The sequence below is a fragment of the Anser cygnoides genome, chromosome 1 (assembly GCF_040182565.1).
Source record: "Anser cygnoides isolate HZ-2024a breed goose chromosome 1, Taihu_goose_T2T_genome, whole genome shotgun sequence".
Lineage (NCBI taxonomy): Eukaryota > Metazoa > Chordata > Aves > Anseriformes > Anatidae > Anser > Anser cygnoides.
The window spans coordinates 47,716,983-47,838,878 of record NC_089873.1 but is presented as its reverse complement, the minus strand read 5'-3'; the positions used below and the strand labels follow the sequence as shown (position 1 = coordinate 47,838,878).

The 121,896-nt window shown below is 36.0% G+C and overlaps 2 protein-coding genes and 1 non-coding gene across 7 annotated transcripts in view; 2 read left to right on the top strand and 1 right to left on the bottom strand.

Moving 5' to 3' along the window:
* Positions 1–1,728: 1,728 nt before the first annotated feature.
* Positions 1,729–117,996, top strand: CFAP54 (cilia and flagella associated protein 54). 4 transcript variants are annotated; one of them, XM_048061210.2, is made up of 69 exons: positions 1,729–2,661; positions 7,625–7,730; positions 12,632–12,778; positions 14,887–15,058; positions 16,925–16,983; positions 18,293–18,436; positions 18,882–18,995; positions 19,087–19,188; positions 23,321–23,519; positions 24,329–24,424; positions 25,303–25,415; positions 25,532–25,700; positions 26,341–26,435; positions 29,211–29,345; positions 30,429–30,579; positions 32,364–32,431; positions 33,254–33,382; positions 34,031–34,178; positions 34,997–35,074; positions 35,158–35,279; positions 40,121–40,294; positions 43,415–43,507; positions 44,396–44,581; positions 45,112–45,254; positions 47,832–47,979; positions 48,817–48,972; positions 49,916–50,038; positions 52,558–52,695; positions 54,132–54,228; positions 57,114–57,203; positions 58,593–58,719; positions 59,198–59,309; positions 60,221–60,369; positions 62,474–62,704; positions 63,270–63,412; positions 65,107–65,288; positions 65,966–66,193; positions 66,393–66,616; positions 66,727–66,862; positions 69,821–69,935; positions 70,957–71,109; positions 71,741–71,935; positions 72,644–72,731; positions 73,160–73,366; positions 74,945–75,011; positions 77,450–77,632; positions 79,625–79,711; positions 80,761–80,883; positions 82,307–82,360; positions 83,709–83,913; positions 84,252–84,346; positions 85,872–86,041; positions 90,472–90,559; positions 91,307–91,445; positions 92,385–92,539; positions 92,736–92,921; positions 94,181–94,307; positions 94,786–94,941; positions 97,209–97,317; positions 99,293–99,398; positions 100,182–100,241; positions 100,781–100,913; positions 103,799–103,999; positions 105,252–105,445; positions 109,021–109,206; positions 110,559–110,665; positions 111,350–111,539; positions 112,878–112,952; positions 115,458–117,996. In XM_048061210.2, the coding sequence occupies exons 1-69, from the start codon at positions 2,168–2,170 to the stop codon at positions 115,584–115,586; spliced, it is 9,804 nt and encodes a 3,267-aa protein (XP_047917167.2). In that variant the 5' UTR covers positions 1,729–2,167; the 3' UTR covers positions 115,587–117,996. The 4 variants fall into 4 exon arrangements, with proteins under 4 accessions (XP_047917167.2, XP_066850799.1, XP_066850809.1 ...); XM_066994698.1 differs by lacking the exons at positions 1,729–2,661; positions 7,625–7,730; positions 12,632–12,778; positions 14,887–15,058; positions 18,882–18,995 and having other exon boundaries at positions 16,829–16,983; XM_066994708.1 differs by lacking the exons at positions 1,729–2,661; positions 7,625–7,730; positions 12,632–12,778; positions 14,887–15,058; positions 40,121–40,294 and having other exon boundaries at positions 16,829–16,983.
* TRNAN-GUU (transfer RNA asparagine (anticodon GUU)) lies at positions 108,499–108,572 on the bottom strand. Its single transcript has one exon. It is a non-coding gene; the product is annotated as a tRNA-Asn (tRNA).
* A 3,762-nt stretch (positions 117,997–121,758) lies between the features above and the next one.
* The window catches only part of NEDD1 (NEDD1 gamma-tubulin ring complex targeting factor), a 23,456-nt gene continuing 23,318 nt past the window's right edge, over positions 121,759–121,896 (top strand). The window contains exon 1 of one of the 2 annotated variants that reach the window (XM_048061184.2): positions 121,759–121,896. This exon is cut by the window's right edge and continues 74 nt beyond it. The gene's annotated coding sequence lies outside the window, so the exon portion shown is untranslated. The other variant, XM_066994729.1, reaches the window with a different exon arrangement.

Genomic DNA, 121,896 nt, shown 5'->3' with positions numbered 1-121,896 from the left:
TCAGAATTACTGATAGGGAACAAACTTTGATTATTGTAGTAAATAGGGCTCCACAGACGTTACCTCAGCCCCTGCACCCTGAAACCGCTGGACACTCTTCCTGTCTGACTTTATTGTGGTCACACAGTGCTTTCCCCCTTTTGTTTGCTCTTGATAACTTCACTGTAGTTCACACAGTGGAAGTGACACAAGAGAAGTAAGCCGGGAGCCTGATGAGCTAGCAACAAAGTCTTTCCCCTTTCAGACTCAGGCATACTCTCAGTCCTACAGCCATGCCAGCAGACATTTCTGACACAGACTTTTACTAAGTTTACTCTTTCTGGGTCCTTCTATGGCAGATTCCTCATATCTGGCCTTGTAATATTAAATCATAGGTTGCTATGACATCTCTGCTTGAGGCAATGGATTTACCTAAATTCCACTTCTTGGGATGCTGTCTGTGCCAATACTCCATACAAGACCATAGTCTTGTCCAGTTTCTCTCTGATTTTACCTTAATTCAGATTACAATCTAAATGTTCACCTATCAATGACAACAAAATCATTAATCTTTCAATTAATAAGTAACTTTTTTTTTTTTTTTTTTTAGGGCGTAGGGACATATATAATTCAAAAACCTGCTACAAACTCTCGAAGTCATCCAGGTACTGATACGTATATTCCATTTATTTGAGGAAATTCTCCTATCATGGTTTCAATTTCAATAGCCATTACTTTCTTATTGTTTTGCATACACCAAGCTTTTCTCTGTAAACATCAGATTATGTACATTGAAGGCTTCTGAAGAACTGATAAGCTTTCTGAAGTTAAAAAGCTCTATTCATTTAACTATAAGCCCTTTTGACTTTTGGACCCACTGAACATTATAGAGATTAAATGTTAGATGCAGACTATTTTAAGTGTAAATTTGAGTCTTCTCCAACACAATAAAATAGGAATCAATATTGCAAGCATCTGAAGTTGAAATAACATACATGTTATGATGTTTGCTGCAGTGTGGTACCTTGCTATGGCTCTGCAGGGGATTTTGCCCCTGGTACTGAGAGGGACTGAAGTGTCCTCCCTGCACTAAACCTCCATCTAGAAGGGAGTGTAGACTCGGACCCTGCTGAGCTCTGACGCAGGAATTTTAGACTGAACATTCTTTGCGAGCTGGCTGGTCAGCTACGCCCTGGTTAACTTCCCAGCGGTTAAAACTTTATCTTTACTTAGCTCTCTAATCTTCCCCTTTGGGAAATGACTATACTCCATTTGTCTTATTGTTTTCTTTGACTCAAATAGTTTCTATGGCTGCAAACACTAACTCAAACTGCTAATATTACATTCAGTCCACCATCTGCTAGCCAAATGCTAGAGATACACAAAGTTTTACTCAAGAGTCTCATTTAGTGCCTCTCCAGTAGTACCCTTTAAAGCTTCTAGGCACTGCTGCTTTATAAGGGCACATCTCGCATCAGCTGTGAATTTGCGGATCAGCCCTTTGGGATGTAGCACCACCTAGTGAGGCAAACTAGCTCAGCTCCTAGGGTCCTGAAACGGACAAAACCAGCAGCGCTTCCAGTGGCCCAGGCAGCCTTTCACAAGAAGCCAGGGTACATTAGTCATCTGGAATCCATCACAGGAAGCTCTTTGGTTAGTGTGGCAAAGCTCAGACAAAATCTTAACATGTAGCAGTAATTGCTCTCCAAGCCAACTTCTCCTATTTCAGTTGTCTTGTAAAATTTGTCCCTGTACCCACTGATTTCTAAATCTCAGCATCAGCACCTTTGTGTCCGGTCTTTTCACGGCAGGCTTTGTTTTCTACTTCTTCCACCGAAATATGAAGAACCCTCTCCCTCTTGCATAGCCATTGCCTTATGAATTACTTCACACACACGAACAGCCTCTAATCCCTGCTGGAAACACCTTCCCCTACTCACATGGTACCTGTTAGATGACGGATGCGCACAACTCCCAGCCGGTAACAATACAAAAACAGCCTGTAGAATGCGTCAGGTGCATTAGTCATAGAGTAATTTAAAATTGTGCGCATCCCCCATCGTACCTAAATGGTTCCCGCATCATTTCGCTGGCCTGGCAAATGCAGCATTTTCTAGTTCCTACCTCTCGGCATCTCTCTGGTCGTTCCCTTACCATCAGCCCTGAATTACCAGGATGCCAGTAACTCATGGCTGACGTGCAGGTGGCAAGGCACCGCACAGGTGGCAACCGAGCCGTTTTGCTTAGCATCCCTCCCAAGCCCCTTTCCTGTGATGCCCACAGAGAGCTTCGAAACACCCCGGTGCCACGGCCTCCTCCTACAGCCCTGAAGGAGGGGGTCTGCTCATTTCTGCTGGAAGCAGGGGGACACCCAGGGGGGCTCCTTGGGCTGCCAGAGCCCGGCCTCAGGCTACGGGGGCTCCCTCCAGCCGGGCCCCGCCGCGGCCGCCATGTCCCCGGGCAGAGCCGCTGCCCGTGCCCGTTGCTTGGCGACGCCGCCGCGCCGCGGCCGGGCCGGAGCATGGCGGAGCCCCCGCCGGCTGCTTTCTACGGGGCCGTGGCGCCGGGCAACCCGGTGGTGGACAGCTTGGAGGCCGAGCTGCGGGACGTCCTGGGCTTCCTGCGGCGGCTGAGGGGCGCGGGGGAGGCCGAGCCGCAGCGCCACGACCTGCACCGCCGCGGGTAGGGGCCGCCCCTGCCGCAAGCTCCCCTTCCTCGCCCGCTCCCCGCTGCTGCCCTGCAGCCTCTTCCCCTCGGCTGCCCCTTCTTCTCCCAGGCCTTTCCTCGCCCCTTCCCTGCCCGCACCCCAGGGCCGAGACCCCCTTCCCGCTGCCCCGGGGGGGAGCCAGCTGGCTTTGCTCCCGCCTAGGTTTCTCCATGGCACCCAACCCCTTTTATTTCTCCTTTGCTCTCCCCCTCATGTTTCAGGCAAGGTTGGATGTGGTGCTTAGGGACATGGGTTAGTGGGTGACATTGGTGATGGTTGGACCAGATGGTCTTGGAGGTCTTTCCCAACCTTTATGACTCCATGATTCTAAATGAGAGAGCCTCCCAAGCATGAACGCCTCCTTTTTCTGCACCTCCTCCAAGTGAATACCGTAGGAGGAAAGCGCAGGGTATTGTGGCTGCTGGCACTGCCGCTGTACCAGAGCTGCCTGAGCTTATCAGTCGGAAAACCCTACTGAAGGAGCAGCTGGCAGCCCACCAGGCTGTGCTGCTGGGTGCGAGGGTGGGCGCGGGTGGGCTGCGCCTGCCCCGAAAGATGTGCTCACAGTAGGGCCACGCGAGGATAGCGACACACGGCTCTTCTCGTGCATATGGCCGTGTCTACGTAGGTATATTTTTATACACATTGATGCAGGCAGAACATATGGCGAGTATAATTGTGCATATTTGTTTGCTCACATACATGCCTATCTGTGGGTATGCAGAGCTCTACATTTTCTGATGCAGTTAATATAGAGCAACTAAAATCGGTGGATGATTCACAGTTCATGCATATGTCTTATACAGACTGTGCATTTCTCATGTAGCTCTCCCTGCTGTATTTAGGTACATTATAACGTAAATGTTCAACTGCTTCTTTGAAGCTAAATTGTTGGTTTTCTCCTGTTGTTATCTGAGCAGTGTTCTAGTCTAAATCCACAGATCTTTAAAATGAAAATGAAAGTTTCCCAAGTTATCGTAATTTCATTCAAAAAGAGCACAGCAGTTAGGCTACAGGGTGCTTAGCTTATCACTTCTGTGCAGCTTCAATCCTTATGTATTTCACTTGGTACTTTCCTAGATGCAGTCTACAAAAAGCCCTTCTCTAAAGGAGCTGGACATAATTTAGGTTGTACTCAGATTCTGCAGTCTATCATTTGTTTGCAGTGGAGATCTCTCCTTTTCTAACTATTCTGGATTTCTAATTTGTTTATGTGCCATGTTCATCGTTAGGTCTGGGCCTAGATCTATCACTCAGGAATGGGTCTCCAGGCCTTTGCCTCTAGTATTTTAAATCTTTGTGTGTTGGCTTTTGGTATTGCTTCGGCAGCTGATTTCAGTGCTTTGGTATTTTTAAGCTTTTCATTTATAGCTTCAGACTGTTTTTTGCTTTAGCTGATCTGTATTCTTACTTCAAAAGTATCCCCTGTAGGCCCCTCAGAGGAAGGAATGCCACTCAGCTGCTTCACACAACACCAATTCAGCAGAAAACTGCTGATAATGAACACATTCATTGTATCTTCTGGTTGAGAGCTGGGCATGCTGAAACCGATCCATTCGCAAATGTCACACCAAGTAATCAGTTTCTGTGAACAGTGTCTTCAAGCATTTCTTTACCTTCCCCCCTGGAATATTTTGACCTGATGAGGCTCTGTCTTTTTAGAACTGGTATTTTGTAGATGTTACTCCTGTCCATGCTGGCTCAGTTGGCATGAGAACGTTTTCCCATCTAAAGAATTCTGCAGCACTCATGAAGATGAGAGCTAACACTACCTGGGTCTTGATCCCAGCAGTTGGTGACAGTAGTGAGTGACCCATGCCAGAGCTCCAAGGCATGGAGAATGTTGCATAACGCTAAGCTCCCCATGGCTCTATCCTCTGACATTTTTTGTATGTGTAGGGACAATACGGAGGTAGAAGACTAGAATTCTGCTTATTAGCACACACACTGAGGTAGCTAGCAAAGTCACGGGTATTTGTTTGTGACTGAAATTTCCATGCTGTTTTTCCCTTGCTTCTCATTGTTTGATAACTCAAAATTTCTGGTTGCAGAACTAGCCTTAGTCTAGTTGTTCTTAAGAATTTCTGAAGGTAATGGCTATTACAGATGTTTTCCTAAATGCTCTAAAGAATTCTTGCCTTGTCATTCGTCAAGCTACTTTTTCTGGCATGATTTTGGTTGATGATTAAAGTGCTCTTGTTATTACAGAAGCAAGAAAATGAGCTTCCACATGGTACATATGTACACTTTAGAAGACAGTCGGCTTCATTCTTCTAATGCTGTCAGCCTTTGATGTCGATAAGTCAATAGTAAGGCCATAATTTAGGCACTTGTAATGTTCTAATGTAAGTAACAAAAAATACCGATTACATGCCCTGTGCTGGAGTTATGAATCTTTTCCAGCAGTAGAAGTAGCAATCAAAAATGTTTTTCCCTCAACTAAATGATAAGTTGTTTTAACCTATTTCTCTGGGCATTGGGAACATCAAGGAATTACCACAAACTGTTGATTTTATTTCATGTTGTGCGGTTTAGCCACCCTCATTCAATAAGACATCTTCTGATCGGTATCAGAAAATCCTGTACGACTTGTAGTAAAGACTTGTGACCCAGAAATATAACCCTGTAGGCCTTACCCTATGCAAAATATTAAGGATTGACCTTTCAGGAAAAGATTTTTTTTTTTTATCCATAGAGTGGTTGGAAATGAAGAAGGTTCACCTCTGAGGTCCAGAAGCCCAGTATTTTTCTGAGAATTCACTTGCTTAGCTTGTTATTCTGGTGGCCTACAGCCTATATAAAGGAAAGACATATTAGCTGTTTGGGAAGTGTCTCACTCTCCTTTGTCTGTGTCAAAGAAACATTCCTGTGTCATGCACTCATTTGTACTTAGTCACGGCATTGTAGCAGATATATTTCACCTGAATGTCCCCATTGAAGTTGGCAGTCTAGTCAGATTTGTCACTAGTTTATTGCTATAGCTAAGAATCTCACTTCTTAATAGAGTATTCAAAACAAAAAGCGAGGATGATCTTCGCTGGGGATTTTCCAGCTGATCAGTCCTAAAGAAATTCGCTACTCTTACCTCCCAGACCTCTTTCCACAGTCATTCTTACTATCAGTTACTTTACAGCCTAATAATTAGCTTTTTTCTTCTCCCTCAAGTAGTATCTATCAAACCTTTAGGGCTTGGGAAGTCTTTTCGTAAGTTTCTTCCCACGATAGTCCAAAGGGACTCCACTCGGATGCCCAACTGATTCCTTCCTTTGGAGCCTCTTTGCAGATTTACCCCTGCTGGCCGGACTGGTAGTCTTCTGTCAGTGTAATAGGTCAGTAGCCACCCAGCAATTAATTGCTTACAGATGGACCAGGAGGAACACATTCTCCGCCTAGAAGTTGCTCTTTATTAGACCGGGCCATGATTTCCTTCAAAGATGTAATGTGGGAGAAGATTGTATTCAGGTTGTTGCTTTTGGCCTGGTTTGTGCTGTTACTGCATTTTTCTTTTAAGATACACCTTTAGAATGTCCCATTTCTTTATTTGCTCTCTGCTTTCAAGAACCGAAAATTGTGCCAAGGTGATACTTTTAAGGGAAAAAAAAAAAAAGATTATGAGTGTTGTAATTCTTTGGTGTAGAGATCATTTTGACAAGTTGCTCATACAGCCATCTGTTTCACCTTGAAATGTGAAGGTGGCTTGTAGCTTTCTGTGTGGGAAAATTGATGATTCTTATTGTGCTTTTTTACTGGAAGTCTTCTTATAAGCTACAATGAAGAACTGTCTGGGAGACTGTAAAAAAGGATTCAAAATTCCTCAATGTCAGAAAACAGCTGAAGAAAGTGTCTTGCATTCTAGTCTACCATCTTAGGAGATCTACCATCTTTTCACTGTCTTAGGGGAGTGAAAAGGTCCTGATAGCTCACACCAGAAACCACACAGTTAGTTTAGATGTGAGAAGCCAGCTAGAAGGTTATTTTCCAACATGAATTCCTTTCTCTTCAGTTATTTCCCTTCCTTATAAATTGCTACCTATGAATAATGTAGATGCTGTGGTTTCACAAGGCACTCTTTGCTGAGGTTTCTGTAGAAGTGATTTGTTAAGAGAATAAATGTAAGAGATGCCTGGCACTGTTAACACTGTAAATACTGTTAGTTCTGTAATAGGATTCTTTTCAGAATAATTCCTGTGCATATTAGCAGTCTGCCTGATCAATTATTTTCCAGCTTGAATATAGATTTTTTAAAGAAGTCTAAGGTGGCAGCTATTGCCATAAAATCCTTTCTTTTAAATTTTTTTTTCTTTTTACAAACATGCCATTTGCTTTCTCCGAGTCCCACCCTTTACAATTTAAAGTTCCCAAACATTTCATGCTAGAGGCTTTCTAATGACTTTCTTCTTTTTGTAATTCATGGTACAATTCTATAGTTTATTTCATGGCTACTAGGTCCTAAGTTTGCTGCTACCAGACAAGCATTATTATTTGGGGATCTTTTTTTCCCTACTCTTAGTGCTTGTAGTTTCTGGTCCAACAGTTGGTCTGAGTTGTAATCCATTGAATTTCCTTAAAATACCAAATAGTTTCCACAGAGCCTCTCATACAATCTGAAAAGTGGGACAGATTTGACACTTATGACTGTGTTTGAACAATGCAAAGGCACTTGTATTAAGACATTTTATTAAGTATTTACATACAAAACAATTCATCCTTTTTAACAAATCTGTGTGATAAAAACTGTTGACAGAAAGGAAACCCAGAAATGTCCTTGGCTGCTTGTTAAATCCAGTTTTAATGATCACTTGTTTTGAAGTATGTAGAGGTTCAAATACATTTGGAAGAAGGGGGTTTTCACAATTTGAAGTTTTCTTGATTTGTTTACTTGTTATGACGGGTCTTCTGCCAGTCTAATCTGGAACCTTTTTCTCCTGTATTTTTTAGTGCAAATACTTTGTTTAATATTTGGAACAAATATAAGCCTCGACTGCCAGACTGGTATTACAATGACAAACTTCTGAAAGTTGGCGATTCCCTTGTTCAGATCAAAGTAAGTCATACCAAAACAGAAAAGTCTCAATCACAGTCTTTTTTTTTTTCATTATGTTTCTATGCTACTTTAATTTTTAATGATATTTTATAGGAAGCTGTTTAGAAAGTAGCAAAAACTTTTACAAAATAGTTCCATTGAGAGTTGGTGGTTTTTATATCATTTGTTTATTATTGTAAAATTGCCATTTGTTGGATATATTTGCTATATCTACATTTTCTATGCATCTGTTGCCTCTTTAAAGTTGAACACCCCAAAATCTTTATCCAGCATTTGTTTGTAATGGTGGTTTGCACCACAGAGATGTCAACTCAGTGCTCAGTAAACTAAAAGTGAAAGTAAAGAATTGTTAGGAGGGGAACAGAGAACAAAAAACACGTCAGTTATAACAGCTGCATGTATTGATGGTGCTCTTGCATCTTGAATTCTGTGTGCGCTTCTGGTCTCCTCAGAAAGGATAAATTGCAACAAGACATGATGCTGGAGTGAGTAATGAGGGCAACAAAAAGCATGAAACAGCTTCCACACAAAGAACAAAAGTAGGCTAAGACTATACGATTAGGAACAGAGATCGCTGAGCAGAGTGTAATGCAGGTCTGTGAAATCACGAGCAAAAGAAGAGGCTGAATAGGGACTGATCGTGTACACTTCCACTTCTGATACAACAGCATCAAATGAAGTTGGTAGGTGGCAAGCTTGGACAAGAGCAGACTTCACAGAATGTGTACTAAAGCTGTGGAATTTCTTGCCACAGGATGGTATGAATGCTAAAAGTTTGGGTAAAGTCAAAACGAAACATGACAAGCTTACACTGGGAGGTGTAGATTGTTGAAGACATTGAGAGTATTCGGGGAATGTTTTACGACATGATAACTCTTATCTAGTCATCTGTTACTGGCTGCAGTTGGAGCTGGGGTAACTATTGCTCTGACTCAGTAGGGCTATTATTATGTTATGTTCTTAGATCATGTTTGTCCTTTGTGTCTGCTGAGAAAAAAACCTTCAAAGGCGTGCAGCTCATTACCTCAGTGATACTTGTGTCGAAGATCATGCCATAAAGTATGGGGCTTCCAAGGGTAGTTACAAAGCAAGGCTGAGAAGCAGCTCAAATTACAGTTGAAAGTTAATTGCAAGTCATTCTTTTGGGTCTGAGGAATGGTGTGTGGTTCAGAGTGATACAGTTGTGGAGCAGAAATGCTAAGGGACTACACAATCATGGGTTGATTTGTTATAACGGTTCAGTTCTTGAAAAGCTGCTTGAGAGAATATGCTTAAAGTTTGATGAGAATTAGCATAATTTAGAGAAAGGTGCAGCTCCTAAATACATGGCATCTATTTAGTGTGATTTTGTGTTTGTAATGATCCATCACTGGATTTTCCTACTTTTTCCCAGGAACATACTGGAAGACTCTTATTTGATCAATAATACATTTCTAGGTTATAACTACAGATATTTAGTGTGTCTGTGTTAAGAGACAATCAAGTAAATATTTTAATTATGTGCTTTCCACCTACTTCAGATACAGAATTTGGTAGTATTATTCTTTTTAAAATTTGATTGTAATAGAAAAATTGTATTTATAGCTCAAAAGTTAGTGAAAGTCGATAATTTATTTGTAAAACTCTTCCAACAAGAGCTTTGGAAAGTGTCTGTAACTTCTTCATTTTTGAATATAATGGGAATAAAAAACTAGATTAAACCAAATTGTTGTTGTTGCTATTATTATTATTTAGAATGGGATATCCAATTTTACTGAAGTGAAAGCATGATTTCATTTGCTTTGTTTTTGGTGTTAAGCTTACTATTATCGTATATCATCTTGATATATTCAAGTCTTTATATTGTTTCATTCTATAGAGATAAGCATCTGAGATTGTGTCTTGCTACAAACCTGACCTCATTGTTTAAATAAGTATCCTTTTGGGGTTCCTAAATAGTTCTTTTAAACTCTTTCATATGTTATTTGGAACTATTATGACAATATTGAGGAAAAAATGTATTTGGATTTATATTTTGTTGAAGAAATTTCATATTCTTGTTCTGTCCCCACCAGCAAAAGAAAAACATATAACTGGCATTGTGTTTAAACTGAAAACAGTTTTTAAGAACACTCTATTGACTTTTCCATTAGGAAAGCAGTTAAATGCCTATTGTCACTTTTTTTTTTAAATTATTATTATTACTCTCTGCAGCATATGACACTGTTAGATTCCTCCTTTTCACCTAGAAAAGTAGCAAGAATAATTGGAAATGTAGCAAGGTAGTTTGAGGACCTGTCTTTTGGAGGAATACATCCAGTGAAACTGTTCTTACACTATTATACCCTTTGCTTATGGAGCCTAGCAATAATAAATGATGTTTATGCTATTTGTGGAAAGCGTTTATATGTGGCTAGTAGTTGAGCTTTTCCACAGACCTGGAGAAAGGTATGAGGATCAAGCAAATGTTGCAAAGTCTTATATATCCTTCACTGCATCTGCCCTAAAGAATTCCACAAAAGTGGCCTGCCTCCTGCATAAAGAGCAGCAAGCGGAAGCTGAACTTCAGCAACACTCAACACTCACTGGTAGGCCGAAGGCATATAGAAGAGTTTGTAACTGTGATGCTATTATAACTGAAGGTACAGGTTCATGGTATAGGTTTAGGAATATTCACAGAAATTCTTAAGAAAGCTCTTGAAGAACTAACTGCATTTGTTAATAGCTCCTTCATTGCCTGGGCAATTCCGTTCAGGTTTTTGTTTGTATTCATATTTTCGTTAAGTTTTCACAGCTGCTGGGCCTAGGAATTGCTCTGAATATTACACGAAGCTTTTAGTGCTCGGAAATGCTGCTCTCATAGTTTACTCAGTAGGAAGTTATTTTAAATAAATCAAACCCTGCCCTCTCTACATTGGCTTCCCATGGCATGACTCAAGTGTAGTAATTTGGTCCTTATATTCAAGGAGCTTCCTGACCTGGCCATATGTTGCCTAAAAATAATCTAGAAGTCTGAGAATTTACAGCTTCCACCCTCTGGTGTAATATGGTTTTCTACAGTAAAGGTAAAGTTACCGATGTTGTAGAAAATGTTTTCTTGCTGGCTAGCCTAAAATTTTGAAGTGAGATGTCCCTGGAACTCCCATTTTTAAGTGCATTTCTTTGACTTTACAGATTTAGTTTTCATTGTATCCATATTTTTCTCTGGAGAAAAGAGGAAAAAAATGTGATGGATGTTAGTTACAAATTTAAATGCATTACAGGAAGATGAATGTGGTGTAACAGCAAGTTCTGTGATAGGCAGGGTGGAGCCCCTTGCATAAATGCAACATTCTTTTGGTCCCTTTTGAATCTTATTTGGAAACTGCTGGTGATTATTTTAAATTGCAATCCCCCTTTACCTTACGTAATACTTAACGATGTGTAGTCTTTTAAAATGCATTACCAGTGATTAAGCACCAACTTAACTTTCTGTCCCCCTGCTATTTATTTTCATGCAATCTCACTTTAAATTTCTTTCTATTATACATCTGCTATGTATCTTTTAGGACACGCCTGAATACATTATGTCATGTATCTTGAAATTGGTTAACCCGTTAGTCATCATACTAATCAGTACTGACTCATTTCTTTTTCCTCCCTCTTTGCCTCTATCTGTCTCTTATCTCTGATCTTGTAAACTGTTTGGGAGAGGAATCACCTTTTGTTTATATATTAGTAACTAGCTTAGTGGCGTTCTGAACCGTGGTTTAGGATTCTAAGAGTTATCACAGGCTGACTCTATGCATTAGCTTACACAGGTGACCAACTACCCATACCTGTCCACGGAAAGTAAAAGTTTCTGGTTATGGCAGCTCCTTTCACACAGCAAAGAAGACAATAGGGTCATGTCAGTAAGATTCCTCAGATGATTAAAAGTTCGATTAAAAGTGTTACTGTGGTGGTAGGAATTTAAACTGAAAATAGTGGGTCCAAGGAAATGCTTTCGGATTTTCTGTGATTAAACATTAAAGGATCATTTTTTACAAGTAGAAATTCTTTCTTTCTTTCTTTATTTCCCCCCCCAGAATTTATCATGGCTGGAGTGTGTATGGTCTAGTGTTAGTGAAGTTGGTAGAGAAAGCTGTAAATAATCTTTGCTGCAGGAAGTGGTGGAGGTGATTCAGTAAGTAAGTGGCACTTGGGCAGCTGAGTCAGAGCTGAGCCATAGTCTCAGTCTGATGTTAGAATGGACCAACGTGCTGCTGGGGAGGTGCGTGCTGAATGACACATAAAGCTCAGCATCCTGTTTGCTAACAGTTTTAAAGACCCAGTGGCGATTTCTAGTCTAGTAACACCGACTTCTTGGCCTTATTTAATTCCAGTTGTCGCTGGTTCCATTCTTTTTTTTTTTTCTTCATCTTACTTTTTTTTTTTTCTTCATCTTACTCAAAGTGTTTGAGTTCTGATGTTGAGACACTCTTCCTTTCTGCATAAAAGAAGGGAGGGCTTTGACATCAGGGAAATGGGGAAGTGATGATGTCTGTATATTGTTTATAAAGTTCTGCTTTATAAAATACCTTTCTCAGAAGTGTAGTACCATTATCATTACTGTTGAAACCCTGCAGGATATTCCAGGAGCCCTTTAATTTTATTCCATTACCCCAGGATCAGACTTTACACTTGTTCTCTGAAATGTCATACTTGTGATTTAGGAGTTTGTTTACTTTAATCGTAAGTTTTTCTTTTAAGCACTTTAACCTTCATTTGCTGAGAGATTTGACATTTGAAATAATATTACTCAATGTTTATATGAAACTTCAGTGTTTTACTTCCAGCTGCTCTCTCACATTGATACTTTTTACATGAATACAATAACACATAACACGTGTTATAGAAATAGAAATGTAATATACAAACTGTAAAAATAACTTATTCTTCAGGAATATAAGCTGGCACTTCGACAGTGCTATGGAAGATACCTTCAGCAGTTCAGTTCTGTAAACCCTGATGACGTCACAGATGATGTGCATAAATTCAAATCCACCTTTTTTCCAAATGGTTTCAGAGACAAAAATGCGGCATTTACGGTAGGCTTATTTTTTTTCTGTTGAATACATTTGCAGTTTCAAAATAAATAGTCTTCTTTATCATTTACAAATGTGATTAAAATTGCTATATTAATTAAATATTAATATTAACTAAACTTTGATAGCTTGTCTATACAGATTACATGGAGATTTAACAGTCATATATATGGTATGAACATCCAGAGGGGTGTAGATTTCTAAGAGGGTTTAAGTGCTTATGCTTTTGTGGCCTAAGCCAACCCCTGTCAATGTTAAAAGGTAGTTTTCTCAAATTGGTTATTCCATAACTGTCTGCAGCAGTTTTTACTCTGAAATAGCTGCTATTAACCTTTGTCAGCATCACGGTATGGACCAACCTGCACCAACTTCCCTGCACTTGTGGAAATTTCTATGTGGTGTGATTTAAGAACTGGATGGTGTACAAGGGAATTAAAACATTGTACTGTAGCATTTATCATAAATGTGCAAAAATACTACATGCCAAAAAAGCTCATGACATAGTAATGAAACACATTGCATTGCTAACATTAGGTTATTTATTCAGTATGAAAAAAAAAAAAGAGGGGTGAATAGTTTTAAGTGCTCTAAGCTCTGTGGGAGCTAAGTAACCTTAAAAGTATGTTGGCATCCTTTTGTGTTAATTTGTTATAGAGATAGGTGTTCACAGTTTATCATTTGTTATCAAAGGAGGAAAGTGTATCAGTAGGTATAAGGGGAACGCTAAAAATACACTAGATTTTATCTTAAGCAGTGCTTTGCTGAGAAGCTCTGTTTTCAATATGTGATGGATATTTTGAAATAAAGTAATGCAAGTAATGGAACAGGTTGCCCAGAGAAGCTGTGGCTGCCCCATCCCTGGAGGTGCTCAAGGCCAGGCTGGATGGGGCTTTGGGCAGCCTGCTCTGGTGGGAGGTGTCCCTGCCCATGGCGGGAGGGGTGGAACCAGGTGATCCCTATGGTCCCTTCCAACCCAAAGCATTTTGTGATTCTAAGTTATTCTGTTATCAAGAACAACAAAAGGAAACCAAAGGCATTCCTATGTATTGAGCTAATTAAATTCATATTCTTTTAGTCAGAGTTAGATTGTACATAGGTGTAAGGAAAAAGAAGCAGTGAGCTTGCTTGAAAGCTGGAAGCAGATGTTATTAAAATTGCTACTAGAAGAGCTACTCTTTATATTATTTCTTTTGTTTTTCAAACATATTTCAGCTTCTTAGAGAGAATATGACCGAAGCTATGATAATCCATTTTATTTAGTTTTTAAAAAAACACTTTGTAATTAAATTCAAAATTCCAGAGTTGGTTTCTCCCGTTTTCTGTATGTCTGCCTAGACCCTGAACTGATGATAGTGCCATATCTTATTATCAGTCTATACTGAAAAGCCTGTTCTATAATTTGGCTGTTGGACACTGAGATAATTTGTAAATTTTCAAATATGGAATCTAGTTTGACAGTGATCTTTAAAACTGGAACTGGTAGCGATAATGCATCTTCTAGAAATCTGAGAGATTGATAAATTCTGAATGGCCTTTTTGTACTTACCTCATTTCATCCCTTTTGCTTAGGTTTGCTTTTCCAGTGATGTACTCCAGACAAGACTGAGATCACATTAGGTTAGGTATTGCCAGGAAGAGAAGGGACTATATGTCTGCAATCCAATATCAGAGAAAGGTGATCGGTGGGAGCAGGAAATATAGTATGGGTGATACAGATGAAGTAAAGTTAAAAGTTGCCTTAGTTTACAGAGGGGCCAAGAATTACATGCATATCCTTTAAATATCGGTTTAATGTCATAACCTTTCTCTCTACAACTGTTTCAACACAACTAGTGCGCTAGGTGAATTTTCATGCTGTGATACAGTGGAAAATAACCCAGGTTAATGGTAAAACAACTGGTAAATCAAGAAGGTTAATGGTAGAGCTGTTCACTTTCTCCATATTTTAATCTCATTTAAATGTCATGCTGATTTTTTCTTTTCTGGTATGGTTGCTCTTTTCATGTTCAATGTTTTGTTGTACTTTACTGATGGAAAAAATGGTAGGTCCATCTATTTTAAATGTGTGTATATATATATAATTATTTTACATATGTTTCCATGAATTTCAGCTCCATGCTTTGCAAGAGAGGACTGTTTGTATATATCAGATGGTTTGTAGCAATGACAGAAATCTCCAGAACCAAGAATCCCTGAAGACTTGTTTTAATGTCCTGTCCTCCTTACGACTCACCATGCAAGTGGCTCTACCTCAGGAGAATTTGTGTTGGCTTATCTACAATGGTACCTCAGGCTCTCCATTTGCATTTCTTTGCTAAGCAGACCAGTGGAGGGAAATTTTATATGTATTCTTTAAGGTCAACGTAGGGGTCATGAATCAATCTCTAGTTAGCTTTTAATTGCAGTAGTATTTTAAAAAAATGTTTCTTATTCTAAAATAACAAATTTTTAATTATAAGTTTCTACAGCGTGCTTTTTTCTCAAATGGACATTTATAAAAGTAATAGCTTTTTTCATCATAGCTGTGGTTTGAGTGTGCTAATAAAATGAAATCTGACAGAGTAAGGGCATTTTTTATGTGAACCCAAATTAAAAAAAAAAAAAGCTGATATGGCTTTTTATCAATAAAATGTTTGTGTTAATGAGTATTTTTTTTTTTTTTGAAAAGGGGATTACAGGTTTTGAAGTAGAAAATGATCATCTGTCCATGACATTAAATCTTTTTTTTTTTTTAAATGTTCTCCAAGGCTGGAGTTAATAACCAAACTCTTCTAAAAACTACCACATTACTTTTAAATAATTTGAATCTCTGTGTATGATTTTAGTGTGAATAAGTACTTGGACTGGGAAAAATTTGAGGCAAAAATGGAGCTTCCGTGAACTAAATACAGTGAATAGTGTATCAAGATTTTTACTTCAAGAAGAAAACCTATATATATATATATAAAGAGAGAGAGAGAGAGACAATGCTGTTTAATCAAATGTTTGGACTATTATTTCATTCCACTGTGCTCAATTGTTGCAATAGAATAGGAAATAGTTTGTTTTTAATTTAATTTTAAAAAATACTGGTATTTACTTTCTCTGAGCTAGAAACAGTTGAAATTCTTATCCTTGCTTTCCTGGGACTGCCATTACTGTCATTCCTTTTGAGGTGTGTTATTTGTTTGTTTGCTTTTGTAGGAAAAGAGTTGTAATTAAAATATAATCACCTACCATTCTTATGTCCAACTACCTGTGTGACAGGTCTCATTACCAAGCCTAGTCAATAATGAAATTTTTTATCGAATTAGAAGAAGACATTAAGTAATAAGTCATATTTTTTTCCAGTTCCCAAGCATTTTTCTGCAATTTCAGGCAACAGATTTTGTGTCTCATTACATTTAACTGATTAAAAAAAAACTTACTAATGCTTGCTAATATCTTGCTTATTGGGATAATAATACCCTTCAAACTATGACAGTTGACATTGTGATGCCTCCTGCTGCCGCAGGTGTCCCTTTCTGAACAGTCATACAGAAAGAAGAATAGATTTTATTATTATTATTATTATTTTTCCATGAGAACTGCAGTGTCTTTTATACTTCTAGGGCTGATTTTTTGAAAAGCAGTTTTGTGACATAGCCTACATTAAATAATTTTTTTGACAGGATTTTATTTGTAAGTCACTTTGATGCTTTTGAAAATTCTATTCACAATCAATTTTCTTTATTCAGTTATCATACTGAATATCAAATGATAGTGTTTTCTGCCAGGACAGTGCCATGACAGACTAAAAAAATCCTGCAAGGTAAGGTCTGTGAAGACAGATAATATTTTTTCTTGAAAGAAGCTGGCATCTGGGGATTAAAAAAAGTTCTCTATCAGTTCATTTAATAAAAATTCAATATAGTGTATTTTGATATTTAATTATTTTATGATGCTACTTTGTTTTGTAGTTACTTTTGAAGTTAATATCGCTCAAGAATTTGGTGGGTTCATCTTCTCTGATTTAAAAACAGTTACAGAAAGATTATTAGTTTATTTTTCACCCTCTGGAAATAACAGCACAGATATTGATAAGAATTTTCAGTTGGTTAACATGACAAATTTACATAGGAATATAAAAGTTACATGATTTTTTACTTATATTAATTTTATTTTTTACAGGTACAATTCATATTTACACCATATGCAGACATTTGATGATGATAGGTCAGTCTGCTAAGGTATGGAAAATAAAGAGAAATATTTGAAAAATGCACAGAAGATCAGAAAATGCACCTGTATTTTTCATAACACTGTAGCCTGACATCTATTTCATTGTCATTGCCAGTAATAGCACCTGTCACAAATCAATAAAATTGTCTGGAGGGCAGTGGCCAATTTATAGGCTTCATGTCCTGGTGCCTCTGCTCCTTCCTCAGCCGTGGGATGGAGCCCAGCACAATGCCTCACTAGTCTTTGAGATGGAATGTCAGAGGGCCCTGGATGCTTTTTTTTCTGGGCAATAGATCGGTTGCAAGTGGGCTTTTGTTTCTTGAAATCTGGAGATATACTGACACCTGGTGGCTACGTTTTTAAATGCAAATACTTAAAAATGACATGGCATTCCTCCCCGCACCCCTTTTTCTTTTTAATTATCTTTGTAATTTTTGTCTTAGTTTATTTTTTTTCCCTATTAAAACTTGAACATAATCTGAATCAGCCTAGATGTAGTTTCTTTTCTTATTAGTCGCTTATATCAGTTGTTCATTGATCAAGAGGGATCTTTCTACTTGAATATCTTTTACTGAAAACAGAAGTGATTTAGCTCCTTGTTTAACATTCAGGCTTTTCTTATGTAGGGTACAGAGGAACTAATCATAGGTATTTCAGATTCTTTTAATTTACGTTAAAAATCTGTAAATTGATTTAGGACTGAAGTTGTGCAATTTTAGTGCACCTTAAGAAACAAAGCAAATAGAAGGGGAAGATACTGTTCCATCAATATAGTAGAGCTAATTCTATAAAGTGAGCAACTGCTGAAATGGCTATCTTGGGAGAGATATAAATGCCCTAAAATTAAGAGCCAATTGTGTAGTTCCTTGGTTATAAATTGATCTAAGTGCAGGCTGTCACCAAACGAGGCAGACTCTATTGCATCCCAAATCAGCTTGTGGATCTAGTTGAAAACTAAGAAAAAAATCACTATAGCTGACACAAAGGAGAGGGAGAACTCTCATAATAACAGTAGATGAGAGGGAAGGGCAGGACTGCTTTCTGGTGACAAGTCTACAATGGGCTGGAATGGTTAAGGTATCTCAGAGGCTAAAATATAATGCTTGCCCACAGTTTCAGATGGAAAAACAATAATAAGCAGGGAGAGTGCTTTGTAGTCAACAAAATATTTTAAAAATTACTATATATTCTTCTTCTTATTTTTTTTTATCTTGTCTTACCAGGAAAATAAGTCTTTGTATGTGTCCTTAAGTGATAGGAAGTGTATTTATGTAGTATAAAAAACATTCAGTTTGAAACTGGACTTCTTTATTACAGGTGCTGGAATACTTACTTTGGGCCAGTATATGCATGGAATTATCCATTCCACTTTTATCTGTACATTATTTGACATGGAGAGCCACTCTATATGCTGCAGTTTCTCAGTGTTATTTTGATTGTCAAGCTGGCATTCATGGAGAGGTATCCTGATTTACCATATATAACCATAATTTCAGATGCAAATAAGTGGGAAATAAATATTTATTTAAATATTCCTGATTGTTTTCACATCATATGCATTTAGATTTCTGCCTGTATTCCAAAATTTAACTGCAATGTTGGGTTGTTTCAATGCGTATCTGAATAATCAATTCAAAGTTAAATACATTATTACTTTCTGTTGTAATAATAGTCACAGATTTCTAGCATTAAGTAGTGGTCAATCCCCATGCAGATATACAAAAGACATTTTGCAAAGATTTTCTTTTTCTTTTCAACTATTGTTCATAACCTGGCTTTCATTGCCGTCCTTTGCAGTTGCCTGAATTCAAGAATGATGTGACTCTGCAATTACACCCCAACAATCAGAATAGAAAAACATAGTATCAGTTTCAGTTTTGTTTTTGTTTTTTAATACTTTGGACAGGTATTTGCTCGCCGTGGTCTGATTAAAATTGATGAACTGAAGCAATTAGAAAATATCAGTTCTTCTCAGGAAAATTCAGAAACAAAAAAGATTTTTAGAGAGGCCACTCTAAAGGTATCATTTTGAAATTAATTATTAACAGTTACAGTAGCTACAATCTTTATGAGCAGAGCACATAACACTGTTATTTTTTCCTTTGTGCCAGATGTCAGTAATGATTTTCAAAAGAGCAGTATATGAATCCAGAAGAAAACCAAAAAGCTACTTTCGACCTAAGTTAAGATTTAGCCTGAAAGAAGCACAAAATGTAAGTTTAACATTTCGTATAATCCTTCTCTTTGTTTACTATTTGCAGGTGATGATTATATGATATAATTCTCCTTAATACACATAGTGCTGCTCACAAAGAGATGGCTCTCATCTTTCAGTTCCATAATTAACCTAATCTGTCATTAAAATTCAGAATAAACTTCAAAGGAGAAAAAAATGTATCAATTAATTCTATGGGGAAAACTTCATTTTTATTGCATTTTTTTTCCTTTAACAGTTACGTTAGCAGTAACAATAAGAGAAATTTTGTTCAAATTCATACCAAGTGTATGTGGGTTTGCTTTGCTGTGGTCAATTATGGTGAAGATAAAGGGGGTGCTTTGAAAAAAAGCTACAGTGTTTGTTTGTTTGCTTATGAAGACCACTTCTTTTTCTGCAAGATACCATGAGTTAGAGAAAGGTATCCAGAATAAAAAGTAGACCTTTAAAGAGGTAATGAATTCTCCTAAATATCACTATTCCATTGTATTCATTTCAGTCATTGTTAAAGATGAGTGATCCACTGATGTAAGAATTATTAAAAAAAAAAGAAAAAAAAAAAGACTCTTTCATGTGACTGTATTGGCCCTCTTTCTTTTCTTTCTTTCTTTTTTTTTAATTTAAAGAAAATTGGCTGTATTATCAGAAGTAACTGAGATCGCTCATTTGATAATTTAATAATAAAATTATAATGAAGTTATACAAATATGTTACAGATGCAATCTGATTGCATTGAATGCTGCTTTTACATAACTTACACATCAAAGCTTTATAGAAGATTATCTGATACCTTGGTTTCAAATCATTGACTTGAGTCATAATTGATAGTGAATGGCACAATGATTTTGTTCCAAACCTCACTTAATGGAAATTACCTGTTATCTAAATTAGGGCCCAAACCTAAACATGTTCAAGCGTGTCTGGTTTGCACATAAAAAGCTGCTGGTCAGCTTTCTCAAGGTTGGTTGATTGTGGAAGACTTAAGTACTACTGAATAGTTATCATTTAAAAGGTTTGCTGAACAGTTGGGATATTAGGATCTCAGCATACTTTCTAACAAATTGTTTGCTCATCAGACATCCACCGTGTTACTAGGAACCTAGGTCCATCACATAGCAGGAATCTCATGTATACAATCTCCAGAAGCTGGAAAATTATCTTCAGTAATTGATTTTGTTCCTAACTTCCCCCACCAAAATTCCCACCAATGTAAAATGTCAATCCCCTACAATGTAAAATGTGTTATGACTGTTTTCACTACCTTATTTAAAAAGCAATAGTATTGAATTTTTGTATTTGTTTCTGCACGCCCTTTGCAGTTTTACAGGATTTTTTGAATGTTTTAAAATTTGAAAGCACTGTTTTATACTCGAGAATATTTTGTAGATTTATTGTGTCAAGTTAATGTGAAAATATAGGGCATTTGTTTTTGCTTAATGTTCTGACTTTAAAAACAATTTTCTTTTTTTATTATAGAATATTTATTGGGTAGTATAACAGGTAGAACGGTTACATTTAGAGTTCAGTCCAGCATGTTATAAAACATATTATGCTTGAACTAGCAAATCATTAAAACTCTTCCTCTTCTTCTATTATGCATGTAATTAATTTATTTTTGTTCTTAAACCACCTTGAAAATGGAAACAGGATAGTCTAACCTAGCTTTCACTTTTGAGGTTCTCGTGCACCAACGCAATGTTTGTTTTCTAAATATGAAAGGACAATGCTTATGAAAAAATACTACCAGGAGTAAATTACTTACGATTCTGCTCTCTATTTTAAAAAAGGTATTTAAATGAGACCTGCAGTTTGAGATTAGTCTATCCTGGAATATATATGAAGTATGTTGCTTTCTGTTTGCATAGATGGTGTTGATAAATCCACAGTGTGGGGGGAAAAATATGTTGAATACAATGACACGATGTATTAAAATAGCTTTGTGTTAGCTTGCCCAGGTGGCTTTTGAAGATCTCCAAGGAAGGAGACTCCACAACCTGTGCCAGTGCTCAGTCACCCGCACAGTAAAGCATTTCCTGATGCTCAGATGAAACCTTCTGTGTTTCAGTTTGTGCCCATGGCCTCTTTTCCTGTCACTGGGCACCACTGAAAAGAGCCTGGCTCTGTCTCCTTTGCACCCTCCCTTCAGGTATTTACATTGGTAAGATCCCCTCTGAAGCTGAACAGTCCCAGATCTCTCAGTCTTTCCTCATACCATAGATACTCCAGTCCTCTAATCTTGGTGGCTGTTTGTTGGGCTCTCCAGTGTGCCAATGTCTCTTGTGTACAGGGTAGCCCAGAACTGGACGCAGTGCTCCAGGTGTAGCTTCACCAGTGCTGAACAGAAGCAAAGGATCACCTCTGTTGAGCTGCTGTCAGTACTTTGCCTAATGCAGCCCAGGATACCATTAGCCTTCTTTGTGTCAAGGGCACATTGCTAACTTAGGTTCAACTTGGTGTCTGTCAGGCCACCTAGGTGATTTACTGCCAAGCAGCTTTCCAACTGGGTGGCCTCCAACATATATTTCTGCTTCCGTATGGGGGTGTTCCTCACGAAGTTCCTGTCAGCCCATTTCTCCAACTTGTCAAGGTCTGCCAGGATGGCAGCACAACCCTGTTACGTATCAGTCACTCCTCTCCGTTTTGTGTCATCAGCAAACTTGCTGAAGGTTGCACTCTGTCCAGTCATCAAGATCATTAATTAAGATGTTAAGCAGGACTGGACCCCTGGAGTACACTGGTAGTTACTGGTCTCCAACCAGACTTTGTGCCGTTGATCAACACCCTCTGGCCTGGCTGTTCAGCCACTTTTCAGTCCACCTCACTGTCTGCTCACCCAACCCACACATCAACAGCTTGCCAATGAGGATCTTCTGAGGAACAGTGTAAAAGGCTTTATTGAAGTCCAGCTAGACAATATCCACTGCTCTCCCTTTGTCTACCAGGCATCATTTTATCATGGAAGTTTATCAAGTTGGTCAAGCATGACTTCCCCATGGTGAATCCATGCTAACTACTACTACTGATTTTCTTGTCCTTAATATGCCTGGAAATGGTTTCCAGGTTTAGCTCCATCAATAGCCAATATTAACTGTCTTTTTGTGTTTGTTTTGCTTTTTTTAAACCATCAGAAATCTTTTTGTTTGGAAAAGAGTGATAGTACTGATGAGGCTCACTTGTTTTACAATTTTATTTGGAAACAAAAACAGCCTGCCAGCTTTCATGCTATGAATAGTGTCAGATCTTGAAGAGGTTAGTCTTTTTTTCCATCATGTACGCATCTGAGCTTGTCTTTAGGTATTAATTTGGAAGCTAAAATAGAAGATGTGGATGCAGCAAAGTGAGAAGGAAATTCCCAAAATTTTGTCTTGTTAAATGTACCTAGAAACCATTCTGAAGTGTTTTTATTTGGGAAAGTGCTAAATAAATAGAACTGAAATGTTGATGGAGTAATAAGCAATGCTTGCAAGTGCTGTGTCTCTGATTTACTTTGTGTGGTAGCAGTTTGGTTAGTGAAGTAACAATCAGGTAAACAGGACACAGAAATATAATGCTGAAATATTTGCTTATGTAGATCTCTGATTTCCTAGCTGTCAATAGTGGAAATATATAGACTTTTTTTTTTTTTGTGTGTGTGTGTGCGTGTGTGTTGTGCATTGCATTTTATGTTATGCTATTTGAAAACGTGCAAGTCAGTAAAGGTAATGACATTTTGCTCTCACTGCAGTGCTGAGCATCCCAATCTTTCTCTGATTTTCTGATAAGTGTGTAGTACTTATCTCCTAATGATGAAGTTTGTATTGTTATAAGGAAAGATCTGTGTGACTTTGAACTGTGTGGCCTTACTACTCTTTTACTCATAATTTCTACTGTAATATTTCCTAAGTGAAAAGCCATACAGCAGCTGTGTGGTTGCTAAGAAATTATGAAACTTCTTAAGTACTGTACCCACTTAGCATGAGGCTTTGCTATGCCTTTGAAGCATGAAATTCATAACAATTTATGTTACGGTATATTATTTTCTGTTTTAAACATGTACTTTCTTTGTGAAGGAGAACTATTTTGAAAGAAATCTTGCTTTGTTGTAACTGGGTTTAGATATTACAAGGCTTACATTACTTTTTCCTACTCAGCTGTCATGGCCTCGCACTACTACTGAACGTCTGCTGACAGAAATGTTTGACTGTACTGCAGCTCAGTTCCTTGCCATCCTGGAAGCTCTGTCTGATTGCAGTAGGCATGTGCTGCGCCCAGCTCCTCCTGTTCCTGATGAAATTGAAATTCGTGATGTCATTTCAGAGCTTTTTTTTGCAGGCCTGGAAATCCTCTCAGGTAACAGCATAAAGAACCAAAAAGAATGTTGGAGAGGAGCCCAGACCTCCGTTTTTGGTATTTTTTTCTTTGCTGTGAGAGAAAGAACTTGCCTGAAGGCATATATTTCATTTATAACAATAGCACCTGTCAAGGCAGACATTCTTTTTTTACCTTTATAAACTTTAAGATAAAGGGCCAAATTCTGTTGTCTGTTATATCAGCAATAATCTACAGTATTTCATACCATAAGACCAGCAATAAGAAGTCAAGGGAAAGGGAGTGGATAGGGAGACATTAGTGCTTATAGTGTTTGCTTTCCCAAGGAACTGCTACGTATACTGAGGCCCCTTTCCAAGAAGTAGCTGGACATCTGCCTACCAATGGGAAGTAGCAAAAAAAATCCCCTTTTTCACATTGCTTGCACAGACAGATTGTGCTTTTTGTATTAAACTGTCTTGATCTCAATCCACAAGCTTTCCCATCTTACTTTCTCCTGTCTTGTTGAAGAGAGGAAGTGAGAGAGTGGCTGGGTGGCCATCTGGCAGGCAGCCAACGTCAATCCACTAAAATGTTTTTTTTTTTTTTTTTTTTAATTCACTATAAGATAGATTTAAAACTCGAGAAAAACACTGGACTTGAGGTTTCCTTCCAAAACATTTTTGCTAGACTATGGGCTAAATATAGCTATAGGTAGAAAGATATTCTGTTAATAAAAGAATCTATAGAGACTAAATACACTTCAGAATCATATTTACATGATATGATTACTGGCTAATTGTACTATAACAGGTCAAATAGACTGATGTAATGAATTGTCTGTTTTAAAGGTGGAATGAGCACTACTGGTATTCAAGGAAGCCATTGCACTGATAATTTTGGTACAATTAATGCATCATCAACCCTTCTGCAGTTGATACTAACAGGTAAACTAGCTCTCAGTTTTCAGAGGACCCAGCAGTGCAAATGCTTGGTGAGCAGAATTCATTTACATGTTAGTAGCAGTTGTATTCATAAAGAGATTGCAAAATGCTGTTCTCTTCAAGTGAGATACATGTTCAAAAATAGAAGTGAGATGTGGTAACAGAATGATTGCCATAAGCTTCTTGGAGATCCTTGGACCAGTCATTGTGCTGCTTCAGAAAATAAGTTATTACTAAGTCAATATGTCTTTTAGCTGAGTGACCATGCGCCCAGCTGATACGACAACTGTGGAACATTCTTAGGACTGTAGAACACTGCTGAATATATTAGCTAAGCCACTTGCTTAGAGATCCAAGGATCAAGAAATCCCTTTTCTTCCTTACTGTGGTTTGAATAAACTTGAAGCGTGAGAAAATAGACTCCCTAGGTGTACATTACATGTTTTCTAATACAGTAATGAGAAATGTTCAGCCATCTTGCAAGAAGATGTTTATGTTTCTATTAATTATTTTTTAGGAAATTGCTGGGAAGAAGTATTGCTGTGGGAGGATACCCAGATTTAAGCTCTTTCTGCAGCAGGAAGGACTATGTCCTTGATATCCTCTACACAGGAACATTACTAAGTAGTACAGCCTCTTTAGAATGTAACAGAACACTGCAGATACATCATTACAGCAGTGCATAAGTGTAGGCATTACAACAAAATAATGAAGCTATTGTATTGTAGAGTTGTTAAGAAATCCTTCAAGATTATACTGACTACAAAACCATGGAGTTTTATCTTTGCATTATAATACCCAAATTATTGCTTAAATTAAACTTCGGAATACACATATATGTAAAATATTAAAGACTAAATATTTTTTTGTCATCATTGCAGGAGAAAAGGGGGTGCCTGGAGATGCTGCTGTGAAATTTATAAAATTAGCTTTCAGCTATGAGGAGTGGGATGTGTTTGATTCTGCTGTTGAATTTGTTACTAATTTTCTTCAGGTAATCCTGATGCTATTTAGAAATTCTTTATGTAGCCTTTTCCTATGTGGGTAAGGAGGAGTATTCAATTTATAGATTTTTAAGACAGATTTCCATTGGTTGTTTCTATCAATTAGGCTCAAGATGACCCAAGATGGAAGAAGGCAGAAATAGAACTCAAACTTCTGACACTGATGCAACCTTTACTATTTCCAAGAAAATTTAGATGTGGCTTTTCTGATAGTGAAGCTAATACCAGAGAAGCTAGGATGCCTCGTGGTTCTGATAGGAAGCAAACATTAAGAAGTGAGTGTTGTTCAGTTATAGCTGTGTTTGCATTTCAAATATTTTTGCAGCAATAAAATTTTTGCAGTTTATTGTTTGAAAACTGTATTGTATGGTGCGTACAGTATTCTGTGAAAAAAAGAATAGCAATTGACAAATTGCAACCTACTGATTTTTGTCCAATTTTCATTTGCCAAATCTGACTTCATACTGTTTTTCTCAAATGTGAAATAGCCTGATTAGACATGTATCTTGTCACATACAAAGATGTAAAATGAATGAATGTATTCAAACAGGTTTTGAGGAGAAAAAAGTGAAACAGGTATGTTCGACTTTCTTTTGTCCATTCTTATACTTCATTTATTTAAATTTTCTTGCCATCAAGGCAAGAAAAACCTGTTGAAGTAACTAATTTAATTCTATGACATTACAAACAAAATTCAAATATCTGGAAAAATTTCTATTTAAAAAATAGCAATGTTCACTTTTCACAAAAAGTGAGAAAACATGGGAATATCTGTCCCCTTTGTATTTACTATTTCTTAGACCATATTATCTGCTGGCATAAATTTGTAAGTGAATTCACTGAAATGTGTTCAAACTTAGGTTTGTAACTAGAAATAATGTCTTGCTATTTCTTTTTTCCCTTTTTGATAAACAGTGAATGTAGAGGGTTCCTTAAAGTATGGAGAGCCTTCTCATGAACTGACCATTTTGGCAACAACAGTATTTTCCTGTGTCTCCACATCTAAACAGGTATAACAGAAGTAGAGACATTTCTGAATTAATTACTTAATCTGTAATGAATGTGCATAATTTAAGACCAAAGGAATCAGTTGCATTAACAAACTACAACAACTGAAAAATAAAATAGCAAAAAAGAAAAAAATGTACCTCTAATATGTGATCAATTTTTGATTATATTTTTTTATTTATCTTTATAATTTATATTATTTTATTTATAATTTTATTGGAGATATGTAATCAGGCTACAAGCATTTAACAGATATTAAATCAATTTGGAAAACCATAGACTTATTTGCATGTTTCTACCAATCAGAGATTGTACTTCTTTCAGTATATTTGATTTAGGTGGGCAAAAATGCTCAGCTATATAAAACATTTCTGCAATATTTATACAAACGAGAGCCTAAGGAATGAAAATGCCTTTATAGCAGCTGTATGCCTGCAGTTAACGGTAAATTCTCATAGAAAGCAAACAAAGAAGCAGCATCAACAACAAAACCAAGACGAGTGGGACTTTCCTGTACTGAAGTCTCTACTACAAAATAATGCTTTTCTATATCTAATGGTTTATTCCCAGAATAACCACCTGTAGTTTACTTGCTCAGTCAGATTTTCCTTAATTTGCTACCATGAGAAAAAAAAATACAGTTAGTTATAATTTGTTTTCCAAAAGACTAAAGAAAAAACATCCTTAGGAAAAAAAAAAAAAAACAGAAACAAAAACAAAACTGTTCTGCTAACATGTTGCTGGTATTCACTGCAAAATTAATTCTAGATATGGTTTGAAAATTGCCTCAGTTTGAGTATAATTAGGGCATACACGTTTTTTATTTTTAGTGTCATATTTTCAGTAAAGATATCCTGCCTGTGAGGTGGTTATACCTTCAGATAGTGTAATTTGTCAGCATTTTTTACATGACCACTGTATTATGGAGTCAGGTTTCCTGTATTTCATGGAATCATAGAATGGCTTGGGTTGGAAGGAACCTCAAAGACCATCTAGTTCCAATCCCCCTGCCATAGGCAGGGGTGCCACCCACTAGATAGGTTGCTCAGGGCCTCATCTAACCCGGCCTTGAACACTTCCAGAGATGGGGCATCCACAGCTTCTCTGGGCAACCTGTGCCAGTGCCTCACCACCCTCTGAAGAATTTCCTCCTAACCTCTAATCTAAATTTCCCCTTTTAGTTTAAAACCATTCCCTTTCATCCTATCATTATCTGATTGAGCAAAAAGTTGCTCCCCATCCTTTTTATAAGTCCCCTTTAAGTACTGAAATCTTGCAATGAGATCTCCGTGGAGACTTCTCTTCTGTAGGCTGAACAGCCCCAGCTCTCTCAGCCTTTCTTTGTAGGAGAGGTGCTCCAGCCCTCTGATCTTCGTGGCCCTCCTCTGGACCCACTCTAACAGCTCCACATCCGTCTTGTGCTGGGGGCCCCAGCCCTGGATGCAGCACTCCAAGCGGGGCCTCACAAGGGCAGAGCTGAGGGGGACAATCACCTCCCTCCCCTGCTGGCCACCCCTCTGTTGATGCAGCCCAGGATGCAGTTGGCCTCCTGGGCTGCAAGCACACACCGCTGGCTCATCCACCAGAACCCCCAAATCCTTCTCTGCAGGGCTGCTCTCAATGAGTTCATCTTCCAGTCTCTACTCATGTCCGGGATTGCCCCGACCCAGGTGTAGCATCTTTAATCTCTTAGCAGATTTAATGTCTTCTGGTTCATCTACACTTTTCCGCAAATCTCCTCTGTACCTCATCTGCCCACAGAAGGAAGGCAAATTATCCACTTAATAATGGAGAATTCACTGGTGGCGAAGTTATGTGATGTAGCTGAGTCAATCTAAGAGCTTGCTGCCACCAAGCAAGTGGCAAAAGTGTCTTGATTTACTTCTTTTACAGTCTTTTTCTTCAGCACTTCCCAATATACATGAAATCCTATACTCATGTACATACAGATGCACGATAGTATGGATATAGTGGTCTTGTGTGTCATTGTACTTGGGATACTAGTCCAACTCTGGTATAAATGACAGCGAACATGTGTACTGATCCTTAATCACTGCTTAAAAGGTGTTAACGCAGTGTAGACAGGCTCTCTTGCCTTTTAAGGTGTGTTAATTAGGAGGTTAACTGAATGGAGTTTTCAATTTGTTAATTATTCTCGTCATAAGGTGTAGATATGTTTTAAAACTTCTTTCAGTTGTTAGATATTCCACTGCAACCTTTTTTTTTTTTTAGTTAAGTTGTTCTTTACTGCTTCCTCATCTGAGATACACCAACAACCCGTGGAAGTCCTCGCTGTCAATGCAAAATAAAGCCTTCTAATTTAGATCTACTGCAAATATTTAAATACTCAAATAAAACAATTCCCAAGGTTAATATACCTGTTAAAATACATTCCAGTTTTCCCAGAATGTGTTGACTGTTATAGCATTTCACAGATAGTTAATTTCCTCATCTCTCCCATGTAATTTTCATTTCACTGCTTTTTTTGTCTGTATGACTTTTAAAAGCTTGACAATAAAAAAGGAAACATTAATAATAATAAAAAACTTATAAACCCATATTGTCAGGAAAAGAAAAGCTTGGGTGGTCTACCAGCAACTACTTTAAAAAAACATGTATTTCGTAAGCTTTCAAAATGTTGTCACCCTTATAATGAAGATAAATATGATACTGATTTATTTACTTACTTTGAAAACTTTTCAGTGTTTATGTACTGTATATATATATGCCTGTTTCTACAATTATGGTTTTTTTTTTTTTTTTTTTTTTTTTTACAGAATATGCAACCTGACAAAGAAATACTTTTTGATGTAATAACGTTTTTGTGGCAGAAATGTAAAACGGGACTTCAGCAAATCCAAACAAGTGGAAGTGGATACTTTCAATATATCCACAAATACAAAGCTTGCAAAGTACTCCTTTATTATAATGTGTTTCTCTTAATATGAGTTTTGTCTGTTATAGTAAAGCCAAGATAAAATACTGGTGGTCTCCAGTTTAAGTACATTTTCATATGGTAAAATGCAGATAAATTGAATTCACTGAAAATGTGGATTGTACATGCACTCTGATCAGAATGTGCTCCCATATGCCATATCAAAATATCTCTTACCTTTTTCCAGTAAAATAACCCACTGTCTGGCAGTGGGGCATCATAGAAAGAAGCTAAAATAGTGAAAACATTTGGGCACGCTGTGAGAAGCAGCATTTTGTGTGTTGTGGTGGAAAGCATGCATATAGTTCAGGAAAATTCCGTAGATCAATTGAAAACAGTAGCAGAAACCTTACAGCTTAATAGAAGGGAGGTGGATGTCAGCAGGATTTGGCCCACTCGATAGAGCCACAGCCTTATCTTGAACTTTTCCTGAGACTGCAAAGCTATTGGTGAAATGCTGTCATGTGAAGGATAAGTTAGTAGTTTCACAGGGCTACCAGTAAATAGTTGATGCAGACCAAACAGTTTCTGGAGGAGTGCATTTTGTGACCCTGATTCCTATAAAAAAAATGAGATTCACCAGAATATAGCTTACAGTTAATTTCCTCTGTGGGTACAATAGGAGCATTCAGGTCTCTCTTACACTGTTTAAGTGGGAGGAGATGGGCAAAGGAGAGGCACATGATCATATCTACTGTAATGCTTACCACACTATGACAAGATATAAAGGTTGTGCCAGTAGGATGTTCTTAAACCTTTATAGAATAATAAAAAAATACTTGATTTCTGAAAGTAAAGAAACAAAACAAAACAAAAATTGTATTCTGTCTAAAGAAATAGAGTATCTTGTCCTGGTGGCATTCAAAAATAAAAAATAAAAAATGCAAAAGCAAAAAAAAAAAAGCCAAGTACAAGGAAGGAGTTGTGGTAAGGTTTATAAATGTTTTTTAACAATTTTGAGTGCAAAACCATTTCTGCTTCTGTAATATACGTATATCTTCAAAAAATGTTTTAACTCTGTTTTGTTTCTTTTTATTTCTTCCCCTGCTTTTTTTTTTAGTGGGTTTATGTACTCTGGATAATAAATGAAGTAATTCAGAAGAGTAACATAGCAGACATTGATGTTGTAATGGTAATAGAGGTAACCTTAAATCTAACTGCAATATTGGAAAATATAGCTGATTCTACAAGTGAATCTAAGAAAAAAGCAGGTAAAGCTTTCAACAAAAAAGTAGCATTCTTTCAAGAATAGCTTAACTTTTAAAGATTGGAATTTTTCAGAATTAAAAGCTTTGACAAATAAACATATTCAAAAATGATTGTAAAGAGATTGTATAGAGTAGTATGATAAATTTTTGTCAACACAATTTCATTCATAATCAGATGTAGCGAAACCTGATTTTCAAAGTATTTATGCGTTATTCCCTTCCATTTCCAGTTCTACTGAACTAGTCCAATTTTGAATCACATCTTTTATGACTCATCTTCCGCACAGTTTTTTTTTATATGTCTCTTAGCCCCTTCTTAGTAGCCTCAGATCATCCATAAGTTCTCTGAATATTGGCTAGGTGGAAGGCAGTATGTGCTGTGGCTCATTTGGAGTGCTCAGATGCTGGTTGACTAGGGACAGTGCAAGCAAAAGAGGGAAATACTGAGTGCATACTGAAGCTTTTGCTTTTATTGGGTCATTAATTTGTATCTCTTGTCTACACAAGTATTGATTTTTGTGTAGGGATTTAATTGTCTTTGAAAATGAACTTGGCTGATGTCATTGGGATATAAAGCAGTAACATTAAACAGATTTCCTTAAAAAAACCTCACTAACGCTGTAAAATATGAATATTTAGACATAATTTTGAAAATTCTCTTTTGCAGATGTAGGATCTTGTAATATTAATGTTATTTTTCATAATTGGTTTACAATAGCTAGATAGTAGATGTTAAAGACCCTTTTAAATCATATCTAAGAGCAGAAGACAATAACAATATGTTTTGCTTTTTTGAAAGTAAAAAAATCTTGGTACACTACTATTCCATTATAAGGTAGAGTAGGAGTTGTTTCCTGCTAGTTATGAAAATCATACCATTCTGATGGAGGTTGGATGAATCCTCTTTGCAGCATAACAATTATTCTTTTTCTCTAAGTGTAAATGCTTTTTTTTGGAGGTAAAAAGCTACATAGCTAGGAGACATTGCTCAAAACAGGCCGTTGAAAAGCCAGTCAAACACATGTTTAGTGTGAGTTTTTTAACTGAATGAATGCTGAGTGAATACAGATTTTCTTATATATGAGAAAAATCTAGTGAACAAGCAGAAATAAATAGGCAGACAAGGTGCAGAGCTCAGGAGTGACTAAAAGGTTGTCCCTCTGAAAGGGCAAACATTAATTTTGGCAAAAAGTTGAGAGCTATAATTGAGAGCAAAGAAGGTGTTTCCTCTTGTTTTGGAAAGAAAGACATAAGTTTGGGTAAATTCTTTATAAAAGAAAATAATTTAAACAATCAAAATGAATGTTAAAGGGTGATAATACCCCTTCAAGGAATATTAAACTGAAATGTTATGAAACAAAAAATGTGACCTTACATATTTACAAACCACCCTATAGGTTAAATTATCATTAAAACACTTGTGATATACAGAAAAATTGATTTTACATTTTTAAATCGATCAAAATATATGTGAATGCTATAACAGTGTAAGGAACTATGAAATGAGTCCAATTTTTATTGGCTTCAATCTAATGTTACTATGAAATATAGGGTACATTTAAAAATACAACTTCATTGGATAATCTTATACTAAATTATTATAATTGTACATGGGTAACTATAGTGTTTAAACTCTGAAAATCTTTTCAAGAAACAATATAATTACCTCCTGTAGTCTAGTACCAAAGAAATAAATTATTGCCAGACTCTAAAGTTAGTGGTAGCTCTAATCAAACAGTAATAAAATTGAACACATTTCATTTTCATTTTCTGATTTTTTTTTTCAGATAAAAAAGGAAAAAGAAGTGTCTCTCTCTCAGAAGATGAAACCTGTGATACTCCTGAAATATTGATGGTAACCTCTAATTTATTTTCATTAATATGGCTTTTTTGGATAGCATAAGAACACTTATTCCTGCTTGAAGCATTTTCATACTATCTTGTATTTAGTTTTATAAAGTTGAAATGATTAATGTAGTCATTCTAGTGCAGAGGAAAAAAGAAGATATTTTTTCAAATTAAATAAAATCTGAAAATGTGTAGTCTTTTATAGTCATCTGTGATATGGAAGAAATTTTGTTTGAAATTGTTTTTACAGCATGATCATACTGATTTCTAGTCTTTCATGCCAATGCATAGTACAAGCTTTAAAAGGTTTAGTAAAACATCTTTTTAAGATCACACAAACTTTATCCTTGCTTCATTTAGGGAGATATTTTGGATTGTGCTTTTGATCGTTTGTTTTTGTGAGGGTGATGTGGAATCGATGGAACATCCTGGGAGTCCTTGCTTTGTTTAATGTGTTCAGTACTCAGCACTGTGCAGTAATGTCAAATCAAATAGTTCAAAATTACTTAATAAAACACAACAAGAAGAAAAGACATGCATCTGTTTGAGGATTCAGGAATTTTGTCAGTAATGTCTTAATGCCTTAACACATGGAGAAGCTTCAATTCAGTGACAGTCTGCTTTCAGGTGTTGGTTACTGAGATGCCAGTGTTTTCGTAACACCTAATGGAACGTTACAAAATTACTTGTGAATAATACTGTTTGTAAACTTAATTCTCTAAGTTCATTTTAATTCTGCTGTGAACTAGACTCTTTGACTTAGTAAATTGTTTATTAAGAACTTAGGGAAAATTCATCCTAAATTATTAAAATTTCATTTTCATCTTAGAAAAGTCCTACGGAACAATTACAATTTGCTTATGAAAGTCTTGAAAAAGCAATTAATGAAATCAACAAATCTCGCTTAATGACCCTTCTACCAGATGGAACGTCGATATTTGACAACTGCTGTACAAAGGTAAATTCTACAAAAAGCTACATGGCAACAAACTCTATAAATAATATATTGGATTTTGACAACATGAAACTCATATTTTCTTCTTTCTTATAAATCTTTGGATTATCAAATGAACTTCATTTTTTGGTCACATGTAAGAAGAGAATAGAAAAAATAAATCTGTGTAGCAGACAACATTTTCTCATTCAGTAAGAAACTATAAACTCTTTTAGGTTTTCTTTTTGTTTGGAATTAAATGTAATTTGTAGTTTTCTTCTATATTGCAGAAACAGAAATCCTGTTCATTTGTTTGCAACTATTCATTATTATAAGTAATTTTGGCTGTTGGAGGGAACCCAGTTTTTCTAATGTTACCATTTTACACCAACATGATCTTTGTTTTGTGGACTGATAACAAAATAAACCAAAATTTTCTACAGTTCCATATTTATTATTAATCCTGTTTCCTATTGATTGCCAGTTTTTGTCTATTCTTTGTTCATTTTCCATGCTTCTCTATGTCTAGATGTTGTTCTTCTGTGCTTTCTTTAATGACTGCATACTGCAGCCATTAAGTTTAAATACTGCAGTTATGATAAAATTTCAGAGTGTTTGTCAATTTACTGAAATAAGTTTGTGCTTGCTTAACTACCACTTTCTATTTATTAGGTGGACTCAAATGGCCAGAATTTGAATTCTGTTTTGGGTTTGGGTAATGATAAGACAGGAACACGTAATAATTTTTTAATGGATTTACATCTGGAGCTCATTCAGGCCCAACATCGAATAGCTGTGAAACTTCTTAAAATGACACAAGGTAAGTTGCAGTAATGCTAAATGATCTTCATAGGTTGCTTACAGTCCTCTGTTAATGTATTTTGTGATACTAAGAAATAAAGGAGCATTTATTTTCTGATGAGGAGCAATTGGAGGGCACTTGGTGCTTGGTGCATACAGACAGAAATAATAACTGAATTTGTAGAATTTTGATTTACCACATGATACTTATCTCTAATCTATACTAGATCAATAGGAGTTAAACTTTGCTAACAGCCACTGGTTTTGATTCCTAGACAATTTTTTTTATGATGTTTCATTTAAAACATATTTTCAGTTAAGAAGTTTCAGTCAATAAGAGAGAATTAGGGAATGTGCTGTAGATTTTTTTTTTGTCTGTAATGCAGGAAATTTTCTCTGAAGAACGAGGCTTGAATATTATAATCAGTGTTTTTTGTAATCTCACTTTCTACCCCTATAAAGTTGTTCTTACCTCTTCCAAGTCAGCAGAATTCCCACTCTTGCCAAATATATCCTGAAAAAGTGCTACTGTTCTTCCATTCCTTTTTTTTTTTTTTTAATTAAAAGCTAGTGTTAGCTTGACACTATAGGGTTCCCATGTGAACTGCTCCCTGTGATCAAACATGTTCCTTCTTTTCCTGTGATGTTAGTGTAGAGTTAGAGCATGAGGGTGGAACATTTTTACTGGCTTTACCTGTCCAAGAAATTTTCCTTTAACTAAGGAAAAGAGCACAAGGTGGAGCAGAGCTTTACTACAGAACTCTGTATCTGCCTCTCACTGAAATCTTTCCAATGACACTATCAGAATGAATGACTCAGGATTTCCTTCCCGTATAGGTGTTCAAAAGGATGGCAGAAGTCTTAATTCTAGCAATTACCATGTGAAGATTATTGAAGATTCCCATTATTTAACAGGTGAGGTTTATTAATTAAGATTTTAGAAGTATAATAAGTGATTCTTGCTGTTTTATAAATGTCTTGAAATATCTATTTTACAGAGGCAGATATAATAGGAAAAATAAAAAAGAATAAGCTATCCAGAGCAATCTTTTTGATGCAAAAGGCTGCACAGATATTCCCTGAAGAGTTAACTACTTCTTCCCAAAAGCGGCTACTGGAGGTAATAATAAAATCATATGATAGAAAAAATTTAACGTTATCATAGTTTTTCATGTTCTATAAAATTAATACTTGGATTACCCCTTCTTACAAATAGAATTAAAATGGAAGGAGCTTAAAGGAGAATGAGTGTTTTTAACTTCTGTTGCCAGTTTTTCCTTGAGAAGTTCCTTTATAGTGGAAAAAATTAAAGGGACTTAAAACTAGGAAAGAGGATGTCCCCTAATTTTGTGTACATGTGCATATTACAGGAAACCTGAAAGGAATTAACTTTGTTTCTACACTTACTCACCTAGACTTTGCCGTTTTCTAACACATAATCACCTGTACCTTGCCAAAGTATCTTGCAGGTTTTCTTCTTTCCCATTACAACCGTCATCATCCTATTTTTCCCCAGTTCTCTAAGTTGTCTTAGATTACTTTGACTGGTGATGATGACAGAGGCTTTATTTGGTTCTTATTAAATAAACATTTCGGAAGTTGGAGGTTTTGGAATTTATTCAGGTTAAAAGTATATTCTTCGTGGGCTCATTTCAGAGTCATAGGAAATCAGTGGGAGTCTTTCCATTAAGTGAGATTAGAAACTTTTGTAACCAACATCTGTCCATTCAAATTGACTTATCATCAGCGGAGCACAAAATTTCTTTATAGTCTATACAAATAGAGATATCTGAAATTCACACTATATAATATATGAAATACGTATTTTAAACAAGAAATTACTAGCAAGTGTTTTTCTCTTAAGTGCTCCAAGTTTGGAAGCATGATAATTAAGACTTTTATTATTATTATTATTATTTCAGAAGAATGCAAAAACTGAACCAGAAAGGACATACTAAAAAATCTACTATGTTTGTAAAATATACAGCACATATGAGTATGAGATATAATGATATCATATGAAAGTTGTAACTGTAGTCACCAATGAAGACTTACAAGCAATTCCCAAGAAACGTGTGGTTATCCCAAACAAATGTTTGTGAAGGCCTTATGTTGACCTTCATTATATTTTTATTCTGTGCACTTTTCACAGGGAAAAGAAGTAGGTAAAAGAATATATTTGCAGCCAGTTGGCAGAAAATGTCAGAATTAACTTTGCTTGGACAAACTTAGCAGGGCGATTTTATATATTTGTATTATGATGAAACGTTTAATTATATGCTCAATTAATTTTCCTCCTCGAGGTGGACAGTATTCACTTCATGAACAGAAAATTCGTATTTTTATTTTCATTCTTCTACATAGGGGATTTTGCCTTTTTTATCATAAAACATCCAAGAGCTCTACATAGAGTTCATAGAATCATAGAATCATAAAATATTTTGGGTTGGAAGGGACCTTAAACATCCTCTAATTGCAACCCCCCTGCCATGGGTAGGGACACCTCCCACCAGACCAGGTTGTTTAAAGCCCCATCCAGCCTGGCCTTGAGCACCTCCAGGGATGGGGCATCCACAGCTTCTCTGGGCAGCCTGTGCCAGGGCCCCACCACCCTCTGAGTAAAGAATTTTTTCCTCATGTCTAATTTAAATCTACCTTCTCTTAGATGAAAACCATTACTCCTTGTCCTGTCACTACGCTCCCTGACAAAGAGTCCCTCTCCTGCTTTCTTTTAGGCCCCCTTTAGGTACTGGAAGGCTGCTATAAGGTCTCCCTGGAGCCTTCTCTTATCTATGCTGAACACCCCCAGCTCTCTCAGCCTGTCTTCATAGCAGAGGTGCTCCAGCCCCTTGATCATCCTTGTGGCCCTCCTCTGGACTTGTTCTAACAGCTCCATGTCCTTCTTTTGCTGGGAGCCCCAGAGCTGAACACAGCTCTCCAGGCAGGTTCTCACAGGAGCAGAGTAGAGGGGGACAATCACTTCCCACAACTTGCAGGTCATGCTTCTTTTGTTGCAGCCCAGGATATGGTTGGCTTTCTGGGCTGCAAGCGCACATTGCTGGCTCATGTTGAGCTTCTCATCAAGCTAGCTCCCCAAGTCCTTCTCCTCAGAGCTGCTCTCAGTCCATTCTCCACTCAGCCTATATTTGTGCTTGGGATTCCCCCTGCCCAGACGCAGGACCTTGCACTTGGCCTTGTTGAACCTCATGATGTTTTCACAGGCCCACCTCTCAAGCCTGTCCAGGTCCCTCTGTCCCTCTGGATGGTTTCTCTTCCCTCCAGAGTGTCGACTGCACCACACAGCTTGGTGTCATTGGCAAATTTGCTGAGGGTGCACTTGATCCCACTGTCTGATTTGCTGACAAAGTTGTTAAACAGTGCTGGTCCCAGTACTGACCCCTGAGGAACACCACTCGTTACTGATCTCTACTTGGACACTGAGCCATTGACCACAACTCTGAGTGTGACCATCCAGCCAATTCCTTACCCATCAAGTGGTCCATCCTTTAAAGCCATGTCTCTCCATTAGAGACAAGGATATCATGGGGAACAGTATCAAATGCTTTGCACAAGTCCAGGTAGAAGACGCCAGTTGCTCTTCCCCTATCCATCAATGCTGTATCCCCATCACAGAAGGCCACCAGATTTGTCAGGCATGATCTGATCTTAGCGAATCCATGTTGGCTGCCACCAATCACCTCCTTATTCTCCATGAGCTTTAGCATAGTTTCCAGGAGGATCTGCTCCATGATCTTGCTGGGCACAGAGGTAAAACTGACTGTCCTATACTTCCCCAGGTCTTAATTTTTTCCCCTTTTAAGGGGAATCTATTGATTTTTTTCAACTCTACTCAGCACAATATAGTATAAAACTGTTCTTATTACAATGTAAAATAGGAAAGTACTCTTTTTGTAGTTTTTTTTTGGGTAAACATACAAATAACTTTTCTCATGTAGTAAACCACTGGACAGGTACAGAAGCTTCTGAGTCATATATTTATAGTCATGCTGCACATTACACTGCTTAACTATTTAAGCTGTTATGTACCCTTCATTTTGTTTAATTTCTCTGTTATTTCATTCTTCCTTTCTGTCCTATATGTCTAGTTAGACATCCAAGTCTTTACAGAATTGGGTACACTGGTAGTTCTTGTTAGCCAGCTGTAAAACTCAATTAACATGATTAAGCTACTACCACAGGGCAAGTCTGTGGCAGAGGCATGGATAAAATGTTGTTTATCATAGTGACATTTGGCTTCCTTAACCATAAGATTATTCTTTCTCCTCTTACAACTCTGCCACATTTATTATCTTCCAAGTTCTACAATTAATGATGTATAGGTCATGCAGTACCACTTGCAGTCACAACACTATCTTTATCCACCCTGGGAGCAGATCCATCCTTGCACTAATAAGAAGTATGTCCTCAGGGAAGAATGAGTCTATGATTCTTTTAATTAAAAAATTTATCATGGTACATCTTGCCATAAAGTATCGTTTTTAAAGGAAGCAATGAAGTTCCTCATTAGAGATTGCAGAAGTTGAATGGTTGTGTGAGGGAAAGAGTCACTTTATATCTTATTCTTCATCTTACATTCTTCCTTTGACATTTCCCACTAGGGTGGATGCAGCCCTAATCTGAAAGAAAAGGGAATTTGGGGGGGAGGGGGGGTGAGAAGGGGGTGTCAGGGGCTGTGCATATGCTCATGTGATCTGATTAAGGATCTGATGGCTATGTGATTTGATTAAGACTGTATTAAAATTAGCTCCTCTTTTCACTACAAATCTTTGGCTAGTCATTTTGGTCATTTTTGGACAAAGCTAAGTTTATCTCTGGCAGTGTGGCTGTTTTTACAGGTTTATAAATGTTTGAGGACAGAAACAAGGAAGTGTCGAGGTGCAAGATTATAGGACTATCCCTGAATAACCAATAACATGGGATTTTCTTTTTCAGTTTATCGTTCAGTCAGTTTAGCCTAAACCTTTTGTCCAGTGTATGGTGCTAAAAAGGTATAAATAAAACTCTAATTGCAGGAAGATGTTGCGTCTCTTGCAGTAGAATCGAATTTGTTCAAGGTATCCCCGATCTCCTCATCTCTGGTAGCTGACCTTTTTGACTTTGGTTTGCAGTGGACAGCTACTACAAGGAAACACATAAATGTACTAAATTCTTAATATTAAATTTCCAAGTTAAGTTTCTTTTACTCTGATGATACAAGCAAGGTGAAGAAACCTATCAATTTGCCATTCAGTCCAGTTAGAAAAGATTGTACCTGGATTTCCAAGAAAATGGCCACATTATCACTATGTGCAGGAGGCCCACAAATTTTCAGAAGAGACTAATATTAACAGATAAATATGGCAATTAGGGCCATCAACCATCTTTCAGCTATCTCTGTCTAAACAAGGGAACTAGCATAATCCTACTTTTTTCATGTCTGCATTCTCCTCCCTTTTTTTATTTCTGGACTTTATTTCTTTTCTCTCTTTCTGGAGTATAGAAAAACAGTCTTAATACTTCCATAGATTCTTCAGAAATTCCACATGTTAGGTCTTCAGCTCTCTCCTCAAGAAGAGTCAATATCTCTTTTGTATCTTCTTGGAGGAAGATCTCACTGCTCACCTCACTGCTCACCACTGCTAATCAGCATTAGTCATAACCACTCTCTTTTTTTTCCTGTAGGTTCTCTCAAAATCGAAGATACCTCAGCCCTGCCTCTTTGATATGCAACTCTGCATTCCCTTTATTGTACAATATAAAATTAATCTGCATATATAAGGCTTACAAATAGTACCCTTCATACTAGTTTAGGTTGTATGAGGATATGAAACTCTATAACAATGTCTCTACATAGCAGTAATTTTTTTCGTATAAGATCACTTTGAAAATGATTTATTAAGACATATCTGTCTGATTGCTATGTTTTAATATTTTTCCCTTTTGTTTTAACTTAAATCATAGGAGGCACTAACTTTAATTGAGCAAGTTGAAGCTGAACAAAGTGCATTGTATCACAGTCTCAAAAAATTTATGAACGTCAAGAAAAAAAGCAGAACTCCTCCTCCACCTATATTACTTTGTAGATCACATTGCTCCATGACATTTAAACCAGCTCCATTCTCTTCAGATGTTCAGGTAATACTTGTCATAATTACTGTGGAAGAAATATATTAAACAATACACAAGAGAGAAAAGGTTGTTTCAGCCATGCTATACCATCACAGTTTTCTCTGTTGGTCTTGAGAAGATTATGTTAGCCTGACTTAATTAAGTACGCATTTTTTAAATCCTTTGAGTTCAGATGTGACTCACTGTTTTGATCTTCACATTTGCATGGAACTTTCTTCATCTCGTGTATCATCTTCTTTGGTGCTTCTGCTCTATAACCTTCATTTATTCTACTTGTCAAAAGCTCATTCTCTTTCTTAGGGTGTTGACAGATGCCTAATCACTCTGAAGACATGCAAGGCTGTTGGATCTTATGATGCAAGAAAGTACCACACTCAAAGCTCTGTTAATGAAGTGCTAAAGTGCCATAGTTCAGGTAGAAAATCTACCTTTTGTTGAACATTTAGAATCACACAATAACTTAGTTAAGAAGGGATCTTAGGAGAGGTGTCTAGGCCAACCTTCTTCTTAAAGCAGGGTCAGCTGTGAAATTATATCAGGTTGCTGAGGGCTTTATCCAGTCAGTTCTGAAAATCTCCAAGGATGGAGACTGCACAAATTCTCTGGACAGTCTCCTCCAACAGGTTAACCTGTTCGTGGGGAAAACTTCTTTCCTTGTATACAGCTGAAATCTCTTGTTTCAATTTAGGTTGTTGTTGTTTTTCATCCTCTAACCGTGCACTACTGTGAAAAGCCTGTATACATCTTCTTCATAGAATCACTAAGGGTGGACAAGACCTTCAAGATCATCTGGTCCAACCATCACCCTTCATAACCTTCTTGCCAGCACTCAAAGGCTCCTTGCAGTTCCACTGAAGCCATCTCTTCTCTGGGCTGAATAAGTCCAGCTCTCCCAGCCTCTTCTTGCAGGGCTAGTTCTCCAGCTCCTGAACATCTTGCTAGCCCTCTGCTGTAATCAGCCACTCTAGTTAGTTTTTCAACATCTTTCTTGTTAGAATGATGGGGAGCAGTAGGAAAACTGGCCATGGTCTCTAGATGTAGTCTAAAGAGTCATGAGTAGAGACTGATCCTTCAGTCTCCTAACTGTACTTCTGTTAATACAGGTCAACATGCTTTTAGGCTGCTTTGCTGCCATGGCACACCACTAGCTCATGTTCATCTTGGTGTCTAGCATGACCCCCAGATCCTTTTCAGGAAAGTTGCTCTTCAGCTCATCAGTCCCCCGCCTGTATTCTTCCAAGAGATTCTTCCTTCCTAGGTGCAGGACCTTGTATTTGTCCTTATTAAATTTCATGAGGTTCATATTGGCCCATTCCTCTGGGCTGTCTAGGTCTCTGTGAATGGCAACTCTGCCCTCAAGGATATCAACTGTTTTCCTCTGCTTGACATCATCTGCCAGCCTGGTGAGTGTGTGATCAGTCTTCTCAGGTCATTGCTAGAGATATTCAACAGGCCAGGTCCTCTGCAGTGCTCTGCTTGCTAGTACCATTCAAATAGAGTATGAACCATTAACAACTGCTCTCTGAGTCTGATCTTCCAACTGTTGTGTTACCCATCTACCTCTTCATGCACCCATACTGTATCATCCTAACTTGGTTATAAGAATACTAGGAGACAGTGTTGAAAGCCTTGATAAGGACTAGGTAAATGGTATTTACTCGTCTCCTTTCCTCCACAAGTCTAGTCATTTTGTCACAGAAGCCAGTCATGGTGGTCTGCCATGATTTGCCCTTGGTAAATCCCTGCTGACTGTTCCAAATCATGTTACTCTCCCTCATATGCCCAGAAAGGGCTCAAACAGGCTGAGAATGTGTATGGAAAATCCACTAGTTGCAGTTTTTCCTGAAAGAGAAATCATCGTAGTGATTTTACAAACTACTTCAAAATAATAACATGTTTACAACATGTATAAAAACAGTAGAAACACAAATCATGAGAATAGTGCTTACGACATTTCTGTGAACAGCTGTTTTATTTATAACTTACATTTTTAGTGCAGTTTGATTAGTGAATTTAAAACAAATTCATTTGGGAAAAGGCTTTCATATGTATTCCTAGTGTACATAAAATTAAAAAAAGTCCTAAAAGTCCAGGGGTTCATAATTTTTAGTAAGGGTTAATATTTGATTTTGATATAGGACAATGAATATAACATGTTGGGCCACTAGGTGGTGCAATGTGATTATTATTATAATTTGAGCTATTCTAGGAGATTTGTTTTTTTGATGTATAGCCGTTGAGCAAACACAAAAGGTATTTTTTAAACGAAGATATTAATTGGAAATGGATACTTAGCATATAGTTAGATGTATACATATATTTTATTGGAAGTCAAAATAACTGTAAAATTTCCTGATCTCAATGTTACTCATTTGCTGAAAATAATCTCCTCTATTTCAATATTGACTTCTGAAAAAAAGAGTCAGGATTCGTTACAAGACAAATCACATGCAATACAAGAAAAATGAACATTTCAGTCTTTCAGAATTTTTGTATGTTGATAAATGACCTCATCTGCCCCACCTGAAGTCTACTGAAAATAAATTGATTTAGTACAACTTTCTAGAAGTGCAATGCAAGAGAACTTAATCAGATACGTAACTTACTGAAATCCATCTGCCCAGTTCTGCAGAGATGAATCAAAATGAGTTTTCATGTTTGATCTCACTGAGCATGACTGAGCATGGATTGAGGTATGCACGCTCACATTCTTCCTTGATTAAAGACAGTGAAAAATGTGGTTGATATGCCCAATGAGATTATTAGCAGCTCAATGACATTAGAAAAACATTGATTTCAATAGGAACTAAGAACATCTTGTTAAGAAAATATTACTAGGTTTGTATCTGCATTTCTGTTACCTGCTTTTAAGGATTTTTTCTCAAGTGATTTGCTGAATCGGAATGTTATGTCAACGTTAGAAGAATACATTGCAAAGATCAAATAAGGGGTCTTGATGAATTTAGATCTATAGGATGACCTGCAGAGTTTATGCTTTGGGCTGAGTTTGAGCATTAGTATAGACCAAGGTAGGAGATAGGATAATGGAGAATCATCTGCTTTCATCAGCATGGCATTGTATAACTGTCTTTATATCAACTCATTATGTTTTCATTTTCTTTGAAGGTTTCATGGTACAGTATTTTGGGCTGTGTAGCAGGCGGAAGTAACACGAAAGTAAGATTAAATAACAATAAACTTCCAAATGCAGGAGAAGAGGTAAGATAGAGCTAAAACCCATTCTGGTCATTCTCTCATCCTTAAAACAACAAAGCATAAAACTGAACATTCATGTTCAGTGTTCAATTACAGTATTTGAAGGGATTTCTGCTGTTTAGAGAGCTCCTTATGAAGTCCAGACAGTATTTGAATAAGAGCACTGTACTGATGATACATTAAGATGATCTAATTTCTCATGTTACGCTTCAGTCACTTTGTCGATTGTGTATTGCTTCAATAAAACTTACCTTTATGTAAGATATCCTTATTATGGAGCAGAAGTTGGAAAACCCTATTAGGGTTGAGTAATGATGTAAAAAGCAGATGGACAATTACGTGAAGGAAAAAGGAAAAGGAGGGTCTTCAAAACAGATTGTCTTTATATATGTATTCACAAACTGCTCATCTTCGATTCTAAAGTTATATTAACGGTGTTAAAAGAGCTTGAGACATCCTGCGCCCACATCTAATACATGCATGTGGCATATATGGAAGAGAGCCACATACTTTTTTCCTTGAAGCACAGCACAGCTCAGAGCTAGAATGTCTCCAGCTTGATGCCTGCAAGCATGCATACTCATAGTGTGAATGTGCAAATGGACAAAAATGTCTTAGAAAAACTCCAGGTCTTCATACTTAATTTTTGTGTTAGATTATGTGCTTTGTATGCTCAATTACATTTCAGAGCAAAATTATTTTTTTTCTTGTCATTTCATTGTTTCCTCATTGTCTTCAAGAACCCAATATTATGTGTAAATATGATGTGCCTGTTGTACTTTGATTGTATCCCAGACCATTAAATGATTTGTTTACCAATAAAAGTGTAGTGCTTTGTGTTTGGTTTTGATATATTCTGTGGATGTAACCAGAAAATATTTTTATTGATAGATACCAGCTGATGGAAAAAGTGTCTTAGAAATACAAGGCTTAGATCCCAATGAGAAATACATATTTGCAGTTGCAGCATATTCTTCTGATGGAAAACTTATTGGTGATGCCATTGGGGAAACAACTAAGCCAATCCTTGCTTATCCACCTCTTTCTGCTACTACTGTCCGAGCTTATCTAACTCAGGTAGGATAAGATTCTTTGATAATAAGATAATGTTTTAATTTGGTTGTAATAATTTGTTTTCACTGGTAGCTCTAAAGCTTCTGGCAAGAACTCAAGACTTTCTTGCCAAAAGCTTGATTAACACAAATCAGAATTTTACCATTCTTCAGCAATACAAAGATAAAATGGACCTAGATGAAATAATCTCTCTTCAGAAACTGTAGCACCGAACATGTAAAATATTCCATAAAGGACCCTTAGACCCTTGATTAACAGTCAAGAAACTCTTTTGCCTTCCATGATACTACTTCTGAAGGCAAATTAGTATTAGTATAATGAAATTGCTACTATCTATATTTAATTCAAATACATCAGAATAAAACCTTTCTTTTTCCTGCAGTTGCATTTACTTACCTGAAGACCATGGAAACTTGTTAGTTTTGTTTCAATTAGCAACTAGTATATAAAATGAAATCTATTTTTTTTTCCTGTAAAAAGTTACATAAATAACCTTTATTTATTTATTTAATTAATTTAGTTATTTATTTTAGGTAGCCTATCAGACTGGCAACTATACGTTAGCCAGAGAAGCATTTTCACCAACGTGGGATTATTTTGTTTCAAATTCTTCTCCACTGCCTGCCAATACAGCTGTTATTTCTGCAAGAAGTAATTTGACTATATCTGAAAACAGGTAAAAACAAAATTACTGGCAAAAACAAAATTAAAATACTAGTTAATTATAGATTTTATTTTGAAGAGTACCAGGCTGTGAATTGTTGTTCAGACTAGTGATGTGAAAAACATCCTACAAAAAAGGTGTGAAATGTGTTGTAAGGATATAGCATGGAATAATTAGAAGAGGATTTTTCATATTTGTGGAACTGCTAGCATTTACTCAACTTTTGTTTTATTACTTTAGATGATTGGGAAACATTTATAAATTGTCCATTAATACCATGTGATTCATTTTTATATGCAAAATATGCGATATGCACTGGATTCTTGACTTTCAGTTCCAATTAAGGGAGCAATAATGTTCATAAATTCTGAAAGTCTTGTCTGGAACACCACACAAAATGGGTAAATGATTGTTAGTTTTGTTTTGGAGTGACTATATAAACCTGACAATAATTTTTAAACATACTAAAGTACTTTAGAACATATATATATATATATGTAATTTTCATTATGGCAAAGCCAAGCTAGAATTTTTGGGATTGAATTCACTGTAATTCAACCAAGACAATTAAATGAATTTCTTATTAAAAAAAAAAGAAAGAGAGATTTGTATGAAATAATAGATATGAAATATTATAATAAAAAAGTCCTTTTAAATGTTGTTCTACTGCTTATGATTTAAAAATAAATTAACATCTTAAATATCTGAATACAATTCATCCTCTTCACTTGTGTCCATTTCTTTTAAGGCTAATTCTATCTTTAGGAAAGTTTTGGCAACCTTGTGAAGGAGATAAGGAATAGTTTTGCAGCCTCTGAGTTTCAGTTTGACAGGCTGACTTAGTCTTGAAACCATAATGACAATAAACAACCTTATTGCATGTGCTTTTAATGGTTCAGTGAAACATTGTGGTAAAAAAATCTTAGTTTGAAGCAGTAGATATTAGGGGGATTTTTTTAAAATTTGGTCGTAATTATTCCATGTCCACTTCATGGACAGAATAACCAGTAATCAGCTATTCTGAGACATACAATGCAGCTGGAGTTTTGTTTTTTTTCTTGTATTATTTTGTCAAACTTGCATCGGAGCCCACAGTTTTCTCATCATAATGCAACAGCAATTTCTCACTGAATGCAAGCAGACAGTATAGTCGTGTGTGCTTTAAATCATGTTACAGGAGAAGTTAATGTGTGTAAGTGTACTTATCTGGGGCTCAGCCAGACCACCGGTGTGTATCCTATCTGTCCTTCAAGTGTCACCAGTGTGCCTGATACCAGGCATGCAAGCTGACTGAGGGTCTTGACTTTACGTGCCACTTGAGTTTTACAGGCAGCCTATGGACTGCTTTGATTCAGGCAGATAATCACTAGGCATCCTATTTTACGACTATGTGGATGTCTTTAATCTTTCCCTGGCCTGAGAACAATGCAGGAATACAAGTCTGGCCTTTGTGATTTTTTTTTCCTCTTGTTCTTCATTTATCTTCTTTTCTAACCTTTTTTTAAAAAAAAAAAAAAAACACAAGAAAGTACATTTCTATAGGTAAAGTAGGTTCATTTGAATGAACTTACTTTCAAATAAATCAAATGAAGACAGCAAACTTTAAATAGCTGTGCAAAGCAGTTCAGGGATTTTGCTTTTCTGAAAGTTAACTCAAAGCATTATTATTATTGTTATTATTATTGTTATTGTTATTATTATTATTATTACCATTATTAACATATTTCATCCAATTAATACGGAAGATTCTCGAAGCTGTACTATGACACCTGAAATAAGACAGTTTCAGTTTTACTATTTGGTAGCTAAGAAATTAACTGGACTAGCATGACCGTACAGAGAATTTAGACAGTAGAGGGAGCTGGAAGGAAAGGAAAACTCCTGTTTCCAACTGGAAGCCCTGTTGATATCTTGGTAATGTCAAGCATGTGAATTTGTCTGTTTGATAGTCCTTCTTGAGTTTCAGTCTGTTTTATAAAACACAATCAAGAAGTAGAAATTTACTTCTTATACTTCAAAATAATAGGATTGGTTCTGTAAGAAAAAAAAAAAAGAAAGAAAAAGCAGGACAAATGCACGCCTATTCCCAGGGAAGAAAGCACACACATGCACAAAAGGCAGAAGAAAAAAACTATTTTGAAACTTGTAACAAAAGACATCAATGGATGAAAAGGAGTCTGTCATTAATACTTAGTGTACTTCCCAACTGCATGCATTATTGTCAGTACAGAAAAATAACATGTAAAAGAAGACAGAACAAACAAGATGTAGCATCCCAAGTTTTTAAAGAAAATTCAAACTAAATGTCACTGGAATAGATGAAACAATTACATAACAGTTTTCTAAGGATATTAGAAGGTGGACAACAGTTTGAAAAGGAGTCTTATCCCTTTAATGTTTTTTTTTTTTTTAAGCTAGGAATTTAAAGCAATTTTTTTTTTCAGTTTTGTGTAAATCTCATTTCCAGCAGTACCTGTAGTAATCCTTCCTGTCTATCATGTTACTATTAAAGACTGCAATTTCAGGCATGAGATGTCTTAATCATCATTAACATGCTTTTACTGCTCTTTTGCTTTTTTTCTTTTGTAGGTTACGTCTTGAGACTGTATCTCAGACTTCTCCTATCACCTTGTACCTCTTTCTGAGGAATATATTTGCTATCTGTGACATTAACGTCATGAAAGGAGGACTCTTCTGTGATTCCGTCTGTTCCAATGAGATACTTTACAAGGAACAAGTATGTGTAGCTTAAAATAATGTTGGTTAGTTTGTATCTTGGTGGAAAGATGATCTCTAAGTAGTTACTTCTCATTAATATCCTAATTCAAAGCCCACTGCTTCCAGCTGGGGAAGGTTTTTCCTTAACTTCAGTGGTGTTAGACTGTGTTTAAAGTAAGAGATTTAATCATGATTGTTTTTGTCCCACTAAAAGGCAGCTGGCAGCTTTATTTGTTAACATTTCTGCTATTTAATATGTATGTTTTCATTAATATTGAACTCCTAACAAGGTTTCATGGTTTTAATATGCTAAGTTTCTTTTAGCTTATTTTAGGCTTTCTTATAGTACAATGGCATGTTAAGTTTCTTTTTTCTTTGCCTTCTCTATTATTCCATTACTATTCCACTCTTTCTTTGCTGAAGTACTTGCGTCTTGCAAATGTGAGTATTCAATGACACAGTGACTTCAGTAGATCTGCTCACATATGCAACAACTGTGGCAGACCGCTGAAAGGGAAAAAACAGAATTGTTATACCCCCTTACCCACTCTGAGAGCTTTGCATGTGAAACTTCCACTCCACACAGGTTAAATGTTGCTATCAGGCATTACAAACTAAGTGGATAAATTCAGAGGGCAAAATTAAGACAAATGGTTTCCTTTAGAATCATGATTACAGTTGCATTTGTTTATATACTTCTAATGGGTGTCACTGTAAATTCATTTTTAAACCTTTATCTTATGTGCTGCTCACACTGCTTTTTAAATGGTAGTAATGTCTGTCTTCTTTCACTCCCTGAAATGATTTTAAACAATGGTATTTATATTTGAGTCAAAATGTTTTTTTTCTTTTACAGGCTGGTAGATTAGCAGAATGTGAAAGGATGACTGTGGCAATTGATCTTGGTAATTGGTTGAATGATGCAAGTTATACACTGCAGTCTGTTGTACAATGTTATGGTCTCCTTGCTCCAATTATTTATCACAAGATTTCTGCAGTGCCAGTAGTTCAGGTGAGAGCATTTTAAGTGAGAGCTTTCACCCAGTTCCTGTGATTATAGTGATAATAATTAAACTTGTAATTGAGTATACATTTATTTGGGAAAGCCAAACATATAGGCTTCAAGTTCTAAGGAGTTGCTGAAAGAAAAGCCTTTATTGGTTTTAATGAATTTCCAGTACATATGTTCAGTGTAAGTTGCACAGATTCTGTTCTCAGATATGCTAAGGTAAATGCAGAACGTTGGTTGTTGCTGCAGGACGATTCACTGGTATTTTAAAATTATAATGGAATCTGTGACGTAACTTCTATTGTATGCCACTTGCAAATAACAATTCTGAGGAAAGAAAAGCAGCATTTGCCCATGTGTATTTTTTCCCCCTACATTTTTTCCCCTGTTTTGATAATGCAGTCTATGGTTTTCAGGCAACTGTACCTTTCCAGAAGCAAGCAAGCACCTTTTCTTTGAGAACAGAGTACCTGAATGCTTTCCTGTTATTTCTGAAGCAGCAGATTTTTTTTTTTTTTTGATTCAGCAAATATACAGGAGAAACATGCAACTTTTGTACTGTTTTTTCAAGCATACCAGAAACATTTTTCTTTTAAAATTCTGACCAGCTCAATATAGTTTTAAGCAGTGTTTTACTAGGAGTATGTCATCTCACTGAATTAAACATTCTTTGATTTCATTTTAGTTAAATCAGCAGAGATATTATGTATCTATAATTTAATATCTAAGTGTTTTTTTTGTGAACTTGTCATTTATTCCAAAGGGTTGTGGATGAAATCTTGAAGCCATTACACTGAATGGAGATGTTACTACTGTTTTTTGTAGAGCTAACATTTCATCATAGCTGTTGGATTTTAAAGTTTACCATCAAATGCAATACATGGAACAGGGGTACAAAGTTGTGTGTTGCAGGTTCCAAACTTTGCTTTAATCCTTGTATTTACAGATCCTCATTAAGTGCTTGGCTGTCCTTCAAGAAATTCCAAGTGCTATTTTGCAAAGGAGACAGGCTAGATGTTATGAGAGTATTCAGCATATGATAGCTTGTACTTCATTTTATACAGCAAAGGTATGTGGAATATTATTGTGCTTACAGCTTTCTTTAAGACATTGCTTTTGACAGAAGAAAAAAACAAAAAACATTTAATAAGCTGGCCTTCAGAGTGATATCTTGTTTTGGTATTAATCAATGTGTGTGCTACTGGCTGTGAGGGCAGTGTCAGGACATAGCGAGGGCTGTGGGGCCAGGATGTGAGGGCAATGCCCACGGCTGCCAGGGCAATGCCTCGCCGGCAAGGGATGGTCCCAGCGTTCCCAGCTGAGGAACAGGGCAGACCAGAGGTGGCAGTCAGGTTCAAGCAGGGGTCCAGATCATTGGGCAGGTTTGTGGTGATGAGCTGCGTCAAGCTGGGAAGTCAATCTGCAAGTCAGGATCAGGTCTGGTGAGGGTAGCCAGGGTCAGACACAGCCCAGAATGTGGGTCCATCATGATGGGAGCACTCCTAGGACAAACTGAGGAGTCAGTTAATGTGTCAGGTGTCCAGACCGGTGGATCCATGGGCCAAGCACAGTCATGGCTTTGAGTGTGCCGAGATCAGCACTCCTACAACATAGCTCAGGCAGGGACTCTAGGCTCAGGTCTGAAAGAGAGCTCCTGGGCCCATGGAGAGAGGGCCCAGTTAAGGGTTGTCAGGGCCAATAATATCTGTTAGTGCCTCTAACTTTGTAGAGACTCTGGCCCTCAGGCTAGAGCCTCTCGCTCTTACAGTTCAGCTCCTGGTAGTTGCCAACCTCAGAGCTGTCTGCTCAATTCCACAATATTGGAAGTGATGTTTGTGGCACTAGGAAATTAAACCTTTTGCTGTACTTGAATCACTACTCTTGCATCATCAGTAAAGAAGCTGTTACTCATTAAATATTTCTTATAGTTCACTCACCTGTGAACTTAGTACTAAAAGGTTGTTCATCTCAAGACGTGTCAGCATTCAGCTTACCAAATGAGGGAGGACACAATTGCAAAAGTAAGCCTGGATTTACTAAGGGAGAGAAATAATAATTCCAAGGAAATGGTGTGTTTGATGTCACATGAGGATTTTCGGAGAGTTATCCATGAGACATTCACAACAGGTGGCTGAAACCTGAGGAATCGCTTGAAGAAACACATTTTTAAAAAGAGATTTCTGAATAATCTTGTATCTCAGTTTCCAAAGTAACTTTCACGTGGTAACATTCTTTATCAACATCTATTTGGAGTTAACTGATGAACTCATTATTTTCTGTTCAAGTGTGGACATGGCATGTCCAATCTCAGTGATTCTCTTTTGCATTTTTAATCCTGAATGTGTCAAAAAATGTCAAATAGATGAACCTCAAGTGACTCAAGTAATTTCATTATGAGCAAGGCAGTGCTGGTTCCAGGATCAAAAAAGTCTGACCCAAAAGGCATCCAATATTTCTCTGTGTTTCCTGGTACTTTCCAGGAACTTCAGAGCCTTATTGTATCTTGTCTCAGTGTACGTATAGTCTTGCCTAGACTTTAGTTAATATATTTTAAAAAATATATTATTTAAATGTCCTTAATATCCTGATTTATTAAAGACAATGTTCCATTACTGGTAAGTGTTATACTCTGTTTAGATACTTTTGCTAAATTTGTTTTAGTAAGATCTTTTTGCAATAAGTACAATACTTACATTCTTAAGTAGCTCCTTTCTTTAAGATGTTTTCTTGTGGCTATTTCTATATATCATTTATCAGTCCCGAAAAGTTCTGTTTTTTTTTTTTTGATTCCTCCAGGATGAGAACTTGCTCTGTCTTTAACTTTAGTATAGTGCTTGTTGGATTATCCAGTTAAATGACTGTTTGTATTGCAGATTTTTTTCTTTAGAGGTAGCGTTGCAACAGAATAGTATACAGAATAGCAAACAGAATGAGTGAATTGCAAAAGCTTCTAATTAATCCATGTTATAAAGTTCTCTGTTGAGTTAATTGGGCTGTTTACTGTACTATCAAAGTAAACTGTATACTTATTTTCTGTTCCATAGGCAAACATCTCAATGTGAAAAACTACATTGCATATACACTTCAGTTTTCAGAGCTATATCTAAAGAAGATAAAATCAGCTAAAATACATGAGACGCTGTTAAATCATAATTTTCATATTTTTCAAAATTTCACTATTCTATTTTATTAGAGAAATTTCACTAATATGGTTGAGATTTTCAAATGTGCACTTGATACCAGAGAGGTAAATGAGGATTGTCTACTTAGCCCTTATACTCATTGATGGCAGTACTGCCTGAGAACAGGAAGAATGTCAAGTACTGCAATAGATACTTCTGTTTAAGTATTTCTATTCTCTGAGGAACAGAGTCTATGGCTAAGCAGAAGCATAACACATAGACAGTATATCTGCAATTCCAAGTATTTTAAAGGTCTATAGTCCTATTGTTTTATTAAGGGAAACTTAAGTATTGAGTAATTAACTTCTATTTATAATATTAATGCATTTTGACAACTGTAAGTAGATAATAATTAAACATTACATGTTATGCAAAACAAAAAGTATAATAGATGATTCTTTAATAGGTTCTACGTTCATGGAAAGAATATGAACTAGCAGTAATTATTACTAACTATGGGAAAAATTTGTTGGATCCCTCGCAAACAGCCTCACTCTGTCGCTCAGGAGCTACAGAAACTGAAGAAACACACACTAACAAAGAAGTAATTGTTCTTACATTCACTTTATAATTTTTCTAAATATGCTATTTTATTATTTTAAAGCCCATATTTATTAACTTCTGTTTTAGAAGTGATTGTATGGAATAAGAGTTTCCTAATAGAGTAGGAATTCCCAAGAATACAGCTGAGAAGCTTCTGTTTGATTACAACCATCTTTGTTGGGACCAGTTACAGACTGCAGTGGGTACAGGGCCTCCTCTAGTTGAACTGGAGAGGGGTTAGCAATACTATAGTTCTGAGCCATTAGGATCCTGCAGATATCATTACCAGCATCCCTAATTGATCTGCACATACAGTTTGCAGGAATGTCTTATTGGACAGAAATAAGGAAATAAATTAAAAAAAAAACAAACTCAGTTAAATAATTGTATAAGAAAGGAAATTCAAAAATATCCTAGTGTAGAAACTTGGCCTCTCATTTTGTGTAGCAGCTACTTGGAACAGAGTCATAGTAGGAGAGTGACTCGGGAACTTCGTAGACTGAAAAAAAATCTCAGTGGAGGAAGAACTTTCAACCTCAAAGACCTCAATTCTTAAATTACAAAGAGATGCAGTAGGTTGTGGAGGATTTCCGACAACTTAGAATTAAAGTGTTGATTCTGCATAGTTTTCTGTCTGTTTTTCTTTAAATAATTTTGGAAGAGATTTTACTAGAGAGGAGATTTGAAAAAGATATAAGAAAATAGGAATAATGAGACAGGAAGAAAACAAACATTGTGAGCATGAAACAGATAAATTGAGAGGAGCAGCAAGTCAATCAATCAGCTTACAGGGAAGGATTTCTGGAAAAAAAACAAACACCTGTAGGACACTGGTAGAATCCAGACCAAATGATTTTCTCCATTGCTTCTTGCTGAGTTTGTGATGGCTGCTCTCAAGCTCATACCAAAAAAAAAAAAAAGAGAAAGTAATCTAAGATCATAGGAACAATATAATACCTTGAGGTAAATAGCGCTGACTGAAAATTACATTTTCATTAAAATGAAAAAAAGAACTTGGCGTCCAGAGGAAGATTTTCATATCTTTAGGAAGTAACTAATCTACAAAAGAGTGTATATATATATATATATATTTTTTTTTTTTTTTCTGGAAAGCAACATATTTGGTCAAAAAATTTGTTCAAATATGCTGTTCTAGTAGCCTGTGGGACTTCCCTACATATTTTTTTTTTTTTTGTGCCAATGCGAACTCATTGGCTTCCTTGGGGACCAATCAAAAATGTATCATGGCCAAGTTTTTGAAGCTATATTAACATTTTTATGGACATCAATTTTAGCTCATTTACAAAGAGGACAATATTGGTTAAATTACCAAACATGGAATAAGAATTTTAGGATCTAATCCAAACTTCACTGTTGATGTGCTCTTTTTAGTTAAGTAAAAGCTAAGTTTTTATAACTAAGTACCTGATATTTCAGAACATTTCTGCAAAGACATCCCATTTAGCTGCAATGGAAAAAGCAACAGAAAATCTAAATGCTCTTGAATCAAATCTCCTGAGACTGACAAAACCAGGTGGGTGTACTATTAAACATTTTTACCATATTCCATACAGTTTACTATGGTTCATCTGTAAATATTGTTTGCCTAAGAACTTTTATTTCATATATCTTTGATGAATCAAACAAAATCATAATTTCTGTGAGCTTATTTACACCTTGTAGTGGTGTTTATAATGACTTTTATTAATCTTTTTCATCATTTCCACACAAACATTCATTCCTTCTTAGAAAGGAGTGGTCATTGTCCTGTTGTGCTATTAAATATATTTTACTGATCCGTGTAAATTTTGTTCCATGTTTTTGAGGCTTGCTTTATTTTCGTAAATCAGAAAATGCAAGGGCAAAGACCATTGCCTATTTATTGCATGTTTTACCACCCTACCATTGCTAGTAGTAATGGCCATTGTAGGAATTTGTAGTATATGAAAGGATTCCTGGATATGGTTAAGAGAAATTGTTCTCTTTGTGAAGCAGTTGCACGTGGAGTAGCATTTTACTACCTTGTAACTCAGCAATGACTATATCAACTTTAAAATATCTCAGAGTCTGGATTAAGCACAAGAATTTACATGCTAGTTGTTCTGCCAAATTTAGATGAAGTAGTAAGTAGGACTGAAGAAGAAAATTTCATAAAAATTTAGAACACAGAGCCACCACAGATTTTTTTCCATTGTATTTACCTGGTATTTTCTACTCCTTGGAACTTGTATAGAATCATAGAATAATTTAGGTTGGAAGGCATCTCTGGAAGTAATTTATTCCAGAGATCAGGTTGCACTGGTACTTTTCCAGTCAAGTTTTAAATCTCTCTGATGAAAGAGATTTCAAAGTATTTATAGGCTACCTGTTCCAATATTTGACCACCTTTATGGTTAAAAGTTTTTGTTTATTTTTTTAAATATCTGTTTGGAATTTCGTGTTTTCCTACTTGCAGCTATCACCTCTTGTGCTGTCGGTGTTCACCTCTGAGGACAGTCTGAGGTGTACCTTCTGTACTTCTCCTGTTACACAGGTGTAAACTCCCCTTAGCCTTCTCTTCCTAAGACTGAATACATCCGGTTCTCTCAGCCTCTCCTTGCATTGTCATGCAGTCTAGATCTTTATTATCTTGGTGGCCCTTCACTGGACTATGGAGTTCAAAAACAAACATACCAGGTGTGGTCTCACAAGTGCTGAATAGAGGGTAACAGTCACGGCCTTTGACCTGCTGGCTCTGTGCAGCTCATCTTTGCTGCAACAGCACACTGCTGATTCATGTTCTAGTTGTCTTCTACTGCCTCTGTATACACATATGTATATATTTTAGAAGAGAAAGTATTTCTGTGACAAATAGGATAAAAAGCATGATGCAAAAATTCTGTTGTCTGTGCACTGACCCTTCAGTTTCTGCTGCTGACATCGATGCCTGCATTTCTGCAGGACAAGTTACAGGATGAATGAGTTCTGTAAGTTAATTGGAAATTACATCGATTATTTAATAAAATGATGTTCCATTCTTTCTTAATAGAAAGTTAAAGTTGATCAGTTAAAGAAGAACATGTTTTCATTAATTGACAAATACTTGACTGCTGAAGTCTGCTCTGTTGCTCCAATAGGATAATTGTATACTAGTCAATACAGGAGTCTTCTGCTGTTGCCATGCATAACAAATAACAAAGCTTACATCCATACATACAAATATGTATAAATGATTTAGGACAATTTGCACACTTGTAGGGCATGCTGTTGAAAAAACATATCGGCAAAAGCCTTTTTCATAGGAAATTCTTAAAAGTGAATCAATACTTACTATTCCATTAATGATTATCTAAGAGAAAAATGAAAAAGAGCTGAATCTGTGTCTTCTGTAGGAAACTGAGGAAAAGTTCACACATTGCAATATTAAATTTTGAAATTTCAAATGTTTTCCCATTTTAAATGTTTTGGGAAGTACTGTTCTTTGTTAAAATCCTCACTTGAAGTAATATCTTGTTGAACTTGTCAAATAGGAGAGAACACCAACAGGGGATGTGACTTGACCTAAAAATAATAATAAATAATCTGCTTGTCCTGCTGTCTGTCCTATTTAATACGATGCTGTTTGCATGACTGTTGCCAGTGGAGGTTGCAGCTGTTGATCCACAATCACAACTGGTTGTTATAGAGTCCATTTTTAACCTCACATTTTTCAGGGACCAGCTGCATTCATCTTTTTCAACCATGGAACTCACCTCAGCATAAAGTTTGTAGGTTATATATCTTTATCAAGGCAAAATATCAAGTAGCACACCTAACATTGTTCTGGTGCTCATCAGTTGGTAACACAGTTGTATTTAACTCTCGGAAGCTTGAATCCAAGTTATTGTTCACCTATATATTTTATATACTATTTAAACATATAAAACATTACGTATAGGAATATTTATGTGTTATAATATGCAATTAAATTTATTTACATAAATATTTAGGTGAAGAAAAAATATATTCTTTTATCTACTTATGATGTCTGTATACCAAGTATGTGCATAAGCACTAGTCATTAAAAGCATCATGTGTTCAGTTCATGCTGTATATCTTTAAATATCTTTTTTGGACATTTCCTTACTGCACAAATCATCTCCTCCACAGATGATTTGTATGGAGATGTTATACCTCTGATGGACTCCAGACATTTTGCTCATTAGTCTAGTTTCTGGAAGTTCATCAGTCATATCTGTAAGCTCTTCATTACACAGTGGCACAGTTACTCATGTTACAAGAGAGCAAGCTTTTAAATTTCTCTCTGGATGACAGTGAGAGATTTAAAAGCAACTGTACTAAAGAAGGAATTTTCTAGTCTTCGGTTGTGGTTCCATGTAGAGTTTCTATTTTACACTGTCACTACTTGTCATAATGGATTTGATTTGTTTATTGATGTAGTTCATGGATCAGAACTTACAGGACAGGAAGATCCTTTGTTCCTCTACCCTATAATTTCATGTTGGACATCAAACACTGCTTATCGTGAAGGTAGGATGATTGGCATCTATTTTAGTTGTAAAGGCTTCTTTACTTTAGAAATTTTCCAATATAAAGCAATCTCCTTGTAGCTTGGAATAAGCTCTTAAAAACTTTTTCTTCACTTTGTTCTTATGTATACAAAATCAACTAAAACATAGCTTAAAAAAATCTTTAATATAGTCAAATTTAGACGTATATGAAGTACTTAAAACATGTTTAGATTATATATTTAATATATAAAATATTAATAGTTAAAATAATTTTGATAACATTTATTTTCTCATGAACTTGAAAATGAGGTCATTTTTACAGTTGTGCCAAGCCTTCAAAATTTTCATTTCTGTGGAATGTGCTTTTTAAATTGAGAGACACCATTTCCACATTAAATTTTGTTGCTGAAGGAGGAATTCACAAAAGACTGAATACCCTTGTGTTTTTGAAGTAGGATTTAAGTTTCTGGTATGTGGCCTTTGCCAATGCTTTTTTTTTCTTTAAATTTTTTTTTTAGTACAGGTATTCAAAGTAACAGTGGAGCCCAGCCTGTAAAATTAATATAGCTTTCAGATAGGATAAATGCTCATTTATTTCTTGATAAAAATTTTTCAAGACAGCTCAACAGTCAAAGCAGTTTGAAAACAATTAAAAAGCTGCCTAAATCTACAATGCAGCTCCACTGCTGCAGTGAGAACTGTGAGATGCTTGTACACTAATGTGGCTGTCACTGAGAAGAACAGCCTAAGTGAATAGGATGCAGTTACTTTGTTTATCTTTATTGTTCTGGGTTTTTTTTCTTTTTTTTTTTTTTTCCCCCCTGCATTTTCAGGCAAGTGTACAATTAGTCATGTTGAATATTATTATATAATAACACAAAAATAGTTCCAAAACTGTTTTCTTTGTCTGTATAATATTTGTCACCCTAGGAGTGTATGCAAATACAGTGAAGCTGTGATTCTGGATGCCCGGTCACAAAAATTAGTATTTAGCAACTGCTGTTGTATACCATGACCTCTATGATTTTAGTATCAGTATGTCTTTTCTTTATCATAGGGCCATAGAATCACACAATGGTTTGGATTGGAAGGGACCTTAAAGATCATCTAATTCCAACCCCCTGTATAGGCAGGGCCACTTTCCACTAGACCAGGTTGCTCAAAGCCCCATCCAACCTGGCCTTGAACAGTTCCAGGGATGGGGCATCCACAACTTCTCTGGGCAAACTTACCCTCATATTAAAGAATTTCTTCCTTATATCTAATCTAAATCTACCTTCTTTTATTTTATCAGCATGCAACATAACATGAATGTGTGCTTTGAGAGATACACAGTTGTAATTAAAGCTGAATTCAGAAACCTGTCACAGAATAAATAGAAAAAAAAATATTTATTGCTTTTTTGCAGTGATGAAATTCAAAAACAAATCACGTTTTCTTGAGTTCTTTATTCAAGTTTTGCACAAAATCCTGAATGAAGAGAAGGTTCAAAATGTCCTGGAATGGTCAGGAAATGTGCAAGCTTACTTGAAAAGGTAGGTTGCTGTTATAGTTGTACTGTAAAATTAATACTTGGGTTCATCAGTGTCACAATTACAGCAGAAACTGTAAATTGTACATGGTTGTAGTCCCATCTGTAGCCATTCCCATGGCTCCTAGTCTGCAGAAGTTCCTTGAACACAGAAAGTTTATACAGCTCAGAAACTGTTGTGCTGAGACTGTGTTGTACATGGAGACTTCTCCCTTGAAGCTGAGAAGTCACTGTGTCTGTTCAAAGATCCTGTCTACCATCAGCAATTTCCAGACTTTTCCTTTTCACAGACATCACTTTATAATACAGCCATTCACTGTATTATTATGAGGCAGTGGGACAGGAAAGAAAAACTGCCAAATTTACAACTCCTAGTGAAATACAAATTGCATGTGTTCTACCTGTTCCCAAAGAAAACCCTTGAACTATGAAGGGAGTTTAACATGATCATGATAAGTTTATCATTATTACTTCTTTGTCAGGAGGAATGACCACCTTCTCTCTATCAATGGAACTTCAAGACCAGAAACAAGTTCTCCCGCTCTGCCTGAAGGCACCAGGAAGTACTCCAGAGGAGTTGGGGAGTTCCAGAACGTGAGTTTTACTTCTAAGGAGTCATGTTTGTCTTTACTTGGCAGCATTGCCGTAAGCACAAAAATATTTTTAAAAAAACTATCTCATAAAAAAGAAGACATACTTAATTGCTAAAATCCAGGGTACAAACTCTCACTCAGCAAACCTCTGCACTCCTAAAACCAAGAAGAAAAGTTCACATTGGATTTATGTGAAAGACCAACTGTTGTGAGGTATTTGAGATAAGTCAGAGTAATGAATTCCAAAATCAATGAGAGCTTTCATATGCTGCCTTTAGAAAAACAAATATGTATGCCTTGGGTACCATCACATTAAGAAAAGGAGATCAGTTTAGGCCTTTTTAAGCAATATGTTGTACTTAGACTTTTTCATGAGTAATTGTTTCCTCTGCAGACATTCTAATTGCACAATAAAGGCTATTTGTTTAGAATTCTTCTAAAATATATTTGTGCTTTTATTCCCACGTAAGAATAATCTTAATGGATTTGTATTGTTTTTGAGGAAGAGTTTTCTCCCTCATAATTCTTAAGTAATGCTGTATTACTTCTAGCATTTGAAATAGATGTGGGAAAGACTTTTCTTTCTGGTTTTGCATTGCAGATTTTTACTATTTATAACAATAATAAAGAAAGTAATTGTTTTTGAGATAGAAACCAATAGTATATGAAACAATAGTTGGCTTCGTAGTGTCAGACATTTGACATATCCCTCCCAGAAAAACTGTAAAGTTTTCTGGAATATTAAATACTTCTTTTCCTGCTATATTTTGACAAACAGTTCCAGAATTTATTTTCTGTTCTGTTCCATTCCTGCATAATCCAAACTGCTGTATACCTCAAGTAACTGATAATGTAGGTATAAATAAATATTTGAAGTGTATTTAAGATTGTCACGAAAGATTGTTTTTAAAGAGTGTGGAGACCTCAGCTTTAAAGAAACCAGAGCCATCAGCTTTGAAGAAACAAAGACAAGAAACGTTGAGCCCTATTAGAAAAAGACAGACTCTTAGACAGTATTTTGTGAAACATCCAGACATAATGAAATCTCCAGAAGAACAAAGGTAAATGAATGCAAGTCGTGAGATTGCTTTACAGAACCAAAGCATTTTGTCTGAAATCTAGTTTACAGTTAAGTGTATATTTTAACTTTTTTTCCTGTGAAACGGATGAATTTGTGCAAAGTTCAGTTTCCTGCTTAAGCTTGGTATAAAATTGGCTTCCAGTCTATGGAACAAAATCTATCTCATCGCTATTTCAGAGAATAACTGTAGGAGATCATAAGGTCTTTGTATTAATAATCAAAGACTGTATTTCAGTTGTGTTAGCTTGAGTATGTTAATTTATTACGGAAGAAAAGCTGTGTTAATCTGCGTATTATAATGCTTTTCAAACTATCTTGGGGAGCTTAGTTGTTAGAAATCTAATAAAGAATATTTATTTGTTCCTGTATCAATTTTTATCATCCTTCTGCTAGTCTTTTTGGCTTATCTGTTGTGTAACTTTCAGAAAACCATTCCTTGATAGCAAGAAATGAAACCCCTTCTTTTGGCTGATAATTATATGCATTTAGCTAACTTAGCAATAACGGTACATTCTGAACTAAAGGAATTAATAGTATTCATTAACTGGTGCTTTGGTCACTTACCCTTCTAGCAGTTAGGAACTAGAAAACTAGAAAGTATATGAATATAAGCAATCACACAACAGATTCTAGAAGTATTTTAAGCAAAGATCTCTGAAAAAGTCTTCTGTACATGATCTTCTAAATATGTACCTGAACCATTTTTTGTCCTCCACAGAAAAAGAAAAGTTCCTTAACATGATTTTCATGTCTTTCAATGCAAGGCAGGGTCTAACCTAGATGTCTAACCTATCCTGGTTTTTTTGCTCTTTCAGCTGCTCATTGGCATCATACATAATATTATTGCTGTATAAAATAATCAGTATTGTATACAGTATGCAGTTCTGTCTACATTTTAAAGGCTGAAAACAAAAAGAAAAAACAAGGCTGAAAACAAGAAGAAAAATATTTTGGAATGATAAAGGGATTGGTTTATCAAAATGACATGTGATTCGATTACAATATTGTTATGTATATTCGAAAAGAGAAAATAGAAGTAATACAGACGTGTTTGATCTGGCAGAGAAACAAACAAAATCTATGACTGGAAGTTAAAGCCAGGAATCCACATTTGAAATAGAATGTTTTCTTCAGATTGAGGATCTGAAGCTACCAAAACATAGAAATAAAAAGAATGATCCAAATTTACAGTAAAATAGTAGATCCTCCATTTCCTGAACAGATTGTGTGAAACTGTTGTGGTTAGCCCCAGAAGGCAGCTCAGCACCACACAGCCACTTGCTCACTCTCCCCAGGTGGGATGAGGGAGAGAATCAGGAAGGTAAAAGTGTGAGAACTCACAAGTTGAGATGAGAACAGCTTAGTGGGTAAAGCACAAGCCGTGCAGAATCAAAGCAAGCCAAGGAACCCATTCGCTGCTTCCCATCGGCAGGCAGGTGCTCAGCCACTTCCAGGAAAGCAGGGCTCGTCACGCAGAGCGGTTCCTTGGGAAGACAAACGCCATCACTCCCAGCGTCGCCCCTTCCTCCTTCTTTACCCCAGCTTTATTGCTGAGCATGGCGCCACACGGTGTGGGACACCCCTCTGGTCAGCCTGGGCCAGCTGTCCTGGCTGTGTCCCCTCCCAGCTCCTGGTGCACCCCCAGCCCCTCGCTGGCAGGGCAGCGCGAGGAGCAGGAACGGCCTTGGCCCTGTGCGAGCGCTGCTCTGCAACAACTGAAACCATCCGTGTGTTATCACCACTGTTTTCATCAAAAATCCCAAACACAGTGCTCTGTGAGTATCTATGAAGAAAATTAACTCAATCCTGGCCAAAACCATGACAGAAACACACACTGCATTTTGAACAATAGTCTGCGTGAATGATTCGGGTACAAGTAACTTCAAACATAAGGCTAAACTTCTTGTAAGTACTAAAAAAAATGTCTTATTGAAGTTTGTAAAGTATAAGAAAGGATTTAGTGTGTGTTAATTGCACTTAAGATGGAAAACAATCGGGATACTTGTGTATCTTTATCATGATTTGATTTTCTAGAGCTCTGAGAAAACAGTTTAATTTTTTGTTCTGCGTATATTTTGTCTTAGGAAACACAAGGAAGAATTGCGAAAAGTAGCTCATCGCACCTTAGTGGTACTGCTGAAACCAATTGTGAGTAATTACTTAAACCGAAAGAAGTTTCATCAAATATGTCTTGAAGAGATGCCCTGGAGGTCTCAGATGAATATTTATCTGGCAATTGCACACTACCACTTATTTAAAAAGAAACTGGAAGAGCAATATAACATTGGAATTTGTGGTTCACAGCATCAAGACAGGTATATCTTACTGTATTATAAATCATAGAATCATTAAGGTTGGCAAAGACCTCCATGATCATCTGGTCCAACCATCCCCCTACCACCAATATTACCCACTAAACCACGTCCCTAAGTATCCAGCCTTTTCTTAAACACCCCCAAGGATGGTGACTCCACCACCTCCCTGGGTGATCTGTTCCAATGCCTAACTACTGTTTCTGAGAAGAAATTTCTCCTAAAATGATTGCTGTTAAAGTAGATCACTATATCATTGCCATTAATGCAAAGATTTGAATTACAGTATCATCAGTCAGTTTGTCGTATGACCAATTCAGTTTCCACATGCAAATGAGTATACAGTGTACTACTACTGTCTTCAGTCATAGGACAGGTGACATGCACATTTTTGGTTGCTTGCTTGACTGGTCAGATTTTATATCTTTTGAAAGTTTTGAAATATAATGGAAGATTTTTAAAAAAAAATGAAAACTCACTTTTGAGAAAGTGAATTTTATATGCTTATATCAAAATTCTCTCCTTTTTTTTTTCTTCCCTCTTTCTTCCCTTTTCTTCCATTCTGCAGTTACAATATTCTGGATCCTGAAATATTCTCCTTAAATAATTCTGGGACTGTAGTGGTGAGAGAATCTGTAGAGAATAACAGAAGAACACCAACTCCTTATCTCCTTAAAAAGTCACCTTCAGGACTGACCAAAAAACAAACTTGTAAGAACTTTTAATGGGTATACAAATTGAATCAGTTTCAACGTACCTTTTTCTTTCTCTTAATTTTTGTCCTGACTTCCGTCATTATTTGTGCACGTTACCACTGGAAAATCACTCATGCCCATTTAAAGAGGAGATTGGGTTTCTAGATTTCAAAAGTGTTTCCTGTATTTTCTCTTTTTGACATACCTATTATAGCATGTCATAGTCAATAATGAGACATTTATAATAACTCTGACCATTATTTACTGTGTTGATAAATATTTTTATCAAGTGATTACTCTTCATCCTGAGTTTATAAATTCTAATAATTTAGTGATATTGGCTTTTAGTTTGCAGAAGCCATACTTGCTACACCTATTAATTTGGTAATATTCCATATTATTCTAAATGCAATTAGAATTTTTGTCAATTTCTGTGGTTGTTAACTGCTCTGTAATTTTATTTAGATTTCCTAACTGTCCAATAATTTCCTGGGTCATTCTGTAAGTCGTTCTCAAAATTATAGATGGAATTTTATTATTATCTATGAAATTTAAAGTAAAATAGTTTAGGTGTCTTTCCTTACTGCATGCTCCACAGTGTTTTCCCGGGGCAGAAGCTACCTCAAGGTTCTTTTTTACCTTGAACCTTTTTTCTTCAAATTTCTCTTTCATGTTTTACCATTCTATCTGTTATCCCAGCACCATCCTTTGAGGTTTTGACAGGATCTGAAAGGCAGCAGATCTGTTTGCAGCTAATCATGAAATATAGGACTTTGATTACTTCAGACAGTGATAATATACAAGTCAACATAAATTAGCCTGCCTAACCACTGTAAGTTCAAGATAAAATCAAAAGTTTGGTCTTTTCAAAAGCACTTCAAGGAACACATTCTTGTCGGAGCTGTAGAGAGCAAAATTCTCCTATTGTTCCTTTGTTAGGAATCAACCAGACTCTGCCTTTTCCAAGGAGTTATGACAAAACTATCCAGTGAACTCACAGGTTCTCTTTGCAACAGCCTACTTGTAGTCATACTCTTTTGTCTTTCTTTATGTTTACAAGCCTTGGGAACTGCATGTTAATAACTAATATTAATCCTGCTTATTACATCCTAGCTGTTTCAGCAATTTTGAATGAAAGAATTTCACTGAAGTATGCAGTTTGCCTTGGACATCAAATATTGTTTATTGTGAAATTAGTTTCTACCATGAAACCTGTAGTTCAGATATTACTGTATCCCACCACCATGAACCTTCATGTTTCCCCTTTGAGGACAGATGCTGTTGAATAAAATAATGAAGTAATTCTAAGCATACCACAGAATTTGTCACAAAACTCTTTCTCCTAACTTTTCCTTTAAAGAGGCCTTGGCTTCAGAAAGGTTCTTGGGAGCTTGCCTCATGGTGACTTCTTCATAAAACTTGATAACTTCTGGGATGGTTGTGTTTTGGCTGTGAGGTTGGAAACTATTTGGTACATATTATTATTTTGCTTAAACTTTTTTTCTATTCCTGCTTCTTCCTCATATTAAGTAAAAGCATCTTACATTTTAAATATCATAACCTTCTAAATATGATAACCTTAACTTTGGCATTTCCTAACATTTAAGTATTTCGCTGGCACAGGAAAATCCTAGCTGACTGATAATATTTTCTATTTTATGTTTTGGAGAACTTTAACTCATTTTTAACCAGTGAATGTTTTGTCTTCAGATACAGATAGATCTTCTGAGCACACCAGTAAATTGAGTGGAACATATACTCCTCAAACTCAAATGACAAACGATATGGAAATATCCATCTTACGGTCCCCCAGAGAATGCAGCCAGTTTCCTTCAAATACCATTTTATTGGACCATTTTACAAAAATCTTTCTTCATTTAAGAAGAGCAGTGGTAATGTACATTTTCTTATTAAACACTGTATTTACTACTAAACACTGTATTGCAAAACTTTCTACATAAAAAAGCCTAAGGAAAAAAAAACATCTTTTTTTCAGGGAAAAACCAATGATTTCTTATCTTCTGCAAAACGTTCAAGCACAATGTATCAAATGTCAGACATATTACCTATCATAATGCATATCTCAATCAAATATATAATAATTTAACTGTGTTTTATTTTTAATTTAGTCTTTATAACTTTCCCTCCCATTTTTTGTTAAATATTTCTCAAAACACTTGCAGATGTACTTTTCCCTTTATATTGGTGGATGCCTTGGTAGTGTAGACAGAAAGACCAGGAACAGAAAGGAAAAGCAGTCTGACTACTCTTCCCATAAAACCACCTAAAACCAAGTAAAAATTTATTTTTAGGTAGTGTGAATGGATTTGTTTTCTTATTCTCACGCCAGAAGCAAAAATTTAAATCAATTATAAATTAGTGCTTCTATGAAAATTTCCAATAAAGTTTTTACAATGCCTTATATAAATTGAAATATTAAGTAATCTGTTATTAAAGATGATTTGTTGATTGTAATTTTGAAAGTTTACTTCTACCTTCTCAATAAAAGAATAAAGCTTTTCATTTCTGTATTTTCAAAGTATAACTCTATTCTGAATGATATACATAGGTTCTTGCTCACCGTGGTGGCCACTGGACATTGTTTCAAAATGCTTGCCGAGAACTTTGGAACTATACTCAAGAATCCCAGTCAATTGCTAAACATTCCCATTCCCATATGGATGCATTTCCCATTACGAAGGAGTTTCTTAGGAACACCATCTGGTTGCCATTTTATTTGGCATCAGACATGATCATTGATATGATAACTGAACTACAAGCAAACGATTCTCTTAAGGTAAGGATACTGAGATGATATATTCTTTATTATCATGTCTCCTGTAGAGATAATTTTCTTTCTCTTCTGTTTTATTCTGATTTCTCCAGGTTATTTTCTGTAGCAAGTTTTTAGACAAGCACATTATTTTCTATATAATTTGATTTCTCCTAAAAACAATTTTGTCAGTAACAGGTAGAATAATGTTTCTTCACTGTAGATTGTGGATCCTGAAGGAGACTTCTGCATTCCCAGTTGTTTAGGAGGTATTACTGATGAGAACGGTGGTTCAAACCTCCATCCACAGTCTCCCCTGGATGATGTGAATGTAGTCGACTTGAAATGGATATGTAATCTGGTTCTTAAAACAATAGAGTTGTTGTATCAAATGAAGAAATGGGAAGCACTTGTACACATAGCTGTACAATTTAACATATTTACACAGTAAGTTACAACAACTTTAACAAATACTAAAAAGCAGCATTATACAGTTAAATATACTGTTATTTTGATTGATTAATAAAGTAATTAATTGATACTTTGCTTTTTTTCAGTGAGAGATATACAGAACAGGTGATTCCGCTGCTGGTGTATGCTCAGAGGCAGCTCCTGGAAAGAAAACAGCAATTCAGTAGCCCAGACAGCCATGAATCTCATTTCATAAAATATCTATCTGATAATGCAAATAAGGTGAACTTCAAATTTCTTTTTTGGATACTGACTCTTAATGTGAACTAAATGTAGAGAAGTATGTTCACTGATTAGATTAATATGGTTTTCCATAATGTTCATAAATTGTGAGAATAATTTAATGAAAATATTTGAAGTGCATGAAAGGGCTTATATAACATGATTCCAGCAACAGCAGAGGTCTGGACTTGATGACCCAGAGAACATTTCGTCCATACATTGTGTACTCATTCCATATTATAAGCCTAAATCTAATTTTACGGTAGTTCTTGATGCTGCTCTTTTAACCTGAAAACATTTATTTGTTGCATAATCTGTGTGATTAATTAAAATTAAATACAAAGAGATTGCTTTGTTTCTGCATTGGAACACTGTTTTTAAAGACCAAAATTAATCAAACTGAGTTAATCCAAACACTAGCAACACCAGTGAAAAACTTCAAGAACTTGATTATCACCAAAGAAAAACAGCTGCTCACTGGAATTTAATGCTTTATATCTTTAGTAAGCTGATATTCCCACTGGATTTTTTTTTCATGGAATTAGCTATTAAAAACTAGGATTTTTTTAGCCTAATGTGTATTTCTAAAATGTTTTTCTAGTCAGTCGTATGGTTGATATTTTTGATATGTTTCTATTAGCTAACATATACACAGAACTTGAAGGAGGAGGGGAAAATGGGTTTTAGAACTCCAAGAAGGCATCATTCTGAACTTGTTTGGGGTTCAGGAACCACTGCCTTGCCTAGAGACAACATATTGCTACATAATGCTTGCAAGGCTGTGTCATGTCTCTCGGTGAGCTGTTTTCTACTGACTTCTTTCCGGCCTCACCATTCAGAACATAGTCCTTTGTATAAAAAAGGGCACCACATACCACCAACAAACCACAATGTTCTTGTGGAAGTTATTGAAAAACACTTGAAAGACAATGTAGTCAGTGGTCAGCCAATATGGATTCATGAGGGGAAAGACCTATTTAATTAGCTAATTTCCTTTTATGACAAGGTTGCCAATGTAGTTGACCAAAGGAAGCTAGTTGATATAATCTTACTGGGTCTCAGCAAAACTTTTGATACTGTTTCTCATGGTATCCTTCTAGACAAAAGTACATAATATGGTGGGTGAACAACTGGCTGATGGGTTGGGCTCAAAGGGTTACAGTAAAAGGGGTTACATCAGGCTGGCAGACAGTCACTAGTGCGATTCCCCAGGGCTCCATCTGAGTGCCAGTTCTCTTCAATGTTTTCATAAATGACTAGGATGTAGGACTTGAAGGTATACTAAGTAAGTTTGCAGATGATACTAAATTGAGGGGAGCTGTTGATGCTGTCGAGGGTGGAGCGGCCTTGCAGAAAGATCTTGACAAATTAGAGGGCTGGACAATCACCAACAATGTGAAGTTTAACAAGAGCAAGTGCTGGGTTCTGCATCTGGGAAGGGACAACCCTGGCTATATGTACAGACTGGGGGACAAAAGGCTGGAGAGCAACCCTGCAGAAAGGGATCTGGAGGTTTGGTTTGATGGCAAGTTGAATGTAAGTCACCAGTGTGTCCTGGAAGCCAAAAGAGCTAGGTGTACCCTGGGGTGCATCAAGCATTGCTTGCCAGTTGAGGGAAGAGCTTGTCCTGTTCTGCTCTGTGCTGGTGCAGCCTTGACTCGAATAATGTGTGTTTTTAGGCACCACAATATAGGAAGGAAGTAAAACTATTAGAGAGCATCTGAAGGAGTGCTATGAAGATGGTAGCCCTTCGGATCCAGAGGACAAGACATATGAGGAGCTGCTGAGATCACTCGGTTGGTCAGCCTAGGGAGGAGAAGACTGAGGGAAGACCTCATGGTGGCCTACAGCCTTCTCAGGATGGAGAGTAGAGGGGCAGGTGCTGATCTCTTCTCTCTGGTGACCAGCAATAGGACCTGAAGGAATGGCATGAAGCTGTGACAGGGGATGTTGAGGTTGGACATTAGGAAAAGGTTCTTCACTGAAAGGGTGGATGGGTACTGGAACAGGCTCCCCAGGGAAGCCACTGGGTCATGGCACTAAGCCTGCTGGAATTCAAGAAGTCTTTGGACAATGCTCTTAGACATATGGTCTGATTTTTGGGTGGTCCTGTGTGGAGCCAGGTGTTGGACTTGATGATCCTTGTAGGTCCCTTCCAACCTGGGATATTCTCTGATTCTACACCACTATCGTCTGAGTAATGTGGAAGAGCAATATAGTTTTGAAAGACATCTTAACTTACAGAATGAAGACTAATGTCAACTAATAGCAAATAAAGATTGTTCAGAAAAGACAGCATCAAGTTAGAAATTAGGAAGGTGTGACTGTGTTTCACAATGCAATGCCATTCAGAGAGACTTGAACTTTCTGTGAATTGTTTCTTTGCTCATGAAGTGATGTGTCTACATCAGCACAACTAGATGATAAGTACTGTCTGGAAGTTTTCCTTTCTGACAGGGTTAGACTGCTTCTGTTATTTCCTTAAAACTATTTTGGATATCCTTATTCTGCATGACATTGTGCTTTACAGGCAGTGTGCTCTTTAGGCATACTTGCACACTTACATGTACAGCTTCTTTGCAAGCATTTGTCCAGACAAAGAAAGGAGTATTTGCTGAACGTCAGTGAGCTGCTCATGATTACAGGAAACACCATAATAGATACAAGTTTAATTCATTAATATAAATTACTTACATTTTCCAACTTTGATCGCAAATTGAGATATATAATTTTACATCTGAACATTTATATGATATATCCAATATTTAGGTGTTGTGAATATTTCACATTTATTGACCTGGTATCAATACTAGTAACGGGACATCAGTGTCTTTGTAAATTTGTCCTCTTTTATTTTGTCATGTGACTGTGTGTTTAGATACTTAACTATAAACATGAAATATTTTACTTATTTTCTGAATATTGTTCAATGATCATGAAACAAAACTTGCTTTTTAGATGAGTTGCAGAGACTACATAGGGTGGAATCTACAGCTGCCTGTTGCCCATGCTGCTAGTGTACTGGTCTTTCCTGGATGCATTGCCTACCCTGAGATGAAAAATGATTATACAGGTCAGAGCTCATTTCAGTATCATGAGTTCTCTTTTTTCCCCAAACCTTTTTATTTTTTCCTACAGGATTTTGTGGTTTTAGTTTTCCGTCTTATTGTAGGTCTTCCACCGTTCCTGTAATTGGTTTATTTTAATATATGATCAGTTTTGTTTTCAAATTATTATTCTTGATATTTTGGATAGATAAAAATGTTGTGAAGATCTCTCCAAATATATTCAAACTATATCTGAAAGCAGAGAAGAGCAGTTGTCATCCAGACCTACAGTATGTTGAGTGAGCTTGGTGATCTTGGCCCAGTTTTCTGTGTGTATTGTTGGATAGCCACCAACACACACAGAAGTTAATGTGAACCTGCACTATTAATGATAGAATCAATACAAAACTGAAAGGAAGTATAGGGTGACAGAACACTTTTTTTTACCCATAGATGTTATTCTTTCCAATTGGGATTAAAGCGTTTTAGTCATTAATGGAAGCATAGTTCCTCCTGTCACAGATGTCAAGGCATTGTGCGCGAGACTTTGTGTGGAATTCAGCTGAGGAAAGTCATTAAATGGTAAATAATTCTGTATGTAAGAGTAGATAATATTATGCATTCCAGTGGAGAGAGCATGATGGCTTGGTATGTAGAAACTACAGGAATTGTAGTAAATAGGACCAGCAGTTGTAGTAAAAGGTTTGTTCCCAGACTTAAGACACCAGAATCAAAGTAGTAAGCTGAGCTGATGCATAGTCAGGGCAGATGGAATTCAGAGAAAATAGGTGTCATATAACAACCAAAATGTAACACTGAAAAAGATAAAACTGCTCAGAAGTGTAGTTCCTGATTGTTAATGATTTTTCTTTAATTCATGTTTTTCTTTAATTCCTGTTTGAACAGGGAAACAAAAGTGACAATTCCATTAATATATTTTAGTTTTTAGGTTATGGAATTGTTCAAATACATGTTTTACATTTTTTTAAATTAAAAATATGTTTATATAATGCAAATTTGTTCTCCATAATTGTTAATTTCTTTCAGGTGGCAGTCAAGCAAAACGTCTAGTTTATGTACCTCTTGATGTGAATGATACGCTGAAATGTTTTAGGGAAACTCTAAAAAAATCTAAATTTCACAGCAGAGCACTGAGACACAGCAGAAAACTACTTTCGTTATTTCTTGCACACACACAAGGTGAGTACTTCATTGAAGAGTTTCTCACTCAACAATGAATCATAGAATCATAGAATGGTTTGTGTTGGAAGGGACCTTAAAGATCATCTAGTTCCAACCCCCCTGCCATGGGCAGGGACACCTCCGAATGAATCATGTTGCTCAAAATGAAGCATGTATGAAGCGTATATACAGCTAAAATCGTAAATAGTAAAAGACTTTTTTTTATTAAATCAGGTTTTAGTTGTTACTGAGAATTAGAAAAAAAACAGAATATAAAATTATGCATGAAACTCTTTAAGTGCAAACTCTAAGCCTGATTTCTGATGATTTCTGTCTCTCAGTTGGATGATATTTTTTTTTCATGTAACTGTGTCACTTTTCTTTCTTCAGCCAAACCTTCATTAGTGGACTGACTGGCAGCTCTTACCAACTTATTTTCTCTAACTGGTTACATATTTTTATTTGGTTGTGCTCACCAATAAATTTGATTAGGAGACATACAAACAGAATAAGAACATAGGAAACTACATTAAAATAGCACACACAAGAATCATATATTCATTTGAATAATAAGGTGTGGAAATAATTGTGGTGCTGAATAGTAGAATACTTTTCTGACCTGGTCATATAAATTGTTTTTCTGATCTAGAAAATGTTGGAAGAGCAATCAGTCAAATCTCTCCAAACAGAAGGCTGGAATTTAATGTGGGAGCTGAACTGATATTTCTACCAATACCACATGACCTTTCTCAAGAAAAATTTAATTTCTCCAGTATGGTTGAGAGTAAACCAATACCACAGTCACAGCTTTCAGTAATCATCTCTTCCTATGAACAAACAATTGGTAATTGTTTTTTATAAATTTGTTTACAGTTAATGTGTAACGTCACTCTACCTATCTGTGCTCACTGTTTGTTCCAGTGTTATTTCCCTCTGTCAATTATAACTGTCTGAAAAGTGGTCTCCAGAAATGCACAACCTTCTCTCTTAATTCTGAAAATCTGCACTAGATCCTAAACAAGATACTAGTTGGTTCATCACATCTACAGTTCTCTCTTCTTATGAACAAGCATTACTTCAGTTGTGTTATGCTGATTAATTCCAAATTAAAAATCTGTAATGCTTAAGGGAATCATTTTAATTCCATGACATTTTTAATTTTTTTTTCCTAGGAAATAGGCCTTTCATGTTCTGTGCATTTGAGTATGAGAACCCAGTTACTTGGTGTCCATCCTACCTTTCTAGTATGGCTTTACTCATATATTTAAAGCTCAGCCTGAGAATGTTTTCTCAGTCTGAGAAAACAATAATACAAACATTTAGGTAAACAGATTCGTAAATACATAATGCTCTTGTCTTTAGAGTTAGTAGGAATAAGCAATAGTACATCTGAAGGCAAAACATGCAAGCCTAGTAAATCTTTCTATGATATTCATGCACTGAATAACATGCCAATGCATGTCTACTTCTCAAGCAAAATTTGTTCAAGATTCAGTAACTAACTTAATGATGTGACAATATTTTCTCTCATTGATTAAATAATAAATAACAGGAATCCTTGAAAAAAACAACCAGAGAGACCTCAAGGTTCAGGCTCTACATGAACTTGGAAATCTTCACTTTTATGCTGGAAACAAAAGGTACACTGTTACTGGAATTTAAAAGAGCAGGGTTTCATTATTTAATTCTTACACACTTGAACAGTTTTATAAATTCATGTGCTGTTTTCAGGTCCATATAACTTTTCTTCCTCTCACTCTTAGCTATATTTTGAGAGTTTTTTCTCTAGAAATAGTTCATCTTTCTTGGCTAGCTAATTATAGGATTAAGCATCTCTATATGTTTTTAGGAAGTAATATTTATCTCCTGACAATTTAATCTTAGTAAAAGTCTGAATGAACGTGTTGACCACCAATGGTATCTTTGTGTACTTAGAAACTATATTTCAGTTTCTGACCTAGTCAGAATTATTTATATATCAGGCGATGAAGGTAAAATGAAGCCAGTCTTATCTTTCACTTTGGAAAATGTCAGCAATATGATGAGTATGTTTTTTTATGTGTTACAGAGCTGCTTTTAAATATTGGTGTCAAGCCCTTGATGAAACACTCAACATTGCTGATGCTCTTAACAACTGGCAAAAGTTAGGTTTTCCAAAAAATGCTAAAGACTGCTTTGCAATTGGAAGATCTACTGATATTAGTCAGAAATTTATTTCTCAGGCGGGAATTTGGGGATGTTTACTTGCAGCAGTTTTAGTGGCTAAGATAGCTCAGTAAGTACTTTTTAAAAAAATATTTTATATATATATATAATTATATACGTATTTCTTTCAAAAGAACTGCTTATCCAGAACATTAGGCAACTTGAAATTAATTTAAAACACTAAACAGTTGCTATAGAAAAGGCTCAGCCATATAAGAAGAATTTTCCTTTCAGGAAGAAAGTTGCTTTTTTGGAGAACAGTGTTTGTTCCCTTTTCTGGAGTGCTCATCTTTGACCGTAATTGCAGCTGTATTTCATATGGAGAAATCATTGAAATAAAACAAAATGATAAAAAGTCATAAGCACAAGGATTTTACAGTCTTATTGATTTTCAATTGAAATATCACATCTCCCAAGTCATTGCACATATTAAATATTAATGTATCCTAAGGACAGATTTACCGCCTAAAGTACTCATTTTCTGGTGAATTACAACTAAATGAAATTTGAATTACTGTATGAAAGTCTACCATCAATAAATATTTCAGTACAGTACTGCTTGACTGCTGGTAAAGCACTAAGGATGTAATTCTAAGCTGTTTCTCAATATATCGTACACTATATAAAATGTACGAAATATAAAACTTAGAAATATCCATGCCAGCTCTAAATGACCTTAGAAGCATTATACCATGAAAAGGCAGAGCTTCATCTGAGTAAACTATATTAGCTGGCAAACAGGGCCTATTAATAACACTGTAAAATATCTGTAAACTGAAGTACCTTTGAAAGCATTAACATGGGTATTTCAGCATGAAATGGCGTTATGCAGCTCAGTATTAGCCCTCAAGAGGAAAAGGAGTGAGTTCAGGTTGATTTTAAACCACGTTTGTGCTCTTCTCATTCTGAGCTGTGGTGCAACCTAAGGTTCAGTGCGGCAAGACCCAATCCTTAGCTACTTTTAAAGGTGCTTCTGGCACATATTTGCTGCACTTTGTCTTTATTACTGTTATGTCCATTCCAACTCCTGGTAGGGATCTGGAGGAAGCAATCCTCTCAGCTCCTCCTTCAGCAGATCTTTTTTACTCAGACCTAACTTGGACTGTTAGACAACCTTCCCTCGAGTTGTTGTTTCTAGAGCAACTTATTCTCAAACTGTAAGATGCAGATTAAAGGACTGAAGTTGTATTAAAAATTTTGAATATTATAGATCAGAGGAATATCCTAATACCATGATGGTATTAGCTCTGGTGAGGTAGTTTGTCAGATTCGTTTAATCTAGGTAGACAGCTACCATGTGAAAGTCCATGTGCTGGATACATTGGGCTTTATGGAAAGAAACACATTTTGAGTTGCTAGATCTGCTTTATCTTTCTAGTTTTGGGTGAGATTATTTTTGGTCTTAAATTGCCTGTTTGTCTCCCTTAACTTCAGAGGGAATCTAGACAACTCCCTTTGTCTAGGTAGGCCTTAGGTCAAATGATTCTTTGAATGACGTGGCAGAACACCTGTCTACAAAACAGGCAGCTCTTTTCCAATGTGGAAAAAATCTAGACTGTGTTAGTATCATTATTATACGAGATAAAAAAGTTTGAATAATTTATATTGATGGACACGTTCATATTTTTTACAATTTGTGGTACTTTAGGTATATAACAACATCGAATATGAGATTAAGAACTAAACACTGCTATTTTTCTGCTATACTCTTTAAGGTAAGTGTACGATTTCAGTTAGAGTTCACAAATGACAAATTGCTTCTAATATTTAAATCTCAGTAACCCTCTATTAAAATATTTCTTTTCTCACTTTGATTGACTGATGGAAGCCTGGAGATCAGAGGTAGTTGACAATTTATGCACATTAGATTAGATGTATTTATTCTGTTTTTTAACATTATTCCTGTACTAAAGCCTAAAAATTATCACTTCAATGAGAAGTGAGTCTCTGAGAAATAATAAAATACCGAAAAGTGAAGATGACTAAAACATTTGGCAGCCAAATGTATTTTTCTTCTCTTGAAGTGTTCTGCTCAGGAAGAGGTGGATGGCATCAACAATAGAAGGATGCTGTCATTGATCTGTACAAAGTCTTCACAGATTGTCAGAAATTTTCAATCAGGAGAACAGACTCTTTAGAAAAAGATTTTTTTGGTATTTTGTTTAGCATTGAAAGTTATTATATTACTAAAATATAAATTCCATAAGAAGTTTGCTCTAAAAATAGAGGGTAGTCAAAATTATTTATTTTAATTTACAATGAAAATAAGCTTATTAAAATTAAATTTGAAAACTTTCAGAAACAAACTGGAGGAAAAAGAAGAGTTTCAGTTTACTTTTAAAAGGAAGTTTTAAGATATCAGTACCAAATGTGATAATGGAAAAAGAACCACAAGTATTCTGTCAGTTAGACTCCACTGGGGTCAATGTTAACTCGTCCCAATGCAGCGATAGGAGGTTAGTTGACTTCCAAAACAAACCAATGCCACATTCTAATATCTTGTGCCAGCCATGATTATGACTGTTTGACCTGTTTGGCTGCATTTAAAACCTTTTTAATTTCAGCAAAGGGAGAACAAGTTGAAGAAACAGAGGTAAAGGAGAATTTTGATTAGCTTCTAGCTGTCTAATTGCAGGTGGTACAAACCTGAACAGTTTTGATTCCTCCTTTTGACAGAAATAGTAGTAACAGTTTGTTGCAGCTGTATAATGGTAGAAATAATTGTGACTTGACTGAAGTGGGCCAAATATTAATTGGGATAGGAGCACCTTGCAGGGTGAGAGTCTTGAAAAATGTAATCAATTACTGTCACTGAACCTTGCCAAGTTCTAGCCCATAATTTGTTCCTTGATTTGGAAAGCTCTTTTATAACCTTATTTAAATTCCACCTCTCTTGTTGACTTTAGGCTTGTTAACATCTCAGATCTGAGTATGTCTAGCATATCATTGCTAATTATGACATGATAAACACAATTGGGAAGGAATATCCTTCATATAGACAATAGGAAGACAATAGACAATGTCAGTTTTCCTCCCTTTATAAGGGAGGAATATTTAAGTTCCTTCCTTAAAGTTCACATCAATTTTAAGTTATATCACTGAAGATGCACTAGCTGACCTAGTTAAAGGTTGAACTAGCCTTTGTTAGTATGTTATGGTCAGGTTACGTGGCAGAGAAGTAGTGGCAAGGTGTAGCTTGCTGCCTACAATTTTTACATTATACAGGGTATTTATTTATTCAGGAGGATAACAGTACATGCTTCACTTAGGTTAGGCATTTTAGATGAAATTTCCTTGTATGTACAGTTTGAAATACACTGTACTCAGAATGACTTTGAATGCAATCTGTTAAAGGCTGAACCAGCCTCTAATTGGCCTTAAAGAGGCCAGAAGTCTCTCCCAGAAGTGATGATTGAGGTGATTACTCAGCAAGTATTTAAGGATTAGTAAAATCGAACTCTTAGTGCTCTTAGCTTATGGAAAAAAATAAAATAAAAAATAATAAAAAAAAAGATTTTTCATCTGATGGAAAACATTTCCCATGAATTATCTTTACCCATCCTTGGACTGGTAAAGAGATGTTTGAATATTTCCCCAAAGCCATCTTGACGCATTTTTCGTCTGCATTTTCCTTGACTATGGAAATGCTTAAATGAATTATTAAATTCCTTCTGTGTGCTGATCAGAGGCTTTTCCTAAGAATTATCTAAGAAGTCTTAGTAAGGACCCCTAGCGATTTATTAGTTTTTTTTTCCAGTGCTTCCAGAGATTTATTTGGAATGCTTTGACTTGGAATCTGAGAGAAATGCCATTGGCCTCTTAGGAAGATTTCTCATTACCTGGGGAGTACTGGTTGATTTGTGATTATTTTTCTGCACCTAGATCAGTTTCTCACTTTTGCAGTCCCATGAAATGCTGTCCATGGACTAGTTACAGCCTTTTTTTTTATTTTTTTTACCATAAAGTTCACAAGTAAGGCAGCAATCATTTTAGTAAAAGTATTTTTCATGTGTTGTCCTGAAACAGCTGGATACTTTGGCATTGGCTGAGTTTCATTTATAAGTCATTTATAAGTCTAAAGAGTCAGAGGTCTTTAGTGTTTCTTAAATGCCTATACTTCTTTTTACATGTAATTCATTGTTATTATTTTCAGACCCTGTTTAGAGCTTCTCTTCCACACCCTACATCCGATTGTGACTTTGCACAATATGAAATGAATATGCTCATTCCTGGAATAGATTTGTTCTCTGATCGCTACAGAGCTGATGTCTCTACTGTAGTTGCAAGTCTGAATTTCCTTATGTTCGAACTACACTGTGCAAAACACAATTTAATAGTAAGTATTAGTTTATGATATTGTAATTATTACATTATTGTATTGGATATATTTATGACAAACCATGGAAGCTCTAGTCAAATACCTGTATGGTTAGGTTCTGTGGCAACTTGCTCACATTCTCTTATTACTCAGTATGGACTGTTTTCACAGTTGCCCTCTTACATTGATCATGTGGCCATTGCTTCCATTTAATGACTGGCCACTTCCAGTTTAACTTCTTTCACAGATGCATACATTGGAATAAATAGATTGAAATACTTACTAGTACTGAAAAGGTGCAGTTCTACATCTGTTCCTGTTTGCACCTGTATGCTCCAACAAATTTTCTTACATCATATCAGGTAATTATTTGATACCTCTATAAATCAACTCCTGGCTTGACACAAAATTTCCCAGCAGAAGAGGTAGATAGTTTTCTGCTGCTTTAATGAGAAGAAATCACTTAGGCAAAGGTCCTGCAAGTGGCAGAGACAGTGCAAGGGAGGGGAGAAGATCATGTGGCTGGCAGCAAAAGAGTAAGATTAGGGGGTGAAGATAGGAGAGAGGTTAGAGAGGAGGATGCAGCAAGTTGTTACTACTTTTCTTTTTTTTTTTTTTTTTTTTTTTTTTTGATCAGTAAGCCATTCGTCTGATTGATTTCTTCTGGAACTTCAGGCTAAATGTCTGTTTTATCTCTGGTTGTTGCTTCTTTCCATCCTGCTTTACCGGAGTTCACTTTGTTATTAAGTTCTGGCTAACTGCCCTCACTATGGGAGATCAAGTGAGATCAAGGAGCAGACAGCTACCTGGAGGCAGGGACATTTAATTTGACTGCTTGCTTCACATGGCATGCACATTTTTGATTCCTTTTGCACGTACACTAGCAGAATATAGATCTGGGCCATAGATCATGGTCAAAGCGACAACAGTTTCAGCAGGATGAGAGCTTCATTTCCACTGAATGTTTAATGTGTATGAATGTTTTGGATGGTGGGCACTAAGAAGATTCAACAAAAATCAAAATACATCAGGATTAAAGTTTTATTAAAAAAAAAAAAAAACAAAAAAACTTCAGAGACTCATTTTGTAGAAGCACTTCAAATTGCATTTGGAAACTGTTTGGGTACAATTAAAATATTTGCTTGAAGCTTTTGTAATCCAAATTCTGAAGCTACTTTATGAAAAACTGAAAGTGCATTTGACAAAGAAAGTAACAGTGCTGTTAGCGTTTTCCAAGCTCAGGGACATTATAAAGTGAAGAAAAATGTAAAAGCTGAACAATAATTAAAATTTGGAAGCTCTTTCAGTTTGAATAAGCAAATATATCTGTTAGGAAATAATCTGCTTTTTCTGAAGTCTTCAATAATAATAAATACAGTGTGTGTTTGATAGAAAGTGTGATTTATTTATTTTTAACATTCATGTTGTTGTCCCTACAAAAGTATTCAATTTGAAATGAAAGTAAATGAATTTGTCAATAAGTCTCATCAGCATCCAGTTTATTTTTACAACTGGTATCATTTCAGTTAGACAATTACTAGACTTCATTGTGTTTGTTTTCTAAAGCTCACAACATTCTATTGTTTTGTTACTTATACAGAAAAAGTTATGGCATCAAAGTGCAGGCAGTTTTAGAAACCCGTGTTATCAATATCTTTACACTCTTACTTACCAACAGTATAGTAAAAAAAAACAGTCAAACAACCAAACCAAAAAAACACACAAACTTGAACCAAGAGAATAATTTTGGAGAAACTTTGCATTCTACTTTTTGTATCTCATATAAGATAGTACTAAAGAATTAGGGGTTAGCTTTAGTCAGCTGAAGAACTTCATAAAAGGTTCATCCTTCATAGAGCGTAAGAGAAATAGTGGTGTTAATTCTGACGTGGCAGTGAAAGCGGTATTCCTTTATTACCAATGTATTTGTGATCTAAAATTGCAAAGTACATTTCTATAATTGTAAGCTTTATGCCATTTATAACTAGATGACCTAATATTTTCCTACAGATTTTACCATTGTTCACATTACACCAATACTTTGTTTCTGAGATTTGTAAGGACCCAGCTAAATGTATTGAAGGAAGAATCTTCAAGGTAATCAAAGACCCTTTCTTTTTATCACTGCACGTTGTATTTGAAATAAATGTTTCACTTCTTTGTTAAATGCAGTTGATTTAATATTTCTTCATACATCACTACTATGAAAAGCATTGCTTTAAAGTTCAGCTGATCCTTAGTGTTTCTTAGCAAAATAGATTGTAGAATATGACAACTTTCTAACTGCAAATATTTATATTCTTAATTTTTGTAGGATGTAGAATTATTTAGACAGTTTTAATGCTGGTGTTTTACAGTGACTGTTAAATACTTCCATCATTTTTTTCTACTTTCCATTTAACACATATTAACATTAAAGATATGATCATTAAAGATTTTTCCACCTTAGATCCATACTCATTACTTGATATTTTTTATCTTCTTCCACTGTTATTTTAAATGTTTACCTAAGTGCAAAACATAAATAATTTATTTGTTCATAATGCTCACTTCCAGACCTGTTGTCAGTATCCTGGTGAAACCATGTTGTCAGACTTCTGGAACAGACTTTTGTCATTTCACTAGTGTTTTCACTTTTTTTTCTTATTTTTTATAATTCCTTTCTGTTTTCTTTTCCAAAAGAATCTAACTTGTAGTAAGAGTTGAAGTGTTATTGGTTTTAGGTATTTTCAGGAAATGCTGATATGGATTAGGAAGAACAGCTGAGTGCTATGAGACTAAGACGAGCAACATCTGTGAAACTGATTTTGATAAGGGGCTGATCTTGGACTGTCACTCAAAGTTCTAACCAGATGAATTAAAATCTTTTCCTCTGTCAGGAGCATGTTTCTGAAGAGTGTGGTGGGTTGTTCTTTTACCCTCCTCATTTGTTTAAAGACCCATCTTTGAGATTTCACTTACTCAGTAAAAGATGTAAAAATTTCTTTCCACTGAAGCACATTCTCCATCCATGTACTATTCCAGTAGCCAAATCTACTTGAAAATTACCTTTAAATATACTATGTTTTGAGCAAAAAGAATAACTGTTTTTGTTCTTGTTGTTTGTTTGTTTGTTTTAAACCAAAGCCTCTGTTATTTTTTCACAGATCAAAGTACTTACAGATATAGGATTTTTTACGGAGGCCTTTCATGAACTGTCTTTGCTTAACTGTGGAGAAAGAATTCCATGGAAAATACCGTCAGGGTACAGAAAAACTGAACAAATGAAGGTAAACACCAATAAAGTATAATTTGACTGAACCGTAACACTCAGCTCTCTTCATGAAACTGCAAATACTCCAAATCTGCAAGTCATTACACATTCTTAAAAAAATCCTAAATGTTACAAAAGTAAAATATTAAAATGTAAAATATTAAAAAATATATTAAAAATGAATATATTAAAAAGTAAAATGAAAATATTTAGCAAACAATCTGATGTTTTTAACTTGCCAGTGTCACTTTCTTACTAACTTCAGGGGAAGATAAAAACCTGAAGTCTAATGCTTTTCCTTATAGTACAAGCTTCATTACGTTTTCACAAAGTTGAGCTTTAATGAGTTAGCATCCTCACTGGAGAGGTGATTCTACAATCTCTCTCTTCATGGCTACAGTAAGGAATACATTTAATCCTTACTGATGCTAGTGAGGTTAAAATACATCTTTAAGTCTTTTTCTTAATTTGAGTATTGTCTGAAGAGCTCATTGAGTTAGGATGAGGTCTGGTCAATCTTGTCACCTGACTTAATGAACCCCACCTAATGGGGTTCACAGATGAGTGTTTAGGTAAACAGCAGAGAAGGTTCACCATTTGGACTTTGGCTAGGGTGTGACACAAATAGAAGATAAGTGCTTGCTGGACTTTTGTACAGCTCTCAGAATGAGAAGGACCCACTTTCCAGGGAATGACAGGGATGGTATAGGGTTACATCTGTCACTGGAGTTAATAAAAGAATTAATAAAAAATAGAACACCACTGACAGCTATGTGTAGAGCTCTCAGTTAGGATGAAGGCTGGAAATGATCTTTAACTCTACCTTTTCTTTCCCCTCAGTAGACAGGTTTGTCTCCTGGTGAAAAGGTAAAGGGTTTTTGAGCAGGGATTGGAATTAGGGTTAGGGTTCAGAAAATTGAAGCACATATAACCCAAAGAATATCTGTTGTTTTTATAGCCCTCGAGGGACCGTTGAAGTGTCAAGTTCATTTTGACCTGTAGTTCTTTCTTTCATTCCATTCACAGTTCTGTGTGCTGCTGAATAGCAGTGGAGGCACATGCTAAGTCTGGTGTTAGGTTTGGGACTCAGAAATGTAAAGAACATGAAACACAACTGGTGATTGGTGGCTGTAGAGTTCCTAGAATTTGGAAGAGGATTTTTTTTGGTTAACTCCTCTGCCTTTTTCTTGGCTTGATTCACATTAAAGAGTCCTGGTGAATGGCATAGGAGTTGCAGGGATAGATCTGGGTCTCAGGTTATTGTTCAGAGATGTAAAGCCCATAGATGCCAAGTAATTGTTGGTATTTTCAGAGCCCTCAAAGTATTGTTGGAAATGCACTATGCTTTTCTACTGCTCTGGTAACTTGCTTATTTTATACTCATATCAAGCACATCTTTTTCTTTTTTTTTTTTTTTTATATTTTGTCCATTTTTACAGGCCTTACAGAGATTTGACTCCTCAAAATCTCTCTTGACTGTTACAAATTTACAGGTAAAAAAATAATCTGAATATACTAAAATTTATATGCTATACATAAAGGTTTATTTCACTGGCATCAGTTAGAGATTATTTGGTTGAGAAAATAAATCTTATTAGCAAAAAGCAGTAAATAGAAAACATCCTCAACAGTTTACCATTTCATAAATTTTAATTTTTATGACTGACCTCTTAAGGGAGAGGCAACTTTCATTATCGCCATTTTTCAGACGGGAATGGTATTTGTACAAATCTGTGCCTTGTCTTTGCAAAGCATACTGGTAGAATTATTGATGTTTCATCATGATATGTAGGTTCTGTTTTTCATCCTGCTAAAATACCAAGAGCATCAGTCATCTGGCCTTTTAATTTCTATCAGAGCTGTCTTTGTAGGTTTGTTCTAATTCTCTTTTTTGAAAAAAAAAAAAAAAAAAAGGAAAGAAAAAAAAAGAAAGGAGGTGAATCTGTAAACCAATTAATCAATAGTCATTTCTCTTTTTAATTAAAATTACATGTTCATCCAGATTTTGTTTTTGTTTTTCATTTTAATTGTTTTCTTTCACTTGTTTGTCACAGATCCATTGAGCCCGTAGAGGTAAATGTTAGCAGAATGAGGAAAAGAAGCTGTACCATAAAGACAAACTGCTGAAGTAGAAAAAAAATCAAAACACTTTTCCCTTCCACTTTCATCCCTTTTATTTACAGTATGGTTGTGTCTCCTACAACAGTTGATATTAGAAGACAGAAATGAGATGTCTATTTTGACAGCTTTTGATTTCACTTGTTTCAGATTTATTTTGTGAAGTTGTTCTTTATTTCGAACTTTTGATTTGAACACTTCACATTCTGTATGGAGTTCTTATTTGTCCCCTCACGATTTTGCAAAGCTGTATAGACTTTCAGCTTCTAAATTTATTAATCTAAAGTGAGAATGGTAAACTCAAGATAAAAGGATGTTGTAATGAATAACATTTTTTTTTCCTTGCCTCATCTTTCTAGTTAGGGTCAACTGTAGCAGCAGAGTTTTCTTTGAGTTACAATTTATGAACTGCACATTTACCTCCATATTTTTTGCTTTACCCTTGCTAAAAGAGCGCTATGAACAATGTAGAAAACAAGAACTCACACAGAGGAATAGATGCACCTTCTACGGGAAAATGGATCATTGAGGCTGTAGCAAGTGCTGCTAGGGGGTGAATTAAGTTTGGGAAGGAAAACATCAACTAATCTATAATGACTAAGATCATATTACTAATATTACTCATGTTAACTGTTGATAAACATAGAAGCAGAATGTGCCCTGAACAAAGAAAAGTGTAAGATATGTCATTTCAAATAGTCCCAATTATTAACTTCCTTGTAGGTACTGGAAGACATATTTAATTGGAGTCTGTCTTTAACAATGCTGCCACTGTGCAACCAACAAATTATGAATAAATTAACCTTAGCCAAAATGCATTTCATCATTTGCCTATCTGCCACAATAAATACTATACCTGAAAAAGTGGAAAAACACATCTATTCTGCTGATAACGAGCCAAGTGGAGTTACAGCCTCAAATGTAAAAGGTAATTATAAGGGTGGTGGAAAAGTGGATGTATTCTGCAACCTTTCAAGCATAGTTTTTTTTCACTTTTAATAACTGCATATGCATTAAACTGTCATATTTTAAAAAATATTTATATTAGATGTTGCTGAACATATCAGTCTTTTTTTGAAATATTAAACATTAAGATTTTTCCAGGCATTTTAGCCAATATAGCTAATATTACTACATCCACGTTCCAGTTTTGCTGACCTTATTTTGATATTGAAATAGAGAAAAAAGGGCATATTCTTCAAATTTCTGAAAATGCTTTGATTCTGCTTCTGTTACCTGAAATTTCATTTGAAATGCATTTGACAGTTAATGCTGATAAAAATTCAAGACAACAGGAACAAAGAAGCACAATGGTGCAGCTCGTCGACTGTAAAGATGAATTAAATATGGCCATGCTGAAGGTAATTTTTTTTTTTTTTAAGAAAAAAAAGCTTTAAAAACTTCAGATTGTTCCAAAAACTTTGCTAATGTTTTCAATGTAACAGAAATTATGACGGTAAAATGACATGAATAAGGGGACTAGAATTTTCTGTTTCTAATTTGATTCTAATCTTATTAGCCACACATGAAGTCTTTGTGGTTCAGTGTACTTTTTCAAATACGTGTAGTGGTTACAGGATAGTTTATTCTGTATAAATGTCCATATTGTCACAATCAGATTTTAGTATGACTGTTTCAGCAACAAGAATAGAGACTGAATGGGATTTCAAGGATAAAATCATCTTTCAGAGGTGGCTGTTGTAGAACATCAGACACTTTGATGGGACAGTATGCTCTACAAATAAATGGAAATGAATTCTCTACCATATGTGAAATGTCTCAATGTTTTCATCCTGCTCTCTCTTTTAATTTATTTTGGAGAAAAATACCACAGGTTCTTAGTCAGTCAGTTTGTTTGTTCGTAAATTGTAAACTTCATGCTTGTCAGTTTCAAATAATGAAAAGCCAAAAACTGAGGGCTGACATATTCTTCTGTCAGAGAGGCCTTCCACTTAAGAAGTATTTACTTTTGGCCATTGTAACAAACTGAATACTGTATGAAATACATCTGGTGAAATGGTGAATGGTTTTGAATGACAATTGCTACATATCATGGACTAGAATGGACTAGAAACCTTAAAAGTTTTGATGTAGCTTGAAAATAGCATCTTCAGAATAACTACAATAGAAATGTTAAATTAATTTGAATCATGCTTATCTAAGGGGCATAATATATTTCTTACACTTCTGATTTTTGTTCAACCATTCCATTTATTTGTTTTTATTTTTATTTTTTAATTTTTTTTAAAATAGAACTCAGAACTCACTGAGCAAACTGGCAAAAGAAAGATATTGGATGATACAAACTTTTGAATTCTTTCTCAATTCTGCTGAAATTTCCATAACTGAGCTTTTACATAAAGTTAACTTTGTTTTAGACTTGGCTTTCGCAGTTTCTTACAGATTTGTTTGTCAGAACGAGTGTAAATTACAGTTGAAATTTCAGGATACATACTACTCTCACAGATCTGTCAGAGTACAGATAGAAAAGAATGTAATACTTCTTGCAACCTCTTTAATATTGTATTTCAATATTGTATTTTATTGTATAAAATTCTAAAAGTACAGTATAAAATTATCAAGTATAGCTGTAAGATAATGATAGGAATGAAAAATTATTGAGCCCATAAAATATTCTCTTATGATATACGGTGTAGTTGAACATAAATAGTACAAGCACAGTTAAGATGTTCCTAGTTTCAGCACATTGAATCTGTAAACGTGCAAAATCAAAATTATAAACCCCAGTTACTTAAAGAAAAGGTACACTGTATTAAAGTTGGTTTGTTCCAGGATGTAGTGGTAGTAGGTTATAATGGAATAGAATACCTTTTCTCTCTTTCCTTCTCTCTCCTTTTCAATTTTCAATGCTGTATTTTTCTCTAGGGAATTTTACTGACAGAAGCTGAAGAAAGTCTTAACCATCTTGTGCAGAACATACAAGACAAATATGATGGGGAGATATCCCAGTGTTCTGTTCAAGATATAGAAGCTCTTATTGAGGCCAAACTTCAGCTTGCTGCTATTTCTCAACAACGGCATCAAGCAGCATTCAGGTAAGTAAAATTATGAACAACCTTGTGTTGTACAGCCTTGACTATGGTAAATTAAAAAATAAATCTAGCAATATCTTTGAATCCTTTATGTCTACAAAGTTACATAAATATTCTAAATCTTAGCAACAAAACATAATAAGCCCATTAAAGTACCCACAAATGTTAAGTTATCCTGGTGTTTCATTTTTTATTATTGCTTTATCTTACTTTTTAAAAGGTCATGAGTTATTGGCCTGTGATTTCACTGTGCAGTGTTTTTGTGATACAGTTTTATAAAAAATCAAATAAAAAGCTGCAGTGTTTACTGTTTTTGTTAAAGTCTGGATCTGTTAGGTCATGCATTTTTTTATAATTTTAAAATGTTTAGCAGGCCACTGAGCTTGATATCTCTTAATTACTGAATTCTACTTCCTTCTGAAAAGCTCTACATTACTGTCCTAAAACAACATTTCCTTTTTATATAGTTATTGCTGTCAGATTAAAATATTAAAATGTTAACATTATACTTTATAATAAATTCGATTAAAAATCATTGATGTAACCTTCAGGTACTAATTCTATTGGTAGGTATTTACATGGTCTGCCAGATATTTTCTCCAAATTACCATTTTGAAATTCTGTGATTTTTCTGAGGTTCTCATTTATTTTGGAGAACTCCAAGAAACTACAGTTGTGCTGTTCTTTGAATACATGGGGCACACAGAAATATATTAACAGCTTAGAGATGTTGAAAAATAAATTTTTTCTGCTACATCAAAGGCAAACTGTTTTCCTTCTCCCAGCTATCCTAGGCAAATAAACAAAGCTCCAAATCAGATAGCCTTTAAATAGCACAGTCCCTTTTTTGCTGCTATGCTACCGCAATTAAAAAAAAGAATTAATAAGGACAGGAAAATCATAATGCTGGATAGAATACTGAAAGGAAAACAATGAAAGAGTACTGCACCATGATCCTTCACCTTAGTTTTTCTTATATTATTTTAAAGTCTAGAAGTTTCCCAAAAGTTCATGTGTCTGGACTATAATAATTCATATCAAGGCTAGTAAGGTTATCCGTGAAGATGGGAAGTAAGAACTTTTAGGCTATTCATAGACATTTCTTATCATGAAATATTTATCTATTCAGTGCTTTTCAAATTAGATTAGTTTGAGAAAATTGAGAAAGAGAAAACAACAAATCCCTGGACAGTGGTCTCATTGTGTTTTAAGTACCGTGTGGATTTTATACAATTTTCATATTATCAACTAAGGACCAATATACAGAATTTTATGCAACATCATGTGAATAAGCCCGTGTTAGCTTGATACTAGGGTTGGTAAAATCTGTGTTAGTAGAGTATCAACCCAAACTCATTCACCCTGCTAAACTCGTTCCAGTATGCAAACCATTTTCAGTGCAAGACCCTTCATTTTGCCATGTAGTTGTATTCTAGAGTGTAGTTTCTCTCTAGGTTTATAACTTGTCTCAAATTGAAGAACCTTTTCTACATTATCAAGAGTTCCAATGGATTTGAATAATTTTGAGTATCATTTTTTGGGACTCACAAATTTTTGATGGGTGTTTAATGGGTCATATATATTGATAGTGGTCAGAATACAGGAAAAAAAAAAAAACACAAAAAAAAACCAAACAGCCCACAGACAAAACAAATTCTGCCCCCCCCCCCCCCCCCCCCCCCCCCCCCCCACACCACACTTTACAATTTTATTGCACTGCCTTCCATGGAAACTGCTGATCTATCTACCTCAGATACAAATGAAACATTCCTTCGGACAGCTGAATGTTTCCTGCCTGCCAGCCTAGAAATCAAACTTTGCATGATATTACAGAAATTCATCATTTTTTTTCCTTTGGCAAAGTGACTTAGTGGTGAAATTGTTATAGTCAGCTGCACTTTCCTATTTTGATCGTCTTGCCACTTTCTGATTCGGCTGATAAAACGATGTGTATTTTGTCAAGGGAAATATATAGACACATCACTCTTGTTGACAGCAAAAGAGGGCCACAAAAATTTCATCAAGGGAAACTTCTACATTACAGCCTCTGTCTTGTAAAAAAAAAAATTAATACCTCAGAATAACTTTATTTATAGGAATAATTACACTGATTTCAAGGAGAATATCTGTACAGTGTCTCCCCTAAGTATTTGAGGTTTCTAATTACCTAAATATGTACTCATCTGCTTATGTGTGTAAATGACTGCTTAAAACAATACATATATGAACTCTTGGGCTTGTGGTCTACATTTTAATGGTGAAATTTATAGGTAAGCATGTAGATAAAAATGGCCTAATTTTCAGAATTGATAAATGTTGACAACACAGTTAACTGGAGGTTGCAGTGCCCAGAAAGTTAGGTTAGTATTTCTTAAAACCCTGTATATACTCTTGGTTGCTGCACTTTCTTCATTTTATTTGAGAAACGTTAGCCATAGCATCTCAAACAGCATTTTGAAAAATGTCAGATTTTGCTGTAATTTTAACTTTGATGCCTAGTTTCAGGGGAAAACTCTTAATAAAAAGAAAGAAAAGCATTTGGGATATTTCATTGCAATATCCTTAGTGTCTGTTTTGCTTTTATAAGCAAATTTTGTTTCATCTTTTCCTTTGTTAGAGAGAAGGTTGTCATCAAATTCAACATTGATTTATTCTAGTTTCACTTTGTTGAATAAAACTGAGGTAAACGGATGATGAAGGAGATTCATAAGTATTGAATTCTGAGAGCTGAAAGGCAAGATATTAACAGTTTTGGTTCTCACTGTTACTTTGGGGTCTATTTGTACTGAATTGATGTAATCCATCCAGTTCTGCATCACAAAAACAACAAGCAGGATAGAATCAGAAATGGCAGAAGGAATTTAACTACCCTCTTATCTCTGGAGGTTATTCATCAGATGTCAGATGTAAGTTGCCAGAATAATGTGAATAATTTCAGAGTAGTGCAACTCTTCTTCTTACTTCTTTGTGAATGAATCAAGAACCTGGCCTTTAAAACAATTAATCTAGCACTTCTCAAAAGTGGTATATTCAAACAGAGCCTGAATCCATCTTGCATTAAAAGCTCTTTACGCTAGTCTGGCAGTGTAAGAAGGCCTTAAGGCATTCATAAATTATTATTTCATTTGCTTCATAGCAGCCAGTCTCTCTATAAAGAGAATCTCTGTATGTAAAACCTCTCTATTTAAAAAGACTTCAAGATAATTTGAGTTTTGGTTATACAATTAACTTGCTGAAAAATCTCTGAGGTGAGCTAGGGATACTCTCAAGTACTTTTGCATCATTAGGAGAATATGTTTCAGTGGGTAAAGAAAAAGTAGTACTTCAAAGTGAACAAACTAAAAATGTTTTAGAGAAGAGCTGGGAAAGTAGATATTTACAAATGTAGGGGAAAATGTACAATTAGAGACGGAAAACTAATACCTTGAGACACTTATTTTATTTTTTTCCACTTCTCAGAATATTTGGACCAGCATGTTCTTTGGGCAACAAATCCTGTTAAAAAAATCTTCTCAGAATTTTTTTGGTTTTGCAACTGTCTGAAAATACTTTTGTTCACCAAGTCTACTGTTATAGCCATCCATTTTTGTAGATGTCATGGAAGTTGAACAGTGTTTCTGAAAGCTTTAAAAAGAAAACATGAAAAAGAAAAAGGAAAAAAAAAGCATAGTAATTAATATTTCAAGAAATCTGACAATATTTTGGAATCCCAAGTCACAATTTTTGGAAACGTGGTGTTCAGTTGATTGCTTCACCAGTCCTAATAGTGTCTGCATCATTCTAGATGCTCTTTGGAGTGAAGTCCAGAAAAGGATTTCTGATGGGGCTGGGGCGGGGGAGGAGACTCAATATCACAATATCATGTGATTGCTTATTGGCAAGGTTATGCCAGGATGGCAGCTGGTTCGAGTTTTGATTGATGGTGTTTACTAAAGTCCTGTGATTATTTGGTCATGGGGATTTAACAGAATGAATAACATGCAGTCTGGAAAGGATTTAAGGAGGAAAGTGTTTTTGTAGCTCTCTAGTTGTGGTTGACCTACTGAACTCTCCCAATGTATTTTGTCATTTTCAGTATTTTTACATCTTTTAATTTCTAAAAGCCCATTCCTGAAGAAAGACATATGTAACTGAAACTTAGAGTGGAGTTCTGCTTTGATTGCTCCAACAGAAGATTGTATTTCTTGGCTTACCCATTAGTATCAGGTTATGTCTGGCAAAACCATTTCTCTTACTGCTGTTTTCTCACTTTTGTACTGCAATGCCTACAAATTCAGAATATGCTCTTAGTGCAAGTTATTATAATGAAGCAAACATTGATAGCTGCTTATAGACATCTCTGATATAGTCAGACGTGAAGTATCTGTTATAATGGAAGCATATAATAGTGAGTATAATTATCACTGTTTTAATAATACTGTTCTGTATCACAGTGTTGCTTTGGCTTTCACTGCAATTCGACTTCTTCAAGACGCAGACATTTTTAGGATGAAACCAACGCATTTTCAAGAAAAAAAGAATGTAAGGAAGTGTTTTGTATGTGTGGATATATGATTTACACGACTTTTTTAGTATATGAAGTCTTGTACTGTTAAGAGACTTTCAGAAAGTTAGAACATAGCAGTCATCTGTATTACATGGTTGCCATTAAACTGGGGAGAAAATGACGTATGACATGCTTAATGTCATATATCAGTACTCCCAGTACTATATTACATCAGTATTTGTTTCTAATTACTAGAAAAACCAGGAACAAGAGAACAAAACCTAGAAATTTGTTTCTAATCTCTGTTTAGGTTAACAGAACTTGATATTGACCCCGATCTACAACCACAGTGGACCATTCTGTTCCTTAGAGTTTTGAGCAATGTTCCTGTTCGAGATGAAGTCCAAACTCTTAGAATTATTCTCCATGAGCTGTTCATCATATGGTGCTTCAGCTTATCTTGTGTTTTTCATGTGCATATAATATATAGATATATTAATGAACTCTCCCATTAAAGCTGGTTTAATTTGATCATATTTCAAATTTTCTATAGATTTTAAGTTAAATAATAAATGGGCCTGTCTTATAAAAACAAACAAACAAAAAAAAACCCCACAACATATCTACCATTCAAATAAGTATGTTGTTATGATTATCTTATTATTTGTAATATATTTGTACTAACTTCATTTATTTTAGACTGAATACTATCCTGTTGCTTTGTATGTATTGAAGTAGTTGACTCTCAAAGTAACATTTCTCTTGCTTTTGGAACTTATTAGGATTTTTGTGCTGAAGATGGTCAACTGCCTCACAGTACAATTGCACAAGATCATATGAATATGCATCTGTGGCTAAGGTGTCGTAAAATGTTAGTGACTGCACTAGTAACACAGATACACGGCATTGGTTATATGGAAGGTATTACCCTTTTTTGGTTTAGGCTTTTGGAGTATAACGGGCAGAGTAAATTCTTATTCATAAATAAAAACGTTAACATTGATTACTGTGCAATTATTTGCATTAAATTCATTCAATGCAGTAAGGAAGATGTATTTCTGAGTATAATCTCTCCCTAGAGCATATAAAAACAAAACATTACATTAATGTTTAATGGTCATAATCTTTTGACAATCATTTGTGCAGTAAAAAGTTTGAAATGTAATCAGTGTAATTAAATTAAATAGGTATGCTTTTTTTTAAAAAAAAAAACAAAAAACAAAACAAAGCAAAACAAAACACACTTGCAACATACCACTAGTTTTAAAAATATAAGTTTTCTTTTTTCACTTTTTATATCACCTATAAATGAAAACATTATGTTCCAGATTATTTTACTTCTAAGGATTTAAGTGAGATACTACAAAGTACATTTATTGAAGTTTGATGATAGAAAAAAAATATTCTTCCTACTTAGTTCTATAAACAACATAAAAGCTGAAACTCACTCAAGTATCAAAATCACGGTCTAGGTCAGTAGCCAAACTTTTCTATGAATCTCTTCTGGATCATTCCTGTAAAGGCTGTTGCTATTTTGCAATGCTAAGATCAGATTTTTGAATGTGACATTTGCTCTGCAAAATTTAATTAATTATGCTGGTGGCTAACATACAAATAATGGATTTGGATGAATTTAAAGAATGTACAACTTAAACATTCTTTAGTTTTTCTTTCTTCTGAGAGCACATTTGGCACAGAATTGGTGAAATGATAATGTGGAATCTGTATTGTCAGATTTCCTGTAACTTTCTAGTGGTTTTCTAACATAATAGTAAGAAGAATAATTTTCTATGAATGGAATAAGATACTGTAAAGTCTTTTCTATTGTAGTTTTACTAATCATGTATTTCCTTCTTTTAGAAAATTATGTGGCTGAACGCAGAAGTGTGATAAAAGAAGTAATAATAGAGGCGGAAGCCTTTGGTGATATTGAGACTCAGGCTGAAATGATGGTGCAAGCTGCTATTCTTGACCTGCAAGAAAGATGTCCCATGGCAGGCATTAAACTTTTGCAGGTTTGAGCACAAAGGAGAAACTGTTGGTTTTTCTTTGATGCATTTTTTTGTGGAGTCAGAACAGCTGATGCCAGCATTAAATAAGCTTGAAATAATGCCTCTACAATAGAGTTTTTTTCATTTTTTGTGATTTGTCCTCATAAACAGATGGCAAACATAGTAACAACATTGTTTTATGTTATCTATGTCCAAACAGGATATCATCAGTTTACTCCAAGAGGATACATTTATTTTCTCTCCAGCTTCTTTGACTCTTGTGAAAAGTATGCTTCTGCTGGCAGACATACTAGCACTGCAAACAGTAGGAGATGCAGAATATTGTTCTTCTGCAGCGGAACCATTAAACTTACTAATTTTGGCACATGAAATTACCATTAAAGCAGTGAGTATATGATTTACATAGCATTTTCAAATCCTTACAACAATTTTAACTCATCTATTCTGGAAGCTCTTTTAACAATTTATTAAAAAGGCTATTCCTATTAATTGATGAGTCTAATTTTCCCTAGATTACATAGTATAAAGAAGTAATTCATTTTACCAACTTTTTTTTTTTTTTTGCATAGTCATCATGGATATTCATAGTTCTAAGTAGTTTGATATTTTCATACAGTTTAAAAAATATTAAATACTTGCAAATGTATGTCCGGATGTGAAAAACAGAAATAGGGAGTTTGATTTTTCAGAGATCTGGAATACTCACTTTTCCCACACAGTGGTGTTCAGCACCTCAGGGAAGATGTATATCTCATAAAATTCCTAACTTTTGAGCATCCAAGTTTAAGAATTTAGCTTTGTACCTTGACTTAGAATCATTTGAATTTAGAAAATTTATATAAAGTGGCATATTATTTAGATTGACAGATTGTTACAGTCACTATGAAGAAATCATGTCCATGTAAAAAATACATAATTAAAAATGTATCTAAAGACATGATATATGTGAGAGGAATGTGTAGTAATTAATAATTTACCTGTTTGGTGATCTAAAAGTAGATATGCACATCTCCACCCGTTCTTTATATAGATTGTGAAGAAAAGCTGTTAGATCAAATTTTTAACCTCATATTTCCTAATATACAAGTCTAATCATTTGCACGTTTGTTCCCCCCAAGTAATGAATAATCATATGAATCACATTAGACTCAGACTTCTGCTTGTGAAACTTTCTAACCTTCAAGAGACTTAACAGTTTACAGCATGCTTCCCATCACTTTATTTCCATGAATGAGAAGTTTGGTCCATATGTGCAATGTTATTTTTCTTTTCTGGCCTCTGGCTGTTGTTGGATGTCAGATTTCTTTCTAGACGTGACAGTTTCTTTCTAATGATCAGGTTACTTGGGAGTTCTATTTCTTAAAGACTGCCTTTTCTGAGGAAGTTTGCTTTTAGAAACCAAAGCCTGACACTAATAAATCTGATCAAGAGTTCATTGAAATTCTTTGTTTGCTACCAAACTTCTCTGCAAAGAAGACAATCACAAACTGAAATAAAGGAATTCAAGAGTATCAGGCCCTTTTCTAGTACTTATTTTTATAAGAAACAATTGAGTTCCACATCTTACAAGTACCTCACTTACTTCTTCAAACTATTTAATTTACTGTCTGTAACTTGATTTTACAAAACATACTCTCTTTATAGATTTTTTTGTGTGGAGAATCCATTGAACAGCAGATAGAGGACAGTACATTGACTTGCTTAGTCCTACCTGCAAAAAATATCTACTTGCCCCATATCAACCTTCTAACCCAAGTCAAAATGAGAATTGGTAAGAAAAATGCAATGCATTATTATTTTCATTTTTCATTCTTTTTCATTCATAATTTATGCACTAGCAGATAAACTGATGCATCAGAAGTGAAGGTAGTAGAACTGGTTAATAGAAAATTTGGGAATTTGGTAAGGCTCAGAGAGGTGTAGGTTCTGCCTATAACTGTCAGGTGAAACAAAGGTAGGAAGTGGCTTAGTGCCAATCCTTCAGATCATTTGTCAAAGGATTGATTTGTTTAGCCTGAGCGTCTTTTGAATGGCCTAAGTGAACCTCATTAGCATTGTGAAGTAATGAAACATCATTATAGTTCCATATTTATGGAATATTAATCCATATTAATGGATTATATTAATGAGAATTGGATTGTAGCAGTAAATATGTAACAGCATTTGTTCTGAGGAACTTACTTTGTTTTGCATAACTTGGTTTTGTATTAAATCCTTTAGTAAAAGATGTCTATTTTTTTCTTCCTTAGGACGCACATTAGCTGAAAAAGTAGCTTGTACACCTGAAAGAGTAGATCCACTGCAATGGTTACATGCTCTCAAACATTTAGAATCAGCATTGGAGCTTTGCAGAGAATCTGCAAAAAAAGAATTAGATATTGAAGCTGAGCTTCTTTTTCAGATAGGTAAATATAACCCTGTTTGTTCATCATAATTTCCTTCCTATGGTGATCTTATGCTTGTAGCCTCTCTTAAAATGGAGACATTTTCTCAGAAAAATAGAACAGATGTGGATATTTGTCATATACCCTAACTGCAGATCTCTCTCCTGCATTTCATATCATACCAGCATAGCTCAAGGTGCGTTATGCAACAAATAATTTCAGAACTGCAGTAGAACTTTTCCCATCTCTGTGTTATCAGGGATCAAAGGGCATAGCTGATGAGGTTAAGGACACTGTAGAAAGCTGATTAGCTCCTTTGCATCAGACTGATGTAAAGAAGATGAGAGCTTCGTAACATTTTTCTAAATAATTTAACAAAGCTAATGAATTACACAATGTCTGCTTGCGTTCGGACTTCAGTGGCATTATGTTTTGCACCAGGAGGTGCTGGATTGTAAGGATCCCAGCCAAAACGGTAATCATACTCTGTATATTAGCACTTAAAATGTTATTTACAAGATTAGCACTATAAAGGAGAAGATAGTGTAAACAATCTTACAACCCTTCAGATTCTGACAAACCCAAGTTGCACATCATTGAATGGGCCTCTAGTCAGGGTGTAGCATAACATGCAGCTCCCATCAGTGAAAATGTGGTCTCATTTTGTCTTTTGAGCTCTTGAAAGAAAATAGTTCTATTCATTGTTTCTACTGTCAAACAAAAAGCATGTTCACCTAACTTCTTGCTACACTTTACAAAAAGGCAAGGATCTGCAGGTGGCATAATCATTGGTACTGAGAAGCTGATGCCAACAGGCTCTCTTGTTAACAGTTGGGGGGCTAAGTTTATCCTGTGGCCAGGGGACATACACAGCATGACAGTGGCCCACAACCCATACTGCATGTACAGCACAGACCTGTGCCTACACAGTGAATATTATGTGGATCCCTTCAATGTACAATGGTCTTCCAGTTGGATCAAAACACATTAAGAGTCATTATGATTCCACAGTTTATTTTAGCTAGTCTATGATATGACCTGTTATACAGGCATTGTGCATAACATCAAAAAGAAAAAAAAAAAAAAGAAAAAGATTTTCCTTATTGTTGTGGTGGTTTTACTCAGCAGGGCAGCTGAACTCCACGAAAACCGCCCTCTCAATCCCCATCCTCAAAGGAAAAGGGGGAGAAAATACAACAAAAAGGGCTCAAGGGTTGAGATCACTCAACAATTATTGTCACGGGCAAAACAGACTCAGCATAGGAAGATTAGTAAAATTTATTGCCTATTACTAACAAGCTAGAGCAGTGAGAAACTAAAAACACCTTCCCCCTATCCACCCTCTTCTCCCCAGGCAACGCAGGGGAATTGGGAATGGGGGCTGTGGTCTGTCCCTGATGCTTTGTCTCCGCTGCTCCTTCACGGTCCCTCTCTGCCCCTGCTCCCCGTGGGGTCCCTCCCACGGGATGCCGTCCTTCCCGGACTGATCCCGTGGGGGCTGCCCACAGGCAGCAGCTCTTCAAGAACTGCTCCCACATGGGTACGTACCACAGGGTCCATCCATCCCCCAGGAGCAAACTGCTCCAGCACGGGTCCCCCACGGGCGGCAGCTCCCCCCAGACCCCTGCTCCTGCGTGGGCTCCTCTCCACGGGCTGCAGCTCCGGCCCGGGGCCTGCTCCTGCGGGGGCTCTCCATGGGCCGCAGCCTCCTCCAGGCCACATCCACCTGCTCCACCGGGGGCTCCTCCACGGGCTGCAGCGTGGAGATCTGCTCCGTGTGGGACCCATGGGCTGCAGGGGGACAGCCTGCTCCACCAGGGGCCTCTCCACAGGCCGCAGGGGAACTGCTTTGTGCCTGGAGCACCTCCTGCCCTCCTGCTGCAGTTATGTCGGTGGCGGCAGGGCTGGTTCTCACTCCTGGTTCTCCCAGTTGCTGTTGCTCAGCAGCTTTTTTCCCTTTCTTAAATATGCTCACATAGATGTGCAAACAACATCAGTTATTGGCTCAGCTTTGGCCATTGGCAGGTCCCTTTGGAGCTGTCTGAAAGTTGCCCTTATTTAACATGGGGCAGCTTCTGGATTCTTCTCACAGAGGCCACCCCTGCAGCCCCCTGCTACAAAAACCTTGCCAGGTAAACCCAATACAGCTGGAAGAAAACAGATAATGCAGTCCATTGTTCAACTTTCCTCGGGCGGGGTTGGGGGGGCAGGTGGAACAGGCTGGGTCAGGGTCTTATGGAAAAAAATAGTAAAATCTTGCAAATCTGCTTTCTATATTTCTTTCTTAGGTAAGGTGGAATGCCAGATAACCAAAGCAGGCAATAACAAGGCATATCTAGCTGTTGAAACACTATTGGAAGCTATAAAACTGAGCCAACAACATGATCAAAACTTTGAGTAAGAAACTAGCTATATAACTTTCAAAATGATTTTAATCACACGTGAATATATTTTTGACCTTTTCCTGAGATTTGGTGTGAGACTTCTTTTATGGTTTTATACATTTTTCTTCTATTGTAGTATAGAAGAACTAATGTATATTTATTCTCTTATTTAAAACTAATGCTAAGAAGATTTAAAAACATTTTTTGAGTATACTAAGTTACGGCTTTTAGTTTTATTTCCAAATTTTTACCCTCTCTGTCAAACCAGCAACAAAGCTATCTGTTAAACAGGGGTTTTATTCATATTTCAGAAGATGAGCTGTGGCCTGCCCCTTTCCAGATAATAGAAATCCAGCTTGAAAAGGTTAGCAGCCAGAAAAAGGCAGAAGAACAGAGGCAGAAGGAGCACAGGAAATGTGTTTGTAACAGATATCAGGACAGTGACTTTGGCATTAGTTATCTGCATAGAAGATGCCTAAAGAGCTGAGCTAAGCCAGCCAATAAATTCTGTCAAGCAACTCTGATATATTGGACGTTATTTTTTTTAGATTCTTGACCAGTCTTAATGAATAATGTGCCATGTATGGTTACAGACAGTGTAAAGGCAGCAATTTACCTTGATTGTGTGGGTATTCTGGTACTTAAGTTAATGAACCAGAACTCTGAACACTGAAGCAGTAGCATAGTAATAAACCTCTACAAGCAAGTCAGCGTGATGGAAGATAGTACAGAAATCTACTGTGGTGATGTTCTGCAAGTTTACTTTGCTACACTCTTATTTAATTCGCTACAGTCTTTCTAAAGTCTGTACGGCAACATCAATGGACCTCTGCTTTCTTATTTTTGGAAAACTAAACATCCAGATCACCTTTATATGAGCCCTCAGATACCTATGGAATTTTTAATTAAAGTTGTTTCTTGATGTCTGAAATCCTGTTTTATTAGCAAGATTGGAAAGTTAACTAAATTGTGGCCAACCAAGTGCAGAACTTCTCATCTTCAGACTTAGTTTGTCCTCTCCTGAACTGAACAGCATTGTGTGACTTTCATATTTTGCTTCACACAAATCATACTAAAGCTGGAATTTATGGTACTATCTAAGCAGCCAGCTCTGTGCAATATGACTCTGTCCAAAAGAGTAACTGCATGAGCAGGATTTTGTTGCTAAGATTAAGGAAGCTAATTCTTAGGGGAAATCTGGAGAGTTCAGCAGAGATGGGAGGAATCTGTGTAAAAAGACTTAGAAACCTAAAGTGAATAGAAATGTTGGAGAAGTTCTGCAGATACAGTGATTTTGGCCTTGTTTATAATACTACTGAAAAAATGACTGAAGGAAAAAAGTATAGGAGAACAGGAGCTGGTGAGGACAGTCTGTCTGAAGAAGTAGAGTGTTCTGGTACAGAACTCATAACTAAGAAGGTTCTTCAGCTGAACCCAGTGAGGAAATGAAAGATCATTTTGGTCACCTTTGGTGTTTTTCCTAGTTCCTGGAAGAGAGAAGGACTTTTCTACGCTTGACTTGAATACTCGTATGCAAATTCAGCCATCCATATTTCAAGGAAACCGGGGCAACAGATATATGCCTGAACTTGAGGAAGAGATCTGTACAGATTCTGTACAGAAAGATCACTTTCCTTGTAGAATTACAGTTTTCTTACTAAACATTTCCCATTTATTTATTGAATAAAGTAAATATTTACTGAATATTCATTGAGTATTTGTTGCATGTGGCACAAATTATATTTGACATACTCTTAAATCTCAGTGTTACTTGTTAAGCAAACCATAGGGATGTTTTAGACCCACTGAGACTTGAAAACAGGATTACATGGCTTTCTGAAAGAAGATATATTTTAAGGAGATGATGTGGATTGGATGAATGATTTATTTGGTGGGGCTGTCTGTCTAGTCTTATGTAGGAGTCAGACTATCATCATAATGCTTACTTTGGTATTAACACTGATTGGTCTATGTTTTGTTTCTCACAGGTTAATAAGAAGATCATACCTTGAAATAGCACTATTGTATATGCATTTTGTCGCACACAGTGAGAATGTGTCACAGACAGATAAGATGGTGCCTTCCAAATCAAGGGTATGTTTTCTATCTTTTGGGCAGTGGCCTCTTCAAAGCAGGAAATGTATTTCTGTTAGAACACTGTTCATCTTGCCAAGCTATTACTTACTGTGACCTATAAATCATACTGGTATTGAAAATCCTACTAGAAAAATCACACAAAGAAATCACATAGTACAGCAGTAGAATTATATCTCGTTTGATGTGATTCTTCATGTTTATTGTGTGGAATGATAACATTTAAAACATTTTTCTATTATAAAATAGGAAGAAACAGAACCAAATGTTTTCATTAATTTGTTCTTTGCAAAGAAAACATAACATTCTAACATGATTTTTATGTGGTAATATTTATACTTTACCATATTTCAATTTTTCAGTACAGTTATGAGTGAGGCATGAGAAACGTAAAAGGCATCAAGCACGTTAAAGAGGCTACAAAATGTTTTCTGAGTGTGAAGTCTAACATAAGAGGAAAGAGTAATTGACATTCTAGAAAATGCAAAATTACACCTGAACTCTATGGAATAGTGAGGGTCATATAAGCTGCACTGAGAAAATTTTAGAGGAGCAGACAATTAGTCTGCTCTGGGTAATCTGGGTAAAGCTTTTACCAATTAAATTATGGATTTATAAAACCAGTGTTGTTTTTTACTTTTAAATGAAACAATAATTATCTAAGTCTGAGGATTTTTTGCTATCATCAAAGTATATTTTACCATAATGCATTTAGAATCCTAATTATGAGTGGGTGTATAATTTTAGACCTCTTCTAGAGAACTCTCTTCTTTTCCTGAGTAGGCTCTGAAATCAGAAGGCTACAAAGTACAAGCCTGGATTGCAGTAAGAGCAGCCAGACAGGTTGGTGCAATATTCTGAAGAGGTAATTTTTTTGTCTTTGGTTTTATCTCATGCAATTTACCCAACAAAACAAAACAAGACAAGACAACACAAAACAATCCAACAATTAAGGTTCCCTGAAATTTCTGGCATGGGCCTTAATTTGAGGAAATTAAAGTGGACACTGTCTGAGTGATGCATTTAATCTCTCATGGAGAGATCTGACTCTGTTTGCCTCTACTTTGGTTCAGTGCAAATATAGCAGCACACTGCCTGATATGTGCATATGTATTTGACATGTGGGCAGACATCAGTGGCATCCAGGTGAGGATATCTGATTTGAAATCACTTGTGTAGTAATTAAGCTGTCAGCAGTAATGATTTATTTAAATATGGTATGTACCGTATGTCAGAGAGGAGTAGAATATTTTCCTGATTTTTAAAGTAGTATAGTATATTGAGTAATTAATTTTTCATTATTAGCTTGCTAGCCTCAGATTTTAAAATCTGTGTAAATATTGCAGTGAACAAGCCCTGAATAAAATAAATATTATTTTTAGGTTAGTGAAGCAGTGGTTGCTTCTCAGCTATTAATTGGAATGAAGAGTGTTAAAGAGAAGGATGAAGTACAGCAGAAAATTCCAGAATTTGCTTCCATGGATCTTCTTGCTTCATACAGAGACTTCTTGTCTGGTATTCCTTTATACTTAGTAATATTAGAACATTAAATAAAAATGAACTATATATGCCATATAATCTAGTAATACATTTGGTATCTAATTTTCATTTATGAAAAACTGTAAGTCAAATTTGGAAAGCAAAAGCCAAACCTTCTTGTCTTGCATGGCAGTACAAAATGTGAGCAGTTCAGGTAACCTGGCAAATCGGTCTATAATCAGCCTGTGCTTAATACGTTAAGAAAAATTGTGCAGTTTGCATACTGTGCTTTGGAGAGAGTGATGGGAATAGTGCACATACTGCCGTCTTTGACAGAAGCAGACGTGCCTTTATCACAAGGCTTCCCCAGACTTCCAGAGTAGCTCTTGGCCCCCAAATAAGGCATCCCTGCTTTTTTTTTTTCAAACACTCATTTAGAACATAATTTTTCCTTAGTTATACCAGCTTTTCTTTGGAGATTTTCACTTTTTCCTTTGATTTCACAATCAATTGTTGATGTTGAATAGCTCCCCACCAATAAAACCACCACCACCTACACAGAAAAAAATAAACCAACCCCCCCCTCCAAAAAAAAACAACAACAACCAACCAACCAAAAACCAAAACCAAACCAAAAACGAAGTAGCCAAACAAAAAAATCTCTTGCAAAGTTATCTGTCTAGGTACCATATTCTAAAAGTCAATGTCAGTATAATAAAAAAAATCACTGTCTTTCCAGTCCAATGTATTGTCTTTTAGAAATGCTTCCCCTAGCTTTTCAGTAGAACTTTGCGTCATTTAATTCCAAGTTCTGCATTTATTTTACAACTACTGGAGCTGATGAAATGGAAGTTTTTAATAAAAATTAAATCCAGTGAAATTAGGAATTGTGGGATAATGGTTTCAAAATGTTATATAAGCACTAAGGCAAAATATCTGTGTTTATTTTTAAACTGGGAAACATTTGGTGATAAAATTTTGTTTCCATGGCTTACTTTCAGTCATCTCAAGTGACTGACAATGATTGAATTACTCAACAGTTGCTGGCAAAGCTGAGCAATGTCTGCTTACTGTAGTGTTTAAACACGTGTTTTGATTGGTTTATGAAAACAAGTGTTGTATGCTAAGACCTTCCATCAATCTGATTGTCTTGTACTAGCACCATTTGCTTATAATTACAGATCATTTTTTTTTCCTTTTATCAAATGCAGCAGGTGTTTCTCCTGATAGTTCTGTTAGGCAGCACAAAAAATAAAAAAGAAAAAAAAATAGGAAATGTAGAAAAGCAGTAGTAGGCCAAAATATATAAAGGTAAACTGAAATGGAAATGATCAGCACAGCATGCTAAATATTTTCTTTAAAGCAATCAGTGAAACACATTGTTTAAGTTTCATTTATAAACAATGTGGACATTTTAAACTAAATTCTTTTTTTTACAATTTCCTGTGATATATCAGGAATAATAGAGGCATTCAGCTTTTGTAGAAGTATGCTGGAAGTTTACTATTAGGAATTACTATAATATAATGTTTATTTTATTTGGAATGAGACATAAACCAGAAGAATTGTGAAGGTTTTTGAGAGAGTAATGTACTAAAACAGTGAAAACATGTATAGAACATAATTTGTGATATAGTGATAATTGAACTGTTTACTGTTTTTTTTTTTTTTTTTCCCCACTCTTTTTACATAAGTATAATTTTTAGGCAGCCCTAAAAAAGATTTTTTCTTTGTCCAGAATCAAGAAGACATTTTATTGATAATACACTTAATATCTAAAAGGGATTGGACTGAAGCTGATAATAAACATTCTGAGTTCAGGTCAGCGTAACAAAGTTCAACTGCAGTAGCTGGGATTGATGACATCTGCAAGGATACCTATTACTCACTCAGTGCTGATTATGTATTCACTGCTCTAGTTCACTTGTTGTTACAAGTATAAGATGTTCCTTTTGAGTGGAGTGGAGTTATCTTTGCTTAGATTCCTAGTTATACACTAGTGAGCTTTCCTTAACTCCTTCAAGACCTTTATCATCTGCATAACAACAGAAAATCTTCCCACTTATTCTGATCATTTTGATTTGTTCCTCAGTGAGTAAGAATGATATCTGCTAAACTTTACTGTCAGTTGGTTTCTAATGTGTTTGGAGGGGAAAAGAGGGCAAAGATAAACTAAAATATCATGCCCCTTAGGAACCTTATCTTGGTTGAGGCTTGAAACAAGGAATGAGGAATCAGGTCTTTGCAACTTTATGCTGGCAAAACTTCACAGATGTTTGTTTAGGTTTCTGTCTGAACAACACCTGCAGAGTCAGGCTCCAGTTGTACAGGGAAGCACAGAGACCTTCCACAGATAGTGAAATTAATTTGGCCTTTCATGATCCACTAAAAGAGAGAAGTAAAATTGCATTTTGCTGTGGATTTTGAGGATTCAGGGCAAGTGTTAGATAGCAGAGACTAGATATAGAGCTCAATTTAAGTTAAATGGTTTATTTTGTAAAAGTTTTGTAAACAGAACTCAACATGATGTATAGCTGTATTGCAAAGGAGTCAGAAAGTGGTGATGCAGATGGATGATTGTGTCCCACACACACTGAGGACAAAGCACTGAGACTCATTTCTGCATTTGCTTAGCTTTTATGAGAGAGAGAGAGAGAGAGAGAGAAGAAATCCTTTCTCTCTACCCCTCTTACCTTCTTACAAGGACCACTCAGATTCTTGGCTGTGATCTGAGAAATATTTTCTTCACAGTGTTCAGCTAGTACTGAAGCAGAATATGAAGAATTTTGCTCTTATGAAAAACATAACCAGGTTCACAGGTCACATTTTAGTTAGAGATAGTTCCAATACAGCTTAGAAACAGCTTTTGAATTGCAACCATTGACTTAATGTCTATATTTGTATTGTTACTGGATTTGCAGATGGATACAATGCCGTCTATGAAAGTCCCACAGCATCTTCCACTGAAAACAAACAAATCATACAAAATGAGCAGAACCAAAAAGAAAGGATGGAATGCCTTGCTACCAAGGCCAGCCGGAAGAAAGAGATGATAACATGGGTTCACTTAATTCACTATCACAGTTATTTACAAAGACTTTGTAACACAAACCTTCTATCTGGTATGATTTTTTTATTCCTTCTAGAAAACTGCTGTAGGTGACATACTGTTCTTGTAGGCCAAAAGTGTCAGTTTTTAAGTCCATAATCTGAGATCTCCTCATTTTCATTTCCTTTAAATTATGTAAAGGTGAGAAATCTTTGCTGAAGTAATAATTTATGTCAGTTTACATGTGTTGTAAGTGAAGATACTACCTTTTTTTCTTTTTTTTTTTTTTTATAGGCCTTAATAATACCAACAGAATGCATCCCAGAAAACAGAATTTCTATTACTATTTCTGGAGCACTTTTTAAATTCATAAACTACATATTTTTAAAATTCTATGTACATCAGACTTCAGTGTCATCTGAAACAAATCTGTTCAGTTTGGGGGGCCAGTTTTTGAAAATTCTATGATTATATGAAAATAGGAGTTGACTGTAGTTTAAATGCGAAGGCTGAGCACTGTTGAGCATTTGGATTAAATGCTCACATGTTACATACATACTTGGTTTATTTCACTGCAGACTTAGATAGAACCTTTTAAACAGAGTAGGAATCTATTAATTTCTGGGCATCTGCATGTGATAGCAAGCTGCTGGATAGACAAGTAACACTGATAGTCAAGAATCAAACTAGATTGTGGACTTTCTCTAAAGAGAAACTAAGCCACTCTGGAAATAATAATTTCAGAGGAGGTTGGTATTTTTTCCTTGTGACATCATACGAAAGGAAAGTATTCTACCTCACTGCAGAACCATAAGGACAGTAAAGTATTTGCGTGTAGGTGTCAAAATGTGCATATACCACTGCAGTTAGTGTTGATGGAGCCTAAGGAGTGACTCTGATCATCAGCCACTAGCTGTCTAAATTAGGGTGAGCAAAGTTGCACTTAGAACTTCTTTTGACTGTATTGACTAAATATACCTTTATTCTAGCTGGTGCTTAGAAGTCTAGTGAACATACTGATGCATACACATGTAAATTTAAGTCCCTAAACCTCAAATCTGCACCTCTCACTTTACACTACTAGACAGAGCCTTGTTCAGTATCAGGTTTCCAGTGAAAAACTGCAGTCCAAAAAACATACCCTATTAACATTCAAGGACAATCAGTATAATTGTTGGAAATGCATTTATTCCCTACAGAACTGATTTAGATATTGTACTTTATTTTTAAATGTATGAATATCGAGTAGCAGTATAAAACTTTACTTTTAAATGCAAATGATAATGAATAAAATTAATCTCTTTCCAAACCTGCCCCTAAATCAGGACCTGAATCATTTTCTGGAAGAGATGGATGCCTTAAATCTGTTTTTGACTCATGGATTGTTCTACGCATTGCAAAAATGCATTTCTTTCTTAAAAAACATTTGTTCGAATATTCCGTGTGTTGTCCTGAGAACTTCCCAGAAGAGCTATATGATGTAGAACTACCACATGGTAGTCTAGCTGATTCTTCAAAGGTACTGATTGTTCATATGGATTTTTCAAAAATATATATATTATAGTTGCATTTTGTAAATGTTCAGATTCTTGCTAATTCCAATGGTGATATTTCTGGGAGCACTATTGAAGAAATTAATTAATTATCCAGAGGATCACTGCAAAACCAAAATCCTACGCAAGCAGTGAAGGACTTCATTAACAAATGCAAACATCTTTGTATTATTCATTCCTGCAGAAATGATCACTATCTTGTGCCCACTCTATTTAGGCTTTAGGAAGTTAAGCAAAATGATATTTAAGAAAAGTTCATTATTAGTTTAGAAGGTGGATGTGTTATTAGGCAAGGCTGAAGCTTTTAATCTTTGAGAGCTCCATGTTTCACACCAAAAATGTCCTAAGGTTTGATTTGCAATTTGTTTGTACAAGCAATAACAATATTGTTAATTTGGTCTGTAGTAAAAGACTGATTTTCACATAAATGTAATTATACATTTATGTGAACATATATATATACATTATATATATATACATATGTATTTTCTCAAAATCTGTTGAAACCCCGTGTTTCAAATTCAATTAATGTCTGAAGATTGCCAAAATTTTTCACTATCAGCTGGCTAGAAAATTAGTATTTTCTCTGGCTTGCAAACAGACTATTTGAGCTTTCAAATATAAGCAGCTCAGACTATACTACTCACAGAAATCTCAAATTGGAATTCTGGAGTCTATGCTGACCATGGCATATGTATTGAATATTGAATGGCAAAAGTCTTTGAAGATTCAATGTAAAAATAATTTTCTTCCAAGTTTCCCCATCACACTTCTCACATTAATAATTATCCTAATACTAAAAAATTAAAATGATGGGTTACTCTCTGTGGTTTATTTTTTACTTACTATGTTCGGGGTTAGATGGAGACAAGGGAGCCTTGAGGAGTGAAGGCTTTTTATCTTATCAAAATGAATTAAAATACTTTTGTGAAAGTAGCTCTTCTAGAGTTGGTGAACTTTCTGCAGTGTTGGACAGCATATCATTACTCATTTCCCAACAAAGAGCTGACTGTGCCACTGAATAAATTGTAAATATATGGTATGTGACATTTATAACAGCCATCGTATATCAGAAATTATTTTACTCTGTCTGCTCTTCTTTTGACATAATTAGTATTACACTGTCCTAGAATAATAAGCTTCAGAGCTCACTGTCATGTTCGTGACAGGTGCAAGCTCATAATCATGTGTTAGCTTCACTGTTGTAGACAGCTAACAAGCATAAAGCTCTTACTTGTTTAAATTCTAAGCTTCATTGATTTTTGTTACAACATTTTTAGAAGCTTTAACTATTCAGAAGGCTGTATAAGTTATTTTTTTAAATGTTACTGTAATTTGATACTTTTTTTTAACAATAAAAATAGATATTTTTGAAAGAAAGATTTTTTATGTACAAGATTGTTTCACTTATATATGTCTTTCTGGTTTTGACTTATGAATTTTTTTCAGCTCTACAGAACAAAGAATCCAAGTTATATTAAGAAGGTTAAAATTAAAATTGTGTGGCCTGTTGCATTTTTCATGCTTTTTTTTTTTTTTTTTTTATTCCACTGCATGGTAGTATGTAGGGCTAGAAACACTTAAAATAAAAGTTTGTTGTTCTCAGGCTTTCACCAAAGTTGAATAGATGCAATTCAGCAGCCCTCCAGTTTGACAAGAGCAGTTGTAATATCCATCCTCAAAAATATTCAATATGATGTAAATAACAAAAGAAGCAGCTCAGTGAAAAAGAGAATATACCGTGCGTTTTAGAAAGAAACGCATATCATAAAATTGACTTTTGAGAGCTTTAACGGAAGGGCTTGGCATAAAATAGGTCGTTCCCATCTCCATATGTGCATTTTCTTATAATTTTATTCACTTTCCATTTTAGCAGGATTGTGGGTGATTCATTGCCAAAAGTAAAGTCTAAGATCTTGAATGTAGAATATTCTTGTACTAGGTGGGTTAGCCATGCAAAACCTCATAGCATGCTAAGAGGTATGGCCACTTTTATCACTTCATATTCAGAGCCTATGTGTCATGGACCATCCCCAGTTTGTTGTACCATGCCATACTGAAGGTAATCCATGTGCTAAAATGCATAACTATAGCATGCATGACTCCATGTTTATCTTCACTTCTGTATTTTGATGTGGGTTGGGAGCTGGCTTTATGAAGTAAGATTGGATCAGTGTGAAAAATCTGTCTTCCGTTCACTCGTATTTATTGCCTTTTGAGCTGCATTGTCTAAAAATTAAGTGGGTAAGATTCTCCAGGCTTTTTCAGCAATGAACATTCAATATTAAAACAACTAACTCTCCAGGCAGTTATTTCCAGTGTCCATAATTTGGAATCAATGATGGAGACACTATAGCTCTAAACAGCATCCATATTCCACCAAAATGTCACTGTTTAGCCTCCTCCATTCTTTACAAACTGCAAAACACTTTAAAAACTAGAAATGGTGTGGCACTGTTCAGCCTTTAAATCAAATCTTTTACAGTTTTTAAAGGCTTTTATTTATAAATTAATGTTGGTTGACAGTACTGCTCCAGTTGCTTCCCTGGTAAATGATAACTAAACAGTAACTATTTGATGAATAGTCTGCTAATGTTCCGTATATATTTTAGTAGATATGACATGTGACAAATCCTCACAAATTAAATGACTGGATTTTCAGTAGATATCACTGTATGTTAGCTGTACAGCTAATCACAGAATCATTAAGGTTGGAAAAGACCCCCAAGACCATCTGGTCCAACCATCCCCCTACCACCACTGTCACCCACTAAACCATGTCCCTAAGCACCACATCCAACCTTTCCTAAAACACCCCCAGGGACGGTGACTCCACCACCTCCCTGGGCAACCCGTTCCAATGCCTGACTGCTCTTTTTGAGAAGAAATTCCTTCTAATTTACAAGCTGAACCTCCCCTGGCTCAACTTGAGGCCATTCCCTCTTGTCCTATTGCTAGTTATCTGCAAGAAGAAGCCAATCCCCAGCTCCCCACAACTTCCTTTCAAAATGTGACACCCCGTCCCTGGGTGGGCTCGAACCACCAACCTTTCAGTTAACAGCCGAACGCGCTCACCAATTGCGCCACAGAGACACGCTGAAAAGGAAAAAATGAATATTTAAACATAAATAAAACATTAGTCTGGCATTCAGGTTTCTGTTTTAGTTATCAGTACGTATAGCAGCCAAATGACTTTTTCATCAATAATTTTTGTATGGTCAGCATGTCGAATAATATCTTCTAGCAAAAAGGATAATGCCATGAGGAATACAAGTCAAATATAATAATCACTGTTATTGTAGATGTCTCTAAGTCAGCCCAGAGGTTCTTTGTATTACCTTTAGAAATATCTCTTCATGTGAATTTTGAAAAGCCTTGACTTGGTAAGATGGACACCTTTAAATAATTACCCATTTATCTAAATAAGCATATATGTGTGCAGGACTGAAAGTTACACTGATATTAATAGACATTAGGTTATTATAAACAAATACATGTTACACTAGTAAAATACAATTTAATTTTTGTGTGTGTGTTTCAGATGTCTCTTGAAACTTCTGGAATTTTACCAAAGATGCCAAGTGTGAGAATAGCTTCTCCGGTTTCTGTCACCACAGAAGCAGGCCATCAGACAGAGAGTAGGGCAGCAAATGCTTCAAATAAGGAAATTAACATCCAGTGGTACATTCCTTCTCTGGCAAAGCCATCAAACAATACAGAGACTAAGGTATAGCTACACCAAAGCAGTTCATTAAGTATTGGAACAAATTAAGTCTCATTTCTAATGAATATTTGGTCATGACAGAACAACTTTTTAACTGAATTATACCAGCTGGCAAGCTGGACTGCCCGGAGCTATGCATTTATTACAACACAAAACCGCTACACAGGACAAACATAATGCCCTAACAGTCATCTGGTAGCAGGTTAAAGAAAGGCTTTGGAGATCATGTAGAGCCTCCAGGCCATAATGTTTTCTTGTCTTTTGCAAGACCCTGAAGTCTTTATGACCTCTACTCTTAAATTTGGTTGAAGGTTACAGATATTCAAACAGCACCATTTGGTGGGAGGCTGTCAGAAATGAGAGGCACTCATATACAAAGAAAATGGGATTTCTTGCACCTCATTTCCCTAAGAAATCAGATTAAAAATGAAAGGTGAGATGGACTGGAGGGTTGTGTGGAAGTGAGAGACTGGGTGATGGAAGTTGTGTTGTTTTTAAACAAGGGAACTGAACGTAGATACAATTTCTGATACTGCAATAGAAACCCATGGTCTCCAAACATTTTGGCTTAGCAGACCAAAGTTTCTGCTAGATCCTTCTCATCTCTATTAGCAAGCTAATAGAAGCAACATGAAGTTAGTGCAAAGAATGCACTTCTCAATAGTTTTAAAAGTTACAGACCAGTAGAGATTTGGAGACAACTCTTGAAAACAACTGACATATGTATGCCATGTTCTTGGCATTCTCCATATAGTCAAAATAATCAGCTACTACTGGGAAGCATATTTTCAGTCATACAAGAAAATTAATACAGTAAAAGATGAGAACATTCTAGTTCATCGTCTTGTGCTCAGATATTGATACCACTCTGTTAGAATGGTGAGTTACGTGCAGTTTGTGGATTTAAATATTGTATGATGACAGCCATGCACAAGGTCATATTGGAAATGTAAATAATTGCCTTTTGGAAATTCAGTAAAAGGTTCAGCCTACTTGAAATAGGAACTTTCAACTTGAACCTAAATGGGATTGATTGACTGGGATCAGAGCTAGATTGGGATTTTGATGGTGACTCTATAGGGTACAACTCATTTTCAAACCCATATAAATGATATCACTGAAATAATTCATATACTTTAAAAAAAAGACTTAAATAGTTGTTTTAACAGCTATAAAAACTGAGTGTAGTAAAAATTCGTAAGAAACCACACTCTACTTTTTTTTCTGAAAGTTAATTATCTTAGTCTTTACCAGTACACTGAATTTGATAGTAATTATAATCCAGTATCACTGAAATACCTTAGGCCTTCTGTACCCTTTCACATTATAGTTTATCTATTCCATCTCTTTTACAGGTTTTGCTGCTTTATGCTTATAATACAAAGCCTATCAAGATTAGCAACATCAAGATTTTCAGTTCAATGTCTGTGTTTTCAGGTCACTTATGGGTTCCATTGGCTAGGCAAGTAATCACTTTGTCCTGTTATTTCATGCCATATGAAAGTCTTTAAATGCATTCTTTTTTAGCTTTTCAGACACTTTTCACTATAAAATCTGTAAGACGTTGCACACAGTATTAAACCCATCCAAAATTATGTCTTTTCAGTACATCAGTCTTTTAGTTTGGTTTCTTAAAGAAATGAATAACATATCCTAATTACATGACTCTGGCACAGCAACACAAGACAATGCTAGCACTCTTACTTATTCCCATTCTCTCACTGGATTAGGTACTCCTTCCTTCCCATATAACTCTGAGCCCGCAAGAATTTTTCTCAATTGTAGCTCCAGACTCAGCCCTTCTTTTTACATCTGATGGCATTTTTCATGACCTCTTCCTTGTCATTCATCTAGACCAAAATTTTTTGAATGGCTGAGCAGGTGAAGGGGAAGGACTAAAGGTAAAGAATAACTGCAGCCTCTGCCACCCAGCTTGTCAGCCCACCTTGTGCTGGTTGGATGAGTTTTTTTTCTTAGAGAGGCTTACTTAAAATGTTGCTTCTTATTATTTAATGCAAAAAACTTAAACATTCCATATTTCCACTTTTTTAATGGATTTTTTTTTTTTGGTAAAATTATGAGATCAATCTTGAAATGAAAGAAAATCTAGAACCTAATCAATATGTAATAAAATCTTGTCTTTCAGAGTTATTTCTTTAAGGGAGAAATTATCTAATCTGAAAGATCAAGTTGAAATGTTGATGCAAAGTTCAGAAAGCTTATCTTCAGCTTCAGAACCTACAAGTTTTCTTGAACAAAATGAAACCCTGAAAATAATTCCTTCAGAGAAAGCTGAAATTAATATTGCAAAAGTGCATCTTGATGAAAAAACAGAAGTAAGTGAGAACAATTTTGCTCTTAAATATGTCTGACAGTTTTATTTAAGATGCCTATTTTGGGGAAATAAATGACAGGTAACTTGGAAGGCAGACACAGAAGATTAAACTTGCCTCACCCCTTTCAAGAAATGTTGAGATATTTTCACTTTTCATTTAATATTTAACTTTTCCTTCTCCTTATGTATTGCTTGATGGTTTACAAAAATACCAGGCATGTTCAACCTCCCCCTTGAAAATAAAGGCCACATCTTCAGGTATGTAAATCTGAAATTTGATGCCTGATTTATAGCAATCTACATCTGAAAATGCTTGGCACAGTGTTAAATTAGCAGAGAGATCAACCCAAAAGTGCTTTTTTAAAAATCAGTTACACATCTTCAATGCAAAATGGGCAGTGATGGTTTCTGAAATAAGAACCTTCTAATAACACTATTGAGAGCTGAGTAAAACTGGCAGTGAATTTATTTTCATTTTCTCTATGCCACCTTCGTCTTTTTTTTTTTGTTATTAGCAAGGCTGAATATGGTCCACAACCAAATAACTCCCCCGACATACATACACAAAAGAGGTAATTTCAGAATTTTCCATGTGGTTTCTTTGAGATAATGTCAATGGAATAGAATGTTGCCACAGCATAACTGCTACTTGATAAATGCCAAGGCAAAATAGACGTTTATTTTCAAAGTGGGAGACATTTATCATGTGACAGGATTCTCTTTATATCTATTATATGAAATGATTAATGATGTAGAGGCTGTCATTTGGTCTGATGGATGCTGTGAAACAGTGACAATTGTGCACTGTGCCATTATTACAAAGCTGTATTTTGACCAGCTTGGAGAACAAATGATGTTTTGGCCAATCACGGCACATAGTGTTTTCAGGAGGCTAGACAGAGCTGTCCTTTACTGGGCATTTCTGATTACCTGAAGGTTTTTGCTCAAACTTTCATTACTGTATGTCAGTAATTGGAAAACCAATGTTTAGAATAGTTACAAGATTAACATGCCATGCATTAGATATGTATAAATACCATCTTGTCAGAGTGTTTGTTTATAACATCTTCAGTAAACATGTAGCAAAAGTATGCTCATTGGATTTAATACCTGAGCCAGGGGCAATTTTTCCCCAGTAAAAACTGCAAGGTTTGGGCACTTGTATTGTACAGCAAACACAACTATTTTTGTTGCAGAAAAAATGTATTTTCCTCTGAATTTAACTAGAATAAGTTAAAACCTGGTGGTTCTGAACGATTTTGTAAAGCTAAACCATCTGTTAGCTTATCAGACGAGACTGATAGTACAGCATTGGTTTTCTCTTGTTTTGTATCATTAGGAAATGGCTAAAAGGTGTTTATCTGAAGTCAAAGCTCTGCTCTCTGTTCCAGACCTGTCCTCGCCATTGACTGAGGTATGCTATTCTCATCAATAGTAAAAAATGTGTTTTCTAAAATAAAACAATTGTTCAGTTAGGCTGAAACATGGGTTTTACTACTAAGTATCTTGTACCTTTCAATTTTTTTCTCCTACATTTCTGGGCTTTTTTTTTTTTTAAATACAAATGTTCATGATTACCAGTTGTGGATATCTTCATTGTTAGAATCACCTTTTTATACAAATAAATATGTATTAAAAATAAATCTCACTCACAATGGATTTATCTGGTTTATCCACCATTCTCTGGTCATTGTTTAGATGGAATTTATTGTTCCATTGTATTTCCATGATGCAGTTGCCAAATGCAATTTTCTTCCATGCCCTTTATTTTCGCAGTTATTCAGGCTTACCTTCTATTTTCTTTAGCTTTCTCTGCCTCAAAGATAGTATGCCATTTGTTTGTCCATGCTGTTGTATTCCTATTGGTATTTATTTGTAGTCAGTATCCCAGAGGAGACTATGGGAACTGGCCCATAGCAGGCAGCAATACTGCTCAGTGTTCTCAGGCATCCTAGGAGAATCAGGAGCAGAGCTGCCAGGGCTTAAGGAACTCCAAGGAAGATTTTTGAATCCATAACATACGACTCCCTCACAACTATCTTGCCTATAATTATTCACAAAAAAATGATAATGGCCAAAGCATCAGCTGTACTCTTTTCTAGTCAGGTAGCTCTTTAACAAAAGAGAATCCCTAGTTTTATCTGGTAACAGTTTGGCTAATGGCTTGTTATTGAAGAGAGAATCTGTAATGCTGTCCTGTGCATCCTGCAGGCTGTTATCTAAAAATTTTCTGTTTCCCTTTTATATACATTGCACCATTCTTGCCGCTCCTTTTATCCATCCTGAAGGTCTCTCCCAAGTGACTCCCAGACCTTCCTATTACCCAGTTCAGCTCTGTCAATGCATACATACATATTTATTCTGCAAAGCTATACTTTCCATGGTTCCACTGGAATATCTTCCGTAGTAGAGTAGTGACAAATACCTAGGGAAAGGTATGGCCGAGCTTCCTTAGAATCCCATGGGCCTCCTGGACCTGTTTTAAATTCTCATGAATCCCACTTTACTTGGTCTGCTTCTTTTTGTGGGTCTCCAATGATAGTGAGAGAGAAAGATTTAACAGTGTCTTTCCAGTAAGAATATGATGTTATCTGCTCTGTTTGATTCTGCCATACTGCCACAAGAAACTAAAATGTTTCAACAGGTGAACCAATGGGCTTTTCACCACAAAGTTTCAGGCAGAGGCTTCAAACTGCATCCTATTAGATATGGCCGAGTTGGCTGAGTGAGTGAAGCCTAATCCTTCAAGATGATGAGAATCTTCATTCTTCTCTAAAGCCAGCTTAGCATTTCATTGTTTACAGAATATTTCTATGTAGTATTTCCAAACTTTCAAATAAGTTGCATGTGTGCCTTACCCGGTCTTCTCTGTGAGGGCTGGAAACCTCAGCATGGGATTATGTGTTGTGGAGAACAGTACATTCCCTTTGTTTTCAAACACACAGGAAAAGAAGGCAAATACATTGCTTATATGTAGTTTCACATAATTTTTTTCCCCCACCATACACTTTTCTGTTGCTGGTCTTCTTGTGAATTGATTGGGCAAAGTCAGTTCTAATTTGTGGTATTTGTTTTCTCGTTCTCTCAGCTGTCACACTTTAACTCCTGTCATGTTTCCAGTTTCTCTTCTTTGATTCTCTTTTTTTCTGTTCATGAGTCTTCTGGCGCTTTTGCTTCAGCATGGAGTTATATTTCTAAGGCGAAAACGTGCCTTTTCATTGAATTATTCATCTAAAATTATTTGACTGTTCACGTTTTAAGAATAAAAATTGTTTCACCAGCTTATTTTTAAAGCTATTTAATGAACAGCTCTGTTCTTGAGAGAGATAATAAAGTGTTACGCTTGGGAGTTCCAGTTTTAAATGTTAAAAACAAATTTCTCAATAAAATAATTGCATTAAAAATTAACCTCCCTAGATAGCCTCTTCCAGTGCTTCTCTTCCTACAGTTGGTTTTTCTTAATATCTAAAGCATATTAGTTGCAAAATCAGCTAAATAGCTCTTCTCCATGTCCAATGGACATACAAAACAATTCATCCCACTATTTAGCCCACTATTTCACCTTCTACAAGTAGCTCAAGTCTTTCAACTTCTCATCCTAGGAAAAACTTTCCAAATTACTAATCATTCTTGCTGCTCTTTTCTGATATCTTCATTTTATCTACAGATGATTAGGAGGAACTTTGTGAGCAAGACTGTTCACAGAAATTTCTTCCCCTTAGTCTCATTCTTCTAGTTTCAAGGAATAGATGTCATTAACCACAAATTTATATTGAGGCAATTACCATTTCTAATTTACACTTTGGTTGTTGGTCAGAAATCTGGCTTCAATATGAGATATTTGAATATCGTATATATGTAGTTTTGGGAACTTATACACTTAACAAAGTTTTTTTTTTTTTTTCCCCTTACTTGTCAGATCCCATTTGACGTTACTTTGCAATCAATATCAACTTTGGAAGATATGTTTGATCCTGTCAGTGCTGCCAATGGATGTACAATAACTGAAGAAAGCCTTTTCCGTTGGATCATTTCTCTTTTTCACTAAATTCCAATTTTGCAATAACTTAATAACTTGCTGAGTACTATAGACTTAGACTTCAGTTCTGCTGTTAGTGAAAAAAACTCATTAATCACACCATGATTTGGCTTCTAATGTGCTTTATCATTTTCATTTTTAGGTACTTTTCAATTATTTTAAAATTAAAAAATGTTTTTAGGAATTAATTGTATTAAAAGTGCTTTCTTATTGAGAAGATATTATCTGTAAAATCATCACTGGATTTGTTCTTTTACACTTCTGTTTGGAAACTAGCATTTCACACTTCTCTGTCTTTTGCCAAACACATTACAGATTGTTGAGAGTGAAAACGGTCATTCAGATGTCTCCAGAATTTCAAAGCATTGATTCAAAAAAAGCCAGTTTAAAAAATCAGAATAATGATACTATACAGAACAACTTTTGGACATTATTCTAAAATGTTAACACAACCTCTATTTATGTTGTCAGTGATGTAAGTATTATTTTAAAGTGCTGAAGAAACCCTAGTCTTATCAACAGCTACCTGAGGAAATATGCTTGTCCCATAAAGGGAATTTGATACAAAAAAGTAGTTTAGTTGAACAAGGCTGAACAAGAAAGTGTTCAGGATGCATGGCCTTTTGGTTCTGCTCACATCGCAAGGCAAGGCTCTTCTTCACTAGTTAGAAGAATTTTGTAATAGCCATAATTCTTGTGTTTGCAACAAACAGTAAAAGTAAGGGATGTTTGGGCAGGTGCACTGAGAGACTTGTCCTGTCACTATCTATGTTAACATTGAAAAATTAGGACTAACAGTTAGGATTCCTGAGTTCAGTTTCTGCATAAAGTAAACGATTGGGTTGAAAACACAGCACCTTTCACGTCAATCAGGCTGTCTCTGTTGTAGTCCCATGATAAAACAAGAAAATATTTCAAGCTGTTTGGAAATTATGGATTCTCCTTCACTTGCGCTTTTCAGAGAAATGTGGTTACCTGTTCTACCAGTGAAGTTTCTTGTGGGGTGGTGGTAAAAGATTCAGCACAATGGATATCTTAAATGGGATCAGTAACAAGAAAAAAATGGAGTTATGTTTTCTACTGTTTTTCTTTTTTCTTATAAAAGAGAGAAGAGTGGATATATTTGTGCTGTGTGCCTTTTAAAAAGTTGTGCTATTTTTTATTTTGTCCAGCCTCTTCTGTAATGCTGTAGATAGTAGAAAAATTAGAAGGACTATGATACCACGATAAAAAGAAAGTAAAAACTGAGTAATTGATAGGGAAGGCATTTTTGTGAGACAATTTTAAAACTGAGCTACAATGGTTATTTAACTCAGCTGCCTAACAGCCAATTTGGAGGAGATATTCCATAGCATTAGGCTTTCAATTAAAAGAATTTATAGTTCTGGAGGTCTTCAAAAAACAGGAAAGATAAAAATTGACATTACTCATTTTTCTTTCTCAAGGAAGAAGTAGAAATTTGCAGCTCTTACGGAAAAGCTATTCAGTCTCTTCCTGTGCTGTGTAAAAAGCATAAAACCTTTCTTTTTCTTTTGGAATCACCTTGAGGATTATCACAGGACTTTTGTGCAGCTTAATGAATATTCGTAAGACATTCTTAAAGCATCAAGTGAAAATGGAAGCAAAGTTCTAGTACAGGCAAGGTGTTTATTCAGTGCTGCCAGTCCGGACCTTGTTATAATTCTTATGTTAATATTGATGAAATGCTTAACATACGCATTTAAAATACATTACACTTTCTAAGATATTTTTGTTGGAAAAAAAAAAAAGTTTTCCTGCCATCTGCTTTAACACTGCACAGTAAAATAATAGGGCTGAAAAGTTGACCTCACTGTATCCATAGCAGCAGAGTCTACTCTCAGAAACACAGGATTAAGCATTCAGTGCAGGTTTCAAAATGAAATATCAGAGAAAACATTTTTATGTTAGCACAAAATTAAACTCTTTAGTTAAAACCTGCTTGTAAGGAAGAAAGTTCATATTTAAACATGTCTCCAGTAATTACACAGAAGTATAAAGCTCATTGCAAAGTAAAACGCTTTGGTTTTTATGTATCGTAGTAGTTTGGGTTGGTTTTTCATTACCATTGAATGCAGACTGAATTTTTTGATATGTAAGACTAGGATAAATTTATGTCACCATCACGCTCAATTAAATTTCTACAGAATACTCCTCTGCTTCACTGTCTCCAAAAGTATAAAGGAGGAGGGGAAAGGCACTCTGTTTTCACAGCCTCAAGTGCCAGGGAGGGCCCTCTGGAGGTCTGCTCCGTGATCTGCCCCATGCAGCACAGCTGAAGGGCCACCGACCGCCTTGACAGCTTTGAACGGCTGGCCTGTTCATGAATTCTTTTCACGTTGTAATTGACATATTTCTCCATTCCACTCTGTAGAAGGAATTGATAGTATTTCCCTATCTGGTAAGTTGTGGGGCAAGGGAAGGGGAGAGGGAAAGCACTATGGGAACAAGTTGAAAGGATTCCAAAATGAAAGGTATTTTATCTTCAGCGCATCCCCTGGACGATCGATGTACAAGAAGGATCCTGCAAAGAAATAAAGAAAACTAAAAGGAGCAGTTTTTTTTTTTTTTTCCCATTCCTTTGGTATTTTCTGTTCTGTGAAGTGAATGAAGTAAGCAACCAGAGAACAAAAACAGCTTCTGCAGTTATTAACTGCATCACCAAGACTGTGTTGGGCCTCAAATTGAAACTGAACAGTGAGCCTAACACTGACAATTCTGAAAATTGCTGAAAATTTTTTTTTTTTTAAAGACCTTTTTTAAGACCATCTCATTTTTCAAATACTGTTTTGATATAGTTTTAAGTTATGTTACTGTCTGTATATTCGAGGCATTCATGGGATTTATTTCACATCTACAAATATTTAGCAACTTGGAATTATTTCTGGTTAAATTAATTTTATGGTGTGGAAATTAATAATTTCACACAGATTTATCCAATTGCGTGTGGCCGATTTTTAAATGCCGCTACAGCTCCAACTCACTCTCATTTTTTTGTTTGGCATTAAGTATTTATCCAATTTTTGGAAGACATCAATCTAACAAAATAATCCTAGTAATTAGCCTCACTATGCCTCAGTTTCTTTATAAGAAGATAACAGTAATCCCCTCATCAGTGTGTATTTTGAAGTTTTTTTGCATCGACATCTGGAAAATATTTTCAGATCCTTGAATGAAAGAGGCAGTGAATTTAAGTAATTATTAAATTGAGACACAATGTAAAAGGGATAATCATTTGTTTCCAAATCCATTTTCAGTCAAATCCAAGAAGAAAGATTTTATAAAAGAATAATGATGGCACTAGAATTAATTGTTGGAATTACAGGCTAATATGCTGAACTAATTAAGCCACCAAAGGCTTCCATTTATGTTTGCCAAAGATTCTCATTGTGTGAAATATACTGAGTATATCATCAAATGAGAGAAATAACAATATGAAGCATGGGTTAATCTTTAAAATAGAGGGGGTAAAAGGGTCCAGAGGCAAGCGCTGAAGTGAAATATTTACCAGTGCAATTTAATTTTCCACTTTGAAACACCAGAGATAATTAGGATTATTCTCATTTGTCTCCCATGCCAGCATGATTTAGGATTCTACTTACTGTGCAAAGAAAAAAAAAAAAGTATATGTTGAAGTGAATTACAGCAAAAATCTCACTGTCACATAGTGGAAAACAGAATATGCTACATAAAAAATCATGGCAAGATGATGAATCGGGTTCTACAGTCTGACTGGGCTGTTCTCAGTACAGCTGTGCGGAAGGTGAAGCTCTAAAAGTCAGTGAACTGTCAGGGCTGGTTTAGCTCCTGGACAGACTTCCAGAACTGAATAGGGCATTTCAGCAGCCACTAAAAAACATCAAAATTTCATAGACGAAACTCTCTGCTTCTTGGCAGTCATGCGTTCACCTCACGGAGGCCCAGAGGGAGTCAGCACAGGAGCTTTTACTGTGGGTTTTCCAAATGGGAGAACTGCAAGCGCCTGGCAGCTCTAAAAGCTGCTCTCCAGCACTGGAGCAGAATTAGGTCTGTGTTTTGTATATGGCGCCTTGTTTCATGCTCCCTGGTGACTGGCATCTTACAGCTAGACTGTGGCTCAGGCACAGAGTTGAAAATCAAGATCACAGAATCACAGAATTGTAGGGGTTGGAAGGGACCTCCAGAGATCATCGGGTCCAACCCCCCTGCCAAAGCAGGTTCCCTAGAGCAGGCTGCCCAGGTAGGCGTCCAGACAGGCCTTGAATATCTCCAGAGAAGGAGACTCCACAACCTCCCTAGGCAGCTTGTTCCAGTGCTCCGTCACCCTCACTGTGAAGAAGTTCTTTCGCATGTTGGTGCAGAACTTCCTGTGATCCATTTTGTGGCCATTGCCCCTTGTCCTGTCCCCACAAACCACTGAAAAGAGGTTGGCCAAATCCCTCTGACTCCCACACTTAAGGTATTTATAAACATTGATGAGATCCCCTCTCAGTCTTCTCCAGGCTGAACAGACCCAGGTCTCTCAGCCTTTCTTCATAGGGAAGATGCTCCAGGCCCTGTATCATCTTTGTAGCCCTCCGCTGGACTCTTTCCAGGAGATCCCTGTCTTTTTTGTACTGGGGAGCCCAGAACTGGACACAGTACTCCAGGTGAGGCCTGACCAGGGCAGAGTAGAGGGGGAGGATCACCTCTCTTGACCTGCTGGCCACACTCCTTTTAATGCACCCCAGGATGCCATCGGCCTTCTTGGCCATGAGGGCACACTGCTGGCTCATGGCCAACCTGTCATCCACCAGGTCCCCCAGGTCCTTCTCCTCAGAGCTCCTCTCCAGCAGGTCATCCCCCAGCCTGTACTGATACGTGCGGTTGTTCCTTCCCAGGTGTACGACTCTACACTTGCTCTTGTTAAACCTCAAAGATTCTGTTTATCCTGTGGAATTAACGTATACATTTTATTATCATACAACGTACACTATCCTAACATCCTTCCACTACCAAGTGGAACAATACCAACTATTTCAAAACTGCTTTAAAGAATGATATCCGTGAAGAAATCCAGGTTGTTTTTTCCCCAGCTTCGCAGCAGTTGGTCTTATCCCCCTCTCTGCAGCTCATCACTTCCAAGTACTGGAGATACACAGAAGAGAATAACAAGTAATGCCTTTAGAACTGAAACACGGTTGGCTTAAAAACAAATTAAGACAATATAGGAGGGTGGGCGTAGAAGCCACACAGAAATGCTATAGATCCCTAACATTCAGATATTTGAGCAGAGGACAGATGATATAAACTATGATTCACTATTGGTTAATGAGGACAAATAGATGCAATAACGATATAATTGCTGTAGAGAAGTAATAGGGGTATTTTGTTTAACAGTGACATGTTTTCTCCACTGATCCCGAGTTCATTTACGCAGACTGGAAGTGAGGAGAGCTTGGTGAATCACAGCTCTGTCACCAAAGGAAAATGAACGGGGCGTTTCTGCTCTACCAATCCCGAGCACCACGTACAAAGTAAGGATCCATCTGAAACCCCGTCTCCACAGAACCACTCAGTCCTGCCAGCTTTCATGACTAACAGTCCTTTAACGGCAACCTTTTGCTAACTCATTCTCTACTTTACTCAACCTTTACTAACCCTTACTCAACCTTTTGCTAACTCTCTACTTTACTCAAAGCTTATGCTTCTCATAGTACACAGTTTGTAGTATAGTATATATATACTATAGTATATCATTTACTCATAGCTTATACTTCTTACAGTACACAGTTTGTAGTACAGTATATATATACTATAGTATATCGTTTACTCAAAGCTTATACTTCTTACAGTACACAGTTTGTAGTATAGTATATATATACTATAGTATATCATTTACTCATAGCTTATACTTCTTACAGTACACAGTTTGTAGTATAGTATATATATACTATATCGTTTACTCAAAGCTTATACTTCTTATAGTACACAGTTTATAGTATATATATACTATAGTATATCGTTTATTCAAAGCTTATAGTATAGTTTACTCTATAGTATAGTATATATATACTATAGTATATAGTTTACTCAAAGCTTATACTTCTTCTCCAACCCCCCGCCCGCAGCCCCAGCGGCGGCGGCACCAGGACGCGGCCGCCCCGCCCCTCAGCCCCTTGCCCCATCCGGGCCACCGTAGGCGCCGCGGGGGCCGTTGGGACGGGCCGCGAAGTTGGCCGCGGCGCGGAAAGTCGGGGCCCCGCCGGGGAGATCGCGCGCGCGGCGCGCCGCTGATTGGCCGGCAGCGAGCGCCGGACCCCGTAGGGAACTGGCAGCAGGA

What these genes read in the sequence shown, in the direction of transcription:
- CFAP54 (XM_048061210.2), top strand. Translation starts at nt 2,168, where the DNA reads ATGGCTGACGTGCAGGTGGCAAGGCACCGCACAGGTGGCAACCGAGCC. An exon ending in TCCGAGCTTATCTAACTCAG is followed by an intron (nt 44,582 to 45,111) that starts GTAGGATAAGAT and finishes TATTTATTTTAG; the next exon opens with GTAGCCTATCAGACTGGCAA. An exon ending in CTGCAGTGCCAGTAGTTCAG is followed by an intron (nt 48,973 to 49,915) that starts GTGAGAGCATTT and finishes TTGTATTTACAG; the next exon opens with ATCCTCATTAAGTGCTTGGC.